Consider the following 140,557-nt stretch of genomic DNA (forward strand, 5'->3'; position numbering starts at 1 on the left):
TTCCTTTGCTGGACACTGCCTCGTCTCCACTCTTCACAGTTGGAGGCACGTCCCGAGTGTGGGCTGGCTTCCCGGAGTGGAATGGCTACCGGATCCCAGGTGCCGTGGCTCCAGCCTGCTGTTGGTGTTTGGATTGGCATCAGGCTTGTCCCTTCTGGCCGACGCAGAGGCCGGCCCTGGGCTGGTCAGAGACCCATCCTGGCACGAGGAGCCGTGCCCACACACACGCACACCATGGGGCCTGAGATGCTGCCGATGACCCTGTGCCTTTCACTGCTTACACCCGACTCTGGTGAAAATACCGTTTTGTTCTCCGAGTGAAACGGTAATGTGAAAGCATCCACATGAAGATGACTGGGCTTCGGAAAGTCCGTGTGGAGAGCGGCAGCTGGGAGTCGTCGTAGGCTTGGTTTGAGTGTGATCCGCAGGGGAAGCATCTGCCGGCGTTCATCAACAGGGCACGGGTGAGACCCCCACACCCTGACGGGGATGCCACCCAGCACCCAAGAGCAAAGCAGCCCCGTCTGTGCGAACATTAACAGAGAGCTCGCTGACCCGAGCAGCCAGGCGAAACCAGCACAGCACAGGCCCATTATTCGAAAACCAATCACTGTCGCACTGGAAAACTTCTTCCACAACTGGATGTCTTCCCAGAGTTTTTCTATCGCGTGAGCTTCATACACTTTTAGAAATAAACATAGTCGGCTGGGCACGGTGGCTCATGCCTGTAATCGAAGCACTTTTGGAGGCCAAGGTGGGCGGATCACAAGGCCAGGAGTTCAAGACCAACCTGACCAATATGGTAAAACCCCATCTCTATTAAAAATACCAAAATTAGCCCAGCATGGTGTGCACGCCTGTAATCCCAGCTACTCAGGAGGCTGAGGCAGGAGAATCGCTTGAACCCCGGAGGCGGAGGTTGTAGTAAGCCAAGATCGCATACCACCGCACTTCAGCCTAGGCAACAGAGTGAGACTCTGTCTCAAAAAAAGAAATAAACAGAGTCAGTGTGTATCAATACAACTAAAAGACATGCTATAATTTTGTTTCATTTAAAGAGGCGGAGATAAAGAAATGACACGTTAAATAAAGGGTATGTGAACGGAAACACATTTATTACAAAAAAAAAACAAAACGAAAAACAAATTCACATTGTATTGAGCTACTATATGGCAACAGATTAAAAAAAAATATTTTTACACAGTTTGAGATAACTCCTAACAGAACACAGGCTTGTTGCCACATGACAGGACACAGGATTCCAAGTAATCAGTAGCGGCGAGTGAAGCGGGCGTCGCTGGGCCTGCTCCCCCGGCTCTGGCCCCCGAACCCGCCTTGCATGCCTCCGTGCGGGATGGGGTGGCCCCGGGAGGCCCCGCCCGGGGCAAAGCTGCCTCGCCTAGGAAGAAATTCACAAGGTTTGACTGTGAAGTGCTACTGCTCCCATGGCCATCCCAGCCGGTAGGCAGTGCCCCTTCCCGATGCCCTCCCCTCCTGAGTGGCAGCAGGCTTCCAGTACCCCATGCCTACCCTCGCATCACACTTGGGGGAGAAGCTGTTAGTTGGAAAGTCGTGTGTGTTGTTAAAGCTCCCCCAAGGAAGGCCAATATGCAAAGCAGAGGAAGGGGGGCCGCCCCCAGCACGCCTTACCCTGACATCCCTCCCCGGTTCATCATGTGGCCAGGCCCAGAGTGACCGGACATGCTTCTCTCACCGCCTGGAAGACAGACATGCTTTCACACAGGGCACCTGCACACACAGCCTCGAATGCATTGCATTGAGCCCACTCCACTCCTTTCTTTGAGGTCCCTGGGTACTTGGAACTGGCAGATCCCAGGATGTCTTGGCACATGGGCCACAGATGTACAGCTTTCTCCCAGCGGAGAGGACTCGGGAACGCCCACTGTCCAACTCCTGGGCCAGATCTCCAGAGAGCAGGAGATATCTGGAGTGCTCTTCACTCCTCATTCCAGCACTGAGGGCAAAAGACGTCCTGTGCTCCCCAGAGGAGTGAGAGGGGGCGCAGCCTCCATCTTTCCATCACTCCCCAGCACACCCTGGTCCCAGCCCAGACCCACTCCTCACCTTGCCACCTCTTGTGATCCCTGTCCATCATGCCCCCGTCAGCCGTGCCCTGCCATGCCCGGTCATCCTCTCTTCGGCCGTGGTCCCCCCAGTCACGTCTGCCCCTTGAAAAGAGACATCTCTGATTTGGATTGCCCCCATGTCTGGCTCTCATGCTAATAAATGTGGTGACTTCTGGAGGGTGAAGTCCTCTGTTTCCTGCCCTGGGCCTACATCCCAGTGACTTGGGGGCCCCCTTGGTGGGACAGACCAATCCAGTCAGCTGACTCTGTGAGGCCAGGGACAGGCAATGCAGGGTGTGGACACAAACCTGGGGGGAGGAGGCAGCCCTCGGCCCTCACTCATCCTCTTGTCGGAGCCATAGCCCCCCCAGCCATCGCGGGAGTCCCGTCCGTGGCGCTCTGGTCCTCCATGGCGTTCTGGGTAATGCTGGGCATCACAGGTCCAGGAGAAAAAGAGGTTCAGTGTCAGCTCCTAGACCCACAGCTTTGCAGGCAACAGAGTAACACTGACAATGACAGTCACTCTAGACAGAAGTGCTGATAGGCTCTGTCGGTTCACATGACACAGCTGCCTCCCTGGAATGTGCAGGCCAGAGGCCCTGTGCCCTAGGCTCCTGGCCTGCACACAAAAGGTACCAGAACCACAGCACCTCCCCACGGCACCACCAGAGCCGGGAAGGCCACCAGGGGTCGCCTACTAAAGATAATGCTTACGAGATTCCCTGGGTCCCACAGCCCAAATGGTTAGTGCCCAGAGCCAATGGTATTCTCTTAAGTGTCTTCTATTAAGGAAAGATGACGTTTATAAACCTTTAATGTGTGCATATATCAGAAAGTTTTTACAATTTTTTTCCTTCCACAGTGAAGGAAGTAAATGTAGCACTTTATCCGAAATAGTTTTGATTTTTTTTTTCCTTTTTTTTTGAGATGGAGTTTCGCTCTTGTTGCCCAGGCTGGAGGGCAATAGCGTGATCTCAGCTCACCACAACCTCCGCCTCCCACATTCAAGCAATTCTGTTACTTCAGCCTCCCGAGTAGCTGTGGTTACAGGTGTGTGCCATCACACCTGGCTAATTTTGTATTTTTAGTAGAGACAGGGTTTCCCCACATTGGTCAGGCTGGTCTTGAACTCCCGACATCAGGTAATCCACCCGGCCTCAGCCTCCCAAAGTGCTGGGATTAAATATGTGAGCCACCGCGCCCGGTCCATCCAGAATAGTCTTTACGAATTTTTTCCTTCCACAGTGAAGGAAGTACCAAACGCAGCCCTTCATCTATCAACTGCTAGGTAAGGATCCTTCCTCATAGTCAAGTTTCTCGGAAGTTTATGCTGGATGCCTAGTCCAGGGCCTTGCACCCTGCTCTGCTCAGGACACGGGACACTCAGATAAATGGCTGAAAGATAGTGGTCCCCTTGGCCAGCCCAACCATTCTCTCCTGTCACTGTTTTTGTAAACCACATGGCCAACACAGACCAGGAGTTCTTTTTTTTTTTTTTTTTTTTTTTTTTTTTGAGACGGAGTTTCGCTCTTGTTACCCAGGCTGGAGTGCAATGGCGCGATCTCGGCTCACCGCAACCTCCGCCTCCTGGGCTCAGGCAATTCTCCTGCCTCAGCCTCCTGAGTAGCTGGGATTACAGGCTCGTGCCACCATGCCCAGCTAATTTTTTGTATCTTTAGTAGAGACGGGGTTTCACCATGTTGACCAGGATGGTCTCGATCTCTCGACCTCGTGATCCACCCGCCTCAGCCTCCCAAAGTGCTGGGATTACAGGCTTGAGCCACCGCGCCCGGCTAGACCAGGAGTTCTTGACCCTGCTATCTGAAGAAAGACCAGAGGATGAGTCATACTTGATGCCTGCTTCTTTGACGGTCAGGGTTAATATTTACACCCACAGCCTGTTTCTGTGGCTGGAAGCACTTTCCAGCCTGACTTTCACAAAAGGTAGTAAGGTGGCTGTGGCTCCACAGTCCTGTTCTCTTTCCACAAATACTGTGACTTCTGGGTTTTTTGCCTCATGACCACGTTCTAGGTGGAAGAAAACTACAAAGCAGTCCTGGTAAGGACACCACCTCGGCGCACCCTGGTCGTTGTACATGTCCAAGTTCACCTCCCCATTAAATGGAGGGCTCTGCCAGGGCATGCTCCGCCATGTGCAAGATGTCCACGCACCACTGCCTGCTTCCCTGGCCCATTCTCTCCAGACGTGTGCTCTGACGCCTCCCCTCAACAAATAACAACAGGGGGTTGGGTTTACAAGACGGACAGAGCACAGCAGGCTTCCTTCCATGTCACCAGCACACCACAGTATCTGGGAGAGGCAGTGCTGCCAGATCCAAGGAGAGCTTCTGAAATGGACTCCTGAAATAAGCTCTCCCTAGTATTTGAAAATCCAATCAACATTTACAATTTCCTGTCCAACCAACGAGGCCCAGAAGTTCTGTGCTAGTTTTCTTTGCAGGGAGATGTCACCATTTGCCTTTGAGGCAGCTCTGATGACTTATTTATGACTGTACATCTGAGGAGAAAGAATCAAACTGCCTTCCACTGTTAGGAGAGCCTATCTGACACCTGCATGAAAGTAGCTGGTGGCCAGGTGTGTTGGCTCACATCTGTAATCCTAGCACTTCCGGAAGCCAAGGCAGGAGGATCACTTGAGCTCAGGAGTTCAAAACTGGCCTGGGCAACATAGTGAGACCCCGTCTCTATTAAAAAAAACAAAAGGGCTAAACGCAGTGGCTCACGCCTGTAATCCCAGCACTCTGGGAGGCCGAGGCAGGTGGATCATGAGGTCAAGGGATCGAGACCATCCTGGGTCAACATGATGAAACCCCGTCTCTACTAAAAATACAAAAAATTAGCTGGGCATGGTGGCGCATGCCTGTAATCCCAGCTACTCAGGAGGCTGAGGCAGGAGAATTGTCTGAACCCAGGAGGCGGAGGTGGCGGCGAGCCGAGATTGCGCCATTGCACTCTAGCCTGGGTAACAAGAGCGTAACTCCGTCTAAAAAAAAAAAAAAAAACAACCAAAAACAAACAAACAAACAAATAAAAAGGCTAGGCGCAGTGGCTCACGCCTGTAATCCCAGTACTTTGGGAGGCCAAGGTGGGTGGATCACCTGAGTTCAGGAGTTTGAGACCAGCCTGACCAACATGGTGAAACCCTGTTTCTACTAAAAATACAAAAATTATCCACGTGTGCTGATGGGTGCCTGTAGTCCCAGGTACTTGGGAGGCTGGGACAGGAGAACTACTTGAACTGGGGAGGTGGAGGCTGCAGTGAGACGAGATTATGCCACTGCACTCTAGCCTGGGTGACAGAGCGAGACTCCATCTCAAAAAAAAAAAAAAAAAAGAAAAAAGAAAAAGAAAAAGTAGGCCAAGCCCAGTGTCTCACGCCTATAATCCCAGCACTTTGAGAGGCTGAGGCAGGTGGATCACCTGAGGTTAGGAGTTCAAGAACAACCTGGCCAATATGGTGAAACCACATCTTTACTGAAAATACAAAAATTAGCTGGGGGTGGTGGTGCGTGCCTGTAGTCCCAGCTACTCAGGAGGCTGAGGCAGGAAAATTGCTTGAACCTGGGAGGCAGAGGTTGCAGTGAGCTGAGATCACACCACTGCACTCCAGCCTGATAAAACACATTTGTACAGACACACGACCACCTCATGTAAACCCCCTACCACCCCACACTCTGTAGGAGCAATATTACCTTCATGTCACTCCTGGGAAAGACAGGCTCAGCAGGAAGGGGTGACACTAGGGTGTGACCCTAGTTCCGTCTGATTCTGGAAACTGGACATGGAACCACTGGGCTATGCTCCTCCACCAAAGAAAATCCACAAGACTAGTTCTACGTTTCACTGCATATAATTTGCCTCCAGAAGCAGGGGAAAAGAAACCCCACGAGGCTGACAGAATTCCTGAGGAGCCTGAGACAGAGCCAAGTTCTTGGCTCTGCTCAGGCATAGTAAGGCACCAAGGGAAACAGAAGCGGGAAGGTGATGCTGGAGTCAAGGAAATGATGGCAGGAGGAGGAAGAGCCCACGAGGAGTCCTGAGAGAGGAAGGCATCTTCCACAAAGCAACCTGCAGCCTCCAAGTTTACAGGAAAACCCACTAGAGGTCCAAGGCTCTCTTGGGAAGTCTCAGTCTCAATATAAGAAGGAAGGAGAAAATGGAGCTTTTTGTTCTAATGTGCTAACCCTCCAAGGAGAACGAGCACAGACCAGAGACCTAGTTGCTGTCCAAGGCTAAGTGGGGCCCTGGTGATGAAAGATGTCCTTATTTTCCAAAGAGTGTGAGCACTTGGGGACAGACACAGCAACCCCAGCCTCTCCAGGTGCGGATGCCCCTGTCTGAGTCAGCTGTGCGGCTCACCAGACACTTCCCAGCAGAGCCGGGTGGCACTCACCCCAAGCTTTCCTTGCACTATTGCACGTGTTGTGAGTGCGGCACACAGAACCCCAGGGTCAAGGCTAAAAATGGCTTCAGAGTACCTGTTCAGACTGACAGCCAAGACTAACCCCAAAGAATCCCAAATTTCCATCCCACAAACCTAGAAGGTGCTGTACGTTTCTTTCCTCATTTTGGCTTTTGGACAAGAAAAGAGCAGGAATAAGGCACGCTGAAGGGAAAAGAACCCATTCCACAGGAAATTCTGTGGCTACCACTGTAGCTTCAAACTTACCTGTCCTTCTCTCTCTCCCATCATTGACCTCGAACCTTCTCTCCTGAAAAGGTAATTTAAAACAAACCATAAGAAGAGGAAGAGGCTTGTTCATAAAGAGAGGACCATCAGGCCCCCAGTAAAAAGCAGCATTTGCACAACTGGAGGGAGGAGACTTGCAGGCCTGACTCAGTATGCACCTGATGGACAGAGTAGGCTCACAGAGCCCAGGAGTCCTTGTTCTCAGTCAGAGAATGAGCCAGGAAAAAGGTGGATCACGAAGAGGGCCAGCAGAGGCCCAACTGACCTGTCCACTGAGTGGTCGGGGTAGCGGCCGCGGTCCCTATGATCAAAGTCGTGGAAGCGGTCCTGGCGGTTAAAGTCAGAATGGTAGCGCTCATCCAGGGCGGCCCGCTTGGCTTCCGGCCAGTAGGCATCATCTCGCCTGTGAGGGAACATGAGACAAGAGATAGAGGGATCCCTCACCCAAATTGTATCTATTACCTTTGTGGGAGCTGGCCTCTAGCCCTTCACAGAATGAGGATGAGCATCACTAAGAGTGCTCTCTGCCCTAGGAGGCAAGATCTGACTTGACCCCACTGACTGCACAGCTTTTTATTTTGTCCCACACGTCTACCTCCCCTGATGCAGAATGGCCTGAGTTTCCCAAAGGGGGAGCCACTAGTTAATTGGGCAGTCCTATGGGCCGCTGGCACACTGCATCTGGAGCCCTCCACAGCTACCTCTGCTCAGGAAAGGACCATGAAGGGCTCTGTCAAGTACACCTGCCATCTCTCCTGCCCTGCCAGCAGCACTGGACATGGACTACTGCAACACACGGATGACCATAAATCACTCTCATCAGCAACATTTCGTACCAAGGCATAATAGATACTAGAACAATTAATATGACCCATTATAGAAGTTGCACTGTGTATTATCTGAGTTCCTCCTGCACTCATATAACAGAAAGAAACAACAAACTGATCTGTGCCAAATTGCAGTGCATACAGAAAGCCTGACACCATCACTGCTGGACGTATGCACCTGACTCCTGACAGCAGCCGTGCTCAGCACTGTGTATTCATACCTCCTCAGTATGTTTGGGAAACTAAAATTAATCTTACTGCTGGGTGCCGTGGCTCATGCCTGTAATCCCAGCACTTCTGGAGCCTGAGGCGGGTAGATCCCCTGAGGTCAGGAGTTTGAGACCAGCCTGGCCAAGATGGTGAAACCCTGTCTCGACTAAAAATACAAAAAAACTAGCCAGGCATGGTGGCACATGCCTGTAATTTCAGCTACTTGGGAGGCTGAGGCAGGACAATCACTTGAACCCAGGAGGTGGAGGTTGCAGTGAGCTGAGATCACATCATGGCACTCCAGCCAGGGCAACAAAAGGGAAAATCCGTCTCAATTAAATAAAAAATCTTATTTCTAGAATAAGTAAACACAAATTACAATGGATTAAAAAGCCAGGACAAGGCCGGGCAGATCACCTGAGGTCAGGAGTTCCATACTACCCTGACCAACATGGTGAAACCCTGTCTCTACTAAAAATACAAAAACTAGCCAGGCATGGTGGTGGGCGCCTGTGGCAGGAAAATCACTTGAACCCAGGAGGCACAGGCTGGAGTGAGCTGAGATGGCACCACTGTACTCCAGCCTGGGCAACAGAGTGAGACTACATCTAAAAAAGAAAAAAGCCAGGACAGGGCTTAAAAGGAGGTACAACTGGCAGCCCCTCCTCTGGGCACTTGTGATGGGACACTCTTTGTGCCCAAGCCTCTCTCCTTAGGTCTGTGCCACTCCATAACCTGATGAGTTAACCAGCACTACTTTATCCAACCTCCTGTCTCCTGAGCTCAAACCACCTCGGGACTCTGCTGGAGTACAGAAAAGCTACAGCGCTATAACATGGACCTGTTTATTTTTATTTTTTATTTATTTTGAAATGGAGTCTCACTGTCACCCAGGCTGGAGATCAGTGGTGTAATCTTGGCTCACTGCAACCTCTGCCTCCTGGGTTGAAGCGATTTTCCCGCCTCAACCTCCCAAGTAGCTGGGATAACAGGCACGTACCACCATGACCAATTTTTTGTATTTTAGTAGAGATGGGTTTTGTCATGTTGGCCAGGCTGGTCTCGATCGCCTGAGCTTAAGCAATCCCCCTATTTTAGCCTCCTAAAATGCAAGGATCACAGGCGTGAGCCAGCATGCCCGGCCTGTGCTTCCCTTGAATCAAAGACCTCAAGCTAACTCAATTGTGAGGTCCCCAACACGATTCTGAATGCCACATGCTACCTAAAGGCAGCGCAGCTCTGCTTACCGGTCCAGGTCGTAGGGCCGCCGCACCGCAGGCCGCCGCTCCTGCTCGTAGCGCAGTTCCTGCTGGCGCCGCAGCTCCTCGCGCTCACGGTGGATGCGCTCCTGCTCGCGCCGGCGCTCATGCTCTACGTGCATGCGCTCACGCTCCAGCCGTTCCCGCTCCATGCGTTCCCGCTCCAGCCGCTGGCGCTGGAAGGCCAACCTCTCTCGGGCAATCTCCAGCCGCTCGCGCTCCTCACGCTCCCACTGTGCCTGCATGCGTTGTTCGCGTTCACTGCGCTCACGCACCCTGCTGCACAACAGCAGAGCTGCAGAAGGGGAACTAGACACTCCCCGGTCGGGTCCCAGGGCTGACATGAAGTCAGACACTGGGTAGGGCAGACGCCAGGGCTGTGCCTCTCCTGCGTGGTCTGCAGAGCCTTACACTCGAGCGGGAAAAAAGGCTTCCCAGGCCGATGGTAGGAGCCCAGGAAGAAGACAGGAATGAGGCCCAGGCTCTGCATGTGTGATCACGTGTAATGTGAACTGGGCCTCATTTCTCCAACATTTCCTGGAGCTTGACAACTGATTTCAGGCAACAGCCAGTTAAAAAGCAACAGACTATATACTTCATAGCGAGTGAGTCTCAATTAGAACCTTTACTCCCTAGACCACAGGATTAAATTAGTCTTTGTGAAGTGAGGCTGGCAGGACTACCCTCCAGGTGTGAGGACACTGCCAGCTGTATTCTTTTGACAGTGATACAGATGACATTTTACGGCATTTCTCCAGTCTTTGTATATAAAACCGGAAAGACAGGAGCCAGACTTTTATGTAGAGACAGTTGCCCAGGCTGTTCTCAAACTCCTGAGCTCAAAACAATCCGCCCATCTCCGCCTCCCAAAGTGCTGGGATTACAGGCGTGAGGCACTGTGCTGAGCCTCAGATTCTCTTCTTTTGATCCACCTACACAGTGATAGATACACAGCCTGGGCAATAGTGAGACCCTGTCTCCACAAGAAATAGTATTACGGGCGTGGTAGCTACTTGGAAGGCAGAAGTGGTAGGGTCAATCACTTGAGCCCAGGAGGTAGAGGCTGCAGTGAACTATGATTGCACCACTTAACTCCAGGGTGACAGAGTGAGACCCTGTCACAAAATAAAAAGAAAATTAAAACAGGGCCGGGTGCGGTGGCTCACGCCTGTAATCCCAGCACTTTGGGAGGCTGAGGCGGGACAATCGCGAGGTCAAGAGATTGAGAGCATCCTGGTCAACACGGTGAAACCCCGTCTCTACTAAAAATACAAAAAATTAGCTGGGCATGGTGGCGCGTGCCTGTAATCCCAGCTACTCAGGAGGCTGAGGCAGGAGAATTGCCTGAACCCAGGAGGCGGAGGTTGCGGTGAGCCGAGATGGAGCCATTGCACTCCAGCCTGGGTAACAAGAGCAAAACTCGGTCTCAAAAAAAATAAAAATAAAGTAAAAAATAAAAATAAAAAAATTGGAGGTGTTCAGGGAGCTACTAAAAAAGAAAAAACTACCTCAGTACAGCATAACAACTTCTAACACAGCACTGACATCGTGTTAGAAGCTATCTAGAAATGATTTAAAGTGTACAGGAGGATGTACACGGGTTATTTGCAGAAATACCACATTTTTATATCAGAAACTTGATCCTCTGCAAATTCTGGTATCTACAGGGGTCCTGAGGCCAATCGCCTCTGGATGCCCAGGAACAACTGTTTCTGTCCCAGCAGAAATGTATAATCTTGCCTCATTGTATTCTGGACCCAAATAACTGCAACTTCCTCAGTTCACCCAACATGTCTTAGATTCTCCCACATCTGCCTCTGCGGATCTCAGCACTTTCAGGAGGAGTCCGTAGTATGAAGGGGCTACGGTTTATGTAATCGCACTAGGGAACTTTTCAGTTCCGTCAAAATGCTCACAACCTAACAAGGGACACCCAAGCCCACAGGGCAGAAGGGCTGGCGCCGAGGGTCTGGAACACGTCAGTGTTCATCACTGCAGGCTCCTGGGGGCTCCCCCTAGGCTGCCCATGTTCATTATTCCCCCAGCATTAATGCCACCTCCCAACACCTTCATTCACAGGACCATAGGAGAGTTTGTATTTTCTTTTCCTTTAAAAGGAATTAAAGGGTGGCTACTCTCTAGGCAGAGCAGTGCCCACTCCCCCTCCTTTTAAACTAATGGTCCTGATTTTTAAATTTTTATTTATTTGAGATGGAGTTTTGTTCTTGTCGCCCAGGCTGGAGTGCAATGGTGGGATCTCAGCTCACTGCAACCTTCACCTCCAGGGTTCAAGCGATTCACCTGCCTTACCCTCCCAGGTAGCTGGGATTACAGACATGCTGCATCACACCTGGCTAATTTTGCATTTTTAGTAGAGACGGGGCTTCACCATGTTGGTCAGTCTGGTGTTGAACTCCTGACCTCAGGTGATCTACCCACCTCAGCCTTCCAAAGTGCTGGGATTACCGGCGTGAAACACCATGCCAGGCGGTCCTTACTTTAAAACTGAACTTAACAAATTATTTCTTCATAGAAAAATTAGCTGTAATTCACCAATAACGTTTGTGTTTAGCTCTTTCCTGACTTATTTAATAATGAGGCCCTGTGAGGCCTAGAACACTGGCTCACACCTGTAATCCCAGCATTGCAGCACTTTGGGAGGCTGAGGCTGGCTTGAAGGCAGGAGTTTTAAGAGCAGCCTGGCCAACATGGCAAAACCCCATCTCTACTAAAAAATACAAAAATTAGCCAAGTGTGGCACTACCTGCCTGTAGTCCCAGCTACTCAGGAGGTTGAGCCAGGAGAATTGCTTGAACAGGGGAGGCAGAGGCTGTGGTGAGCTGAGATCATACCATTGCACTCCAGCCTGGGTGACACAGAGACACTCCATCTCAAAAAAAAAAAAAAAAAAAAAAAAAAAAAAAAAAAAAAAAGAATGAGGTTCGCTCTCACTAGGTCCACCTCATGGTCCCTTTTCCTGTATTCACATCTTCTGGAACAAATTTGGTATTTTGCACTACTGATGCTGGAAAGCATTCTATCTCCCTGCCTTTGTTACCTTCTATCATCGTTGGGAAGAGACTTATTTGAAAAGAGCCACAGCTAGGCCGGGAGTGGTGGCTCACGTCTGTAATCCCAGCACTTTGGGAGGCCAAGGCGGGTGGATCATATGATGCCGGAAGTTTGAGACCAGCCTGGCTAACATGGTGAAGCCCCGTCTGTACTAAAAATACAAAAATTAGCCAGCATGGTAGCAGGTGCCTGTGATCCTAGCTACTAAGGAGGCTGATGCAGGAGAACTGCTTGAACCTGGGAGGCAGAGGTTACAGTTAGTTGAGATCATGCCTGGGTGACAGAGCATGCCTCTATGTCTCAAAAAAAAACCCAAAAATCAAAAAACAAACAAACAAAAGAGCCACAGGATGAAAGTTAAAATACAAGTCAGTATGAACTGAAAGCCAATGGAGGAAAAAGGTTGACAGCAGTATCCCACCACAGAGAACTCTGCAAACGTCCTCCCAGGACACAGTCATGAACAGAGTCTAGAAAAAACACCAAACTGTTCCTGGATCCCGACAACTCACCTATGGGACTCCGAGTCTCTCGATTTCCGAGGCTCCTTGACCTTATCAAAGGACACCACGGACCGCTTCTCTCTGCTCGCCGATTTCCGATCCTGGCTTTTGGAAACCTAGTTCACCAAAGAACATTAAAAAGTTAAAGCAGGCCGGGCGCGGTGGCTCAAGCCTGTAATCCCAGCACTTTGGGAGGCCGAGGCGGGTGGATCACAAGGTCAAGAGATCGAGATCATCCAGGCCAACATGGTGAAACCCCGTCTCTACTAAAAATATAAAAAAAAAGTTAGCTGGGCATGGTGGCGTGTGCCTATAATCCCAGCTACTCAGGAGGCTGAGGCAGGAGAATTGCCTGAACCCAGGAGGCGGAGGTTGCAGTGAGCCGACATCGCGCCATTGCACTCCAGCCTGGGTAACAAGAGCGAAACTCCGTCTCAAAAAAAAAAAAAAAAAAAAAAAAAGTTAAAGCAGAGGCCGGGCATGGTGGCTCACACCTGTAATCCCAGGACTCTGAAAGTTCAAGGCAGCTAGATCATTTGAGATCGGGAGTTTCAGACTGCCCTGGCCAACATGGGGAAACCTTGACTCTACTAAAAATATAAAAATTAGCCGGGCGCGGTGGCTCAAGCCTGTAATCCCAGCACTTTGGGAGGCTGAGGCGGGTGGATCACGAGGTCAAGAGATCGAGACCATCCTGGTCAACATGGTGAAACCCCGTCTCTACTAAAAAAAATCTAAAAAATTAGCTGGGCATGGTGGCGCGTGCCTGTAATCCCAGCTACTCAGGAGGCTGAGGCAGGAGAATTGCCTGAACCCAGGAGGCGGAGGTTGCGGTGAGCCAAGATCACGCCATTGCACTCCAGCCTGGGTAACAAGAGCGAAACTCCGTCTCAAAAAAAAAAAAAAAAAAAAAAAAAAAATTTATATATATATATATATATAAATTAGCTGGGCTTCTGATTTAAGAAATATCCAGAAAAAAAAAAATTAGCTGGGCGTGGTGGCACACACTTGTAATCTCAGCTACTTTGGAGGCGGAGGTGGGAGGATCCCTTGAACCTGGGAGGTGGAGGTTGCAGTGAACCCAGATCACACCACTGCACTCCAGTCTGGGCGACAGAGAGAGACTCTGACTCAAAAAAATAAAGTTGCTGGGCACGGCCTGTATGTAATACCAGCACTTTGGGAGGCCAAGGCGGGTGGATCGCTTGAGGTCTGGAGTTCAAGACCAGCCTGGCCAACATGGCAAAATCCCATCTCTACTAAAAATACAAAAATTAGCCGGGCATGGTGGTAGATGCCTGGATCCCAGCTACTGGTGAGGCTGAAGTAGGAGAACCGCTTAAGAACCCCCAAGAAGGCAGAGGTTGCAGTGAGTGGAGATCATGCCACTGTACTCTAGCCTGGGCCACAGAGCGAGACTCCATCTCAAATAAATAAATAGGCTGGATGCAGTGCCTCACGCCTGTAATCCCAGCACTTTGGGAGGCCGAGGGGGGCGGATCATGAGGTCAAGAGATTGAGACCATCTGGCCAACATGGTGAAACCTCATTTCTACTGAAAATACAAATATTAGCTGGGCGTGGTGGCGTACTCCTGTAGTCCCAGCTACTTGGGAGGCTGAGGCAGGAGAAACACTTGAACCCAGGAGGCGGAGTTAGCAGTTAGCCAAGATCCACTGCACTCCAGCCTGGCAACAGAGTGAGAGGCTGTCTCAAAATAAAGGAAGAAAGAAAAATAAGTAATTTAAAATATGAGGCCAGGCGCAGTGCCTCATGCCTGTAATCCCAGCACTTTGGGAGGCCGTGGTGGGTGGATCACGAGGTCAAGAGATCGAGACCATCCTGGTCAACATGGTGAAACCCCGTCTCTACTAAAAAAAAAAATTAGCCAGGCATGATGGCGTACGCCTGTAGTCCCAGCTACTTGGGAGGTTGAGGCAGGATAATTGCTTGAACCCAGGAGGCGGAGGTTACGGTGAGCCAAGATCGTGCCATTGCACTCCAGTCTGGGTAACAAGAGCGAAACTCCGTTTCAAAAAAAGTAAATAAATAAATAAATAAATAAATAATTTAAAATATAAAAAAAGTTAAAGTAGATATGACAGGTGAACAGAAGAATCAGGTATGAGCTGTTTAAGGAAGCCTTTTACATTTTGCTTCTGATAATTGAAAGACACAGAATTTCATCCACATTTAATGCTAAATATTATGATCTACCAAGTATATTTAATAGAGAAAAAATGGAAATGAGTATTGCCCCCCAAAACTTAAGATCAAAAAACCACTTTGTCTTTTGCTTCAAAATAAATTCCTTGCTTTTTCCTTCATAATTAAACACACAATGCATTCCCAAATAAAGCACTTCTGATACGCTTGACAAGTTCCTTATTTGTGCCAACTACATTTTTAAGAGACCTACTCATTTTACCCCTAGAACTCATGCTTTCCTTTTTCCATTTTCCAAAGGTGTTTTACAGAACAAGGGTACAAGGCTATGACATATTATAATACTGGCACGAACACAGACTGAAAGCTCCCAAGCGACCCACTCCATTCATCAACTTAAATGGCCCTGACAGGGCAGGGCCAAGGTCACTCTCCTTTCCTAAAGGAGGGGCTGTTGGCAAGATTGGTCCTGGGCTGCCAAGTGGGAAGTTGGATGTGAGAGTGTCCCCAGTTGACAGTTAACCAGTAAAGTTGGCTCAGTGTGCACAGACCATGCAAACAATAGGTGCTCTTTTTTTTTTTTCTGAGATGCGGTCTCGCTCTCTCCCACAGGCTGGAGTGCAGTAGGATGAACATGGCTCTCTGCAGCCTTGACTTCCCAGGTTTAAGTGGCATTCTCCCACCTCAGCCTTCTGAGTAGGTGAGACCACAGATGCATGCCACGAAACCTGCCTAATTTTAAATTTCTTGTGAAGATGGGGTCTCAATATATTGTTGTAACTGGTCTCCAACTCTCCAATGATCCTCCCAGCTCAGCCTACCAAAGTGCTGGGGTTAAAGACATGAGCCACCATGCCCAGTTCACACTGCAGCCTAGCAAGGAGGCAGGAGTACGGGAAGGGGTCAAGGTGGAGAGCGGGCTAGAGGGAGGCTGGAGAGACAGGCCGGTCACCACAGCATGCCCCACACTGCTGGGTGCAGGAAGGCATGATGGGGAGCTGCTTACACCTTCAGGGTAGACAGGAAATATGGACTGCCACACACCGACTCAGGGAAACTTCTCCCATACATGAATTTTAAAGTTAGCTTTAGAAAGTAAGTAACAGTCATCAGAGCAAAAGAAAGAATAAAGGAAAGCTTTCTGTATTTTAAAAACTAGTTTGAGGCTGAGTGCAGTGGCTCATGCCTGTAATCCCAGCACTTTGGGAAGCCAAGGCAGGCGGATCACCTGAGGTTAGGAGTTTGAGAACAGCCTGGCCAAGATGACCAAATCCTGTCTCTACTAAGACGATAATGGCACATGCTTGTATCCCTAGCTACTCGGGAGGCTGAGGCAGGAGAATCGCTTGAGCCTGGAAGGCAGAGGTTGCAGTGAGCTGAGACTGTAGAACTGCACTCTAGTCCGGGCGACATTGTGAGACTCTGTCTCAAAAAATAAATAAATAAATAAAATAGTTCGAGATGTCTACATTTTTGAAAAGGTATACGAAAGCTTTTTTCAAATGAAGCTCAATAATTCCCTAAGACGCACAACAAAATACAAACTGAAGAGTAAAGCAGAATACCCTATTTGGAAAATTAATACTCACTCTCTCTTTGGACCCAGATGTTTTTACACTAATCACAGGCACCCCTTTGGATTTATCCATTACTACAGTCCGCTCGGTCCCTCGACTTCCTAAGGAAAGACAAGGAAAGTTTAAGGGGAAAACCACGAACATCCAAAGGAGAAAAACCCTCTGCACCATGAAATCTAGTTTGTGTTACCAGCTGATCATAGCAATGTAACAAACCACACCAGGCTCAGAACAAGACAAAATCTCCCGGGCCCATCAGCTGCCCACCTGACTTTGTGGCTCGAGATCGCTCTGAGGGGCCAGGTTTCTGATCGTCTTGGTCCTTACTCTTTTCTCCACTTCCATCTTCACCCTTCTTAGCATTGTCTTTTCTGTCACCTTTATCGTCCCTCTTAAGATTTGCAGATCTAGAAAAAACAGACGTGCTGGCTAGGTGTGGAGGCTCATGCCTATATTCCCAGCACTTTGGGGGGACGAGGTGGGTGGATCACATGGGACCAAGAGTTGGAGACCAGCCTGGCCAACATGGCGAAACCTTGTCTCTACTAAAACGACAAAAATTATGTGGGCGTGGCTATAATCCTAGTGAATCTGGAGGCTGAGGCGGGCAAATCGGTTGAGCCTGGGAGGTGGAAGCTGCAGTGAGCCAACATCTCACCGCTGCATACCAGCCTGGGCAACAGAGTGAGATTCTGTTTAAAATACCCTGCCCCTTTAATTTAACCAGGGAGAAAGGGTACCTGTCACTGTTGCTCGACTTCTCCTTTTTCCCATCACTGTCTCTTTTGTCAGAGGTCTTCTTTCCCACAGGTTCATTTTTGGCCTGAAGAAGACAATCAAGGTCAAGTATTACCTCATTTCCTAATGCGGGCTACATCCTGAGAAGAAAACAGCCACTCACTTTCTCTACGGAGATCATCTTTCCATGGAGCTCTGTCTTGTGCAGGTGGTTAATGCATTTCGTGGCCTCTTCAGCTGTGGACATTGTGACAAAACCGTAACAGCGAGCTCCAGGACTCCGGGCATTTGTCACAACCTTGGCGCCTACCACCTCAAAGGAAAGCGGGCAAATATGGCTCAGACACTGAGCAGGGCATGGGAATATGAAAAACCCACAGGGAAGCCTGCTCATTGGGGGTCCCACAGTGTTATACTGGGGAGGATAATGCTACTAATGCTGCTGTTTCGCTATTACTCCTCCAAGGACCTCTGGCCAGTTTTAACTGCTTGTCTAGTTCCTCGAGGGGACTAGGAGGGCAGTGTAGGGGAACAGAGGAAAGAGAAATGAAACAGGGTTCTGCCGGCATTCCTTTAATATGGTCTAAAACTCGTGAGGAAATGATTCCAAATATAAAGTTATGCAACGTAGGTGGTAAATTACTAAGTGATGTAACATGGGCAAAAAAAAAAAAAAAAAAAAAAAAAAAAAAAAAAAGACTTCGCCACAAACAGAGTGACACAAGGACAAGTCTGTGGGCCATGTTCCGGAACTCAGACCCGTCCTATCATTGACCTCCCAGGTTTAAGTGGCATTTTCCCACCTCATTATCCTAAAACTCAGTGACAGGTTTCAGACACTGCAGACGAATCCTTTCCACGCCACTTGGTTCTCTCAGCTCCAGCAGGCTGCACTGAGGCTTGCCCTTTGAGGGCAGAAGACACCACAGCTCAGGAAAAGCCCCCAAGGAGCCAGTGGCCGTGGGTAATATTCACACTCATTGTGCCACATGGAATCCCAGCCCCAGAGGACATTCTCAGAGGGGTCTGATCCTCTACTTAATCCACACCAGGCCAGCAATGTACCCAAGCCACTGCAGTCTCTAGGGAAACACTTCCCACTGAGCACCCACCTGCCAAGGGCCACCGTGGAGCAGGAAAGGAGCGCTAGTGGGGAACTTGGCGCAGGTGTTGCCAGCCACACGCCTTAGATCACAGAAGCCCAGGAAGCTCTTAGTTATGTCCGTAATAATGAATACTTAGTCTGATCCTCTTTTAAGTTCTTTGAAGTCAGTAATTGGGGAAAACACTTGGTCTTCTATACTGCAATGTGTTGAATGAACCCTCACTGTGCGAAACAAAGGATTGGCCTCCTTCCTTTGGCTGTCCCGAAACTGAATGTGAGAGAGATGATGAGCCCTGGATGCAGGAGGCTATCAGAGAGGCAAGTCTGGGAAGCACTGCGGGGAGGGGAGGGAGAAAGCACAGGGAGGGCCAGGTGGCTGCGCTGGGCAGCGGGAGTGTGGAGCTGGTGCCGTCAGCTCCACCTTCATGGGCTTGAGAAAGGCAGGTGATGCAGACAAGAGGCGGCTAGAACTGCCCCCAGAGGTGAACTGAGGCAGCAACTTTGAGAGCTCCCAGCTGCTGAGCTGAGGTTCAGTCAATGGACGCAACACACCCATGGTCAGGGGACCCCCATCATCAGACTCCAGGGTCCTTGTTCTTGAATTCTGAGTTACGGCACCACAAACACTGTTCTAAGAACACCACTGCCTCTCAGGCACGCCGACTAGCATCCCCACATGCCTACCCTGGCAGCCCAGCTTGAGTATGACGTCCTGAGGACAGAGAAACGGATCCACAAGCCATCACAGGGAAGGGGGCAAGCTTGCAGAGAAAGGGAGAAATATAGCAGAGATGTGGGCTCTGGAAGCTTCCACACCACTCTCACCTCTAGCCACGGAGGAGCAGACCCTCCCCAGCCATCAGCAAGCGTAAGCTCCTGGCATCTTTCTAAGAACTCACTGAGGGGAGGAGGACCTGCCTGTAAAGGCCACGCAACACTGATCTCAAAGTATCTTCTCTAGAAAAGCTCTGGCACTTACCTTCCCATATTTGCTGAAAAGATTCTTCAAATCTGTAGCTCTGGTTGTAGAAGAGAGCCCACTAACCCAGAAATTTCTACCACAACTGCTGCGACCTATTTCGAAAGAAAGGTCTAGTCAAAAGCCAAATACCCACAAGATCTCAAGACTGAGAGACAAGCTTTCCAAACCCGACACGGTTTCCACTTTTCCCGAGGTCATGGCAGCACTAAAAACCAAATGGGCCCGGGGCCTGACCACTGTCCTCACTGAGACCTTCCATTGCGACACCAGGCCCAACAGCACTGCCACGGGGCCCATCACAATACTGAACTGGGCTGTCGGGACCACGTGAGGTTTCCTAAGAAAGTCAGCAATCGCTTCTTTACAGGAGGAATTGCAGTGGCCACATAGCGAAACAGCCAACCTCGATGTTGACAACACATCCCATTTCTCTGTCTCCATCGATGGCTTTGTATCTATCCCACGTTTTTAACTCCTTCAGAACACTGATCGAGAGGGAATTTGGTAGGGTAAAACGATTTCTCAGTTAATCGATTTAATGAAAGGTTACAGGATGAATGTGCTCCGGACACTCTGAAGCCAGGGTCTGCACGAAATCAACCTATTAATTCTTACGACCTGGTTTGCTTCCTATACCCCAGAACCTTTAGAGTTAACAGCAGAGAAGGAGAAAGACTGCACGAAAGTCTCAGGAGTCTCCTGGGTAAGGAGCACGGTATGCGATGAGCCAGAATCAAATACCCGCCACTGTCTAGGCCATACATGCTCCAAGGGACTGGTGTCGCCGAGTGACCTACCTTTTTCCTCTTTGGAAAGCCTTTTTGTATCCGAGTCATCTTCCGGAGAACTAGAGACAAAAGACAATGTCATTCCGCAAGGAAGAAGCATGGCGGAAACAAACTCAAAACCATAAAATTCGTGCTGAGGTTGCATACCTACCCGAAATTTACTTCTGAAAAAATGAAACCCCGACAAACTTGTATTGCAAATCTGACCTAACCATAAGATTTCAGACCCACAGGAGTTAATTAATTCTGCTGGGCTAAAGGTAATTAGGAAGAATTAAAGAACACAACCATGATAGGTTGAGAAAAGAAAAAAGATTATGTAATCAGTGTAAAATACACAAAGAGAAATAAAACATTCTTTAGAAGCAAAACTACAATTTCGTCAGTCTGGCTGGCCAATTGCAGAAAAAACAGCTTATGTGTGTCATTAAACGACCAATGAAAAGGAGATAGCGTCTGGTCTAAAACTGAGAAAAAACAAACCTCATTTTCTGATCAGCGCCCTCACTGGTTGAGGACTCTTTAGGAGCCGGAGGAACTTCATTACAAGCTTCAAAATCAAACTTCCTCCCGTCTTCTTTGCTATCTCTGGCTTCTGGGCTTGGGGCTTCCGTGGGCGCTTCCGCGAGCTCCTCGCTAGAGGCCTCCGCGAGCTCGGAGGCCGCACTACTCTGCTCAACTGCTGGCTCTAGCCCTACAGGTTCACAGTCCGTCCTCTCGCCATCGCCTGGCTGCTCCACGGGCTCCCTTTTCACTACCGCTAACAGGCTGTCTGCCTTGCTCGACTGAGCGTGTGCTGTTGACTCGCTGGCCAAATCTAAATCACCCTCCTCCGGATGGGCGCTGTCAAATAGGTCCTCTTCCTCCGCAAGCTTTCTGTCTGGCCCCACGCTACTTGTGTCCTGTGCAAATGGCTGCTCCAGCTCGGAACTTTCTTCTTTTACTGGCTCAGATTTACAAGTTTCCCCCAAAATGTCGAGTATTTTCTCATTTTCTACGGATTTAACAGGAATAGAATGGCACAAGGTTTAATTACCAGGGAAATAAAGCAATCACAAATGTGGAACTGGCACGGCTGCCACACTAACACGAAGAGAACTGCTAGCTACACAGAGATTGGAAAACCCGCGGGTACACAAGTTACACTGGTTACACTACCTGCGCTGTGACCGCCTCTAGGTAAGCCTCTACGCTACACGGAAGAGAAAAGCATCCCAGAGATTTAACCCCCAAAACCTTCTGGCTGATTCTTGAGAGTCTTCATTCTGTCGTCGTTTAGATATGACTCTTCCAAATTTAGCTTCCAAAGTCCAAGTTGCTTAACTGAATGTATCACCATTCACTGAACAGCTCAATTTCCAAATTTCTTTGAATTTCTTTTAACAGAACAGTCCAACATGAAAACCAGAATCTCTTCCATCCGTGCTGAGATATTTGTAGTCCAGAAAGTGAACAGTATTTGGAATTCTCATGAAGACACTCTTTCCTCTTCTGGAATCCAGTTATGTCTCAAATTTATGTTTTAAAATGTATCTCCCTACCACTGCCTGAGCTGCCTCAATTAAAAACCACAAAATTAAGCTACTGCCCAATATCACAAGATCTGTTTTGTGGGTGCAGAGGTATTAGTTCTCAAGAAAGGCATGCGGAACTCTTTCTACGTATGCTTCAACGCTGTTCATATTCAAAAAGGCATGAGATGCTCTCATCTCACTGATATATTTTGTAAAATGACAAGTGAGCCACTTTCACAGATCTGGTGATATGGCTGGGTTTCCAATCTCTATGATCCTGGTAGGTTTTGGACTGTAAACCTTTAGAACAATGTATACTACAGTAAGGCAACTTTTTTAAAATCAAAGAATTCCAATTAGAGAAGGTGGAAAACTAGAATGGTTCCAAACCCCCGCTGGTAAGTTTTTCATTTAACAGTACCTGGCTCCAGGGATGGCTCTTCAATTTCCTGCAAGAAAAAACATAAATAAGACTGTGCCAGATGGACGACACCTACAGTTTATTAAATCTAAATCCAAGAATAACTAAAGAGGGAATCAAAAAAACACAGGGATGGAAACTCACAAACACAAGAGGTGGAAAACTTCCTTATTCTAGGAATGAGCCCACAACACTGGCATCCACTTCAACGCAGCCCACCTGCCATCCAGTCTCTCCTGCAGGGGCCCGGCACTGATCTCACTTCATGGTGAAGCACTCATCACATGCGTGCCTGTTCCTCTAGATTGAACTCTCAAATCCAAACAGAGTAGTACTTCTATTTTTCTTTCTTTCTTTTTTTGAGACGGAGTTCCGCTCTTGTTACCCAGGCTGGAATGCGATGGGACGATCTCGGCTCACCGCAATCTCCGCCTCCTGGGTTCAGGCAATTCTCCTGCCTCAGCCTCCTGAGTAGCTGGGATTACAGGCACGCGCCACCATGCCCAGCTAATGTTTTGTATTTTTAGTAGAGACGGGGTCTCACCATATTGACCAGGATGGTCTTGATCTCTTGACCTCATCATCCGCTCCCATCGGCCTCCCAAAGTGCTGGGATTACAGGCTTGAGCCACCGCGCCCGGCCTGTATTTCTATTTTTCTATTGTTAGCGTCTAGAGGAATGCATGGCATGACGTTAACAGTGACTTTTTCACTGAATGAAGCTAAGATAACTTTCTGATAATCAAAAGACTGAGGGAATATGGTGCAGGTGGTTTGACTCCTTTTATTTTGCATGGTGGTACCAGCATGAATACCTCTGTGAATGCCCTTCCTCCTTTATTTCCTCTTCCAATCAATGTCCTTACCAGCCAGCTCCGGAAGTCATTCTGATTCTTAACAGGAAGCCCTGTGCACTCAGGCTGGTGCTCTCCTTGCCTATTGTGGTTGTATTACCCGCATCCCATCTCTCTGCATCTTGTGTCCACAGTGAGTACATGTCCCTCTGTGGCCTTCAGCCTTCAGCCAATGGATCCCTATGCCACCTCCTTCCCTGACAGGCCCAGCCCTCCCGTGCCCTGTTCCAGCCAAGTCATATACATCCCTCAGTATTCAGGTCAGTAGCATCTCCTTTTAGGAAGGCTTTCCCCTAAGGGAACCCTCTCTAGCCCAACTCCAGCTGAGCTGTGCACCACTAAGCAAAGGAGTTTTTCCAACATGATGTGACCCCTCGGCCCATTTCCTGTGCACACAAGGTATACTTCTCTGGAATTCCAGCGAACACTGATGAGCACTGACTAGGTTCCAGGCACAAATGTAAGCACCTACATACACACAGACTCGTCATCGGTCGCAAGAGGTTGGTCCTAATGGTGGCACCCTTCTTTTTAAGACTATGATCAGAGAGACTGAGTAACTTGCACAAGGATACACAGCAGGTGGGAAGCCGAGAGAGACTCTGAGCAAAGGCTGTACAAGCGTGGGTCTGCACTGTTAGCTGTCAGGCCAGGCCTCTTCCAGTACTTTGTTAACATGTGGCCTTCACATGGCAAGGGCGGGCCCCATGAGCACAGGACCATCCTTCTTTCTCATTCATCTGCATAAAGCTTGTAGTTAATGCCACAACTGACGTAACACATGGGCTTCACAAATACCCAGTAAGCAGGTGTGACTGAATTATAACTTCTCCTGGAAACTGCCCTGCCATTCCAGGATGCTCTAAGAAACTGTACATTTGGCTGGGTGTGGTGGCTCACATCTGTAATCTCAGCACTTTCGGAGGCCGAGGCAGGTGGATCATGAGATCAGGAGTTCAAGACCAGCCTAGCCAGCATGGTGACACCCCATCTCTACTAAAAATACAAAAATTAGCTGGGCATGGTGGCGGGCACTTATAATCCCAGCTACTCGGGAGGCTGACGCAGGAGAATTGCTTGAACATGAGAGGTGGAGGTTGCAGTGAGCTGAGATCACACCACTGCACTCCAGCCTGGGTGACTCCATCTCAGGGAAACAAACAAACAAAACTGTACACTTTCCTCATGGTTTAAATCAGTTTTTTCCCCATGGACTCTACCCCATGTTAGGAATTCAGACCACATGACTGAAGCAAATGATCAATCTTGGCAGAATAATTCTCCCTCATTTTCTCTAAGAGAAGTAAGTATCTTCCTATTTTTTTTTTTTTTTTTTTTGAGACGGAGTTTCGCTCGTTACCCAGGCTGGAGTGCAATGGCGTGATATCGGCTCACCGCAACCTCCGCCTCCTGGGTTCAGGCAATTCTCCTGCCTCAGCCTCCTGAGTAGCTGGGATTACAGGCACGCGCCACCATGCCCAGCTAATTTTTTTGTATTTTTAGTAGAGACGGGGTTTCACCATGTTGACCAGGTTGGTCTCGATCTCTCGATCTTGTGATCCACCCGCTTCGGCCTCCCAAAGTGCTGGGATTACAGGCTTGAGCCACCGCGCCCGGCTCTTCCTATTTGTTTAGGAGAGACTGTATGCTTCCCATTTTAACATGGGAGACTGTGACCAAGAAAGACCCGGGGGAAAGTGACAAGATCAGGCCCCTCCTGTCTGAGTTGGGAATGGCTGTCTCAGCTCGCAGGTGGAGAGATGTCAGCACTAAAGGCGAGCTGGGTTTCACCAGATTTTCTTGAGATTTGCGCCTTCCTCAAGGCTGGAGCTCTGGCTTCCAGTATCTCCCCTACCCTTGCTTGTTAGAATAGAGATCTTCTCCAAAAGGTGGTATCTAATTACAATAGCATAGATGACATTTAAAAAGAGAGAGAGAGAGAAAAAAAACCAAAAAGGCTAGGCAAGAGCTGACTTTATCTACATGTCTCCACAAAAAGTTCTCCTAAGAATTAGACAGCTATCTAGGTAAGCATGTTCTAACAATTTATATCTATGAAGGCTGGGTGGAAAAAAAGAAAACTGAAGATTCACAAATATAAAAATCATACCTGGAAGTTCTCATCTCATTCTGTTCTCATCTTAAATTTAATATTTACATAGAAGCTAATGAAACAGGCAGGATGTACAGTCATTAAAAGAAATCTGGGCAATTTCAGTTAAAAAAAACTTCCCAAAGACAACGCGAGAACCCGAGACCCCACCTTCCCACCAGGGCTGTCAACCCTCAATCCCCATCTGGACCCTATTCATCTTTTCTAGGTAGACATGCCCCCTTACTGTCTCATCAAATCGTCTTTCTGCAGGGGATGCCACCCAGAGTAGATGAGACATGCTGCCATCTCCCCCTCCGCCCGCAATGAAATTAACAAGAATGCCACAAAACACGTCTCTAATCACTGCTGGTAAGTCACAGCCTTGGAGGCCACTCGTCGAAGCCTAGAGATAAGTCCCTCGCAATGTGTACGTTATGTTTGGAGGAAAGCAGAAGGCAAACACCCCTTAAAGATCTTAACAAAGGAAACAATCCTTGTGGTGATTATTAACTGGAACTGGCATACGGTGTCTGAAATGGTTTCCAGAAATTATGATCAGATCTTTCATTCTAAAATTACTGAGACAACAGTTTACCTGTAATATAGTGAAGTCAGATGATGAAGTATCTAAATTGTTTATAGCTTCTTTGTCCTCCATCTGTAAAATAAATGGAGAAAATACAGTTCATGAAACCAAGAATGACGTAACGTAATGGTCCATCTGTACAATGACAAGTGAACAGCTGGCCAGGTGTGGTGGCTCACGCCTGTAATCACAGCACTTTGGGAGGCCAAGGCAGGAGGGATCATGAAGTCAAAAAAATCGAGACCATCCTGCACAACATGGTGAAACCAAAACCCCATCTCTACTAAAAAGTACAAAAATTAGCTGGGTATGGTGGTGCGTGCCTGTAGCCCCAGCTACTCGGGAGGCTGAGGCAGGAGAATCGCTTGAACCCTGGAGGCAGAGATTCTGGAGTGAGTCGAGATCATACCACTGCACTCCAGCCTGGCAACATAGTGATACTCTGTTTCCAAAAAAAAAAAAAAAAAAGTAAATAGCCATGAAAAATCATTTATAACAAAATTTAAACCAAGGGCAGAAATCGAAACACCAATATAGTATAATTGCAGCTAAACTGAAAGAAATGTCGTATGTCAATTTCCACCTGCACAGACTAGGAAATCTACTAAAATGTTATCTGTGTAGGTTTTTAAATATGTAAACCAAAGGGAAAAAGTCTAAATCAAATAGAAAAGAGATTAAAATGAGGTAGTACATAGATTCTCTCTAAACGTATCTGAGCACACAGGGTTTGAGGGCTGTTCTTCCCGGAGCAATGGCTAGTCCTGCTGAAGTGGAGCCTTCAGCCACCACTGCTCACCCAGCCTGGATGCTGATGATGTGGTGCCTGCTGCCCCTGGGGTAGGTACCACCCTCAATGGAACAGCATCTCCTAGCACCAACTTCCAAATCCGAGTGTGGGGAGAGGAGCTCGGGACTGGCAATATCCTATGCCCCACCTGCAGGGGAAGAATAGCTTTTATTCTAATAAGCAGGCTCTGCCCAATAAGGCAAAGGATTCCCCAAAGAAAGGGGGTTCAGATAATCTGTGACTGAAACCAATTTGGCCATCTGCTATAAAGCCCTGAGGTTTGAAATATTTTTAAGGCGGAGATTTTTTCAGATATTTTATAACCAGCATGTATTTTTATCAGTTTTACTTCACTAGGAAAGACACGCTCATGATCAAAAGACTCAAAAGGTACAAAAGCCCATTCACTGGAAACCACTCTCCACTACTCCTTTCTTCCTGCCAGGCAGCTGTCCTTGCATATGCTATAGATGTGTTTAAGTGCCTAAGACCACCTCCCCTTCTACATCTGCATGAGAGGCAGCAGGCCATTCTGAACCCTCCCTAAGTTTTGCTTCTCTTTTGGAGATGGTTTTAGTTCATTTCGGTGGTTACACAGCAGTAAGAACTGTATTTGTGGTAGTAGTACATTTCATACTAACTCTATGGTGCTTTCTATATGCTAGGCATTGCTCTAGGCCAGGAAGCATTATGCTAGAGCTGCACGGTCAATTGTTCAGGAACTGCAGAACAGATGAGTCAGGACTCCTCATCTCTGACATTACAACACAAAAATAGCCACAGACAACATTATCAATAGGTGTGGTGCAGTGTGTCCTCAGAAAACTTTATTTACACAATGAGACCCTGTCTTGGGGGGAAAAAAAAAAAGCAAAGCAAAACAGAACAAAAATCCCCCCAAAAAACCAGGTGAGAGCCAACTTAATGACTTCTGCTTTAATGTGTATGATAAACATCAATCCACTGAATCTTCCGCAATTGAGGAGCAAGAGGTTAAAGAGTTTGTTCAAGGACACACAGAAATTGGCTGAACTCCAGAATCTATGCTCTCAATTCTTTTTTTTTGAGTCTCACGAAGTGGCATGATCTCAGCTCCCTGCAACCTCCACCTCCCCGATTCAAGCGATTCTCTGCCTCTGCTTCCCAAGTAGCTGACATGACTGGCGTGCGCTACTACGCCTGGCTAATTTTGTAATTTTCTATTTTGAGCACAGACAGGGTTTCACTATGGTGGCCAGGCTGGTCTCAAACCCCTGACCTCAGATGGTCCGCCTGTCTCAGCCTCCCCAAGTGCTAGGATTACAGACATGAGCCACTGTGCCCGGCCAAGCCACTGCACTGGCCTCATCTCTTAAAACTATACTGCTTCCAGACATTTAGGATGTTTCCAGCTTTTGTTATGGAATGCATCACTTTCTACTTAGGAGGGAAAAAAACCAACCTTAAGAAGATGCAGCCATTCAGGAAGGGTAAGTAGTTCCTGCCGCTATGCAAGTGTTTCCGCTATGCCTTTTTAGAAGCTGGTGAATGGGACTCACCAAAAACTGCACACCCTATTTGTATCAGAATAACTCTCAGGCACTTCTCAGACTGGAATCCCCCATTCAAATACGACAATCTGCCACCTCTTTGGATACTCAGAATCAGTTCCAAGAGGAAATGCAAAAGTGTTCTGAGGAGACGGAGAAGCAGACTGACTGGCATGTAACAAGGCTTCTGTCCGCTAAGACTGGAGAAGTGCTCACTGCCTAAGACCTGAGCACCAAGACAAGAATGGGCCCCTCGAATAGGCCAACACAGAAAGGGCACCAAAGAGACACCCCACGGCTTCTCATTTGCATGACCTTTTCTGTCTGACAAACATTAGTCCTCAGGTAAATGAAATTAACATCAAATTAACCAAGACAATGTCATACATGAGTTAAGTACAGCGCCTCTGGAATTAGCTGATCTTAGTTCTTATGAGCTGTGTGTCATCTGGAGATATTTTTTAGTTCTTGCCTTCCTAATTTCCTCAAATGAAAATGGGGACAACACCCACCTTGTGTTGCTATTAAAACAATTAAAGGGCACAGGCCAGGTGTGCTGATTCACTGCTGTAATCCCAGCACTTTGGGAGGCTGAGGCTGGAGGATCACCTCAAGTCAGGAGTTCAAGACCAGCCTGGCCAACATGGTTAAATCCCGTCTCTACTAAAAATACAAAAAAATTAGCCACACTTGGTGGTGGGTGCCTGTAAATCAAGCTACTTGGGAGGCTGAGGCAGGAGAATCATTTGAACCTGGGAGGCGGAGGTTGCAGTGAGCTGAGATTGCGCCACTGCACTCCAGCCTGGGCAACGAGTGCAAAACTTTGTCTCAAAAAAAAAAAAAAAAAAAAAGGCATAATGCTTAATGCCTGGCAGGTGGTATTCAGGAAATACTACCCACTGTCATCTAACTATCTGATATGTTTCTAACAGGAAAAAAACTAAGGTTTAAAAGCAGTATCAAGGTTAGTATTAGAGGTTAACTCTTAGGTGGGAATCAACTGGTGCTTCTTTTTCTTCTGAACAAGAGATAGGGTTTTCTGTGGGGTTCCGTCACCCAGGCTGGAGTTCAACTGCATAATCGTGGCTCTCAGTACAGCCCTGAACTCCTGGGCTGCTCCCTCCGCCTCAGCTTTCTGAGTCACTGGATTATAGGAGTGCATCAAGGTGCTCAGCTCAACAATTACTTTTTAACAGGAAAACAATTTCTAACCTCTTCCTTTCAATGTTTTAAAGCATGTAGGCCCTAACACCACAGATCAAGTCCTGCAACAGGAAAGGGCTCAATGGTTGTCCTTAAAATGTCTCATACTGTATGCTGCAAATGGAAGGCCAGAACGTGTGAATGTTGTTAAGACATCACTTTTCAACAAAGCAAAGTGTGTTTCCCAATCGCCTGAACCAACTGACCCTATTCTACTGAACTGGCATTACAGGAACAACTTACTTCCTAATATAAAACGGATCACCTATTTTAATTGTGGAACTGACACATTCAGGGCACATTCTAGACATTGCCGGTTACCTACAGCATGTTCCTGAAGCTGCTCCGGAAGCTCTTTCATCTCCCCTTCAACTAGCTCTCTACTATCGGACAGGGACTCCTGAAGGTTATCAGCATCTTCATCTTCCACACAATCTGCAACGCTTCCGTTATCAATTTCTGCTTCATCCAGCACACTGATATCCATGATGTCGATATCCTGCAAGTTCTCCAAACTGGTCTCAACATCCTCCTGTGACACAACCAGACCAAACCATCACGTGACCGCCACTGGTCCACCCACCAAGCTGACTCATACGCAAGGCCACACATACCTGTCCATCCCCAGAGTTTTCCTCCAGCCCGTTATCTTCCACACCCTCTTCTTCTGGTTTGCGCCCTGAAGACAGAAGCATTTACAGAATGAGATCAATGATACCCACTTTACAGAAGCAACAATGCAAGTAGACACTTCCTAATCCAGGCCATTCCAGACAAGACAGCCCTACCCCACCCCTAAGCAGAAGAGGTTTTATTCTTGTCAGTGAGCTGTGGAAGCAGAAGTGTGGGAAACAGGTTCTTAGTAAAGTTGAACAGGATCAAACCTGTCCTCAGCTCTGCCCTTCTTCCCATTCTAAGTGTCCTTGTTTGAGGGAAGAAAACCATTTGCTACAAACATGCTGCCTTTTAGTTAAGCCACATGCTTTTCCACACAAACTGCGCCCCACCGAGTATGGACATTTTAAATGCTTAAAAACAAAATCCAAAAATCCCATATACTATCAAGATACTCCAGAAGCGCTGGGTACAGTGGCTCATGCCTATAAGCACTTTGGGAGGTCAAGGCAGGCGGATCACTTGAGGTCGGTTGTTTGAGACCAGCCTGGCCAACATGGCGAAAACTGGTCTCAACTAAAAATATAAAAACTTAGTTGGGCGTGGCAGGGGGGTGCCTGTAATCTCAGCTACTCGAAGAGCAAACTGCTTGAACTTGAGATGTATAGGTTGCAATGAACCAAAATCACGCCACTGCTTTCCAGCCTGGGTGACAGAGCAAGACTCCGCCTCAAACAAAACTAAACAAAACTGCAAAGGAAGGTTTTTTTAAACTTATACATTTCCGTGACAGTGAATTAAAAAGTGCCAATCTTTCTGAACCTGTTAAAACTTGCTGTTTTTCTTTTTCTTTGCCAATATTCTAGGTAATAAAAGGAATACTTGTATTAACACAAATTTATCCCCTCACTACTCAAATTGCTTTGAGTCATTTGCTTTTTGTTGTTGATCACCTGTACTCTTCTAAAAATTTCTGACGAATACTCTCCCCAGTTAAAAACTTTGGTTTCATTCCCCGTCATTTGAAATGTATATATCATATATATAAAGTAAGTATTTCCCCAGTTCTTTTTACTAGTCTTTTAATTTTGTTTATAGGTTTTGAGTACATTTCACTCTTTTTGGGGTGTGGGATGGAGTCTCGCTCTGTTGCCCGGGCTAGAGGACAGTGGTACGAACTTACTGCGACCTCTGCCTCCCAGGTTCAAGTGATTATCCTCTTTCAGCCTCCTGAATAGCTGGGATTACAGGCGCGCACCATCATACCTGTTTAATTTTTGTATTTTTAGTAGAGAAGGGTGTTTTACGATATTGGCCAGGCTGGTCTCAAACTCCTGACCTCAGGTGATCCGCCGATCTCAGCCTCCAAAAGTGTGGCGACTACAGGCGTGAGCCACCTTGCCTGGCCCATTTTCCTTTCATGTGGCCAAAGCTATTGTTTTATAAATGTAAGTGGTTTTTACCTTCATGCTTAGAATCCCTCCTTCACACTGAAGGCTAAATAACATATACCTGTATTTACTTCTTTTAAGGTTTTAAACATTTATTCTCTCAGTTTCGTGTTGAGTGAGACTATTTTCCCAATAGTTATCCCATTTGGAAACGAATTTCCCAACACCGTATACTAAATAGTACTTGCCCCCGACCAATTTAAAATGTTGACCTCCTCAATATTATATTCGTATTTATGTCTGGCATTGCTCGTTTCCATTCTCTTCCACTGATGTGTTATTCTTGTTCTAGTTTTAGATATGTGGCATTACCATGTTTTTCTAAATAGAAAATACTGGCCGGGTGCAGTGGCTCATGCCTGTAATCCCAGCACTTTGGGAGGTCAAGGCGGATGTATCACCTGAGGTTAAGAGTTTGAGAACAGCCTGGCCAACATGGTGAAATCCTGTCTCTAGCAAAAAATACAAAAATTAGAAGGTCATGGTGGCATGTGCCTGTAATTCCAGCTACTCTGGAGTCTGAGGCAGGAGAATCGCTTGAACCTGGCAGGCAGAGGATGCAGTGAGACAAGACTGTGCCACCGCACTCCAGTGTGTAACAGAGAGATTCCATCTCAAAATAAATAAACAAAGAGAGTTAAGTAATTTTTAAAAATGTAAAAAACATCAAGAGGCTACGTACATTCTTACGCTCATTTTCCTCATGCCGGCCAACAACACTAAAAACAGGGAAGTCACTTCCCCCATTTCCCCTTGTGCAACCTCCGAATTTTCCTTATTGATCGATAATTTGTAACAATTGCAACAGTTCATGGGGACAGGCATGCAGGCACCTTCCTCCAAACGGCAGTATTTATACGGTCATTTGCTTTTTCATATATATGATAAAATGAGCAGAGAACAGAAAAGTGTAAATGATGATACTAGAAATAACAGAACTGAAGCAAAAATGGAAGTCGTTAGGCATGGCAAAAATGATATTTCTGGTGACAAGAATAGGCATGCTCAAATTAAACTCTGACTGTCTTCCATGTGAAGAATAAAATCACATGGATGAAATATATGAAACAGATGATGGAAGACCACATCTCAAAAGCAAGGCGTAATGTAGCATACATAGTTTGGTGTTTTAGAGCTATTGCCAGACATAGCTTCCTAGAGGTCCTTATAGAAGGTGGTGCTCAGCTTTTTGAAGAACATGGGAGAAAAGCTGATCAGTCACACAACCTTGGGAAAACTACTTTCTCCCAGGCCTCTTTCCCAGTGAAGAAAAGTCTCTTTTTCTCATCAAGGGATCCTCTCACCTGTCTCCTGAGTAGCTGGGACTACAGGCGCACGCCACCATGCTTGGCTAATTTTTGTATTTTTGTAGCAGTGGGGCCTCACTATATTGCCCAGGCTCGTCTTAAACTCCTGGGCTCAAGTGAGTCTCCTGCTTGGGCCTCTCAAAGTGCTGGGATTACAGACATGAGTCACCACATCCAGCCTGAAGATCAATTTTTTAAAGGCTACATGTTGTTTCAAGTAGTATAAGGAAACAAGGTCTGGCGTGGTAGCTCACATCTATAATCCCCAGCACTTTGGGAGGCCACGGTGGGTAGACCACTTGAGGTCAGGAGTTTGAGACAAGCCTGGCCAACATGGCAAGACCTTTTTTCTACTAAAATATAAAAATTAGTTGGGCATGGTGGCAGGCACCTGTAATCCCAGCTACTTGGGAGGCTGAGACAGGAAAATCACTTGAAATCACTTGAACCTAGGAGGTGGAGGTTGCAGTGAGCCCAGATCGTGCCACTGGACCCCAGCCTGGGTGACAGAGTCAGACCCTGTCTCAAAAAAAAAAAAAAAAAAAAAAAGTGAACAAGACATTAAGTTGTGTATACCAGAAACTATGCTTGTAATTGAATAGATGTGTAATATACATTTTTAATATTATATTAAAAAATAAAAGCAAAGGACAAAAATTCCAAATCTAATCATTTATATTGCAATTGAGGCTTAAAAAAAATCTCTCAGGGATAAGAATTTCCTTACAACATCTAGGTATATACTACAGCTAGTGCTCGACTTATGACCACGATTGGTTCTGACAGACCGGTCGTAAGTTGAGTAGGCTATATGTACAGTACAGTACTGTGAAATGATGTTATAAAAATCTTTAAATCATATTTTATCATAATTTTCTTTCATTATTGTTATATATCATAATTTTCTTTGTTCATTTTATGCTATTTTTATCATCTCTACACCATTTTGTTTCTTATTTTTACATCTGTCAGGTTTAAGTGAAACACTGCATTACCAGTACAACTGGTTTAATATTTGCAAAACATACAAAAATACAAAATACAGGTATAAAAAATACCATAGGAAACATTTTCCCAATTGCAAAACATGTCAAAATATATAAACATGTACGAAACATTTTATTGGCTGCTGGTGCTTGGCTGCGGATTGTTGATGTCGTCATCTGAGGCAGCAATTTCTCCATTTCGTGGATGGGCCCGCTTTGTTGCTTTGTTGTAACTGTTGATCGCATGGGTGAAGAACCTTTCACAGCTTCACGAATTCTTCCTTTATCTTTCAAAATCATCGACACAGTCGAGTGTGATAACTTCGTATCACCTGCGATCACATTCACTTTCTTTCCTCCTTTGTACTGCGTAATCACCTTCATTTTCGCGTCGAGATCGATGGCCTTTCTTTCCTTCTTGGCAGGCTCAGGCGTAGACAAAGACAATTTCCTCTTGGTAGACATCTTGGGAGGGATTTGATGAAAAATATCCAAGACACAAAACACAAATTGCTGTACTGAGTCTGAGATAACAGTTGAAATGGTGCACGCGGAGATGGTAGTGCTTCGGGAAGCTGGTCCACACTGCCGTACGCACAGCTGGGCAACATTTGCGCTGCCAGAAGGGGAGCAGTCGTGGCTAGAAATTGTGGTCGTAAGTTGCATATGTTGTTAAGTCGATCAATACCTGTACCTGATTTTTCTATATTCTAATTCCATTCATATTTTTAGAATTACCTTATTTACAAAGATAGGAGACCATCAAACTAAACTAGAATTCAACACATGATGTTTCGGTCAGCTGGCTGGGAAATCCATCTCCATTTTACACCATTATTTCTTTGGCAAAACATGCCTTGAGGTATACAAACCAATTGGAACCCAACCCAGTGGTCTCTGCAAACATGCTGAGAAGAGACAACAGCAGCATTTCCACAGAATGATTTGATAAATCTGCTGCTGCAATTCTATGATACATAGAGTGGTTTCTGTCCAATTCTATTTCAGACACTAGGAAAAATCTATGTAACTTATCAGAAACTTGCTGCCCTTCATAATGTGTTTCTCTCTTTCTCTTTTTTTTTTTTTTTTTTTTTGAGACGGAGTTTCGCTCTTGTCACCCAGGCTGGAGTGCAATGGCGCGATCTCGGCTCACCGCAACCTCTGCCTCCTGGGTTCAGGCAATTCTCCTGCCTCAGCCTCCTGAGTAGCTGGGATTACAGGCACGCACCACCATGCCCAGCTAATTTTTTGTATTTTTAGTAGAGACGGGGTTTCACCATGTTGACCAGGTTGGTCTCGATCTCTCGACCTTGTGATCCACCCGCCTCAGCCTCCCAAAGTGCTGGGATTACAGGCTTGAGCCACCGCGCCCGGCTTCTTTTTTTTTTTTTTTTTTTTTGAGACGGAGTTTTGCTCTTGTTACCCGGGCTGGAGTGCAATGGCGCGATCTCGGCTCACCGCAACCTCCGCCTCCTGGGTTCAGGCAATTCTCCTGCCTCAGCCTCTGGAGTAGCTGGGATTACAGGCACGCGCCACCATGCCCAGCTAATTTTTTGTATTTTTAGTAGAGACGGGGTTTCGCCATGTTGACCAGGATGGTCTCAATCTCTCGATCTCGTGATCCACCCGCCTCGGCCTCCCAAAGTGCTGGGATTACAGGCTTGAGCCATCGCGCCCGGCCTGTGTTTCTCTCTTTCTTAAGGGGGGCACTAGATTTTCATTAAACGGAATCAGGGTTTTCCACTTCTATGACCACTTTTCTCCCAAGCAGTATGTACAGGTATACCGCAGCCAAATGCTTCCTAAGGGAGAACTCCCCCAAGTTCAAAAGTGACTGGAAATGTCGGGAGATCATACAATCTTCAAAATGTCTAATCTTCAATATATAAAGCACATCCCTGACTGAAACGTTTATTAATCAACTAAGACACTGTTTTTCAGAGAAGAAAAAAACCCGACACGTCTAAAAAAGCCAAAAATGAATGCAATTGGGAAAAGTTTAACTCTCTGGCAAAAACTACAGAGCCATTGATTTTTCTTTAGTTATCAAGGCCAATGTGCCCCTCAAATCCTACCTCAGCTCCTCACCCTTGTTTCAACTACAGGCATAACCATATCACCTGCGTCACCTGCTCGTAGCTCCCTACCTGGAATTCCACCTCTTCCCTTTGGTTAAGTTTCCGTCTCAGACGCTGTCCAATCTCACCGCTTACTATGCTGCCCCAGATTTCTGCTGGGATGCTCGCACAGTAGCCAGGGCTGCATGTGGGTGGTTCATTACACGTACTCCCCTAATTATGCAAATATACCCATTAAACTTTACCACAGTAATAGAAGATTCATCCTTCCAGGCATAGGAAGTATAAAGCTGTAATACCTTCCCTTTTCCCCAACGTCCTCTTAAAAGGTGGTAACCAACGTTACCAGCTTGGTGATGCTTTAGGACATTGTCTTGAGTCTTTATACATTATATGATGCATATGGAAATAAGCTTGTGATGGAGGTGAAATCTTATTGTTGGTGAGTAATGAAAGCAAGTTACAGAAACTAGTAGCAGGCTCTGGACATTTTACTGTACTGTATGTTGAGCCACCTCCATATTTTACTCCACGCTACAGCAGTTCCCTGCTTTAGCTGCCCTCTCAAAAAGGCTGCAGTAATTTATCACCTCTCACACCTTCCCCATGCCCTTGCCAATGTGGGAGAACAGGCACTGTGTATATTTTTAGTTTGATAAGCAAAAATCATATGTCATTTTAAAATTTGCTTTTCTCCAATTAGCAGCAAGGGAATCCTTTGGTCTATGTCACATGTGCTTCTTCACGTATTTGCGAGTTGCCTGTTGATAGTCTCTTCTCCTTGTTGCCTGTGTTGCTTGTTTTCCTCACTGATTTGTCAGAATATTCAGTGCTTTCTGGATATTCGTTTCTTCCTTACTCTGTGCTCTATTTTCTCTCAGACTGTGGCACACCTTATGATATCTTTAACAGAGACTCAAAACTTTTATGCAGCCAAATTTCTCTCTTTGTCTTTTCTCAGTTTTATTCTCACTTCAGGTCTTCCGTATTACTATATTATAAAAAGTACTAAACTAGGTGAAATTTCTATTTCACACTAGAGCTTCCCCCCCAACATTAAATAAACAAACCCTCCAACTTTATATTGTGTGCAATACCCTATCATCAAAATTAGAAGAAATCCCTGTATTCCACACCCCCCGACCAGAATTTTAGTTATTCTTGTGCATCACCACAGATAAATGTGGGAAAAAGGGCAAGCTATTCTTTATCACAGTAAACCAAGTAATAAACAATAACAAAATTAGAAAATCACCATTTGGCAACCACCAAGGGATGAGCGGGATATTTACACAGTCTCAAAGTAATCTTCTCCACACATATAACTGTGAAAAGGAAGATAGTAACTTTCCAATGGAGAAACCTTGCCAATAGCATTTGACGTCGGCTCACATGGCCAGTAGCAGCTCAAACTGACAGCATGTACCTGTGGATAGGATACTCTGATGACAATATAGGCTGGGCGTGGTGGTTCATGTCTATAACCCCAACTTTGAGAGTCCAAGGTGGGAGGATCGCTTGAGCACAGAAATTCAGGGTTGCAGTGACCTATGATTGCACAACTGTACTATGGCCTAGGTAATAGGGCAAGACCCTGTTTCAAAACAAAACAAAAAATAGGAATGCAACACGTATGGTGTGTTTCTGACAGACATATAACTTGATCCTTATTATGGGATGGGGGAACCCCAAACAATTCAAATCGAGGAACAAGCTACAAAATTAGTGTTTATGATTAAAGAAAAAACTTTCATAGTAATCAATCTGTTCAGAGAATAGAAAAAAGAAAAAACTAAGGAAACACCACAACCTGATGTAATGCATGACTCTGGAAATTTTTCCTGTTTGAATTACAGGGAACATTATTGGAACAAACTACTGAATCTAAATGAGGACTAAGATGAGATGGCAGTGTTGTGTCAACGCTGATTTCTTGATCTGGACATCTACAATTAGGTAATACCCTTGCTTTACTGCAGTATGTAGGGCAAAGGGCCATGCCTTGCAATTTACCAAGCGGCGCAGTAAAAATATACACAGAGAGAAAAGGGTAAGGCAAATGTAGTCAGATGCCAACATTTAGGGGCTTGGGGTAAAGGGTATACAGGTATTCCTTGCATTATTTTTGCAACTTTTCTTAAGTATGAAATTGCCAAACTGAACAAAAACAAAACAAAACAAGCCAGCAGTACAGGATTGAGTAATACTTAACCAAGCAAACAGGCCAATTTTGCATGCCCAGTTAGGAAACATTCCCAAACACCATTAAAACATCCTATTAATTTGTACTTTGTGATAACGTCACTACAAATAAATTTACTTTCCTGGTAATTATTTTATTTCTTGAAGACAGAGTCTTGCCCTGTCATCCAGGCTGGAGAGCAATCTCAGCCCAATCATGGTTCACTGCAACCTCAAATTCCTGGACTCAGGCGATCCCCCCACCTCAGTCTCCAGAGCATCTGGGACTACAGGTGCATGGCATCACGCCAAATTTTTCTAATTTTTGGGGAGGGGGAGATGGGGGTCTCACTATGTCACCCAGGCTGCTCTCCAACTCCTGGGCTCAAGTGATCCTTCTGCCTCGGTGTCCCAAACTGTTGGGCTTACAGACAAGAGCCACTTTGAGCAGCCCTCATAATTATTTCACAAGAGTCTGCTAAACACATTAGCTGTGGAGGAGTACTGAGATTACTTGAGATATGCTTTTTAGAATTTTAAATCATTTTGAATTCATTCATTACAGAGGTCATTCTATTTTCAGTTAAAATCTTGGTAAAGATCGGGTGCGGTGGCTCATGCCTGTAATCCCAGCACTTTGGGAGGCTGAGGCAGGCAGATCACAAGGTCAAGAGATCAAGACCATCCTGGCCAACATGGTGAAACCTCGTCTCTACTAAAAACACAAAAATTAGCTGGGCATGGTGGAGCACACCTGTAGTCCCAGCTACTTGAGAGGCTGAGGCAGGAGAATCGCCTGAACCCGGGAGGCGGAGGTTGCAGTGAGCTGAGATTGCGCCACTGCACTTCAGCCTGGCGCCTGGCGACGGAGCGGAACTCTGTATCCAAAAAAAAAAAAAAAAAAAAAAAAAAACTTGGTAAAACCTACTGGTAAAGTAGTTGAAAATACCTCAAGAAAACTTACAGACCTGCTCTATCAGGTATCAAAATGTACCGTAAATTTCTGGAATAAAACTAATCAAAAGAAGCAAAACAAAAACAACCAATGAGACACAAAAGTGCTAGTGCCGCACGGCTCCATTTTACATGAAGTCATAGAATGGTTTATTTTTGCAGGAGTGGGGCAGGGAGGCTCACTGGGAGGGGCAGGAGTAACCTTTCCAATGACAAATGTTTCTTTTATGTTTTTTGAGACAGAGTCTTACACTGTTCTCCAGGCTGCAGTACACTGGCAGGATCTCGGCTCACTGCAACCTCCACCTCCCAGGCTCAAGCGATTCTCCTGCCTCAGCCTCCCGAGTAGCTGGGATTACAGGCATGTACCACCACGCCCAGCTTATTTTTGTATTTTTAGTAGAAATGGGATTTCATCATGTTGGCCAGGCTGGTCTCGAACTTCCAACCTCAGGTGATCTGCCTGCCTTAACCTCCCAAAGTGCTGGGATTATGGGTGTGAGCAGCGTGCCTAGCCTAAATGTTTTGTATTTTTATCCCTACCTACCTCACACCAACTGCAAAATACATTATAAATGAATTAAATCTCCAAATCTAAAATGTAAAAATAAAACCATAAATAAGACTCTATGTAACAAGAGCCATATTTTTCATAATTTAAAAGCAAAGAAGTACTTTTAAAGCACAACATAAAATCTAGAAACCTAGTGATCAAAATACCACAAGTCCAATCAAATGACAGATTAAAACAATAGGAACATTTTATATGGAGTCCTTATAACTCAATAAACAAACAACCCAGCACGGAAATTGGCAAAGGGCATAAAAAGGCCATTCAGACAACACAAATGTCCAATTATCAAAAGAAATGCAAACAAGAACCTCACCTGCAGAAAAATGCAGACAAATACAATGAAATATTTTTCTTCAATAAAAGAGGCAACACTTAACAAGGTAAGTTTGACGCTGAGTTTAGTGAAATAAGCACTCTCATCCACTGCTGGCAGGGCACTACCTGTGTTGGGACAGCCTTCTGTTATCGTTGGTTTTTTTTTTTTTTTTTTTTTTTTTTTTTTTTTTTTTTTGAGATAGTCTCACTCTTTCGCCCAGGCTGGAGTACAGGGGCACAATCTTGGCTCACTACAACCTCAGCCTCCCAGGTTCAAGCCATCCTCTTGCCTTAGCCACCTGAGTAGCTGGGATTACAGGTGCCTGCCACCACACCTGGCAAATTTCTGTATTTTTAGCAAAGATGGAGTTTCGCCACGTTGGCCAGGCTAGTCTTTTGATCCGCCCATCTCAGCCTACCAAAGTGCTGAGATTACAGACACAAGCCACTGTGTTTGGCCAGGACGGCTATTTGTAAACTAGGTATGTAAAAATAAAAGGCCATATCCTTGACTCTCAAATTTTTCTTTCACTAAGTTACCAAAAATTTGACCACACAAATAGTTATCTCTGATTCGTGCAAACACTTAACGCTGAAAGTAATGGCTGATAATTGGAAACAAAAATCTACAAACGTCTAGTAATAAAAAAAGCGATGGGCTAAGTTGCAGTACATTTATTTATACTGATTATTAACCTATTAAAAAACAAAAGAAAATGTTGTATAGCAAGATCAGGGTGTTTTTTAATGAAAAAATATATGCATACAGGTGTGTGCACGTATCTATACATTTACTTTTTCCCCCTCACTCTGTGCCCAGGCCGAAGTGTGGAAGCACACTCACGGCTCACTGCAGCCTTGACCCCTTGGGCTTAAGCAATCCTCCCACCTTGGCCTCCCTAGTAACTGGGACTAAAGGTGTGTTCCACCATGCCCGGCTCATTGACTTTTCTTTAAGCGTTTTTCTAGACACAGTGTCTTGCTCTTTAACCCAGGCCTAAGTTTACTCTAAACATCATACACACACACGAAGTCTGGAGATGTACGCCTTAACTTTTAGTTGCGGGCCGGCCCCCGACTGTGATTAAACTTCTGCTTTTTACTCCCTTGCATGTATTTTAAAACCTGCTGGGCGAAGTGCCTCACACCTGAAATCTAAACGCTTTGGGAGGCTGAGGTGAAAGCACGGCTTGAGCCCAGGAGTTCAAGGCTGTAGTGAACCATGACTGAGCCACTACACTCCATCAGAGTGACAGAGACCCCACCTCAAAAACAAAACAACAACAACCAAAGCCGGTAGTGCAAGCACTTGCTTTTGTCAGAAGGAAAAGGAAAACAAAAAAGGTGATCCACAGGCTCCATTTTTTCCCACTATAATTTCTTTCTCCATTGACTTCCTGGGACTCTTTGCCTTGGCAGAAGTTCACTTGGGCAAAGGCAAAAGCACACAATGCATCGTGAACCACAGAAGTGACTTCATTCTGCTCTGCTCCCAGTGCTGACCCAAAACACTGCGGCTGTCACTGGGGCCCGCCCTCAGACATTTAAACCCAGTATTTCACCATCAAGTATTATCTCATTGAGTTCTGGGCTCTGAGAACAAGGCCTTCAATTACAGGTTGTGCATCCCTATCTAAAACTCTGAAATCTTCTGAGCACTGACATACTGCCACAAGTAGAAAATTCCACAGCTGACGTGGTGGGTCGCAGTCAAAACATTAGTGAAAGCTTTGTTTCACGCACAAAATTGTCAAAAATACGGTATAAAATTATCTTCAGGTATATAAGAAACAAATTTAGTGTTAAGATTTGCGTCGCAATCCCAAAATATCTCATTGTGTATGCAAATATTGCAAATCCAAAAACTGAAACCCTTCTGGTCCCAAGCATTTCAGACAGGGAATACTACACGAACCAGGAGAACATTCGGTCCACAGGCTCAGCTTTGGCTACTTCTTTTTTTTTGCGGGAGATGGAGTCTTGCTGTTGCCATGGCGCAATCTCTGCTCACTGCAACCTCCGCCTCCTGGGTTCAAGCAATTCTCCTGACTCAGCCTCCCAAGTAGGTGAGATCACAGGCGCCCGCCACCATGCCCAGCTAATTTTTGTATTTTTAGTAGAGACGGGGTTTCACCATGCTGGCCAGGCTGGTCTCGAAATCCTGAACTCAGGTGATCCACTGGCCTCAGCCTCCCAAAGTGCTGGGATTACAGTGTGAGTCACCGTGCCCAGCCTTGGGTGATTCTTTCTTAAGCCAGTAGTTGAGTGTTATCAAGTTAAACCATTGAGGGGGAAGGGAAAATAAGCAAGACACAGATCCAGTCCTCAACAATCTGGTCTTGACAGAAGGCATGACGAAATAAATATTAAACCAAGGGATAAGGGACTATGCCATGGGAGAACAGAGGACCTAAAGAGATGAGTTGCTATTGGTGGGATCGATCAGTAGTCTTTTGAGGAACTGGGTCTCTAAGGCAGACAGATGGGGAAGGGTGGGCAGAGAGAAGTCACAGAGCCAGTAGAGTAGATCACGTGTTCAGGGCCTGACTAAAGCACAGGGTGTGGAGGAGGGGTAAGGGAGATTTCGGAAAGATGGTCGGAGTCATATCATGTGGAATGTGACTTTTACTGTCTAAGCAGTTTTTTCTTTTTTCTTTTTTTTTCCCCGAAACAGAGTCTCACTCTGTTGCCCAGGCTGGAATGCACTGGCATGATCTCAGCCCATTGCAACCTCTGCCTCCCAGGTTTAAGCAGTTCTCCTGCCTCAGTCTCCTGAGTAGCTGGGATTACTGGCGTGTGCCACCATATCCAGCTAATTTTTGTATTTTTAGTAGAGACAGGGTTTCACCATGTTGGCCAGGATGGTCTTGATCTACTGACCTGGTGATATGCCCACCTCGGCCCCCCGAAGGGCTGGGACTACAGGCGTGAGCCACTGAGCCTGGCCTGTATAAGCAGTTTTTAAAAGAAATGTTAAAGTGACAATTCTGTTTTTGCCAGGTGGTGTTTAAAAGGGATGTTATTTTCAACAAGTCTGAGCAATAGGAGGCTCAAGCAGTCCTAAACACTCTTTTTGGACTCAAGGTTGGAGTTCAGTGGCACCATGATAGCTCAGTGCAACTTTGAACTCCTGGGTTCAAATGATCCTCCCGCCTCGGCCTCCCAAGTTGCTGGGAAAACAAATGTGTACCTCGATGCCTAATTTTTTTTTTGGCAGCAGATAGAGACAGGGTCTTGGTGTATTGCCCAGGCTGGTCTCAAACTCCTAGATTAAAACTATTCTGCCTTGGCTTCCCAAAGTGTTGGGATTACAGGTGTGAACCACTGTGCCCAGCATTTTTTTTTTTTTTTTTTTTTTGAGACAGAGTCTTGCTCTGTAGCCCAGGCTAAAGTACAGTGGAATGATCTTGGCTCACTGCAACCTCTGCCTCCCGGGTTCAAGCAATTCTCCTGCCTGAGCCTCCCAAGTAGCTGGGACTACAGGCGCACACCACCACGTCCAGCTAATTTCCCAACCAGTCTCCCAAAGTGCTGGGATATACAAGTGTGAACCACCGTGCCCGGCCTTTTTTTTTTTTTTTTTTTAAAGAAACTGGGTCTTGCTGTGTCACCCAGGCTGGAGTGCAGTGGCACATTCATAGGTCATTGCAGGCTTGAGCTCCTGGGTTCAAGTGGTCCTCCCTTTTGAAACTCCAAAGTAGCTGGGACCATAGGTACATACTACAGTGCCTGGCTAATTTCTTTTTCGCTAGAGATAGCGGTCTCCCTATGTTGCTCAAGTTGATCTCAACCTCCTCGGGTCAGGTAATCCTCCCAGCTCAGCCTCTCAAGCAGCACAGATGCATGCCCCACCACACCTGGCCTTTAAAACTTTTTTTGTAGAGACGGGTTTTGCTATGTTGTCCAGGCTGGTCTTGAACTCCTAGGCTCATGTGATCCTCCCACCACAGGGGCCCCCTGAGCTGCTGGGATTACAGGCACTTGCCACTGTGACTGGCTCCCTAAAGACTCCTTATTTAAGGACCTCTGACAATCTACAGAGGAAAATAAGGGAGAAAATACTCCTTCCATCCTCTGTTGGAACTCCCAGATACCAAGGTAACAAAACACAGTAGAGATCGGAAGAAAATGCAAAGCTTTTTTGAAGGCTCCCAATTCAGAGTGGTTCACAAGTCCAACACACAGACAAGTAAACAAGGCACATTAGCAATGAATTCGTTTTGAAGAAAGCTTTTAACTTAAACTTGCTGGTGAAATATTCCATACCTTTGCTGGACCTCTTCGGTGTTTTCTTGTTTCCTTCAGAGGTAATTTCAATTTCGTCAGGATTACCACCTTCATCTTCAATTGCCTAAAAAGAAGAGAAAAGTAAAGTTGATTCAAAAAGCCAGCATGCAAACTGCTTCCAGAGGGCCTTCAAGTGACAAGGAAACTGTATTTTTAAGATCAAAAAGGTGCTGCCTCCCTCATCACCCAGGGCCTCTGGCCCAGTCACTCATCTGTTCTCTTGCTATACAGTAGAGACTGACTGACGCCACCAGTTCTTAGCTGGGTGGTGCCAGGCGAGTTTACTTAGGTACTCAGTGTTTGTGAGGACTCTATTAGCCATGAAATTGGAAGCACTCAACAAACAGTAGGCTTATCTGGTTCATCTTCTTCCTAAGCCCAGAACTCAAAAAGGGAAAGGCACGCTCTTCAATTTCTTCAGACTTTACCCACAAAATATTCTTAACCCTCCAGGGACTCTCTCCACGCCGTGCCTGTACTCAGTACCGTGTGGATGGAATACTAATGCTCACTGGCTGGGTTCCTACTGGGCGTTATACATGACACCCGTCACGACATGCATCACCTCATCTGATGCCTATCATGTACATTCACAACTGACTTCAAAGACCTCATTCTCAACCACCACGTGATCATGCCTCATTGGATACTGTATAATAAGAATTTCTAGGCACGCCCAGCCTCCCATCCCAAGACTCTGTCATTCATTTCAACTGCGCCCACACTCATCACAGTGCCTGGCACCAACCAAGCCATTAGTTCCCAATATGTCAATCACGATGGCATCCCTGAAATCTGGGCTTCAGGTTAAGTTTTACTGATAACTTTTTCAGTCTTTACTCTTCTATCCCACAAGCACAAGTTTTGTTTACGTTATCTCATGTACTGTGTTTTATCTACAAAGGTTTGGAAGCCTCAAAGTTTCCCAGCTGAGTAAGTCTGATTGAGATCGGGCCTGGGGATTCCACAACTCATCTTTACCCACAGCAACAAAATCTCTCCTCTCAGAAGCCAGACAAGGGACTGAAGTTCTTTCCTGGGATCAAGGAAAAGTACAATCACAAAGTCCCTCACCCTTTTCCCTGGACAGACAATTGTGAAACATCACCAGGAGAAGAGAAGCAATGCCCTAGGCAGGAGATGTCCCATTTCCACCTTGTGCTCTTTTGCCCTTCCTGGAAAAGTAAACCAAGAAAAGGACACCAACAGGAAGACAGGAGCGGGAAGAGATGGGGATCACAAACTCCAGACTGGCATGGGCAAGCGGCAGACCGAACATGGGCTGGCTGTACTGTGTTTTGGGACCACATCTTGAAGACAATGCAAAGAAGGAGAGGGAAAGAGGAACAAATCTGTGCTCTCAGAGTTAATAGTGAGTGATGGAAGTCTCAGTCACCAGCTTGACATAAGGGTTCAGTGCCATCCAAGCAGCTTTGCAGGCCCATGCACCAGACTGGGAGAAAAAAAGAAGAAATTCTCTCCGTTTAGCTTACTGAAGGCCCTGGGGTTGGGGCACCACACCTGCCCAGCGCAATCTCCACTCTGCATTTTCTCTGGGTAACTATGTAGATCAATGAACTTCCTGCTTTGTCTGAGTAAACAGAGAATCCAGTGAAGAGAAACACACAGGCTTGAGCAAATTTTAAAAAGCCCATGTGACTCTGGGCAAGACAACCATCCACTCCTGACCCCAGGGTTTCTCATTCGGAGGAAAAAAAAAAAAAAAAAAAATCCCTACTTCGCCTCATCACCAATTAATAATAAAGCCTGTGATCTCCGTAGTTACGGAGCCAGGATGGTGCAATGTGTCACCAGCCCCAGAGGCCGTTGGGGGTGGGCAGCCAGGCGGAGCAACCATAGGGAAGGAGTCCCAGAGTGGCCAGGTGGAAGAAAGGCAGAGAAAGAAACCGACAGGGATAAAGAAAGCGCAGGAGAAGCGGAAGGTGGCCAACCTTTACTCGACTCTGCTTTTCCAAGGCATCCCTCTGAATCCCCCAAGGTAGAACTCGGAGCCCCCAATCTGCAAGGTGAGGACTCGAGGTGCATAGAGAGGAGAAGCGAATCGTGATGACAACCACACACCGAGTGTTTACAGGCGCCCGGCAGCACGCCAAGCCTGCTGCACGCAACCTTATTCAATCCTCAAACCAAAGCCTCGTCGCTTTTTCTACTTACAATAGGGAAAAAAAAAAAAGGCACTCAGAAGGGGTTCAAGGTCTTCTTCGCCCAAGATCAGGCCACCGAGACCTGGCGAGTCCCGAGTCCAGAGAGACCGCCCTGGGGGAGCCCGGGCTCGGCCGCCGCCCGCGAGGTCCTGGGCTGGGTGGAAAGCCCACCCTCCCCGCACACCGGGTCGCTCCCGTCCACGCCTTTTCCCTCCTGCAGCCACTTCCCCGGGCCGGCACCGCCACCCGCGAAAACGGGGTTGTCTTTTCGACTTTTCCCTCTGAGAAGGTCCTAAGGGGCTTCCTTCGTCAATCAACCCCCGAGTCAGGCTGCTCGGCCTCCCCGGGGAAACCAAGCCGCAGCTCAGGAACCCCAGAGCCCGGGTTCAAATTCCGACGCCGCCCGTCCTCGGCCGTGTGACCTTGGCCGAGTCCCTTCCCCTCGCCTGCAAAGTGAGGGTTTCAGGGTCCCCCCCCCACCTCCAGTTATGGAGGCGGGGACGAGACGAGGGAAGAACCCTCCTCTCGGTGGACGATGTCACCCGTCACGGCTTCTCCCGCACGCGTGCCCGTTTTCTGGTTCTCCCGGCCCCAATGCGGCGTTACGATTTGAACCCAGGCCCAGCTGGCCAAGGACTCGCTCCCGCCGGGGCCTAGGAGGAGCCGGGGAACACGAGACCGCCAGGTGCGGGGAGGCCGCGAACGGGGTCGGGGGCGGACGCCAGGGCCCGCGAGGCACCGTCGCGCCCCCGACGACCCCAGGCGCACCCCGTGCCCGCCCTCGGGGCCCCAAATCCACCTTCTTCAGCCGCTCCATCAAAACGCTCTTGTTGCCGCTCGAGTCCACATTCCGTTTCCTCAGCTCCGCCCGCAGATCGATCACTCGCAGGTCGCTGAGGCGCCGCGTCCCGGTCTCTGACGAGGCGGAGCTCAGAGCCGCCGCGCCCGCCGCTCCAGAATCTCCTAGGCCTGACAGAGTCTCCGCCATTCCAGGGACCCTGGCTCCACCGCCCACTTTCCACAGAACCGGGCCGGTTTTATCAGGCTCCTAGCACAAAATGGCGCCGCCTGCGATGGAACCGCTCCACTCGCCCCGGCGCGCCTCGTTTCTGCGCAGGCGCACCAAGCGCAGGGTCGAATATCCTGGTAGCATCTGCACATGCGCAGCGCGAATAACGCAGGGACGTGCGCAGACGCGTTGCGTCTCGCCAGCTGCTCTCCGAGAACGGCCCGGACGCATGCGTGCTGCAATTTCAGCGCATGCGCGTTGTGCCGGGGAACGCGCGGTTGGTCGACGCGCGAGCGACCTTGCTGCTAAGAACGCTGGTGGGGCGGTGCGCGTGCGCGTGCGCGGCCGCAAAGCGGGGCGGGAGGAAACGAGTGCGTTTTCCTCTTAGGCGGCGCCATTTTGTGCTCAGAGCCGCTACAGCCGCCGGCGGTGTGCCATTGAGTCGCTGGCAAAGACGGGAAAGCGACGATGGCGGAGACTCTGCCGGGGTCGGGCGACTCGGGCCCTGGCACGGTTGCTCTCGGCCCAGGCGTTTCGGAGACCGGGACGAGGCGGCTTAGTGAACTGCGGGTGATCGACCTGCGGGCGGAGCTGAAGAAGCGGAACCTGGACACGGGCGGCAACAAGAGCGTCCTGATGGAGCGGCTCAAGAAGGTGAGGCGGCGCGGGGCTCGGGGGTGGCGCAGGAGGCCCAGGCACGCCCCCGCCAGCGCCTGTCACCGCGGCTCCCGGACCCGGGGGCGCCCCGGGCCCGCCCCCCATCTTGACGGACCCCGGCCCGAGCTGTCGGGCACTCAAGGGGCCGGCTGTGTGACCTTGGCCCGTCACCGCCCCTCTCTGTGCCTCCCTTCCTGTCCTTCCTCCACTTCTTCACAGGCGCGCTCAACGTCCGGTCTCGTCGGCTACCAAGGTGGCCCCACGACCCCTCCTGGGGCGCGCGTTCGAGCTTGGCTCTGCGACCTTGGACAAGCGCCTTTCTTTCTATGCCTCAGTTTTCTCCTCTGGAGAATGGGTGCCTGGCGGACTCCTGAGCCTTTACGGGAAAGGGGGCGGTACTTGTTTCTGTCCTAGAGCCTTGGCATTTGCGAAGCTGTCCCCCCAGGTCCCCCAGATCTTCTGGCCGGCCCCTTGTTGTCATTTTGGGTCTGCCTGAGCCATCAGCTTCCTGAGCGCCCTCCCTAAGGCCAGGTCTTCCTGCGTTTTGGTGGCACCTCGCTAAATGCAGGGGGCTAAATGCAAAATGCTTAACGTGGTGGGGACTGTCTGTCTCCGCAACTGGAACAAACTCCTTGAGCATGGGGAGGGAGCTTGTGAGTGCCCCGTCCTGCGCCAGGCAGGTGGCAGGCGCCGAGGGACCTGTTGAGTCTCCCCAGGCTGGGTGGCCAGCTCTTCACCGAGCCCGGGCCAAGTGCAGCCTCTCTGTTCTAATGGGTCCCGTTGTAAAACTTCAAAGTCGAAAGTTGGGCAGGGGCCAGATGAGTTGCCATTTGGGAACTGGTCCTTGACCCCAGTTCTGGAGCTCGTGCCCACAGCCTTCCTCTCCTTTGTCTTTTGAGCTCTGGACCCAGAGAGACCCAAGTCGTCCGGGATTCCTCCTCCGCCTTTTGGGCTTGCGGCCCAGACAGCTGACCCAGAGTTGCTCTCTGCAACTGCCCGCAAGCCTTTGTTGCACGGGAAGTTGTTACTTGTGAGGAACAGTGTGTGCCCTGCAGCTCTTAATCATGTTGTAAAACTCATCTCTCCCTAATAGGCGGTCAAAGAAGAGGGGCAAGATCCTGATGAAATGGGCATCGAGTTAGAAGCCACCAGCAGGAAGTCAGCAAAGAGATATGTTAAAGGTATCCACTTGTACTTAAACACTGCTTGGGACTTGAGTTTGTAGAGAATTTAGAGAACTGGTGTGTAGCGCTCTTCCTGCCCTTTAGGCTGGGAGAATTTCCACATCTTCCGTGTCCCCCTCTAAGAGTTAGCTTTGTTTGCTCTTCACCCCCTGACAGGGAGCAGTGTCAAGGACCCAGGCGGCAGGAAAGAGGTGTATAGGTGCCAAGTACAATTAAAATATGAGGAACGTTTCAGCTTCGGCCATTGGGATTAAAAGTCAGCTAGAGCAGGGCAAGTTCTGAAAGCTGATTCTGCTGGTCTGAGGAACCACTTGGCTTCCTTTCTGGTTCAAAGAATAGGTCTTAACCCAAGGAAAAGGACACCGACCCGAGACTGAATAGAACTCAGCTTCTCTAGGATCCAGAGTACATCGTTGGGGTCGTTGCACTCAGCCTTGTTTTTTTTTTTTGTTTGTTTTTTTGTTTTTTTGGTTTTTTTTTTAACTATTACGGTTTTTGAACGTGAAGATTCAATTCACAGACTGTTAAAATCACCAGGTTAAGGTGTACACTTCAGTGTGTACACAAGGCTCTGCGTCCACCACCACTGTCTCCTGGATGTTCACTCTCACCCCAAAAGGGAGCCCTGTCCTCATTAGAAGCTCGTCCCCATTCTTTTCTCTCTCCAGTCCCCGGCAACTACTAATCCACTTTCTGTCCCTATAGATTTGCCGGTTGTGAACATTTCATGTACATGGAATTGCATGATGTAGGGCCTTTTGCATCAGCTCTCACTTAGCATGTAATGTTAAAGGTTCATCTGTGTTTTGACATGTATAGATACTTCAGTCCTGTTTATGACTGATAGTGCTTATTTCTGGAAGGACTGTATTCCATAACACTTTGAAGCTTTGACTGCCGTAATTGGTATTGTTCTCATTGTTAGGTCTTACGGTGATAAGCATAATATAATTTAGGTTTCCTGTGTAGTGGGCCTGTTTTCTTGAAAAAGTGCTTTATTCTGGCAGTGGAGGATCACTGCTTAAAAAGTGGAAAAAAATGGTAGCATTTTTAACAGCTTTTTCTTCCTAATGTGTTTTGTAATACATTAACTGTTTAAGGGCTGGGCGCGGTGGCTCACGCCTGTAATCCCAGCACCTTGGGAGGCTGAGGCGGGTGGATCACGAGATCAAGAGATCAAGACCATCCTGATCAACATGGTGAAACCCAGTCTGTACTAAAAATACAAAAAATTAGCTGGGCATGGTGGCGCGTGCCTGTAATCCCAGCTACTCAGGAGGCTGAGGCAGGAGAATTGCCTGAACCCAGGAGGCGGAGGTTGCGGTGAGCCGAGATCACGCCGTTGCACTCCAGCCTGGGTAACAGGAGCGAAACTCTGTCTCAAAAAAAACAAAAAACAAAAAACAAAGCTGTTTAAAAGTGTGCATGGGCCAGGCGCTGTGGCTCACGCCTATAATCCCAGCACCTTGGGAGACCGAGGTGGGCAGATCACCTGAGGTCGGGAGTCCGAGACCAGTCTAACTAATATGGAGAAACCTCATCTATACTAAAAATAGAAAAATTAGCTGGGTGTGGTGGCGCATGACTGTAATCCCAGCTACTTGGGAGGCTGAGGCAGGAGAATTGCTTGAACCAGGGAGGTGGAGGTTGCGGTGAGCTGAGATCGCACCATTGCACTCCAGCCGGGGCAACGAGTGAAACTCCATTTCAAAAAAAAAAGTGTGCATGTGGTTTGAAAGGTTAAATCTTGTAGTTAGGCTGCAAGAGCTTAAGTTACAATTTAATTTTGAAACATTGATGTGTTTTTACTGTTCTTGTGACTGACTGTATTTCAGCTAGAAAGCCTGACTGAGCAGATTCAGAATGAGAGACTGGTCCACAGCAGGAGACTTAGTTTCTTTCTACTGGGGTTTCAGTTACCCATGATCTGAAATTTCTTTTTTTTTTTAATGGTTGGGGAAACTGCTTAACATAAAGTTTAAAAGATTGGTTTGTTTGTTTTGAGGTGGAGTTTCGCTCTTGTTACTCAAGCTAGAGTGAGGTGGCATGATCTTGGCTCACCACAGCCTCCGCCTCCTGGGTTCAAGTGATTGTCCTGCCTCAGCCTCCTCAGTAGCTGGGATTATAGGCATGCACCACCACGCCCGGCTAATTTTGTGTTTTTAGTGGAGATGGGGTTTCTCCATGTTGGTCAGGCTGATCTCAAACTCTCAGCCTCAGGTGATCCGCCCGCCTCAGCCTCCCAAAGTGCTGGGATTACAGGCATGAGCCATCACGCCCGGCCAAGTTTAAATGATTTTTTATGTGATATTCATTTAAAACTGAAGTTCAGGACTTACTACTCAAAATATCCTTGGCTTTTAGTAAGAATTTAGCAGGGATCATTTCTTTTTTTTGTTTTTGACATGGAGTTTTGCTCTTGTTGCCCAGGCTGGAGCATGCAGTGGCACGATTTGAGCTCAGCTCGTGGCAGCCTCTGCCTCCCGAGTAGCTGGGATTACAGGCACCCACCACCACGCCTGGCTAATTTTTTGTATTTTTTTTTTTTTTTTTTTTTTTTTTTTTGAGTCGGAGTTTTGCTCTTGTTACCCAGGCTGGAGTGCAATGGCGCGATCTCGGCTCACCGCAACCTCCGCCTCCTGGGTTCAGGCAATTCTCCTGCCTCAGCCTCCTGAGTAGCTGGGATTACAGGCACGCACCACCATGCCCAGCTAATTTTTTGTATTTTTAGTAGAGACGGGGTTTCACCATGTTGACCAGGATGGTCTAGATCTCTCGACCTCGTGATCCGCCCGCCTCGGCCTCCCAAAGTGCTGGGATTACAACCTTGAGCCACCGCGCCCGGCCAATTTTTTGTATTTTTTTATAGAAATGAGGTTTCACTATGTTGGCCAGGCTGGTGTAGAACCCCTGGCCTCAAGTGATCCTCCAACGTTGGCCTCCCAAAGTGCTGGGATTACAGGTGAGAGCCACTGCATCTGGCCTAACAGGGATCATTTTTAATGATCTTTGCATCATTAGAAAAACTAAACTTTAGCTGAGTGCTTTGAAGACCTGCCTGAATGTCTAGATTAAAGCTTAGGTCAGTTCAAAACTACTTGGAGTTAGTGTTTTGTCAGGAAAGCTTGCGTGATAATTCTTTCATTGCTATAAAAAGAACATTTGTAGCCTCAGCTCTGCTGAGGATTAGAAGGGCTTCTGGTCCCTTCCCATTCCTTCTTCAGAGAAGTCGCCAAGCCCAGAGAGAGCACAGGTCTTCAGGCAGAGCTCAGCCCCCTCAGGGCCCAGTCTTCCGCCATGAGCCGCTCATGTTCTCTAGAGGTGTCAGGGCACATGGCTGATGTATAAAGCGCCAGAGCTGTATGACTTTGTGGTTACAGTTAGGTCCTGTGATTCCACACAACTGTTAGGTCAGGAGGAGTTAACCAGTTGAGGTCTGTTTTGAGCACTGTGCAGCAGCGTTCAAGGAGTCCGAAGTTGGGCTCACTCTGGGAACTCACTGGTAACTGCTTCCGTGCCAAAGCCGAAGTAGCCAGACTTGTTGAGGGAAAGCATCCTCACTATAAACCAGCGGAAGAGTCTTCACCTGGGTGAGGAGTCCTGGGCAACATTGTAGGTGGGTTTTACAAAAAAGTAAAACTTTGATTAAAATTTTAAGTTTTAGATGCTATGTGGGATTAAAGTTGGATTTTCTATTATTTTTTCTTTTTTTTAGAATAAGACGGGGTTTCACCATGTTGGTCAGGCTGGTCTTGAACTCCCGACCTCAGGTGATCCACCCGTCTTGGCCTCCAAAGTACTTGAATTACGGGTGTGAGCCACCACGCCTGGCCAAAGTTGGATTTTCTTATATCTGTGTCCCTGACAGTGGCAACTTTTCATTGGCCCAGGCCAGGTGCTGGGGTCAGGGTGTCGCCTGCTTGCGCCGAGTTGGCTTTTCGGTCAGCATTTCTCCTGTTTCCGTCCTGTGTGGGCACTGCAGGCTACTATTTAGGGGCCTAGAAATTGGGTGCAATTACCAAACATTTTTAGACAACGTGTTTCAAAAGGATATGCTGTATTTAGATATAATGGAAGTGGGACAGCTGAGTTTCGGAGTGCCAGCTTTGGAGTGCAACCAGATTCTCATGTGTCAAATGCAGATAATAAAACTGGCTAGCGTTGTTAGGCTTCTTAAACGATAGACTGGAAAAAGCTAACAGTGCGTGGCATGTAATTAAACTGCATTTCTTGAGGGATTATTGATAACAGTGGTGAGCGAGACTTGAGATATAGACTGCAGGTTTTTCCATGTTCAGTTTTCAGATAATTTAGAAAATGTAAAAAGTGTGCATGTGAAAATAAAATTCTCTCTAATCTTACCTGAGTATTTTAGCTACTGTTGATGATTATCTTGGCCATAGCCACCTTGATTTTATAAACATATCCTGACACTTGCATGTATACAGGTAGACACTAGCTTTTAAGAAAAGTACATATTTCAGCTTTGCGCAGTGGCAGTATTGTAGCCAATGAAGTTTATCCAAGGCGTGATCATTGCTAATGGAAGACTTTTCCCATTACCCGCCAAGATGACTTGAAGTATAGACGGCATTGGCAGTTTTTGACAGTCTGTGGAGACTAAATAAAAAATAAAATTAAAAAAGAACAGTAGATCTTTTTTTAATGTTTGAGTTTTCTTTGTGGGTGTGTGTGAGAGAGAGATACGGTCTCACTCTGTTGCGCAGCTGGAGTGCAGTGGCATGATCACTGCAGCCTTAAGCCTCCAGGGTTAGAGTATCCTCGCCAGTAGTTGGGACTACAGGTGCATAACACCACGCCTGGCTAATTTTTTATTTTTTGTGGAGATGAGGTCTCACTGTGTGGCCTGAGCTGGCCTCTTAACTCCTGGACTCAAGCAATCCACCTGCCTTGGCCTCCCCAAATGCTGGGATTACAGGCATGAACCACTGTGCCCACACGAGGCATTTTTTTTCTGTTTCATTAAATATTCTTTAAAAGCATAAACTTTAAAAATATCGTGAGACATCGGATGGTGTCCCACAGGTTTCTCAGCGTTGGCACTCTTGACACTTTGGGCAAATAATTCTCTGTGGTTGGAGAGTATCCTGTGCATTGTAGGGTCGTGACCAGCATCAGTAGCATTCCTCCAAGTCTTGACAGCCAAGAATGCCTCCAGACATTGCCAATCGTTCCTCCTGGTTGTCAACCACATCTGAATGAAAATATGCCATAATTTGTTTCCCTTTTGGGTGTTTAGCAGGTATAATAGGACAGATATCTATGTTTCAGACTCCTTATCAGACATACTAAGACTCAAATTCCTGGAACAAAGGGTATGCACATTTTTAAGGTTTTTGATACCTACAAAGACTCAAGTTTATTCTCAAGGTTTCCACCCTTGATTCCCTCCAGCTTCCTTTCGCAGTACCTGGCGGAATTCTACCAAATATTTTGTGCTCACAAAACCCAAGATGATTCTTGACTTTATGGCAGCCTTTGCCTTTTTGGCTTGGGGAAAAAAAAAAGGGTTCTTGAGTTGAAGAATGCCAAAGGCCTATTTGAGATGGGTGGAATATAGGGAGAGCCAGCAGATCAGTCACTCAGTATGTTATTTTATGTTGGATTCTCTGGTTACTAGATGGGTATTGCATTTTTTTGTTGGTTTGTTGAAAATGCCTGTTTTTATCCTTTGCTCATTTTTTTGTGATCTTTTTCTTAGGTTTGGAGTGTTTTTGAAATATTTGGAAACTTTCAGAATTTTACAGAAAATCAGATTACTCTGATAATCTAGCAGGGATCCTAGATTTTCATGTCCCTGTTGATGGCTTACTTAGAACACCAATTGAGACAAAATTATGCATGACAGGAGGGGGAGACTTTTAGTTTCTCTTGTAATGTGTTCTAAGACTGAAATCTATTCTGCATAAACTATGAGGTAGAACTTGAGTGCTATCTGACTGAACAGTTACTCTGTAATTAGGACTGAAGATGGAGGAGGAAGGCGCAGAAGATAACGGCCTGGAGGACGATTCCAGAGATGGGCAGGTAAGTGACGCCAGGACGGAGATGACAAGCAGCAGCTCTGCGTCCTGGTCCAGGTGGTCCTTGATGGCTCTTCTTCCTCTTTACAGGAGGACATGGAAGCAAGTCTGGAGAACCTGCAGAATATGGGCATGATGGACATGAGTGTGCTAGATGAGACCGAAGTGGAGAATAGCGGTGCTCCAGAGTTTGGGGAGGATGGCGCGGACGGCATGCTCGATTCCTTTTGTGATAGTAAAGAATACGTGGCTGCACAGCTGAGACAAGTCCCGGCTCAGCTCCCAGAGCATGCTGTAGGTAACTTGGAGACACGGCGGGATGTGCCCGTAGCCCCGAGGCACCCTGGCGCTTGTGTGCTGCTCCTGTGAGCGAGAACACAGCTAAATCACCATGTACACATAGTTCGGTGTCTAAACCCTGGTGTTGAACCGTGTCCATTTAAATGCTGCGTAGGTCAGGGATTAACAGCTTTTCTGTAGTACTAGGGAATGTTTTTATAATTGTCTGGGAGAGACTTTCAAAGCGTGTGATAAGTCATAAAATAGAAAGCTCTGACATACTAAAAAGATTTTACTTTTCTGAGATGGGAGCTCACTGTTACCCAGGGCAGCCTTCAACTCTTGGGCTCCAGAGATCCTCCTGACTTATTCTCCTGAGTAGCTGGGATTATTGGCACAGGCCAGAGTGCCCAGCTAGTTTTTTTCTCTTAAAAAATAGTTTTAAGAAACAGAAATGGTTTGTTTATTTATTCAGAGACAACAGGCTATGCAGGCTGGAGTGCAGTGGTGTGATCATAACTCAATGCAGCCTCAACCTCCCAGGTTCAAGCAATCCTGCATACCTGAGACTACACAGCAAACCACCATCTCCAGCTAATTAAAAAAAAAAAAAAAAAATTTTATTTTTTAGAGGTAGCCACCACTCCCCGGCTCAGAAACAGTTTCTTTTTTTTTTTTGAGACGGAGTTTCGCCCTTGTTACCCAGGCTGGGGTGCAATGGCGCGATCTCGGCTCACCGTAACCTCCTCCTCCTGGGTTCAGGCAATTCTCCTGCCTCAGCCTCCTGAGTAGCTCGGATTACAGGCATGTGCCACCATGCCCAGCTACATTTTTTTGTATTTTTAGTAGAGACGGGGTTTCACCATATTGACCAGGACGGTCTCGATCTCTTGACCTCGTGATCCACCCGCCTCGGCCTCCCAAAGTGCTGGGATTACAGGCTTGAGCCACCGCGCCCGGCCCAGAAACGGTTTCTAATCTCATCATGTAGATATTCCTGTTAATGTGTTCTCTCTCTGTGTGTGTGTGTGTGTGTGTGTGTGTGTGTGTGTGTGTGTGGTGTATGTGTGTGTATGTGTGTGTGTTGAGTCAGAGTCTTGCTCTGTTGCTGCTTAGGCTATAGTGTAGTGGCAAGATCTCAGCTCGCTACATGCAACCTCCACCTCCTGGGTTCAAGCAATTCTCCTGCCTCAGCCTCCTGGGTAGTCAGAATTACAGGTGTGTGCGACCACACCTGGCCAGTTTTTTTTTTTTTTTGAGACGGAATCTCACTCTGTTGTTAGGCTGGAGTGCAGTGGCGTGATCTCGGCTCACTGAATCCTCTACCTCTTGGGTTTAAGCGATTCTCCTGTGTCAGCCTCCTTAGTAGCTGGGACTACAGGTCTGTGCCACCACGCCCAGCTAATGTTTTTGTATTTTTAGTGGAGTTGGGGTTTCACCACATTGGGCCAGGATATTTTCATCTCCTGACCTTGTGATCTGCCTACCTCAGCCTCCCAAAGTGCTGGGATTACAGATGTGAGCCACCGTGCCAGGCCACCAAGTTAACTTTTTTTATTTTTGGTAGAGATGGGGTTTCATCATGTTGGCCAAGCTGGTCCCAAACTCCTGACCTCAAGGAATCCATTCACCCAAAGTACTGGAATTCCAGGCGGAGCCATCATGCCCGGCCTCTTAACGTTGTTTTAAGCAAGGTTAGGCAGTTATATTAAAAGATGTACAGTGCAGACAAGTGCCAACCCTGCTCCCCAAAGGGACCAACTGTGAGCATCCTTGTATGTGAAGGAGGATCTTTGCTTTGTTAGGGTTTTCCCAGCTTTTCAATTCTGGTGTTTTGGTGTAGAGCTCTCTGGTAGGGCTGTTCAAATACTACAAGCAGTCACTGTCTTCGATCTGATTGTCCTTTTAATCTGACTGATGTCAGGTGCCCCGTGGGTTGTTTTATTTCCTTAAGGCATTGCAGCTTTCAGCTTGGGGGTGGAAATGCCCCTGTAGGACTGAACCTTAAACCTTAGGGTCAAAAGTCACCTCCAAATTGACCGTCGTTTGCCCTAGTGTAGCACAGAGCAACTGGTTTGTCTCCTTTCTCAGCCTGCCACTGCTGTGTGCTAACTGTTTTCAGAGTGTGCACTTTCTGGGTAAGGTGGCATCTAGGTCATGGGTTCAAATCTAGAAAAGGAAAAAAGAATAAAATATTTGGGAGTGGTCTTTCTGTGTTTCACTTAAAAAGGGCTTCAAATTTAGTAAACTTAGAGATGATTTTTCTTTTGTTTGGCGTACAGTAAAGAGAGCAAATGACCAAGTTAGATGTTTGTTTCTAATAAAGTGGGCTAGGAGAAAGTACCCAGGTAGTGTTACCTTAAGAGGATTGCTACCAGGTGAAATTGGAGGAGTGCCGAGTGTGTCGCTTGGAGTTCCCCTTTGGAAATCCTGTAGTTGGGGAGTATGTGTTAATCACCAGTGCTTAGAAACTGCCTGGGAAATTGAATCATCCATTCACCCGACACACACAGGGCATACCCACCTGCAAGCCACTCCAGAGACGCTGGCGGAGCAGAGTCCTGGAGTGCATGTTCCGGTGGAGAGGGAGGTGCTGAACCGAATGACCCATCAGTAGACTTGCAGATGGCAAAAGGTGCCATGAAGGAAGTAGACACACAAGTTGCCTAGAATGTAGTGAGGTATTGCCTTGGTTTTCACAGCTCCAGTCTCCACAAAGTAATCTTCCATTTTGTTTTTCAGGTGGAACGATTCGAGAACACTTTGGAAACTTCATCGTTGGACTTCAAAGTAACTCCGGTAAGTTACCATCTGATTCTGCATCACTGGAAATTTTAAATCAGTGGTTGATTTTCCGTAGTGAAAGAGCAGTGTGTACCTATATAGAAATGACTAAATACTGTGCTGGATGCAGGGGTTAAGAGGTTAGCAAACCAGAAACAGTCTGAGGGCTGGCAGTCTAACAGGGGCAGTGGTATAAAACCACGTACATCACCAGAAGGGGAAAAGAAGTGTGATGAGGGAGCAGGTCAGGGGTTGGGTTTCAAGAGTGCCTGGAAGTCTTCCTAGGGGAAGCTGTGTCTGAAGTGAGCTGGTGGTAGGTTGGGAGTTAGCCGGGTGAAGAGGGAAAGAATAATTTATAGCAGAAGGGGTGGGCGGCAGCTCTGAGGCAGGAGAGAGAGGGCAGCACACAGGGCTGGGGAGAAGCCAGAGGTCTTGGTGCAGAGCAGCTGGGCTCGCCTCACTGAGTCTGGGCCACCAGAAGGGTTGGACCTATTGTCCTAAGTGAGCCAGATGTTGGAAAGGTTTTCAGCCGAGTAGAGGGATCATTTTGTTATAACAGATTTCGGTTACAAATAAGTTTTTAGGAGAAGTTTTTTTTTTTTTTTTTTTTTTTTCATAAATCCACTGTGACCTCTCCTATGATCAGCTGCAGCAGCCACTAGGTCAGTTTGGTCATGAGGTGAGTGGTGTGGCAGTGTAGGGCCCAGACTTGGGAGAAAGGGACAAACTGAGTGTTGCCACTAGGGACCTGCTGCTACTAAAGAAACTGGCAAAATGAGCTGGTTTTCATCAAGTTATTGTAGGAGGGAATACATTTTTTTGAGAGGAGAAAGTTTTGTGGAAACAGGCGTTTATTCACAGATGATTGAAAACTGTATTTGTTGGGGAAATGTGTTTGTCCTGTGTTTAAAGTGACATGTGGATTTGCTTTTTCTTTTTTAAATAGGATATTGAAGAACCTCTTTTGGAGCCAGGTACTGATAAAAGAAACACGACACTTATGGTTTGAAAGTTTTCACACAATTATTTTAAAGCTGTCTATATTTTAAGCTGTGTTATGATCTTGTAAATTATTCTAATGGTGGACAATCCAGATCATACAAGGATCAGAGATTGGAAACCCATTCGTATCACCAGATCTGTGGAAGAGCCATTCTGGCTTCTTGAGGTCAAACACATTTGGTGCAATGTAGTGATTACTTTCATCTCTAACCACGTAGAGTGGCGTTTAATTCCCCCCCGTCCCATGATTCCTCCATGTGTTTCTACACATGAAACAGATCTTGTGATATTTTGCTGCAGTCGTTTTGATTAACGCAGTTAAGGCAGGTTAAAGCTGTTGTCAGGGCACTTAACCACCTGAGAAGTGACTGGATTCCAGAAGAGGAAACAGAGTTTCTTCATGAAAATTTTCAACATACTATTCCCCTTCCGGACTGCGTTTACCTCCTACCGTCAGAAGAGATTCTGATTCCCATGTTGGACTGTTCTGTTAAACGAAATTCAAAGAAATATGGAAATTGAGCTGTCATTGAATGATGATTACATTCCGTTCAGCACTGTGGACATTGGAAAAATCAGAAGACCCAGACTTGAACAAAAACTCGAAGAAGACTGTCGAGAAGCAGCCGCGTGGTTGTAGGTGTTTAAATCTGTGGGGGCCTTTTCTCTTCCGTGTAGCGTAGAGGCTTACCTAGAGGCGGTCACAGCGCAGGTAGTGTAACCAGTGTAACTTGTGTACCCGCGGGTTTTCCAATCTCTGTGTAGCTAGCAGTTCTCTTCGTGTTAGTGTGGCAGCCGTGCCAGTTCCACATTTGTGATTGCTTTATTTCCCTGGTAATTAAACCTTGTGCCATTCTATTCCTGTTAAATCCGTAGAAAATGAGAAAATACTCGACATTTTGGGGGAAACTTGTAAATCTGAGCCAGTAAAAGAAGAAAGTTCCGAGCTGGAGCAGCCATTTGCACAGGACACAAGTAGCGTGGGGCCAGACAGAAAGCTTGCGGAGGAAGAGGACCTATTTGACAGCGCCCATCCGGAGGAGGGTGATTTAGATTTGGCCAGCGAGTCAACAGCACACGCTCAGTCGAGCAAGGCAGACAGCCTGTTAGCGGTAGTGAAAAGGGAGCCCGTGGAGCAGCCAGGCGATGGCGAGAGGACGGACTGTGAACCTGTAGGGCTAGAGCCAGCAGTTGAGCAGAGTAGTGCGGCCTCCGAGCTCGCGGAGGCCTCTAGCGAGGAGCTCGCGGAAGCGCCCACGGAAGCCCCAAGCCCAGAAGCCAGAGATAGCAAAGAAGACGGGAGGAAGTTTGATTTTGAAGCTTGTAATGAAGTTCCTCCGGCTCCTAAAGAGTCCTCAACCAGTGAGGGCGCTGATCAGAAAATGAGGTTTGTTTTTTCTCAGTTTTAGACCAGACGCTATCTCCTTTTCATTGGTCGTTTAATGACACACATAAGCTGTTTTTTCTGCAATTGGCCAGCCAGACTGACGAAATTGTAGTTTTGCTTCTAAAGAATGTTTTATTTCTCTTTGTGTATTTTTAATGGGTGATTCAATTCCTTTTCTTTTTCTCAACCTATCATGGTTGTGTTCTTAAATTGTTAATCATTATCTTCAGCTAAATCGAATTATTTTTATAAATCTGACATTGTATTTTTGGTGTCAGATTTTCCAATATAAGCTTGCAGAGGTGCCTGTTAAAATTTTATTTCAGACTAATTTTCTGGTAGGTATTCAGTTTTAGCACATAATCATATTTTTAGTTTTGTTCTCTTTCATTTTTTTCCTGTATGAGTAACATTAAGTTTTGTCTCTAGCTCTTTTAAGGAAGAAAAAGATATAAAGCCAATCATTAAAGATGAAAAAGGTATGATTTAACTTATGTGGTAGGAGCCATGTATGGATTCCTTATTTTGGGAGGAGGGGACTGGAGATAACTATGCTTTGGATTCAGTCATTTAATTGTTTTATTATGGGCTACTGGAATGAACCACCTAATGGTTTCTCGAGAGACTAGTTTTAGAAGTTCACAAGCATCTGCATTTTACGTTTCTGTTGTTGTCATTTATGTGATAGTAAAAAGGAACAATTCTGCCCATTGAAGAATGTTTCAGGGATTTTTAGAGACTGCTCTCTTTCGAGATTTGATCATCAAAAGACATTTCAGTTGATAGCTGACATGGGCATGATTATTCCTTGAGTAAGAAAACTCAGTTTTTGCTGTCCAGATTTTCAGCCTTCTGTGTGTTGGCATGTGTGTGTGCATTAAATTGAGTCAGAACAGTTGGGATTGAGCGGTGCTAGGGTTTTCTCAGAGGGCTGCAATCTTAAGAATGGTCGTGCTTCCTGTTAGGCCTCGAGGTGATGCCTGAGACTCTCCCTTTTGCACCAGGTCGGGTCGGCAGCAGTTCTGGTCGGAACCTGTGGGTCAGTGGGCTGTCCTCCACAACACGAGCTACGGATCTGAAGAACCTTTTCAGCAAGTATGGGAAGGTATGCATTCCCTCACTGCACACCATCCACTGTGATTCAGAGTTCAAAAGGAAGCTCTGCCGAGCATGGTGTTTCACCGCTGTAATCCCAGCAGTTTGGGAGGCCGAGGCAGGAAAATCACTGGCTAGCAGTTCAAGACCAACCTGGGCAACATAGCAAGACCTTGTCTCTGAAAAATCAAACCACAATAAAGCTCGCCCAGTCTTGTTTCCTGACTTAGAGTGACCAGGGTGCCCAGCGGGGCAGGAGGTTGGTCCTGTCACGGCAGTACTCAGAACAGCGTTATATAAACAGCTTCTGTCTTAGTGTTCTGGTGTTCCTTCCAACTGGTCTCAGAGAGACTGATAGTCTTTTGTCCTATGCAAAACTTAAAGCTGACATGCTGAGTTTTTTCCCTTAAGAATAAGTTGGGAGACTGAGGCAGGTACATCACCTGAAGTCAGGTGTTTGAGACTAGCCTGGCCAATGTGGTAAAACCCCATCTGTACTAAAAATACAAAACAATTAGCTGGTCATGTGTCACATGCCTGTAGTCCCAGCTACTCAGGAAGCTGAGGCAGGAGAATCACTTGAACCCGGGAGGCAGAGGTTGCAGTGAGCCAAGATTGTGCCCCTGCACTCCAGCCTGGGTAATTGAGGAGGGCAATTTAAAATGATGACACTCTTTGGAGTTAATTAATGTAAGAGTCTTTTTTTTTTTGAGACCGCATCTCGCTCTGTTGCCCAGGCTGCAGTGCAGTGATGTGATCTGGTCTTACTGCAACTTCCACCTTCCAGGTTCAAGGGATTCTCATGCTTCAGCTTCTCAAGTAGCTGGGATTACAGGCAGTAGAAACAGGGTTACACCATGTTGGCCAGGCTGGTCTCAAACTCCTGACCTATGTGATCTGCCTGTTTGGACTCCCAGAGTGCTGGAATTATAGGCATGAGCCATCGCACCTAGTGAAGGGTCTTCTGATAAGCAGGTGGCACTGCCCTCGTCTTCCTGGATGTCTCTGAATGGTGGTTTCTGAGGGAGAAGGCTCAGTACCACTTAGTGTCTGGAAGGTGCCCTGATTCCAGGCAGAGTGGGGCTGATCTGATGCAGCCTTTTGGCTGTAGAAGGCATTCCTTTGTCTAGGTCTGTGACATCTGATCAGGTGTTGGTTAGTGTTTCATTGCTTAAGAAGCAGACAGGATCTAAAGAAAGCATTATGTTAAATTCTTTCTAACAGTGTATGTGTTTAAGAAGGGCTTAGGAAATTCTTACAGCTGTAAACCTGTTTATTCAGTTGTTAGTTGACTTCATTCAGACACTGATGAATAAGCAGAAGCAGATGGATGTGTGGTCACTGTCATTAGATCTTTTTTATTCTAGGGGGAAAAGATCATTTAAGAAGGAAACAGGATGTGTTGTGATGAGCATGTTGAGGAAGGTTAGAGCTCACCATTAGTGCATGTGGGAGAGTGTTTAGATTGGGGAGGTGACTTCAGCAGACCTCACTGAAGAAGTGACATTTCAGCCGTGGTGTGAGTGATAGCGTTGGCCTTGCCCGTGGGCCTCGGCTTTGGACAAAAACAGGAGGATAGGAAGGCCTAGAGGGGCAGGACACCGCTCAGCTGCTTGACTGAAGCATGCAGAGGCTGCTGTGACAAACTCCAGGGTGGAGGGCAAAGCCTTAGCATGGTGCCTGCTCTCATTTGGGTTTTGTCTGTCATCAGAAGAGATGTCCTCATAAGGGTGATTAACCTTATGGAGGATGACCCCATCATTGGCCCAGCTCCCTGACCTTGAGAGGGAAGAAAACAGAGCTTCAACTCTGATATGGGAACTGGCATCTGTGTTTCGGCAGAGTCTCCTGACCTTTTGGCCCTGGACAGATTCAGGCAGAGCCTGGACTCCTCCATTTGTGTGGTCAAAACCCCAGGACATCAGAGTCTGATGGGAACCTCGAGCCTGTAGGTTCCACCTTGTCGTTTCACAGTTGGGGCCATGAGGTCCAGAGAAGGGGGATGCCTTAATTCAGATTGACCCGCTGAGTCAGAGATGGGTCACAGACCAGGACCCCATGTCTCAAGGAACATTCCCTCTGCGCACCAGTGGCAGTAGGGCTGGTGTTAAGTCTGCTCTCTTGCTGTTTTCTGTTCATAATATTTGCTCATTGATTTCTTTTTCCCATTTATCTGCCTTTTTATGAGTCGAGTCCTTTTAATGTCTGATGGCTTATTTGCTGTAACTCTGTTGTGATTTACTGGCTACTCGTAGGATGACAGTACACATCTTCCCTTGCAGTCTGCCTGCAAGTGGTGCTCTGCTGGTTTCAGCGTAGTGCACTAGCTGTGGGAATATACTTGCCTTTCCCCTCCCGTTGATTTTTGTGATGTTACACAGTTTACTTCTCTTTAAGAAGGAACCCGTTACTGGCTTTCACTTGTTGTGGTTTGGTTTTTTTGCTTTGAACATTATCTTTTTTTTCTTTTTTGAGTTGAAGTTTCACTTGCTTGGCCCAGGCTGGAGTGCAGTGGTGCGATCTCGGCTCACGGTAACTTCCACCTCCTGAGGTCAAGTGATTCCCCTGCCTCAGCCTCCTGAGTAGCTGGGATTACAGGTGTGCGCCACCACGCCCAGCTAATTTTTGTATTTTTAGTAGAGACGCGGTTTTACTGTGTTGGGCAGGCTAGTCTGGAACTCCTGACCTCATGATCCACCCACCCCGACCTCCCAAAGTGCTGGGATTACAGGCATGAGCCACTGCACCCAGCCTAAACAGTCACCTTTTAAAGAGATGCAGAAATGACAGGAAAAATTATGTTCACCTCACTAGGTGCTCCTCATTGCTTTTTGTTGTACAGTCGGAGATCATCTTCCTCATGAAGGACTTGAACGTTTCTTGTAGTTGGGAGTTGCTGATGATGCGTTGTTTCTTTTGCATGTCAGGAAAAGTCTTTACTTTGCCTTCATTTTGAAATAAATCTTTTCTGGGTATAGAATTCTGGGTTAACTTAATCTTTGTTTCTTCGGTTCCCAATTTTTCTCTTTTCTTCTGGCTGCTTTTAAGTTTCTTGGGGTTTTGTTTGTTTTGTTTTGTTTTGTTTTCCCTTAGAGACAAGATCTTGCTGTGTCGCTCAGGCTGGAGTGCAGTGATGCTCACTGGCTACTTCGATATTTCGGGCTCAAGAGATCCATTTGCCTCTGCCTCCTGAGGAGCTGAGACCACAGGCACACACCACCGTGTACAGCTCATTTTTGAAACTTTTAGTAGAGATGTGTTTCCTCTGTGTTACCTAGGTTAGTTTTGAGCACCTGGCCTCAAGCAATCCACCCACCTTGGCTTTCCAAAGTGCTAGGTTTACAGACATGAGCCACTGTGCCCAGCCTATGCCTGGTAATTTTTTACTGGATGTTGTGAATTGTATTTTGTTGGTGCTAGTTATGCTTGTATCTCTACAAATACCCTTGAACTTTTTTCTGGTATACCGCTAAGGTACTTGACACTTTGGTCCTTGTCAGGCTTTTGCGCTTTGTGAATCAGAGCCAGAGTAGCCTTCAGTTTGGGCTGATTTTGTCTCACCACTGGGTAGTGCCTTCTGAGTAGTTCTGTTGCCACGTGAATTACCAGCCTTTCCACCCTGACTATCGGGAAGAGTAAACCATCTGTGGCCCTGAGTATACACCCCAGCCCTCACCCTCCACCCCCCAGTGATTGTTCCCTCTGCTGCTTACGGGTAGCACTGTCCCAACCTCTGGTTTCCTCCGAAACACGTGCACTGGGTGGGAGGAGCCCTTTGTGGGTCTCTTCAGCTCTCTGTGTGGCTGTGTCCTCTCTGATACTTAGTTCTGCTAACTCTGTCTGCCTTGGTCTCAGAATCTCAGTGCTGTCTTACCCTGCCCCTACAGTCCTCCAACTCATGGTCTGGGAAGTCCAAGCAGCCAGCAGGGGTTAGTCAGGGAGCTCTCAGGGATTGCTGTCCCAGGCAGCCTGATGTCCAGGATCAGGAAGACAGTGCTTAGTTCTCCCATCTTGGCCAGAAGTGGAAGTCCTTTCCCCCATGGGAACATTCATCACAGTCCACGTCCTTGTCGGAGCTTTTCCCGAGCCCAGCTGGTGTGGATGGTGCATTTCTAAGTAGCCCCATTTCTAAGTAGCTGTTTGTGGGCACAGTGGAAATAGAGAAAAAGATGTCTTTGGGTAGGACTTTTGGTTATTAGTTGTGAGTAATGAAGTTTAATGATCTTGCAACCTCGCATGTTTGTGTGCTTCCATTATGATAACTGATCTTGTATCAAAAAATTCTATTTGGTGGCGGGTGCAGTGGCTCACTCCTGTATTCCCAGCACTTTGGGAGGTAGAATTGGGTAGATCACATGAGGTCAGGAGTTGGAGACCAGCCTGGCCAACATGGAGAAACACCATCTCTACTAAAAACACAAAAATTAACCAGGCATGGCAGTGTGCACCTGTAATCCCATCTACTCAGGAGGCTGAGGCAGGAGAATCTCTTGAACCCGAGAGGCAGAGGTTGTGGTGAGCCGAGATCACGACACTTCACTCCAGCCTGGGTAACAGAGCAAGACTGTCGCAACAAAAAAGCAATTGTATTTGGATAAGTCAGGATTGATTAGAACCAATTCAGTAACTAATAATGGAAAACTAAATGTGGAGAGGTGAAAAATAGTGAAGATGATTCTGATTGTCAGGTAATAACGTTAGCAAGTTGTGTGCTCATTTGTATGAGAGAGTAAGAGTGCCCTTTCTCATGAAGGTTGTCGGGGCCAAAGTGGTAACGAATGCCCGCAGCCCAGGTGCTCGATGCTATGGATTCGTCACCATGTCGACATCTGACGAGGCGACCAAGTGTATCAGCCATCTTCACAGAACTGAGTTGCATGGACGAATGATCTCTGTAGAGAAGGTGAGGCAGTTCCCGTCTGTGGTGACTTGCAAATGGAGTTTCCAAGTGAGAAGACGTGGGCCACACGTCATTTCTGTCTGTATTATATTTTAGGCCAAAAATGAACCGGCTGGGAAAAAGCTGTCTGACAGGAAAGAGTGCGAAGTGAAGAAGGAAAAATTATCGAGTGTCGACAGACATCATTCTGTGGAGATCAAAATTGAAAAGTAACGTGATTTTTCAAACCTCTCTTGGAATCCCCGGGAGGAGGGCAAGGGCAGCCGCTGTGGGCCTTGAAAACCACACACCTGTCCCCACCTCTACACATGTAGCCTTGCCAGATTCCCGTTTGGGTCTTCGCTGATTTTTGTATTTTGCTGCCACCTCAGTATTCAGCTTTTATTTATTTTTGGGGGACAGTGACTCACTTTGTTGGTCTGGCTGGAATGCAGTGGCACCGCAGCCTTCACCTTTTCAGGCTCAAGTGTTTCTGTCACTTCAGCCTCCCAAGTAACCGGGACTGCAGGCATACGCTACCAAGCCAGGCTAATTTTAGCATTTTTTGTAGAAACGCAGTTTCACCATGTTGCCAAGACTGGTCTCAAACTCCTGAGCTCATGTGATCTGCCTGCCTTGGCCTCTCAAAATGCTGGGATTACAGATGTGAGCCACCATGCCTGGCCAGTCTTCAGCTTTCTGTTTAAAGCTATTTAACGAAGTAACCTGTGTCTTTAAAAAGTGGATACAGATCATCTTCAGTGTGTATTTATGTCCTGATAGTAGCCTTTTGAAGAAATAGTACCCACAAAATGAAAGTGTGTGTACCTACTATTTTTTATGTACTTTTCCATATTCTGGTTCATGAGTACAGCCTCTCAGAGCTTGGAATCATTTCCTCATCCACGCTGATTTTCATACAGTTCTCACTAACTAATCACAGCAACTGTCAGGAACCCAGTTTTTCGAAGATAAAGCATCATCCAAATGAATGTAGTATGATCTAGTGTTGGAGTAAATGACCTTGAGCTTGTAGTTGGTGCTGTGTCTGACAGATGGCAAGCATTGCTGTGTTTACTTCAAAATTAAAAATATCCCAAGGCACCCTGTGAGTTCATGGTGGCTCCCTGGGGTACCTTGACTTAGTAGTTGGGAACCATGGGTCTGAGGTTCTATTTTTATAAAGGGGTGACTTATATCTTTAATCAAAATGGAGGTAGGGACAGACCTTTCAAGGCAGGTGTGGCTTGTTGATTTTTTTTTTTTTTTTTTTTTTTTTGAGACGGAGTTTCGCTCTTGTTACCCAGGCTGGAGTGCAATGGCACGATCTCGGCTCACCGCAACCTCCGCCTCCTGGGTTCAAGCAATTCTCCTGCCTCGGCCTCCTGAGTAGCTGGGATTACAGATATTTTTAGCACCAGTACTGGCTTCTGTTTTGAGAAGGTAGATTTCGGTGGTGTGTCTGATCATGACGGTGCCTCAAGGCTGAGGGTCTGCATTGAGTTTACATTGTCAGCACAGTTTAGAGGGTAAGCATGTCTGTGAACACAGTTGAACTGGGTGTTTGAAGATGTAATTACAAATTGACATCATAGCCAAATTGGAATTCTTATTTTATTTATTTGTTTATCTCGAGACCGAGTCTTTCTCTGTCACTCAAGCTGGAGTGCAGTGCTGTGATGCTGGCTCACTGCACCCTCCCCCTCCCAGGTTCAAGGGATTCTGCTACGTCAGCCTGCTGAATTATCTGGGACTACAGGGGTGCACCACCACTCCCAGCTAAATTTTTGTATTTTTAGTAGAGACAGGGTTTCACCGTGTTAGTCAGGATGATCTCGATGTCCTAACCTTGTGATCCCCCACCAAAGTGCTGGGATTATAGGTGTGAGCAACCGCACCCGGCCGGAATTAGTATTTTAAAAAAAACATTTTACTTTTTGAGATGGGTCACCCAGGCTGGAGTGCATTGACACAGTCATGGCTCACTACAGCCTCGACCTCCCAAGCCTATGATCCTCCCACCTCAACGTCCTGAGTAGCTGGGGTTACAGGCGTGGGTCAACACTCCCAGGTAATTTTAAAAATCTTGATAGAGACAAGATCTTGCTCTTTTGCTCAAGTGATCCTCACACCTTGGCTCCACAAGCAAAAGACTGGGATTATAGGTGTGAGCCACTGTACCTGGCCCCAAATTGAAATTAATAGTCCCCTGAGTAGTGGGTGTCAGATGAGCCTTCATGAACTTGCAGGTAACACCCCTAGTTTAACCAGCAACTTCAAAAAGATGCATCCCATCAGCATGGCTAGGGAAAAAAAAGTCTGTATTGTCGGAAGGTAGGGACTGTTGCAGGTTTACAATATTCTTGGTATCTTGCATGTGTTTTTCATTCATTGCTTCTCTGTATTTGTGGGAAAGGTGGTGATAATTAGCTAGCATTGTGAGGTGGCCCTGTGGCAAGCATCAGGAATGCAGCCGTTTCCTCAGTCCTTGCAGTAGCCCTGTGAGGCAGGTGCTTTGTAAAGGAGAGGACGCAGGCCTAGAGAGGGGAGCGCGCCCCGCCTGAGGTCGCTGGGAAATGGCAAGGCTGGGATTCAACCCATGAAAGTTACCCGAGCCCCATGGCTCTTAACTGGCTATGAACTTAAGATCTTTAAGACCAAACTGCATGCAGGTTGTTTGCCTAGGAGGTTGAGCATTTTAAAATTTGTTTTGACCTTATTTTTTTCTTCAAATAATTAGCCTTCATTAGCCTTCTCTTCCATTTGAAGGATTTCTAGATTTAATGGTTGGCCTTGTGAAATAGAGAAGCTTTCCAAAGAGGAGAAGAAGAGAGGCTTAGTTTTGCCATCTTGGATGAGTAGCAGTTTTTACACAGTTGTTATACAGAAGGCACATGTAAATGTCAGCTGTGATCCCAACACCCAGGGGCGATGCTTTTTGGTGGATCTCTCTCCAGTCTTTTTTCTAGCATTTGTATTTATCTACTAGAAGGAAAGCAGATGAATAAATACAGAATCTTGTGCAGCAGGGGAAAGGAGTCAGGCGCTTTTTATTCCCCGAGTTCTGCCTCGGAATCTAAAGACTCTTCCTTCTCTTTTTTTTTAGACGGAGTCTTGCTCTGTCTCAATTTTTTTTTTTCTGTATTTTGTATTTTTTTGTATTTTTAGTACAGATGGGGTTTCACCATGTTGGCCAGGCTGGTCTCGAACTCCTGACCTTGTGATCTAACCGCCTTAGCCTCCTGAAGTGTTGGGATTACATGAGTGAGCCACCACGCCTGGCCTAACGACCCTTCTTTATAGCATACCTTGAAGTGACAAAAGCAAGCTGTAGAGAAGTGTATGAAATATGGCCTCGTTCATGTCACTCCTAAGACACCGTATAAAACATCATGTAGATCACTGAAGTCAGGTGGACCCAGTGATCACAGTAAGCCCACCCTGGTGGTTGTCACAGGGATGAGGGAATGGAGATGAGATGATTTACAATAGTAAGTTCTGGGATGTACCATTAAATGGTATGGTGTGTGTATTTAAAATTTTTCGCAAAATGAGTCTTATTTCAAAAAAAAAAAAAAAAAAAGCTCCACGATGTAGAGGTTGAGGAGGGTAGGAGGAGACGGGGCCATCTGAGAGGCTTCCTTGGCGTGGCTGGAACTCTGCCCGGTGCCCCGCCTGGGTCAGTGGTGAGAGAGAGGCCAACAGGTGCTTGCTCAAGGGCCCTGCAGGGGTCTGACTTTTCCTGCCTGGATCCTGGCACGTGGTTGGCGTTGAGTCAGTGTGCAGTTTAATGGCCTGAGACAAATGGCATTAGGGAATGTGGCAGCTGAGTTTGAGTGGCAAAGATGATTTATTTCACTGCTTAGAAGAAAGTTTGCCTTTGGTTGAAATGGCACTGACACTTTCCCGTATTCACTGGTGCGTCACACGTCATTTTAACTCCCTAAAAGTATGCGGCAGTTACCGGCTGCAGGGGTGAATTGCCTACTGCCCCGTGCAGTGGGGGCTTGACGTCCTGTCACTGTGCCTCCATCCTGTCTACATCGTATGGGGAAGAAATGCTTTTCCCTGTAAAAGTTACAGTGTTCCACACGTACATGATGAATGAAACATTTAAAATAAACCTTTTAGAAGTGTTCTCACGTAGTTGGCGTGTTTCTCGTGTACACTTGCACGCCGGTCTTGCGTGCCAGCCTGTCTGACATTTTGGAGACGCATCCCTAGGAACCTCCAGTTTCATTGTGCAAATAATGCAAGTGGGAATACAGCCTGTATCTAAAGAGGAATATTGTCATTACCATGGTTTTCATATCATTTTTCCCGCTGAATTGCTGCCGGGGCGATGTATTTTGTGTGGACATCTGAGTATGTGTGAGTGAGGCTCCGGGTGACTGTTACAGAATCTTGGGAACTTAAATTTGTGATCATGTTTTTAAATAGAACTGTAATTAAGAAGGAAGAGAAGATGGAGAAGAAGGAGGAAAAAAAGCCTGAAGACATTAAAAAGGAAGAAAAAGACCAGGATGAGCTGAAACCCGAACCTACAAATCGGCCTAGAATCACCAAATCAGGTGATGAGAGCCTTTCAAGTGCTGGTGGAAGGGGAAGGCCTGGCACGGGTGGTGAGTAGGTGGGGTTCCAAGGGAAGGTGAGGATGGCAAGCTCTGGTGACCTGGCCGTGTTTCACTGTTCATACATCGCTGTTAAACAAGAGCCTGTTGATGAAATGGCTTAGAGGAGTTTCCATACCATATCAGAAATCCAGAAGTACTTGGGACAGGCACATCTGTATTGCTGAACTCAGCTGCCTGAGTTATGGCCTTTTCAGGGCCTTTGGCTGGACATAAGGTGGGATTTGCAAGAGTGAGTTGTCCGAGTTTCTTGTAACTAACCTGATGCTACTCTGCAGGTGTGCTGTCAGGTTTTTCCCACGTTATGTTAAAGCTGGAGGTGGTAAAAATACAGAGAAAACAGAAACCTCCAAGCATCTGTTGAAGTGGTTGTATTTGGACGATGCCACTTCTGTTGTCGTTTTATAAAAGTTCATTGTGCTCTACACCTTTGAATCTCTGTGAGACTCTCAGAGTGTTTTGTGGCAAAAAAATAAGCCAACTCCACCTCCCCCATCAAGGAAGGAAAAAACAGAAACAAAACCCAACCATCTGGAGCATTGAAATTTGGTACAGCACATTACAAGCTGGATCTTAAGCGCTCGGGCTAATTTACCCCGAGTCTCATGAGGAACATGTTTTTGAAATGTTCCTCAAGTATTATAAATCTCCCCAAATAAGTCATTGTTCCAGTGGTTAGAGCCTGGTGGTTCTGTCGTCAGGAGAGAGAATTGGTTTGGAATCTTTTATTGCAGGAGATGAATGGAGGGAAGCCCACCCGTCTGGCAAGGCACTCGCTCAGAGATGCAGTGTGATTCTGAGCACGGGCCGCATGCTGCGGGTCTTCACAGAATGTCAGGGAGAAGTGGCAGCATAGGCCAGCTCCAGAGCTGTGCAGGTTCAGTGTGGAGGGTCACAGACTCTGCAGCGTGGCTGTGCTTGTGTGCCTTGTGCTGGTCTAAGCTGTCGGATGGGAACAGGTCCTTGCAGTTGTGCAGAGACCTGTGAGGGTGCCCCAGCTGTGCCGTACCCATGTTACCCTGTTGCTCATAGTAGATGAGAAAGAGAGGCTCCCAAGGCTGGTGTCAGTCACTTGACTCATGCCTTGTGTGTCCAAAGCCCAGGGTCTTCAGAGTGCTATTTACTGTGGGAAGTCAGGGTGGCCACAGGTTTTGATAGATTGCTGTTTTATTTTTCTGAAGGAAGTAGAGGGATGGAGCGGACGGTCGTGATGGATAAATCAAAAGGAGAGCCTGTCATTAGCGTGAAAACCACCAGCAGGTCCAAAGAGAGGGTGAGTATTGCTTCCGCTGTCTCAGAGCCAACTGTTTGTTACCGTGGTTCCACGACCCGTTTGATTCGCACTATGAAAACCACACTGTTGGGCCTTTAAAATATGAAGGGTTCTTTAAAGTTTGTAGGAGGTGTGATCATTGTGTAGATTGCAGATACAGACCCACAAGTGAGTTCCGGCGCTCTGCAGAGCAGCGCCCACCATGTTTGCTTCCTTCCACGTGTTGGGCCTGCACTGCTCCTGTCTGGATGTGCCGCCTTCTGACAGAGCATTGGTTCACACAGTAGCTCACCATAGGCTGGGACGGGCCAGACCCAGGCTCTTCAGGCTGGAAGGCAGGTCCTACTCTTTAGTTAACTTAGCAGGTTATATTGATTTTTAGTCTTCTATTAAATTAACCAAAAAGATGGAGAACAGTCTAGGACAGAGTGTCGATCATGTTACCAGATCAGGAGCTTCACCTCTCAAGTTGTCCACACGGCTGGACAGAAGAGCGTTTCATTTGCCTTTTCCACTTGGGAAAAGAGTAAAAACCTCTGCTTCCCAGCTGCAGGTTCTAGCTAAGATGTTCATGAGATAACTGTGCTTTTTTAGTGAATTGCAGAGTTCAGTCTATTCAGCCAGGACCACTTTGTGTTGTTAAGACTTTTTTTTTTTTTTTTGAACCAGAGTCTTGCTGTGTTGCCCAGGCTGGAGTGCAGTGGTGTGATCTCGGCTCACGGCAACCACTGCCTTCAGGGTTCAAGTGACTCTCCTGCCTCAGCCTCTTGAGTAACTGGTATCATAAACATGCACCACCACACCCAGCAAATTTTTGTACTTTTAGTAGAGACTAGAGATTACAGGTGTGAGCCACCTAAGACTTAGTTTTTAAAATGAACTTTGGATTTTATAAAGCATCAGTTCCTAACGTCATTTTTCACATGAAAAATCATAAAATACAGAGAAATCTAGAGTAGAACATTGCAAAAGACCTGTAATCTTATCCCATGTAACTGTGACGTTGCAAATAAGTAGTGATGGCATGTGCGTGATGAGAACAATCAGGTCAACTCGGGGAGATGTCGCACAGGCGCACTGGAGCCTCCCTGTGTCCGCCTGGCTCCTTGGCTTCCTCTTTGCATACATGTCCCCTGCGCGTGCCGTGGGGCCACAGGCAGAGGCTGTGCTGGAGCTCACTTTTTCTGTGTAATACGCCTTGGAGTTCTCTATACAGAGACATACGGTTTGGCTCTCTTTTTCCTTTTTTGTCTTTTAGTTTTTACATTTTTTTTTTTTAAATTTTATGGATAATACTCACTTATTAAAAAAATAAAGGGTGGGGGTGTCTCACTTTGTTGCTCAGCCTGGCTTCAAGTGGTTCTCTCGCCTTGACCTCCCAAACTTACAGTGTGAGCCACTACCCCAGCCTATTTCAACTTTTAAATTTGGAAATAAAGGGCTGTTCAGAAAGGTTGTGGAGGAGACTTTAATCTCTTGGGTTGTTGCACATGCCAGGTTGCTAGTAAGTGGCTAAGCTGGCCTGAGAACCCAGGAGTCCCGTGCGGGCATTGTTGCCCGCTGTGCTGCCCGCTGTGCAGTGCTGTGTGGGCATCTGCCCTCTTCTCATTCCACTGCAGGGTGTGTAAGACATCTGCCCGTCTCATGGGCAAGGCGTGCCATCCAAGTGATGGGAGATGTGTGTCTCCCGTGTGTGCACCCCTTTCTCCCCAGACTACAGTTTTTTAATAATTAGTGGAATGTCTCATCTTGGCCTTTGCCTATTTTTCTCTTGGGTTGCTTTGTCTTTCATTGCTCTTTCTTTTTCTCCTGTGGGAGCTAACTAGGAAAATAAGCTGAATACCTTTTTTTTTTTTTTTTTTTTTGAGACGGAGTTTTGCTCTTGTTACCCAGGCTGGAGTGCAATGGCGCGATCTCAGCTCACCGCAACCTCCGCCTCCTGGGCTCAGGCAATTCTCCTGCCTCAGCCTCCTGAGTAGCTGGGATTACAGGCACGCGCCACCACGCCCAGCTAATTTTTTGTATTTTTAGTAGAGACGGGGTTTCACCATGTTGACCAGGATGGTCTCGATCTCTCGACCTCGTGATCCACCCGCCTCGGCCTCCCAAAGTGCTGGGATTACAGGCTTGAGCCACCGCGCCCGGCAGCTGAATACCTTTTTAAAGATGTCCTTTCCCAGGTCCCTGCCCCAAAGATTCTGTCTGGATCAACAGGAGGCCTCAGGTTCTGTGTTGTTTAAAAGCTTCCTGGGAAGGTCTGATGCATGGCCAGTTTTGGTGAGGCCTTGGAGAACCTTGGAAATGGGAGTCAGCTGTTACAGTTTTGAGCTTTATCCCACCGATAGAAGATCATGAATGTAGGCTGGGTGTGGTGACTCACACCTGTAATCCCAGCACTTTGGGAGGACGAGGCAGGTGGATCACTTGAGCTCAGGAGTTTACCAGCCTGGGCAACAGGACGAAACCCTGTCTCTACAAAAATACAGAAATTAACCAGGCTTGGTGGTGCGCAACTGTGGTGCCAGCTTCCCAGAAGGCTGAGGTGGGAGGATCACTTGAGCCTGCAGTGAGTGGTGATTGCACCACTGCACTCCGGCCTGGGCAACAGAACAAGACTGGGTGTCAACAAAACAAAAAAATTACAGAAGTTGGTAATTAGTGTTCTGTACCTTACCATGCACGCTGTTTTTGCATTAAAGGTTTTTTTTTTTGAGATGGAGTCTCACTTTGTCATCCAGGCTGGAGTGCAGTGGTGCGATCTTGGCTCACTGTAACCTCTGCCTCCTGGGTTCAAGCAATTCTTCTGTCTCAGCCTCCCGAGTAGCTGGGATTACAGGTGTGCACCACCATGCCCGGCTAATTTTTGTTTTGTTAGTAGAGACTGGGTTTCTCCATGTTGGTCAGGCTGCTCTCGAACTCCTGACCTTGTGATCCACCTGCCTCTGCCTTCCAAAGTGCTGGGATTACAGGCTTGAGCCACTGCGTGCAGCCTGGCATATTCTATTTGGTGCTGTTTGCCTGAGTCCTGAGCCAACAGTTGAGATGTGAAACATGCAGTCTGCCCTCCAGCTGTCCAAACAGCTGGCCTAACTGCTGTCCCCTTCTGAACTAATGGCCGCAGTATCCCTGTGCGGATGTGCCCCATGCCTCCGAGAGGCCTAGGTTTGCTTTAGATTACGTGAGTCCTTGGCTGTACTGTGCTAGAACAACTGTGCCTGTAGGTTTTCTGAGGCGTGGGCCAACCTCTTCTGTTCGATCAATGCCCCTTGGCATCTGAAAGCAGGATTCTGGCTTAAGCAGCAAAATGCAGGCTTGGAGGAAGCAACCTATGCTCGGCCTCTGGTCTAGAGACCACAGCCTTCCGTCTACGCCATGTGGGGCCAGAGAATCTTAGTCTCATCCAGTCTCATACTGAATTTCCATTGTGTGTGTGTTGCAATCATTTTCCTGAAATTAAACCGGTTTTGGTAAACAGAGCTCCAAGAGTCAGGATCGCAAGTCAGAAAGCAAAGAAAAGAGAGACATCTTGTCGTTTGATAAAATCAAAGAACAAAGGGAGAGAGAGCGCCAGAGGCAGCGGGAACGGGAGATCCGAGAAACGGAGAGACGGCGGTGAGTGGAGCTAAGTGGGGTGGTGGGCTGGTGGCTTCCTCTCAGGGAGGTTGTCCTTCCCCCCGCTGTGCTTAGAGTGAGGAGTCTGTGTGCCAGAGAGCCAATGTCTGGCCAGTGGGTGTCTTGTGCTTCGCTTGAGTCCTTGAGGTAGGGACCAGCACATGTTCACATGTGACCTGCCAGACACACCAGGTGGCATGAAAGTCATCAAAGGGCCAGGTGCAGTGGCTCACACCTGAAATCCCAGCACTTTGGTAGGCCAGGGTCAGAGGATCACTTGAAGCCAGGAGTTCAAGACCATCCTAGGCAACATAGCGAGACCCCACCTCTACAAAATACTTAAAAACTAGCTGGGCTTGGTGACGTACCTTGTAGTCCCAGCTACTGAGGAGGTTGCGGTGGCAGGATGGCCTGAGCCCAGAAGCTCAGGGCTGCAGTGAGCAGTGATCACACGACTACTCTAGACTCGGTGACAGTGAGACCCTATCTCTTAAATAGAAAAGAAAGAAAGTCATCGAAGCCCGTTACAGTAGATGGGGTTTGGTCGTGTTGCCAGGCTGATCTTAAACTCCTGTGCCCGAGCGATGCTCCTGCGCCAGCCTCCCTAAGTGCTGGATTGCAGGCTGAGCCTTCTGCTGGCTCCAAGCCCATTTCTGCCCCTCCTGTGGTGTTGGGCCTTGGCCTGTGTGGAAAGCCCAGCCCGGTCTGGAGTTGATGACAGACTCTGGGTGCTGAGGCCTTGGCCTTCCCTGTTGGAACCTCTCACATAAGGTCAGAAACCGCAAGGAGAGTCCAGTTATTTTGCCGCAACTCCATTCTGGGCTGTGGTCTTGAAGGCATTTTGTCCCTCTGCCTTGACATTCGGCCTTTCATGTCTGGATGCCTGGCTTGTCTTGTCACTTTTCCTCAAATATTCCTCAGTTAAGCAAAAGCTGTGCTCATAGCATTCGGAAAAGTGTTCTCAAGTGAATCTGGAAATGGTGCCAGCTGTGCTGCCTTTGCTTTGCTTAAGGTAACTTTCTTAAATGAGGTAATCCCTGCACGCGCAGCGCTAGGGAAGCCGGTTATAGGCTTTTGGACCCTTGCTTTTCTGCTTCCAGTTGACACCCAGTTTCAGTGCGGGCTTCCTCCATGGAGCCTTATGCAGGGAGTTGAGGGCAGCATTACTTGTCCCGGCAGGGAGCGCGAGCAGCGGGAGCGGGAGCAACGCCTTGAGGCCTTCCACGAGCGGAAGGAGAAGGCGCGGCTGCAGCGGGAGCGCTTGCAGCTCGAGTGCCAGCGCCAGCGTTTGGAGCGGGAGCGCATGGAGCGGGAGCGGCTAGAGCGCGAGCGCATGCGCGTGGAGCGCGAGCGCCGGAAGGAGCAGGAGCGCATCCACCGGGAGCGCGAGGAGCTGCGGCGCCAGCAGGAACAGCTGCGCTACGAGCAGGAGCGGCGGCCCGGGCGAAGGCCCTACGACCTCGACCGGTGAGCAGAGCGTGGGCAGGACGGAGGCCTGCATGGCAGCGGTGTTCATCCTTCCAGCAGAACAGCGGCTTCCCTCCTGTCCCTGTCAGTGGGGAGAATGAAATTTGATGTGGAACAGGCTCCTGGGGACGCCCTGCAGATCTCACTGGCAGCTGCAGGTTTATTAGTTCACTGTCAGCACCCGAGGCTGTGTACTCCTTTCCCCTTCTTGAGTTACTCTAGGAGTCCTGATGGCTGCAGCTTGCTGAACGGTTTGTGATGCTTTTCCTCTCCAGTTCCCCGTGGAGCATAACTGTTCTGTCTTGCGAGACAACTGAGCGCCCATTAGGCCCGAGTTGGCCACCACTGTCTCTGCTGGTCTTATGTGTCCTTGTAGACGAAAAGGCAGAAAAGGAAATTGCCTCTGGTTTAGAAAGTAGGTTTATTGATCTCTAGCTACCCCGAACGGCTTAATCAACAGTCACCCGTCACCCCACTCTCCGTGAGCCTAGTTTTCTGGTAGAAATCAGGAAGACGATAATTGGATGTCGTCTGGAGCTGTGTGTAGTTCACTATCACCTGGTCCAATTCCCTTTGCTTTTGCAAAAAAACTCAGAGGGAGATTCAGGTTCCTGCAGGAGGCAGGGAAAATAAAACTCTGGCAACTCCAATGCCATTTCAGAAGAATTAAATAGTTCTTTTCACTTGCATTTGTGTTCATGAGTAGGGGGGATCAAGGTCTTAACAGCCTCACGAGACAATGAGCTCACAGCGGTGCTCCTTTCGGTACTGTTGGATGAGAATACAAGCGTGCCTCTCCACTGTTTGGAGGTTTTAATTTATCAAATCAGAGCAGTGATGATCGAATCTTAGCCCTGCAGGACGTTTTAAACGATACTGGGTCTGGGGAGAGAGCTCCCCTCCCCACCTCCACCTCCTTCCTTTTTCCTCCTCCTTTTTCATAAATGGAATTTGCATTCTTTCAAAATAAAAACCAACAGACGAGATGATGCCTACTGGCCAGAAGGAAAGCGTGTGGCGATGGAGGACAGATACCGCGCCGACTTTCCACGGCCTGATCAACGCTTCCATGACTTTGATCATCGAGACCGGGGCCAGTACCAGGACCACGCCATCGACAGGTCGGTGGTTCCGTCCCCTCCTGCAGCCACCGTCATTCAGGACGCTGGGGTATCCAGCTGACCTGGTTCTCAGCCCAGTGCAGGGGTTCCTGTGTTCTCTGAAGCCTCATTCACTGCTGAGATTCGCAGCGGGTGACTGTGACCGTGCACAGAATATGAGCGGGTTGCTGGGATTGGCAGCTGCTTACAGAGTCCCCAGCTTGCCTCAGCAAGGCATCTCGGAACTCATTCCTTCTGCTGACCTATTCTCGCTGGTGGGCCAGGAGGGGTCTGAGCCCAGGCCCCCCACAGCGAGTTACCTCGTGAGGTAGCAGTGTTTGTCAGCACAACCTGGTTCTGGGTTTCTTAGCTTCCTGCCGGCCTCCATAGCTGCTCCCTCTCTCCCCTCTCCCTCCCATGGAGCTGGGGAGGGCTTGGGGTGAGGCCTGGCCCAGCCTCCTTGTTGGCAGCAGCTGAGGAAGCCGGTATAGAGGGGAGATGCGACCCGAGGCATGCTGGGGCTTCGTGGGGCCGGGACAACCAGCAGAGCTTCCTGCTCGCAGGAGCTACCAGGGAATTGACGAAGGATGTGCAGAATTTCTCGTGAGGCCTGCTTTGCATCTCGTGAGGGTCTGGGTGGGTTTTTCAGCCTTTAGTAATGAGGAATACACCTAGTTTATTTAAAAGGCAGCCCTCCATCTTCCGGTTTAAGAATCCCGTCTTTGGGCTTCCCTCACGTCTCTGAGCCATTTCCCCGTTCTTTGGCTCCTTTAGAAGGAATGTCAGAGTGGGGAGAACAGAAAGGGAGGCCGAGAGGCCACACTTAATTCTGCTGGAGTTTGGGGTGGAGTTGTGAGTTGTGCTGAGTCCCACGTGTTGGGTCAGACTGAAGTTAAGGGATCACTGGAGACCTTCCTTCGTCCCTGTAGTTCAGTGAAATCTTTATTCCCATCTCTTTAGGATCCGACTTCATTCCTGCCCCTGGGGAAAAAAGCCTTTCGATTTGAGCTAGCTTTTTTTTTCCCAGGCCAGTTAGAGTTTGTATGTGATGGGATGGAATACGTATCCCACTTGTGAAACTTGCTGACCTACAGAAGCATGTAGTAGTGCCAGGCACTGTTTGAATGGGATCTTTTCCTTTTGCAGGAGGGAGGGTTCGAGACCGATGATGGGAGACCACCGGGATGGGCAGGTGAGTAGAGCCCCGTCGCCGAGCCCCGGGCCGCTGTGCTGCTGCGCAGGCAGAGCTCTTTCTAACCAGGTGGCCGGTTTGCCCCAGAGACGTCCAGCTAAGCCAGTACATGTGCCGGGTGTGGAAATGTGGGTTCTGGCCGGTGACTAGAAGTGGAAATATTTGATTGTTTTCTGATGCTCAAGTTTCTGTTATTTTCATGTGTGTTGGGCCTGTTCTTGCTTCATTTTATCCAGTAGAAACTGCAAGTGTCTCTTCATTGTTCACCTGCTCAGGGAGCCTTTGGGTCTTGGTGCAGGGCCGGTGGGGTGGTCCCCTCGGAGACCCAAATGGTGCTTGTGGTTTAGCCCACATGTGCCAGGGGAGGGGGAATGGGGGTGGGCACTGGGGGCTGAAGACCACAAGAGTGGTCCCTGAGTCTCTGGTGCCATGCAGGTGCCCAATGCGTGGTTCCAGGGTGTGAGTTCTGAGAAAGCAGCACCCCAGTGGAGAGGTGGGAGGCGGGCGACAGAGTGATGGCCTATAATGGCAGGTGGCGCCTGCCAGCCTCTGGCTGCTGGCTCCTCCGTGCAAGTTGGTTGGCCAGGGAGGCTGTAGGTGTGGCCCTGCCAGAGCACAGAGGGATGACGGCCTGGGCCTCCTGTTACCACAAAGGAGGCAGCACACGACTCCTCAGAGAAGACAGGGCTTGCTGACATCTCAGTGGACTTTGAGCAGAGCTTGAGGGCAGTAACGCCAGGGCTCCCCATGCTCCTGGGGCAGCTCAGGTAGGGCAGTGATGCAGCTATAGCGGTGTGAGGAGGGGAGCCAGGGAGCAGAGTGTCAGCGAAGCAGGGCCAGCAGGGCCAGCAGGGCTGCCATGCCCGCCCCCCAGTCCTCTCAGCCGTAGCCCGCCTGCCGCCCTGGGGCCTGCGGTATACACACCTCCCGGAAGGGGGTGCCTATGTGGGTGATGTGGTCAGTGTCACCCTGTCTCTCTTTTGCCTTCCAGCACTATGGAGATGACCGCCATAGCCACGGAGGACCCCCAGAGCGCCACGGCCGGGACACCCGTGATGGCTGGGGGGGCTACGGCTCTGACAAGAGGCTAAGTGAAGGCCGGGGGCTGCCGCCTCCCCCCAGGTGAGTGGGTGAGCTCCAGCCACGAGGAGAGCATCTGTCCTAGTCTGGGAAGAGGTCGGCGCCTGGCCGGGCACGTCCTCAAGGTTTCATTCAGCTAGGGCAGCTTTAGTTTAGGACAGGCTACCGGGGGTCCTGCCTTTTGAAAACCCCAACTCAGGCCAGGTTCTCTAGAAGAAAGCACAGAACAGGCTCTCAGGGATGGAGCTGTCCAGGTCGCGCAGACTGGCCCCTCCGTGTTCCTTAGCTGAGGGTGGCCTGCAGCTGTGAATGTCTCCACCGCAGGGGCTGCGTGCCCACTGGGAGATACGGCGCCGAAGCTCTCAGTCCTACCCTGTCCCTGCTGTAGCAGCCTCGCCCCTGCCTCCACATTGCCTCTTTTTTTTTTTTTTTTTTTTTTTTTTTTCTGAGACGGAGTTTCACTCTCCTTACCCAGGCTGGAGTGCAATGGCGCGATCTCGGCTCACCGCAACCTCCGCCTCCTGGGCTCAGGCAATTCTCCTGCCTCAGCCTCCTGAGTAGCTGGGATTACAGGCACGTGCCACCATGCCCAGCTAATTTTTTGCACTTTTAGTAGAGACGGGGTTTCACCATGTTGACCAGGATGGTCTCGATCTCTTGACCTCGTGATCCACCCGCCTCGGCCTCCCAAAGTGCTGGGATTACAGGCTTGAGCCACCGCGCCCGGCCACATTGCCTCTTTACCCGTGTCTTCCTTGGGTTTTCTCTCTGATCCCTGGTTGGTCTGGGGCAGGACTTCTCAACCCTGCCCTGCCTATTAGAACTGCTTATGGGGATCCTCCCCCCAGGACTAGAGGCTGAGGATGCTGGGCCAGGTCCTCTGCAGGTATCCAAGGCCACCTTCACCAGCACTGTGGGCTGGGGGGGTGCAGAGGGGCTGTCCCGAGCCTGTCAGCCTTGTGGTGGTGCAGGGTTGTATGGGAGGACTCTTGGTCCCTCTTTGGTGTCTTTGGCCAGCTGCAGTCACCCCTGCCTGTTTGTCCTGTTGCCGCCTGGGCTGGCCATGAGGAGGCTAGTGGCAGGACTGCTGCTGCCCTGCTTTCCTCTGAAGAGTGTCTTGTCTGTCTACAGTCCCATCCTAGGGCTGCTTCAGCCCCTGCCCAGTGCCACAGGGTGCTCCTCTGTTCCTTCCTGCCCTCTGCCCTGAGAGGCACTTCCACCTCTGCCAGGGACTTTGACTCAGCTGTGCTGAGTGTCCCAGGACACCCGAAGCTTCTGCCGCATCTCTGGGCAGCACAGACAGTGGCAGTGCTTTATCAGTTGGTGTCACGTGTTCTTGTCCTGTCACCTAGTGGGTTTTGTGGTAAATACCTCGGGAATGTAAACGGGAAACTCATCCTCAGAACCAAAGACAGTGAACAGTGGCTGGGCGCCGTCAGGTCACCGAGGGCGTGCCTTCCGCTCCCTCCAGGGCGGTATTGCGCTTGCCTGGCAGGGTGTGTTGGAGGTTCTGTGGCCTCTCTCGGGCCTCTGGGCTCACTTGGCCCAGCTCTCACTGCACCCAGCATCCCGCAGCAGGCGGCCACTCCTGCAAACTGGGTCTGATTGCTTCCTGCATGGCCACCGTGACTGCTGGTGGCCATGCAGGAAGTTTCCGTCTGAAACTTGAAACCAGTAGCTTTGCTGAGGTATAATTCACACGACGTGTGCTTCCCGATTCACGTGTGCAGTCAGTGGGGGTTTACATGTGTGTGGATCTGCAGCCACCCCACAGTCCAGTCCTAACATTTTCATCACCCAGAAAGAAGCCCTGCTCCTCTTAGCAGCCACATCCCCTTCCCCCCACCCCTGTTCGCCACCGGTCCCTTTCTGGCTCTGGATTTGCTGTCTTGAGTCATTTCTTGGAAGCAGGGTCCTGCGCAGTGTGCCTGCTGGGCCTGGCTTCTCCCTGAGCCTGGTGTCTTCAGCGTTCATCCCTACTGCGGCCTGGGCGGGCGCTTCCTTCCTGGGCACGGCTGAACACTCCGTGGTCCAGACACACCACGCAATGTGGTCCGTTCATCAGTTCATGGGCATTGGGGTCCTTTCCTCCTTGTGACCATTAGGAATCCTGCTGCTTGGAACATTCATGACATGCCTTTGGCCATGTTTTCATTTCTGTCAGGGAGGAATGGGTTTGCTGGGTCACAGTAATTCGCGCTGAGCTTTTTAAAGCAGCACCGAACTGTTTTCCATGGTGGCTGTACCATTTTCCGTTTCCACCGGCAGTGGACGAGGGTGCCTCACTTTCCTTGCACCCTGTACCATGCTTGTTACTGTGTGATTCTAGCATCCTCGCAGGGTGAGGTGGCATCTCGGTGTGGCTTGAATTGGCATTTCTGGGTGGTATTGAGCACCTCACGTGCTTACTGGCACATCTATCTTTAGGGAAATGTCACTTCCTATCATTCGCCCACTTGTGTGCAGCTCTTGCTGTGTAGCATGACCTGCCACACGGCTGAGGCCAGGGTGGGCGCGCCTGGTCCTGGTGTCACCCTGGAGGCTCATCAGACAGCTGCATGTCTGCTTTTTTTTTTTTTTTTGGCAAAGGGGCGGCCGTGACTGGGGAGAGCACAACCAGCGGCTGGAGGAGCACCAGGCACGCACCTGGCAGGGTGCCATGGACACGGGCGCGGCCGGCCGGGAGCACACCAGATGGCAAGGTACGGGCCGGCTCTGGGAGGAGGGCGGCTGCAGCCACACCAGGTGGCAAGGTATGGGGCCGGCTCTGGGAACAAGGGTGGCTGCGGCCCCCACGCATGTCCAGGGGCTTCCCCAGAGACGGAGTGTTTGCAGACCCTTCTTCTCTTCCAGGTGGCGAGAGAGGCCTGTCTGGGCCCTCAGGGCCGGGGCACATGGCAAGCCGTGGCGGAGTGGCGGGGTAAGGCATGTTTTCCGAGGAGAATGGTGGTTCGATCCTGCTCCTCACTTCCTCTCCCTTTTTTGCATGTTTGATCAGCTGGCTGGGTTGGATGTTTTGCAAAGAAGAGCAAAAAGCAGCTCTTTGCAATTTATGCAAGTAAGGTTCTTCAGTTACCTGGAATACAATGTGTGATTTTGCTCACCTGGAAAAAACCCAAGCATTCTAAAGGCAGCAGGACCGTTACCGAACCCATGTTACGATGAAAACGTTGAGCGCTTCAAGGGGAAAAAATGTCTGACTTTGTTCCTAGGCGAGGCGGCTTTGCACAAGGTGGACATTCCCAGGGCCACGTGGTACCAGGTGGCGGACTGGAAGGTGGCGGAGTGGCCAGCCAGGACCGGGGCAGCAGAGTCCCGCACCCCCACCCCCACCCCCACCCGTACCCCCACTTCACCCGCCGCTACTAGGTCCCACTCATGCCAGTTTTCAGGTAGGCAGACGCACTGTTGAATCTGGTAGCCAGGGTTCCCTTGAACTTGTGGGATCTTTTAAAAAGCAAAGCAAATCCTGCCACCGTGTTGTAGCTCAACACAATGTGAACTCATTTTTTTTTTTTTTTTTTTGAAATAAATGTGTTCTTGTTCTGCCATTTTTAAATCAAGGTTTCTGTTAACGAGGCATTCCATTTTCCATTAATAAAGTTTACCATTCGCACTCTTGTGTGCGTGTGTGCGTGAGTCCTGGTGACCACAGAGCTCGGGATGGGACCGGCCCTAGGCTTAGTGGTGTGACTGCATAGTGGCTGTTGGCTCTGCCAGGTGCTGCCAGAGTCTTTTCGCCTGCATCATCCTACTGAGTTCTCAGAACCACCCCAGGAAGTGGGGCGTCCAGATCCCCACCATTAGCCCATGGGAACTAGGATTTCTTCAGTGGGGACTGTGTACCATGGGGCCCTCAGACCAACCCCTTCACCCCATGCCTGTCTGCGTGTGTAGCAGTGAGGGCGTCCCAGGCCCCTGGGAGCCCTCCCGCCTGCTGCCTCAGTCCAGGGTAGTGTGCCATGCTGGTGTGTGGTGGGCCTGCCATCCCCTGGCTGCCATGTGTGTCCTGCTCAGTGCCTGCTGCCGGCGGCTGGGCTGGAGTGGGATGGTGCTGACTCGGCACTGGGCGTGGCGGTGCTGGTCACTCTGTTCTTCTGGGAATGTTCATTCGTCTGCGAAAGTGCTTTTGAGTGTGATGCCCATTTTCTTCCTTAAAGACTGTGTAAGACAAAGCCCCTCGCTGTCCAGGGTAGCAGGCAGGCTGCTGGCCCGTGCGCATAGCCCTCCATGCCAGGACCCTCCAGGGCGGCCGCCGTCCACCGTGAGGCACAGTTGTCCTCTTCAGAGCTGGTGCTGGCCCAGGGGCGGGGCTGCAGGCATCTTGGGGCAGAAGGTGGGGCATGGGACGGCCTGGTGCCTTCGGCGGGAGGGGCAGCCCAGCCCGGTGTGGTGAGAGTTAACTGGCAGGGCCACCTGCTGGGGACCTTTTTCCTCCGTATCTAGGACAGCCACCCGCAGGCCCCTCCTCCAACTGCGGCTTCTGCTGGAGTCCCCCGCGCCCCTGCTGGGAAGTTGAGTTTTAAAAAAGCCGTGTGAAAATCTGGCCCAGCTTGCCACAGACACCGGAGCATGAAAGGCAGGTTGGTCCTGGCCCTCGGCATCCTGTCTGGGCCTGGGCCGCCGTGAACGCATTAAGGAAGGAGCCTCCCCAACGGCAGTGGCTTTTGGAGTCATTTTCCAGTGGTACATGGACCCGGCGCCTCCGGGTTGCACACGGGGTCTCCGAGGCTCACCTGCCTCCCCGACAAGCCAGAGTCTAGAAAGCGGGGTTGAGAGCTTCCCTGTAGGGCCGTAAAAGGCAGGCTCAGCCCACACTGGAGAGGCAGCCTGGGATCGGGAGGAGGCTTTGTTTTCAGACCTGTGTTTCCCTTCCCGGAGGGGGCGTGGCCTCCTGAACGACGCAGTGGGGGCTCAACCACTGCCAGACGCCCCAGGGGAGCGAGAGGGGGAGCCAGTCCCACTGGACAGCCTCCCGGAGCAGAGGAGCCCTTTCCAGCGAGCTGGGCCTGGAGCACACTCTGTTACACGCAGAAACAAAACACTCCCGTGACGGGCTGTTGTCACCAAGCACCACAGAGTGGCGGAGGAAGCTCATTGACTCTCAGTTCTCGAGGCCAGGAGTCTGCGATCCGGGTGTGGGCAGGGCTCCGTCCTTCCCAGGCTGTTGGGGAGAACCCCTCCTGGGCCTCCCAGACAGCGTTCCTTGGCTTGTAAACATGTCGCACAGTCTGGGCCTCCATCTTCACGTGGCCGCCTTCCCGTGAGCGTGTTTATGTCCTGGTTTCCTCTCTTGAGACAGAGTTTCACTCTGTCACCAGGCAGGACTGCACTGGCAAGAATCTCGGCTCACTGCAACCTCCGCCTCCCTGGTTCAAGCGATTCTCCTGCTGCAGCCTCCCGAGTAGCTGGGACTACAGGCACCCACCACCGTGCCCAGCTAATTTTTAGTAGAGTTGGAGTTTCACCGTGTTAGCCAGGATGGTCTTGATCTAACCTCATGACCCGCCTGCCTCAGCCTCCCAAAGTGCTGGAGCATTACCAGTGAGCCACCATGCCTGGCCTGTTTCTTTAATAATTGAGTGTAGGTACGTTATATTAACTCTTAACTTTTATTTCAAGAGAGAAAAGGTGGGTGGAACAAAATATTTGTCATGAAAAGGGGATGCCAATGGACGTGTGGTTAGCGCCCCCCTTTGGGCAGTTGCGAATCACGCTGCTATAGCGTTTGTGAATGGATGCGTTTGCACACCTGTTTTCCATTCTCCTGCTTATGTACCTAGGACTAGAATTGCTGGGTCCTGTGCTGACCTATAACTCCCTGTGTTTTACTTCTGTAAGTATAGCCAGACTTTTCCACAGCGGCTGCACCATTTTACATTCCTACCAGCACTGTACAAAGATTCCAATTCCCTTTTTTTTGAGACAGGGTCTCCCAAGCTGGAGTGCCGTGGCGTGATGCTAGCTCTCTGCAGCCTCGAACTCCTGGGTCAAGCCATCCTCCTGCCTTGGCCTCCCAAATTGCTGAGTCTATAGGCAGGAGCCCCCATGCCTGGCCTTGGTATACCTTTGGTGGGGAATTGTGTTATGTACCATTTCCCATCATTTTAAAGACATTTTTAAAGGGGAGGGGAACTGAGAGCCTCTGGGGCAGAAGCAGGGAGCTTCTTGGGAGCGAGTTTAGAAGCCACCTGCTTGGCACCCAGCCTTCTCACTACCTGCCTGCCCACGGGCAGGTAATCATTGCTCTCTGCCTTGGCTGCTTTAACCGGAAGAAGGGAATAATTGTAGTTGCCATATGGAATCTTTACAAAGCTTAGTTAATCTATGTTAAAAGCCTGGCATGCAGTAAGTGCTTAGTATATGTTGTCAGGCCCTGGGGAGCCCTAGAAGAACAGAGCCTTGGGTACTCAAGTTTCACAGGGGCCCTGGCAAAATGTAATTCGTTGAGTTCTGGAGGGGGGTCCCGTTTTCCAGCCATACAGAAAATGGCAGAATCAGAATTACCTTATGGCTGGCCAGGCATGGTAGCTCACACCTGTAATCTCAGCACTTTGGGAGGCCGAGGCAGGCGGATGACCTGAGGTCAGGAGTTCAAGACCAGCCTGGCCAGCATGTTTTGGAAAAAAAAAAAAAAAAAAAAAAAAGACCTCATGTCCAGGCGTGTTGGCTCACGCCTGTAATCCCAGCACTTCGGGAGGCTGAGGTGGGCCGATCACCTGAAGTCAGGAGTTCAAGACCAGCATGGCCAATATGGTGAAACCCCGTCTCTACTAAAAATGCAAATACTAGCTAGGTGTGGTGGCACGTGCCTGTAATCCCAGCTACTCAGGAGGCTGAGGCAGGAGAATTTCTTGAACCCGTGGGGCAGAGGTTGCAGTGAACTGAGATCACGCCACTTCACTGTAACCTGGGTGAAAGAGGGAAACTGTCTCAAAAAAAAAAAAAAAAAAAATAGAATTAAGACCTTATGAAATGTCTCCACAGCTACAAAAATGTGTCAACTTCACCAATTGCTAAATTTTGTATTCACAAAGATTTCATTACATTTCAAAACAGCGCCTAGGTTAGATTTTCTCATTCCCAAGGAGCTCCCAAGCCTCCGCGATGATTGCCAGTCTTAAACTGCATGCATAACTCCTAGTCACATCATTTCAAAGGCAAAGTTAGAACACGGCCTTTTGATTCAAAAAAAAAAAAAAAAAAAAAAAAACAGTCATAAAGTTGACATTTAATGGGGATGCTGTGCCTTTTAACAGGCATGCTGGCAGGGGCTTCCTTGAGTCTCAGTGACCCCTGTCCCTACCTGGTCATTCATATGATGGTGACAAATCAGGATTTGGACTGTGCTGTCACTGCCGGGTGAGTTATCTCAGCCCTTCAGCCACTTCTCCTGTCAGCCGCTTACACTAAGGGAGCTTTTTTTTTTTTTTTTTTTTTTTTGAGATGGAGCCTCTCGCCCTGTCACGCAGGCCGGAGTGCAGGGGTGCAGTCTTGGCTCACTGCAACCTTCGCCTCCCGAGCTCAAGTGATTCTCCTGCCTCAGCCTTCCGAGTAGCTGGGACTACAGGCGCCTGCTACCACGCCCAGCTCATGTTTGTATTTTTAGTAGAGGTGGGGTTTCCCCACATTGGCCAAGCTGGTCTTGAACTCCTGACCTCAGGTGATTCTCCCGTCTTGACCTCCCAAAGTGCTCGGATTACAGGCGTAAGCCACCACAGCTGGCCAGGAATTCCTTCACGTTAATCACATGTGCAAGGTCCCTTTATCTTGGAGCCCAGTGTATTCACAGGTTCCAGGGATTAGGACGTGGGCATCCTTGTCCATCACCCTGGGACAGGGTATGACAGACTCCACTTTGGAAAGCGCCCGATGTGATTACCAGTCAAGCAAGTTAGATAACTGTAGTCCCCTTGGCCAGCCACCGATTTATAAGAGGACACATATGGACATCACACGTCACCACCAAACCCAGATGTATCCCGGGTACAGCTTCTCAGGAAACTGGAGTCAATTCCTGGGAAAGTGAAGCGTGGAAAAAGGTTCTGAGCCCGATGGAGGATGAGACCCGCCCAGAGGCAGCGAGCCATGTAGCTGAGGCTCCGGCCCAGGGTCCCTGCTCCTCAGCCTCCCTGGGTGGCTGGGCGCCCCATGCCGAGGTCACACGGTGGTGAAGGGACAGGTGTTTTGGGCACCAGTCAACAAGCTGCGTGTGTGACTGTGCACATAATTTTACACTTGCCCTTGACCTTTAGAGTTGACCCCAAGGATAACTTCCACACATCCTGCGGGTGCTGTCAGAGACAATACTGGGCCAGAAACTCCCTAAATGACTCCCCAGAATGCCAAGAGCCACTTCTCCGCACTCCTGAAACTTCATGAGATGCAGCCATCCTGTGTTTGCCTCCATCAGCAAATATTGACAGAGCAGCTGCCAGGGTTCGATGGAGCATAAGGCCCTGAGAACCCGAGACGCCGCCTCCTCCTCGGAGAGCTTCCTGGGCGGTCTGTGAGTCAGGGCCCGGTGGCTCACGCCTCTAATCCCTGCCCTTTGGGAGGCCGAGGCGGAAGGATCGCTGGAGCCCAGGAGTTTGAAAGCAGTGTGGGTAGCATAGCAAGACCTCATCTGTACCAAAAAAATAAAATTAGCTGGGCTGCTGGTGCATGCCTGTAGTCCCAGCTACTCAGGAGGCTGAGCTGGGAGGATCACTTCGGCTCAGGAGGCAGGATCACGCCACTGCACTCCAGCCTGGGCAACAGGCTGTCTCAAAAAAGAACAGCATGGCCAGCCCCTTCAACTTCCGCCTCCAGCAAGAGGTCTCCTCTGCCCACGTTTGTCAGCAGTACCAATCACCCTCCGCCTCATCCCTGTCATGCCTGCCTGTCCCTGCAGCTCCGGCCACTCACTCAAGTGTTGTTGTCAGCACTGCCCACCACACAAGCATCGTTGGCGCAGGCATCTGCGTCTCCCCAGTGTGCGGCTCTTTAAATTGCAGGTTTTGTTTGGGCGCGGTGGCTCACGCCTTTAATCCCAGCACTTTGGGAGGCCAAGGCAGGCGGATCATGAGGTCAAGAGATCGAGACCATCCTGGCAAACATAGTGAAACTCCGTCTCTACTAAAATACAAAAATGGGCCGGGCGTGGTGGCGTGCGCCTATAATCCCAGCTACTCGGGAGGCTGAGGCAGGAGAATTGCTTGAACCTGGTAGGGCGGAGGTTGCGGTGAGCCGTGATCACGCCACTGCACTCCAGTCTGGGTGACAGAGCAAGACTCCATCTCGAAAAATAAAAATAAAATGCAGGTTTTGGCCAGGTGCGGTGGCTCATGCCTGTAATCCCAGCACTTTGGTAGGGCAAGATGGGTGGAACACCTGAGGTCAGGAGTTCGAGACCAGCCTGGCCAACATGGTGAAACCCCCATCTCTACTAAAAATATGAAAAACTAGCTGGACGTGGTGCTGCATGCCTGTAATCTCAGCTTCTCGGGAGGCTGAGGCAGGAGAATCTCTTGAACCCGGGAGGTGGAGTTTGCTGTGAGCCGAGATCGCACCACTGCACTCCAGCCTGGGTGACAGAGCCAGATTCCATCTCAAAAACAAATAAAAAGCTTTATGCTATCTGGCATGCAGTAGGCGCATAGCAAGTGGTTGTGGTTCTTTGAATTCTTTTAGCAAGTCAGGTCTAAACCAGGGCTTCCCACCTCCTTGCCCAACAGAAACCCCTCCCCCTGCCCTCTAATTTAGGAGTGGCCCACAGACTTGGTGAAGGGAGATCGCTTGGCCTCGATTTCCATCACAGCTGTAATCTATAATGTTGCATTAGCGATTTTTAAAACAAGAGGCTCCACGTTGGCCTCTTGAATGCTGCACGCTGTGGAGTTAAGTGCTGGAAGCCACTGATGGTGTCTCTTGGCGTCTTCCAGTCTTGCAATCACAGCCACCTCGTGCCAACCAGCTGTGAAGCTGCTGGGGTGCCCTGTGTACCCAGCCACAGAAAACACGCATCGGGCCTCGTGGGGAGCTCATAAAAGGCACTGAAGCTTCCCCTGCATGGATGCTGTCGGCCACAGCAGACCAAATATTTACAGACTCAGCTGAAACGAACCCCAGCAGGGTGGATTTCACAAGTGGTCCGGGAAGTGTCCCCTCGTCCTGTCGCTGGGGAAACGTTGCATGGAGTGGGAAGGAAACCCACTTGGCCAAGGCCCCTGCCAAGCAAGGCAAGACCAAAATCCGGGCTCAAGAGCTGGCCTCTGAGTCCTTTGTTTTCTTGCTCATTTAACTTAGCACACACGTCTTGGGTACCTGGTGTGCAGGGCTCTGTGTCAGGATGTAAGCATGACTGAGACAGACCTGCAGGTGCCTGCTGGCTGAGGCGGAATCATGCTGGCTTCCTGGAGGAGGGGTCTGGGCAGACCTAAGTCATCAGGAATGAAGGTGCCCCGGAAGGGCTTTCCAGGAGAAGGAACAGCATTTGCAGAAGCCCCAGGAAGGAAAGGGCATGCCCCCTCCTTTTCTTTGGCGAGATGGGGTCTTGCTTTGTCACCCAGGCTGGAGTACAGTAGCATGATCATAGCTCACTGCAGCCTTGAGCTCCTGGAAGTAATTCTCGTGCCTTGGCCTCCTGAGTAGCTGGGACTCCAGGCATGAGCTACTGCACCTGGCCTAGCACCTTGGAACAACCGAGCAGGCAGGAACATGGGGACCTGGGGCCGCAGTGGCTGATTAGGGATGGGACCACGAACCTGTAGGGTTTTCAGCCCTTGAGAAGAAGAGAGCCAGCCCTCCTCAAAGGGTTCGAAGACACTCAAATGTCTCTCTTCTAGCCCTTCCTTGCTTGAGTTCCAAAACCTCACTGTCCCCACGCCCCCAGTCTCCCCATGCCACGAGCACCTTCACCTGCAGGAAGCTAGCACCACCCAGCCTTGGGGAAGGAGGGGCGAGCCACGCTGAACACACAGGCCTGGCTCTGTTTGGACAAAGACACGGCAGGGGGGCCACTAGCCGCCTCCAGTTTTGTGATCCCTGCTCCAAAGACCAGAACATAGAAGCAAGCAGGCTGGCAGAACTGGAGGTTCATCTGAGCACGGTGCCTCAGGCCTGTAATCCCAGCGCTTTGGGAGGCCAAGGCAGGTGGATCACTTGAGAGCAGCCTGGTCAACATGGTGAAACCCCATCTCTACTAAAAATAGAAAAATTAGCCAGATGTGGTGGCGCACACCTGTAATTCCAGCTACTTGGGAGGCTGAGGCAGGAGAATCACTTGAATCCGGGAGGCGGAGGTTGAAGTGAGCTGAGATTGCACCATTGCACTCCAGCCTGGGCGACACAGCAGGACTCTATAAAAAATAAAAGTAATTAGCTAGGTGTGGTGGCTCAACGTCTGTAATCCCAGCACTTTGGGAGGCTGAGGTGGGTGGATCACCTGAGGTTAGGAGTTTCAGACCACCCTGGTCAACATGGCAAAAACCCTGTCTCTACTAAAAATACAAAAATTAGCAGGGCATGATGGTGCACGCCTGTAATCCCAGCTATTCAGGAGGGCGAGGCAGGAGAATCGCTTGAACCAGGGAGGTGGTGGTTGTAGTGAGCCGAGATCGCGCCACGGCACTCCAGCCTGGGCGACAGAGCGAGATTCTGTTGGCCATCACCCACTGCCCTGCCCCTCCTGCCCCCGCCGCTCCTGGCTGAGTCATAGCAGGTGGTGACTTATGGGGGCCAAGATGCCATCGAGGGAGGGGCCCAAGAGATGCGGCTATAAGTGGGGTGTGCCGGGTCACTGGGGATGCCTGGCTTGCTTATGGAAGTTTCAGGCTCTGGGGGTGGGGAAACCCGTGGGGGAGGGAAGGGGAGAAAAAGAGGAATGGAGAGAGACAGAAAAAGACACCGAGACACAAAAAAGAGAGATTGAGGGAGAGGAGAGACGGAGGCTGAGACACAGTGAAACAGACACACACAGGGACGCAAGTAGACACAAAAGCAGAAACAGACGGACGGACCCAGGACCTGCGGAGATGTGGATCTGCCCTCTACTCCATGTGCCCACTAAGTGGCGCCCAAGAGCCACGCTCTGCAGCGCAGCCGACCCGGCTGGGACCCTCCTGCGGCGGGAGCCCCCATCTCTCTGCCCGCCCTGCGTTTCCCGCACCGGCCCAACATCGCGTTAGTGGGAGGCCCTGGGGGCGCAGGTGGAGGCTGGAATGGGGGCTTTCTCCAGGATTGAGGGTCCCCGGAGCCTCCCTAACCCGGCCCCCCCAGGTTGCGTGCCTTTCTGCTTCTCTTAGAGTTAGCCCCTGTCTCGGGAGAGGGCGTGGTCTCCGGGTGGGCGTGGTCTCGGGAGTTAAGCCGTCACGTGGGGCTTAAGGCTGTGTGTCTCGTGTGTGTGTGTGTGTGTGTGTGTGTGTGTGTGTGCGCATCTGCATTTGTCAGAGGGCGTGTGTCCCTGTGTGTATCTGTGTTGGCTGTGGGGTGCATGTGTCTGCGCGTGTGACTGCGTGTCTCACTTTTCTCTTGCTGCATATCATGACTGTATTTGCCTTGGGTGTGTCTGTGTCTCTGTGTCTGATGTCGCCTCGTGCTGTGTACATTTCGGTGTATCTGGGCTGGCGAGTGACTTGATGTGTCTCATGTCTCCACGCCCCTTGGAAACCTGCCTCTCCCGCCCCTGCTCACCTTCCCTGGCAGCCCTGTGTAGAGTCACCAAAGAATGCAAGAACTGAAACATTTATGACAAGTGCTTCCTGGGGCCCCCTGGAGAGACAGGAGAGAGAGTTCACGGAGCTGTGTGTCTGTGGGTCTGACCAAACAAGGTTTACATCCTGCTCAAGCCGGGCGCAGTGGCTAACGCCTGTAATCCCATCACTTTCAGAGGCCGAGGTGGGTGGATTGCCTGAGCTCAGGAGTTCAAGACCAGCTTGGGCAACATGGTGAAACCCCGTCTCTACTAAAATACAAAAAAATTAGCTGGGCATGGCAGCATGTGCCTGTAATCCCAGCTACTGGGGAGGCTGAGGCAGGAGAATCTCTCAAACCTGGGAGGCGGAAGTTGCAGTGAGCTGAGATTGCACCACTGCACTCCAGCCTGGGCGACAGAGTGACACTCCATTTCCAGAAAAAAAAAAAAAGAAGATCCAGCTCAAACGAAGCACCTACTGTGTGCCAGGCCTTGGCTAGGGTACTGCTTTCATGCTATGGATTCAGCTTCCTCATCTGTAAAATGGGCCTGATATTAGCACCTACTTCATAGCATTGCTAAGTGCTAAGGTGAGTTGAGGTTTGTAAAATTCCTTGAACACTGCCTGGCACATTCTAAAGACTCAGTGGGTGTGAGAAATGCTCTCAGGCTGGGTGTGGTGGCTCATGCCTGGAATCCTAGCACTTTGGGAGGCCAAGGTGGACAGATCGCCGGAGCACAGGCATTTGAGACTAACGTGGGCAACGTGGCGAAAACCTGTCCACAAAAAATACAGAATTAGCCACCTGGGATAGTGTACACCTATAGTCCCGGCTACTCAGGAGGCTGACATGGGAGGATCACTTGAGCCCAGGAGGCGGAGATTACAGCGAGCTGAGATCAGGCCACTGCACTCCAGCCGGGGCGACACAGAGCTACACGTTCTCTCTCTCTCTCTCTCTTTTTTTTTTTTTTTAAGACAGTCTTGCTCTGTTGCCCAGGATGGAGTGCAATGACACGATCTCGGCTCACAGCAACCTCCGCCTCCCGGGTTCAAGAGATTCTCCTGCTTCAGCCTCCTGGGTAGCTGGGACTACAGGCGCCCACCACTATGGCTGGCTAATTTATTATTTATTTTTTAATTTTTATTAGAAACAGGGTTTCACCATATTGGCCAGGCTGGTCTTGAACTCCTGACCTTGTGATCCACCCACCTTGGCCTCCCAAAATGCTGAGATTACAGGCATGAGCCACTGTGCCCAGCCCGGCCCTTCTCTCAAAGAAAAAAAAACAAAAAGGAAAGACCAATCATCTCATTTAATTCTAATAACTACAAGCACAGCTATTAACCCATGGGTCAGTGGGAAACCCCTGAGAATTCTCCACTCACTGCTAAGAATTTGAGGGTTGTCATAAAGGCCTAAATAGATTGGATGCTTAGACACCTCTGTGTAAAGACTTCCTTTGCTTTTAGCAGGTCGGGAGCACTGGCTCACGCCTGTAATCCCAGCGCTTTGGGAGGCTGAGGCAGGAGAATCACCTGAAGTCAGGAGTTCGAGACCAGCCTGACCAACATGGGGAAATCCCGTCTCTACTAAAAATACAAAATTAGCTGGGCGTGGTGGCGAATGCCTGTAATCCCAGCTACTCAGGAGGCTGAGGCAGGAGAATCGCTTGAACCCAGGAGGTGGAGGGTGCAGTGAGCCGAGATCACATCATTGGACTCCAGCCTGGGTGACAAGATGGGTGAAACTCCGTCTCAGAGAACAACAACAAAAAAAAAAACACCGCTTTCCTTTTAGCTTAGCTCAGTGATTCTCAAACTTGAGAAAAATGAGAAGACTGGCCCATGCTGGGCGTAAACAGGGCCATGCATTGTCCCAGACATCAGGGACCCAGTGGTGGACAGAATAGACACAATAGCCGTTGGGGAGTTTCTGTTCTGATGGGGAAAAGATAATAAGTGAAACTTTCACTCAACAGATGTGAGTCATTATAACTATTTTCCATCAAAGGGTTTCAATATGCGTTGCCATTTCGCCTTCCACAAAGGCACTAACTTATCCCAGCAATGTATGCCAGTGCCCACTACCTTGTACCTTCACAGAAACTATTATTGAACCTCTTTGTCAAATATTAGAGTGGCTAAATTCGTTTTCACGAGTCTTTGTCTTACAATTTCCCACCTATGTCTTGTATGTGTCCAAAGTGTAGCCCCGTTCTTTGTATGTGTTGCTTTATTCTTATTGATTTCTAACAACTCTTTGTATATGAGGAATGCTACTTTGTTTAAACATGTTGGTGGCAAATAGCCTTTGTTTCTAATAGAATGAAACTAGAAAAACACAATTTGCCAACAAGAACCACCATAAACCTTCATTTGCCCAACAAATATCCTGGCAGTGAATTCCTCCCTCCCTCCCTCCCTCCTTCCTTCCTTCCTTCCTTCCATCCATCCATCCATCCTGGTTGTTTTTTTTTTTCATGGATTTTTGCTCTTGTCACCCAGGCTGGAGTGCAGTGGCATGATCGGCTCACTGCAACCTCCACCTCCCAGATTCAAGTGATTCTTCTGCCTTAGCCTTCCGAGTAGCTGGGATTACAGGCCACCATGAGCAGGATTACAGGTGCATGCCTGTAGTCCCAGCTACTCAGGAGGCTGAGGTGGGAGGATCGCTTGAGCTTGGGAAGCTGAGGCTGCAGTGAGCCATGATTGTGCCACTGCACTCCAGCCTGGGAGACAGAGCAAACCCTGACTTATAAAATACAATAAAATAGTCCAGCTGGGCGCGGTGGCTCAAGCCTGTAATCCCAGCACTTTGGGAGGCCGAGGCGGGTGGATCACGAGGTCGAGAGATCGAGACCATCCTGGTCAACATAGTGAAACCCCGTCTCTACTAAAAATACAAAACATTAGCTGGGCATGGTGGCGCGTGCCTGTAATCCCAGCTACTCAGGAGGCTGAGGCAGGAGAATTGCTTGAACCCAGGAGGCGGAGGTTGCGGTGAGCCGAGATCGCGCCATTGCACTCCAGCCTGGGTAACAAGAGCGAAACTCTGTCTCAAAGAAAAAAAAAAAAAAAAAGTCCAGAATGCCTATTCCTCAGAGGCTGGGCAGCAGGGGGAAGTGTGGGTGGGGGGCCTGCATTCAAACCAAAAGCAAACAGGGAAGCAGGCTGGGTGCCGGGGCCACTTGGCGCCACCTGTAAGATATCCACTGCCCTGAGCGTTGCCACATTCTGGAATCACAGGTGCTTTGCCTCTTGTAATATAGATTTCCTTCTTTCTTTCTTCTTTTCTTTTCCTTTCTTTCTTTTATTCTTTCGTTCTTTCTCTCTCTCTCTTCTCTTTCCTTCCCTCCCTCCCTCCCTCCCCCCCTCCCCCCCTCCCCCCCTCCCTCCTTCCTTCCCTTCTCCCCTTCTCTCTTTCTTCTTGCCCTGTTGCTCAGGCTGGGGTGCAGTGGTGCAGTTATAGCTCACTGCAGCCTCCAACTCCTGGTCTCAGGCAATTCTCCCGCCTCAGCCTCCCAAGTAGCTGGGACTACAGGAGCGCACACCACCACGCCCAGCTAATTTAAAAATTCTGGCCAGGTGCAGTGGCTCACAGCTGTAATTCCAGCACTTGGGGAGCCCGAGGCAGGTGGATCACTTGAGGTCAGGAGTTTGAGACCAGCCTGGCTTACATGATGAAACTCCATCTCTACTAAAAATACACAGATTAGCCTGGCATGGTGATGCATGCCTATAATCTCAGCTACTCTGGAGGCAGGAGAATCCCTTGAACCTGGGAGGCCGAGGTTGCAATGGGCCGAGAATTTGTCATGCACTCTAGCGTGGGTGAAAGAGCCAGACTCCATCTCAAAAAAAAAAAAAAAAAAAAAAAAAAATTTTTTTTTTTTTTGGTAGAGTTAGGGTCTTGCTATGTGGTCCAGGCTGGTCTGGAAATCCTGGCCTCAAGCGATCCTCCTGCCTCGGCCTCCCAGGGTGCTGGGTTTCCAGGTAGGAGCCTCCGTGCCTGGCCTCTGGTCCATTTTTAAAAGCCTGTTTCTCTTGCTTCCTGCTGAACTCCCTTAAAACTTACTCCTCCATCTTTTTCTCCCCTGATACAGCCAGAGGGGACGTATGGGGATTACCGCTCAGAGCCCCCACACACCCACTAGAGAGCTCTGAGATTCTACAGTGTGCCGGAGGACTGAAAGCAGCTGTTCTAAGATTATAGGAGTCTACATTTTCAGTGATCCTGCGATTCCGAGCCTCCCGGACCCCAGAGCGCAGGGATTCTCTGAGCTTGTCACTGTCTGCCTGGGTCTTCCATAATTGCCCGCAACAGATAATACAAGTGTCTGGAGGCAGAAACCACGATCCCTGTAATCCATAGACCTAGGCAGAAGGCCGGTCGCTGGCCGCCACCAGGCTTTTCCTAGCAGCTTAATGAGAAAGTCACAATTAAGTGGAAGTGGCACCCAGCACTCCCAGGGCTCAGCGAGGCCTCCCTGTTTGAAAGCCAAATGTCGGCCAGGCATGGTGGCTCATGCCTGTAATCCCAGCAGTTTGGGTGGCTGAGGCAGGCGGATCACAAGGTCAAGAGGTCGAGACCATCCTGGCCAACATGGTGAAACCTCGTCTTTACTAAAAATACAAAAATTAGCCAGGCGCGGTGCTGTGCGCCTGTAGATCCAGATACTCGGGAAGCTGAGGCGGAAGGATCACTTGAACCCGGGAGGCGGAGGTTGCAGTGAGCTGAGATTGCCCCACTGCGCTCCAGCCTGGCGACAGGGCAAGACTCCGTCTCAAAAACAAACAAACGACAACAACAAAAAGCCAAGGGTCCCCAGGCCTCCCTTTGACCTCCTTGGACAACCGGCAATTATGATGGGCGAGGCCTGGAATTCAGCTCGAATAGGGAGGTGACTGAGGCCGTGGTGACCTAGTTCTTCAGGTTGAACCAGCCCGCCCACCTTCCCCGGAATCTGCACATCCCAGCCTGGACTCTCATTCTGCCACTACTCCTCTCTGGGCCTCAGTTTCCCTCCTTTGTTCAAGGAGGTCAAGGATCGTGCCAGCCTCCTGCTTCGCTGTTTGTTACGTGTAAATTTCATGGCACGTGTATCCTGCTCTCCTCTCTCTTTGAGCACACGGATACCTTCCCAGAAAGGACGCTGCTGGCTTCTACCTTTTTCAAGCAGCTATTGTCAGAGAGCTCACACCATTTCACACTCTGACCCCCGCCAGCATGAGGCTGCTGTTCCCTCAAAACCCCAGCAATACGGTGAATGAACGCTCAGACTTTTTCATCTGTGCCAGCCAGCCAGATGAAAAGAAAAAAAAAATAGGTATTTCATGGCAGTTTTATTTTACATTTAGGTTACTGTGAGCGAGCATGAACTCCCTTGCCTGTGCTCAGAAGGTACTTGTATTTCCTTTCCAAAAAATCGTTCATGTGTGGTAGTTTATGTTTGTAATCCCAGCACTTTGGGAGGCTGAGGTGGGAGGACTGCTTGAGTCCCAGGAGTTCGAGGCCAGCCTGGGCAACATGGCAAAACCCTGTCTCTACTAAAAATACAAAAAATTAGCCAGGAGGGGTGGCACAAAGTTGCAGTGAGCCAAGATTGCATCAGTGCACAGAGCAAGACCCTAGCTCAAAAACAAAACCAAAAAAACCATTCATGTCTCTCACCCCTTTTTTGACTCACTTGTTAATCCATATTGATTTCTAGATGCTTTTTACATATTAAGGAGATCAATCTCTTATCTATCATGTTTTGGAAAATTTCCCTCCTTGATGTTGCCTATTGATGTTCTAGTATTTTTTGTTTGTTTTTTATTATTTATTTATTTATTTATTAAATAGAGACAGGGTTTCGCCATGTTGGCCAGGATGGTCTTGATCTCTTGACCTTGCGATCCACCCACTCTGGCCTCCCGAAGTGCTGGGATTACAGGCATGAGCCACCTCGCCCGGCCTGTTTTGTTTTTTTAAGACAAGATCTCACTCTGTTGCCCAGCCTGGAGCGCAATGGTTCAATCTTGGTTCACTGCAATGTCTGCCTCCTGTGTTGAAGCGATTCTCCTGCCTCAGCCTCCTGAGTAGCTAGAATTACAGGCGCCCACCACCACACCTGGCTAATGTTTGTAGAGACACGGTTTCACCATGTTGGCCAGGCTGGTCTCCATCTCCTGACCTCAGGTGATCCATATGCCTTGGCCTCCCAAAGTGCTGAGATTACAGGAGTGAGCCACTGTGCCTGGCATCTCACTGCTTTTTCAATTAGCTTGTTAATCCTTATTGATTTCCAGATGCTCTTTACATATTAAGGAAATCAGTCCTTTGTCTGTCATGTTTTGGAAAACTTTCCCTCTTGATATTGCCTGTTGATCTTCTAGTATTTTTTTTCTTTTCTTTTTCTTCTTTTTTGTTCTTTTTCTTTCTTTCTTTCTTTCTTTCTTTCTTTTTTTTTTTAAAGATGGTGTTTCACCATGTTGGTCAGGCTGGTCTCAAACTCCTGACCTTGTGATCTACCCGCCTCGGCCTCCCAAAGTTCTGGGATTACAGGAGTGAGCCACCGTGCCCGAGGATCTTCTAGTATTATTTATTTATTTATATTTTAATTTTTTTTTTTTTCAAACGAAGTTTCGCTCTTGTTACCCAGGCTGGAGTGCAATGGCGTGATCTCGGCTCACCGCAACCTCCGCCTCCTGGGCTCAGGCAATTCTCCTGCCTCAGCCTCCCGAGTAGCTGGGATTACAGGCACGCGCCACCATGCCCAGCTGATTTTTTGTATTTTTAGTAGAGACGGGGTTTCACCATGTTGACCAGGATGGTCTCGATCTCTTGACCTTGTGATCCACCCGCCTCGGCCTCCCAAAGTGCTGGGATTACAGGCGTGAGCCACCGCGCCTGGCTCTTCTAGTACTTTTTAATGTGTATATGTGTGTAGGAATTTTATATTTCTATGTGGTCAGTTATTAATCTTTTTTTTTTTTTTTTTTGAGACAGTCTCATTCTGTCACCCAGGCTTGAGTGCAGTGGTGCCATCTTCGCTTACTGCAACATCTGCTTCCCAAATTCAAGTGATTCTCCTACCTCAGACTGCCACATGTCCGGGATTACAGGCATGTGCTACCATGCCTGGAGAATTTTAGTATTTTTAGTAGAGATGGGGTTTTACCATGGTGTCCAGGCTGGCCTTGAACTCCTGACCTCAGGCGATCCACTGACCTTGACCTTCCAAAGTGCTGGGATTACAGGCCTGAGCCACCGTGCCCGGCCCAGTTATTAATCTTTTAATTAAAGGTTTCTTGGTTCAGTGTGCTTTAACATTATTTTTATTTTTAACTCCTATGTTTTTTCCTAATAGTTGTATAGTTTCTTTCACTGGGGGCAAGGGTTGAAGGGGAATTGGAATTTAATTTCGTTTGAGTTACCTTTACAATCTCCATCTGAAGAAAAAGCAACAACCAAAAAAAGTCTGGATGTGGTGGCTATGGCCTCTCATCCCAACACTTTGGAAGGCCAAGGCAGGAGGATCGATTGAGCTCAGGAACTGGACACCAGACTGGGCAGCATGGGGAGACCCTGTGTCTATTACAAATAATAGTAATAGGGCCAGGTGTGGTGGCTCACGTGGTTAATCCCAGCACTTTGGGAGGCTGAGGCGGAGGACTGCTTGACGTCAGGAGTTCAAGACCAGCCTGGGCAACACAGCCAGACCCCGTCTCTACAAAAAGTACAAAAATGAGTTGGGTGTGGTGGCAGCACCTTTAGTCCCAGCTACTCGGGAGGCTGAGGCGGGAGGATCGCTGGAGCCCAGGAGGTGGAGGCTGCAATGAACCACGACTGCACCACTGCCCTCCAGCCTGAAAGACCGAGTGAGATTCTGTCCTTAAAAAGATCAAATAAAAAGGCCAGGCGCGGTGGCTCACGCCTGTAATCCCAGCACTTTGGGAGGCCGAGGCGGGTGGATCACGAGGTCAAGAGATCGAGACCATCCTGGCCAACATGGTGAAACCCCGCCTCTACTAAAAATACAAAAAATTAGCTGGGCATGGTGGCGCGTGCCTGTAATCCCAGCTACTCAGGAGGCTGAGGCAGGAGAATTGCCTGAACCCAGGAGGCGGAGGTTGCAGTGAGCCAAGATTGTGCCATTGCACTCTAGCCTGGTGACTGGTGACAGAGTGAGACTGTCTCAAAAAAAAAAAAAAAAAAAAAAAGAGCAAATAAGTGGGGGGAGGTGGCTCACGCCTGTAATCCCACCACTTTGGGAGGCCGAGGCGGGTGGATCACGAGGTTGGGAGTTCAAGGCCACCCTGGCCAAGACGATGAAACCCCATCTCTACTAAAAATACAAAAAAATTTAGCGGGGCCTCGTGGCGCACGCTTGTAGTCCCAGCTACTCGGGAGGCTGAGGCAGGAGAATCCCTTGAACCCGGGAGTCGGAGGCTGCTGCAGTGAGCCGGGATCGCGCCATTGCACTCCAGCCTGGGTCGCCGGGTGAGACTCCATCTCAAAAGTAAATAAATACGCAAATAAAAACGTGGCCCCCCAGCCTTCCTCGCTGGCGCCTCCGCCTGTGACCCCCGGGACATTCCGGGATGACCGTGTCGCGCGTGGCCACCCCGCCTCTAGACCCCCCCGGGGCGCACTCTGGGGCCACCAGTCGGGAGCGGACGCCTGAGGGGACTGTGGCCCCCGCCCCGCCCGGCTGCGTGCCGGGCGTGTCCGGGCGGGCGGAGCGCGGGCGTGGCGGGGGCGGGCGGCCGGGCCGGTCGGGCTGGTGCGCGCGGGGCCCGGGGCCGGGGCCCGGGCCGGAGCCGGGCGGACGCCATGGAGGGGCTGCGGCGGGGGCTGTCGCGCTGGAAGCGCTACCACATCAAGGTGCACCTGGCGGACGAGGCGCTGCTGCTGCCGCTGACGGTGCGGCCGCGGGACACGCTCAGCGACCTGCGCGCGCAGCTGGTGGGCCAGGGCGTGAGCTCCTGGAAGCGCGCCTTCTACTACAACGCGCGGCGGCTGGACGACCACCAGACCGTGCGCGACGCGCGCCTGCAGGACGGCTCGGTGCTGCTGCTCGTCAGCGACCCCAGGTGGCCGCGGGGCCCGGGCGGGGGGCGGGGGGCGGCGGCCGGGGACCCCCCCAACGGAGAGCGGCGGGGGAGGCTGGTGCTCAGGGCGGCGCCGCTTTCCCTCCTCGCGCTGCCCGCTCGGCCCCTCTCCCGACCCGGCCCTGCCGGTGTCGCTTCCGGGCTGTCTGTCTCTGCTGTTTTTCTCCCCGTCTCGCTCTTGTTTCTGTCACTGTCTGTCACCTCTGTCTCTTGTCTCTCTTATCTCTCTCCCGCTTATTTTTTATTTATTTATTTTTTTTGAGACGTTGTTTCGCTCTTGTTACCCAGGCTGGAGTGCAATGGCGCGATCTCGGCTCACCGCAACCTCCGCCTCCTGGGTTCAGGCAATTCTCCTGCCTCAGCCTCCTGAGTAGCTGGGATTACAGGCATGCGCCACCACGCCCAGCTAATTTTTTGTATTTTTAGTAGAGACGGGGTTTCACCATGTTGACCAGGATGGTCCCGATCTCTTGACCTCGTGATCCACCCGCCTCGGCCTCCCAAAGTGCTGGGATTACAGGCTTGAGCCACCGCGCCCGGCGCTCTCTCTGAGTTTTTTGTTTTTTTGTTTTTTTAATCTCTGTGCCTTTCCTCTTTGTCTCTTTTCTCTCTCTCTTTCATCTTTGTCTCTCTCATCTCTTTTGTTTCTGTGTCTCTCGTCTCTGTCTCTCTTATCTCGGTGTCTCTTGCCTTTGTCTTGTCTCTCTCTTGTCTGTCTCTGCCCATTTGGCGTCTGTATTTTTCCTCTGTGTGTCTCTCTCCAGCTCCGTCTCTGCCCCTGTCCCTGATGATTCGGTCGCCTGTCATTGTCTCTGTGTCTCTGGCCACTTCTGTCTCTGCTGTTCTCCTCCCTGTCTCTCCCTCGCCTCTGTCTCTCTCCCTGTTTTGGTCTCTGCTTTTTTCCTCTGTGTGTCTCTGTCTCTTCTCCTCTGTCTCTGCTCGTCTCTGTCTCTGCTGTTTTTCTTTCTGTGTCTGCCTCTTTTGTCTCCGGACATTTTCATCTCTGTTTTTCTCTGTGTCTCTGTGTGTCGCTCTCTCCCTGTCTCTGTGTCTCTGTCTATCCATCTCTGTCTCTGCTGTTTTCTCTCTGTGTGTCTCTCTCCTTTGTCTCTGTCTCTGTGACCCTGTCCGTTTCTCTCTGTGTGCCCGCATCTCTTTCCGTGTCTCTGTGAGTCTCTCTTTTGTCTCTGTGTCTCTCTGTGTCTCTGCCCATTTCGGTCTCTGCTTTCTTCTCACTGTGTGTCTCTCCGTTTCTGTCTCTGCTGTTTTTCTCTCTGTGTGTCTCTTTTGTCTCTGTTTCTCTGCGTGTCTCTGCCCATTTCGGTCTCTTCCCGTTGTGTCTCTCTCTGTGTCTCTCTGTCATTTTGATCTCTGCTCTTTTTCTCTCCGTCTGTCTCAACATGTGTGTCTGTCTCTGTTTCTGTCTTTCTCTCTGGGTGTCTCTGTGCGCTTGTCTCTGCTGTTTTTCTCTCTGTCTCTGTGTCTCTGTCTCTGTCCTTCTCTCTGTGTCTGTGCATTTGTCTCTGCTGGTTTTCACTGTCTCCCTGGGGCCGTGTCTCTGTCTTCCTTCTCTGGTCTCCCGCACTCCTCATCTTTCGCACAGCCCCACCCTAATGTCGCTGTCCACACTCAGACTTGGATATCTCGGTCCCCAAAGAGGTCCCCTGGCCACCGTGACCCTCAAGAGAGGCGTCTTCTGGTCCAAAGAGGGGTGTGCAGAGAAGGGCGCTGGGGCCACGGGAACAGCTCACTGGAGGCCTGGGGCAGCTCTGGGAAACGGGTTGGGGGTGGCCGTGAGGTGGTGAAGATGGCCGAGCCTGGGACTGCCCCATTGGGAGCGTCGAGCAGGAGAGGGACGGGGGCCACATGCATTACCCTGGATTTTGTGGGGGTCCCACTCACCGATCCTCTAGAGCCTTGACTCCCCAAGCCTGGTGGACGTTTTGAGGGCAGGGGCCTCAGACGCCACCGTGTTGCAAGAGGCTGGGGCTGGGGTGGCGGCGGGAGAGGCCCCCTTTTAAGGGACGATCTGAGGGCAGCAGGGGGCTGGGACGATGAGGAGGGATGGAGGTTCGGAGCTTGGGGCTGGGAGAGGGTGTTCTTTCTATGAGGTCTGGGGGCTGGCTGACCCTCGGACGTCTAGACTGTAATCATGCAGTAGAGTCAGCGTTTATTGTGCACCTACTGTGTGCCGGACTCCATGCTGGGCACTGAAATTCGGCGCCGACCCCCGTGAGACGGGATCTCGCCTGCACAGAGCCCGCAGTCCTGTGGGACCAGAACCAGATAAAAGCATGGGAGAGTGTCAGCTCAGAGCCAGTGTTGTCGGGGACGCGGAGAAGGTGGACAGGGGTCAGTGGCCGGGGCACCCTGCCGGAAAGGTGTCATTTCAGGCTGCGATGTGAAGGACATGGTTAAACAGAGTCAGGGAAGGGCCTTCCAGGCAGTGGAAGAGCCTGTGCAAAGGCCCTGAGGCAGGACCACACCTGGCAGGTTGGAGGAACAGCCAGGAGACCCTGTGTGGCTGGAGCAGAGTGAGCGAGGGGGAGAGCGGGGGGAGGGGAGGGCAGGGGACAGGGCAGTGGAGGCAGCGCCTTGCAGACTGCAGGGAGGAGTTGGGCTTTGACCCCCAGGGAGGCGGGAGCCATGGAGGGTTGTGGGCAGAGAGGGATGGAACCTGACTCGGTGCTCACAGGCGCCCCGTGGCTGCAGCAGGGAGAACAGACTGTGGTGGGGGAGGGCTGGAGACAGGGGACCGGGGGCAGGTCCCAGGGAGCCGAGCTGGAGGCAGAGGAGCCTTCAGAGGAGACAGTTTTGGCCCGGCGCGGTGGCTCACGCCTGTCATCCCAGCACTGTGGGAGGCTGAGCTGGGCGGATCACCTGAGGTCAGGAGTTCGAGACCAGCCTGGCCAACATGGCGAAAACCCATTCTAATAAATATACAAAAATTGGCCGGGCGTGGTGGCGTGTGCCCGTAATCCCAGCTACTCGGGAGGCTGAGGCAGGAGAACCGCTTGAACCTGGGAGGTCGAGGTTGCAGTGAGCCGAGATGGCGCCACTGCACTCCAGCCTGGGAGACAGAGTGAGATCCTGTCTCAAAAAAAAAAAAAAAACCAAAAAACAGTTTCAACCTCCTCTGGGCTGCCACCCCACCCAATGCCCTGCCCTTGGCCCCACCCCTGGCCACACACACAGCTGGGGTCAGTGGCAGAGTCCAGTTCTGTCTTCCCCAACAGACAGGGGCCCCTATCTGCCATTGCTGTTCACTGGCTGTGTGTCCCGAGGCAGCTAACCCACCCTCTCTGGGCATCAGATGGGTTCTGACCCATCCCATACCTGCAGAGGCAGAGCAGGGGCTACTGGCCGGTGGCGCAGCACCAGCCGGGGAGGCCTCAGTTTCCCCATCTGAGAAATGAGAAAAACACATCAGACCTGTTGGCCCAGACAGTACCCTAGGGTGAGAGGAGCCGCGTGGGCCGCTCGGGACAAACCCCCTGGGGCCCCTCTCACTTCCGGGTAGACGCGGCCCCCTCTTCTCCCAGCTCCTGTTTCTACACGCTGTGAAATGCAGTCGCGACAACATTTCCTGCCTCAAGGCAGCAGCGTCGCAGGGAGACGGTTGTCACAGGAGCCAGCAGGCCATGTTTGAGACCCTGTGAGATGCTAAGGGCTTTTTTTTTTTTTTTTTTTGAGACGGAGTTTCGCTCTTGTTACCCAGGCTGGAGTGCAATGGCGCGATCTCGGCTCACCGCAACCTCCGCCTCCTGGGTTCAGGCAGTTCTCCTGCCTCAGCCTCCTGGGATTACAGGCACGCGCCACCATGTCCAGCTAATTTTTTGTATTTTTAGTAGAGACGGGGTTTCACCATGTTGACCAGGATGGTCTCGATCTCTTGACCTCCTGATCCACCCGCCTCGGCCTCCCAAAGTGCTGGGATTACAGGTGTGAACCACCGCGCCCGGCCCTTTTTTTTTTTTTTTTTTTGGAAACAGAGTCTCACTCCGTCGCCCAGGCTGGAGTGCAGTGGTGCCATCTCGGCTCACCACAACCTCTGCCTCCCGGGTTCAAGTGATTCTCCTGCCTCAGCCTCCCGAGTAGCCGGGATTACCGGTGCCCGCCACCACGCCCAGCTAATTTTTTATATTTTTAGTAGAGACAGGGTTTCACCGTGTTGGCCAGGCTGGTCTTGAACTCCTGACCTCATGATCCACCTGCCTCAGCCTCCCAAAGTGCTGGGATTGCAGGCGTGAGCCCCCTCGCCCAGCTGGGTGCTGTTGTCATTGGCGGTTTGCAGGTGGGAGAACTGAGGCAGAGCAAGGTTTCGCTGGGAAGGGGAGAGCCTGGCTGAATCCCAGCTTTAGAGCCACGCCCTTCATCAGTAACCCTCCCGCTTCGTTAGCAGGGACACGTGTTATTAGCAGGGTTTCACTGGCGTCAGTCTGTGCCTCTCTTCCTCCCAAGCCCCTATATTTGTTCTTTGGCTGCTTCTGTCAGCTCCGCCTTCGAAGTCTAACCAGAATCCACCCACTTCTCAACCCCCAGACCAGCCCAGTCACCCCCACCCAGGTCCGAGGCTCCTGCCCTTGTCCCCTACAAGTCTGTGCTCCCACTAGCAGGTACCAGAGAGCGCCTGTGAGCCCGAGTCAGGGCCCCTCCTTCCTCGGCCGGCAGCCCTCCGTGGCTCCTACCTCCATCAGGGTCAAGGCTCAAGCCCTTCCCCATGCTTGCAAGACCCTGTATGACCTGCCGGCTTCTCTCCCTGCTTCCCCTCCTCCCTCTCTCCCCCTTGCTCACTCTGCTCAAGCCACACAGGCCTCCTCATTGCCTCCGGGCCTCTGCAAAGGCTGTTCCTTCAGCCCGGAATGCTGTTCCCTCACGTTCCCACCTCCCTCTCTCCCTGCAGCCCTCCCTGACCATTCCTGTTTAAAACTGCATTCCAGCCAGGTGAGGTGGCTCACACCTGTAATCCCAGCACTTTGGGAGGCTGAGGTGAGCGGATCACAAGGTCAGGAGTTCGAGACCAGCGTGGCCAACATGGTGAAACCCCCTCTCTACGAAAAATACAAAAATTAGCCGAGTGTGGTGGTGCGTGCCTGTACTCCCAGCTACTCGGGAGGCTGAGGCAGGAGAATTGGTTGAACCTGGGAGGCGGAGGTTGTAGGGAGCTGAGATCCCACCGTTACACTCCAGCCTGGGCGACGGAGTGGAACTCCTTCTCTTAATAAATAAATAAATAGCCGGGTGCAGTGGCTCACGTCTGTAATCCCAGCACTTTGGGAGGCCCAGGCAGGTGGATCATGAGGTCAGGAGTTCGAGACCAGCCTGGCCAACATGGTGAAACCCTGTCTTTATTAAAAATACAAAAATTGGCCGGGCATGGTGGCGGGCGCCTGTAATCCCAATTACTCAGGAGGCTGAGGCAGGAGAATCGCTTGAACCCACGAGGCAGAGGTTGCAGTGAGCCGAGATCGTGCCACTGCACTCCAGCCTGGGCGACAGAGGGAGACTCCATCTCAAATAATAATAATAATAATAATAATAATAAAATTGCATTCCACTCCATTGCTGCTTTTTGTCTCTCCCCATTGCCTGGCAGCATCTGACTTCTCCGCATTTTACTTATTTTGGTCACCTGTCTCCTGCAATCGGCTGTAGACTCCATGAGGGCACTGCTGTCCATCTTGTTCACTGCTGGATTCCCAGTTCAGTGCCTGGCACGTAGTAGGTGCTCAGTAAATATTAGTGGGACGTGTCATCTCCGGGAGGGAAGGAGTGGCTGCTCAGGCTATTTTTCTGGAGCTCTAGCAGCATCTGGATGCAGGGGAAGGAATCTCCGGGTTGGAGGTGAGCCCTGGCTGGTACAGGAAAAGGCACCAGCCATACACTGGGCAGAACAGAGAAGCCTTGAGTGCCAAGGCAAGGGCTGTGTTTTTCCTGAACCTGGGTCTTTCTGTCTCCCTCTTTCAGGTAGCCTGGCTTGGAGGAGGCAGAGCCATGGCCGAGGGGACCCAGGTACTGGCTGAAGGAATATGCTGGGGCAGGGGGCACTTTTGGAAGGTACTACTTCTGCCTCCTGGGAGCCTAGATCTCACTCCAGGTAAGTCATTCTAGTAGTTGAGACAGAGAAGGGACCTTAGAGATTGTGGAGACCATAGATGGGGAAACTGAGGCCCAGAGAGGAGAAAGAGACCAGATGTTATTGACCATCACCCCCGTCCATACACCTATGCGTCGGCCCCTAGAGTAGGGACATGGCCTTGGTGTCTCTCACTTCTCTTTGGACTAACGTGGACCAGAGCCATGTTGCCCCTGACTTGCCGAGTGACCTTGGAAAAATTGCTTCTCCTCTCTGGGCCCTGTGACCCGTCTCCTTACAATGAAGGATTGAGCTGCGGTTTGGTTTTCGCTGCGCTCTTTGCCTGCAATTCCTGTCACTGCCATCAGGTGGCAGAAAACAGCCAAGTTTAATAGGGGCCATCCCTGTTCCTCTTAAAGGATACCAGGGACATCCACCGGAGGGGATGGCGGCGGTGTCACTGTCCACATCAGGGATGTTAGGTAACAGGGGAGGAGAACTGGCTGGCAGACCAGTGCGTCGCCCTTCCCCGGGCCCCGATTGAAAACAGGTTCATCCCTTCCCTTCTGTGGTTCCAGGGTCTGGGCTCCCAGGAGGACGTGACCAGCTGACGCACCCTGCTTCAGACACTCCTGCCGGAGCCCCAGTCCCTTGCGGACCTAGGACGTCTGTGCTCCTGCCCGGCCTCCCAGGAGGGAGCCTTGAGCCTTTCAGCTCTGCCGCGTGACTTTGAGGCTTTGGCTCCCCTCTTGGGGCCCCGGGTGCCCTGTCTTCAGTGGGAAGCTCTGCGCCACTGTGGAAGGCTCCCAGGGACAGCCAGAGGACATCGCATGAAGAGAAGCCTGGGGAGAGGAAGAGCACTCGGAGGCACTTCCCCTCTTGCCCACGATACTCTCCCAGCCACACCTTTGCCCAAGCCGTGCCCCATGCCTGGAGCACTTTTAACGTCTTCTCTGCAGCTCCAATCCACCTGGGGTTGCAGCCTCCTCCAGGAAGTCTTCAGGGATTCCCTCCTTCTCAGGCAGAGAGCACCTAGCCCTCATTGGGGCCCCCACAGGCCCTTTGTGCAGTGAACAACCCTGGCTGGAGGGGCGGCCAGTCCTGCCCGAGCTCTCCAGTGACTAAGTGGAGAGATGCTGTCCTCCCAGCTCCTTCTCAGGCCTCCAACAGTGCCCCACCTCCGCAGCAGGCACGAGTGCCCACCCCATGGGCGGTTTCCCCTTCCCCTTCGATCCGGATGCCTCGCTGTCTGCCAAGGGTCTTGGGGTGGTGGGGGAGGGGGTCTGAAGGCCTCCGGCCAAGCGCAGGCGGATCTGGGGGTGGGGAACTGGGCATCTCGGGGCTTTGCCGGGCATGTGTCGTGGGAATTCCAGATGGATGGAGACCCTCAGGGTTGCACCTGTGACCTGCAGCCACGTCACCATTGCTCGGCCCCTGGGGAGGGGCCTGGGGGAGGGGGCACAGTGGCTGTGTGTGTCCTCCGGGGCCATGTTCCCTATCCAGTGCCCACGGGCGAAGGTGCCGGAACCTGGAGCCTGGGAAGAATTTAGTTTTTTTTTTGAGACAGAGTCTCGCTCTGTCGCGCAGGCTGGAGCGCAGTGGCGCGATCTCGGCTCACTGCAACCTCCGCCTCTCGGGCTCCAGCAATTCTCCTGCCTCGGCCTCCCAATTAGCTGGGATCAGGCCACCATGCCCGGCTAAGTTTTTGGATTTTTAGTAGAGACGGGGTTTCACCGTGTTAGCCAGGACCTGACCTTGTGGTCCCCCACCTCGTCTGCCCCTCGGCCTCCCAAAGTGCTGGGATTACAGGTGTGAGCCACCGCGCCTGGCCAGGAAGAATGTTTTAATGAAGAGTCCTGGTGGCTGCAGGGCTCAGAGCACGGACAGGCGGACATGTAATCGCCACCACGGGGACAGCTGCGCCCAGACTGCACGTTTGCTTTGCTTAGCTCAGGGACGGCCAGGCGGGCTCCCGCTCGCCTCCCCTCAGAGCATCCGCTGAATGGGGGGCATCTCCCCTCCAACTCCCGCTTGGCCGAGAGGAGGGGGAGATGGAGGGGAGACAGAGAGAGAGGGGCCCCCCTTCACTCCAGCGGTCAGAACTGCCCGAGCTGCTTTGCAGAGTGACTTGGGTTTTGCTGGCCCCCGGGTGTGCCTGTAGGGGGTCTTCCTATCCCCCCTCCTGCCCGTGGTGTCTAGCCCAGGACCCTGTCCCCAGACACCACACTCTCAGCGCCCTGGAGCTCCTCCTAGAGCAGTCTTCCGCTGTCTGTTCTGCAGAGGGTAAACTGAGGCCCACGGAGGTTGTCAGGGACACAGAGCCCAGGGAGGCAGCCCAGATCCCTGCTCTGCTAACAGCTGGGTCCCACGCGTCTTGTCTCGAGCCTGGGTCCCCTCCGGCACTCATTTCTCTGTGCTTATTCAGGGACCTGCCTCCATCAGGGTCTGGCTAGAAAACGGGGCGTTTAGTAATCTCCCCAGTTCCATTCCTTGGTCCCTGCTCCGTGCTGGGACCTGCGCACGTCTCTGGAGCTCCGTCTCACTCAGCGGAGGCCGGGACGACGGCCCATTTCAGAGATGGCGTTCGGCTTGCCCGGGGTCACCACCCTCTGGACTGTTGTCCCAGCAGCCTCTGAACGGAGGGGTCCCCAGCCCAGGCCGGGAGCTGGTAGAGGAATTGGGGAAGGGTTTCCTGCTTCGCGACTTGCGGTGGAGGTGGGAGAAAGCATTTCAGGGCGTTTTGACATTTAACAAACAGTATGCAAATTGCATGCAGATTACATGCAAATGATCACCCATTTCTTAAGCCTCGACAGCGCGGGCTGGCGTGTTCTGAAATAATAATGTTGGGCCTGTCTCTTGGTGATGACCTGGGGAGGGAGGTGCGCAGCCTTCTCCTTCCCCCCACTTCCCATCCCAGCCCGTCTCTCCTCCTTCGCCCCCTTCCTTCCCTCTCCGTCTCCAGCTTCCGTTTCTCTCTTCCTCCTTTGCATCTTTTGTGGAAGGCCTCCCTGGCCTGAGATAAACATAAGCTGCCAAAGTGGCTTCCTGCAGCCCCTTTTCGAGGTTGGGAAACGGAGGCATGAGCCTAGGGTCCCACAGCCGCACCGTGGAAAGCAGCCCCGACCGAGTGTCACCGTGTACCAAAGTGCATGGTCCCTGTGACCCAAGGAGGAGAGATGACAGTGGCTGCAGTTGTCGGAGCTGCTCTGAGGAAGCCCCAGGCCTGACAGGGCCAAGGGCAGCTATCGTGGGGGTTCTTGGCCTTGAATGACAGGCTGCTGGTTTTGGATCCAGAGAAGGCTCACACTGACTCTTGCCACTCCTCCAGTCTGTCTTTATCCTGCTCCTCCATCCACATGTCCCTGAGGTCTGGCCACAGTCCCTCCACTTGGTTTGCATGTCCCACCTTCTTTGGCAAGCTCCTATTCATCCTGCAAAGCCCTAGCTTCAATACCCGCTTCTTCATGCAGCCATTTCTTCTCCTTCAAGAAGAGCCTACTTCCCTCGAGGTTTCTGCTGCTTCCAGTCTCCCCTCTGACTCACTCGGGGATCTACCGAACTGGGAGGTCTGTGTTTCCTCTGAGCAGTCAAGAGTCATCGCTACTGTCGGGGCTGCAGGATCACCCAGCTTGGAACTAGATACACAGATGCTGTTTTGAGAGTGTGCTGAATAAAAGATTAAACATTTGGAAACACGACCGAGTCTCAGCTTCCTAACTTGGCCCTGAAGCTCTCTTGGGCTTCACTCTCCCCCAGCTATGTTTTTGACCTGATCATGTCCGTCACCTTCCTCTCTGTCCCCTCCAGGCCTTTGCACCAGCTGTTACGCCAGGTGACCCCTGCCAGCCCCTTCCCAGCTCCAGGCTGTGAAACCCGGGGAAGCCTGCCTGCTCCCCGCCAGGGCCTCTCAGACTCCGGGCTCCGCCCTGAGCAAGTCTGGGCCATGAGGAGTTTCGGGTGAGACTTGGCAGCCACCGTCTGGCTGGGGCCCGCGGCGTCCTCAGGAGGGGCCCCTTCCCGCCTTGGCCGCCCACCCAGTTGGTGCTCCAAGAAGGTCCCAGGGATTCCTCCTACGGGGCAAGTGGGTCCAGGTGGTTCCCTGAGAAGACCTCAGCGGTTTAGCCAGAACGGCCAACACCTGGAGCTCCCGCCTCCGTCCCGCCCTGCCTCTCTCTCTTCTCTTTCTGCGTGACTCCAGGCTGGGCTCTGGCATTGTCTTAACTCTGAGCATTCATTCAATGCGAGTTACCAAGACAGACGCTGCTCTGGCTGCCACAGACTGTGGCGCGGGTTGTTAACTGCACAAGAGGACCCAGCTGCAGAGGTGAGAGGGCCCCGGGAAGGAGACGTTCTTTGTAATTCATCCAATAGCTCCCATACAAGTTAGTGCTCGTTCTGACCTTGCCCTCTCTCTCTCTCTCTCTCTCTCTCTCTCTCCCCTTTCCTTTCCTCTCTCTCTGTGTCTCAGCCTCTTACGTTATTTTCTTTTTATTGAGACGGGGTCCAGGTGGGAATGCGGTGGCATAATCACGGATCACTGCAGCCTCAACCTCCCCAGCTCAAGCAGTCCTCCTGCCTCAGGCTCTTGAGCAGCTGGGATTCTAGGCACACGCCACCACACCCAGCTAATTTTTAAATTTTGGTAGAGATGGGGTTTTGCCATGTTGCCCAGGCTGTTCTCGAACTCGTGGGCTGAAGCGGTTCTCCTGCCTCGGCCTCCCAAAGTGCTGGGATTGCTGGTGTGAGCCCCCGTGCCCGGCGTCTTTCTCAGCTGCTCTCTGTTGCTCTGTTTCTCTCTGGGGTTCTGTTTGTATCTCATTACCTCTGCCTCTCTTCCAGGTCTCTCAGTTGGTCTCCCTCTCAGTCTCTGTCTCTCTCCATGTCTCTGTATTTTTTTCCTCAAATTTCCTATTGAGAAAGACACCTCCTTCCCTGGGCCAGGCTCGGTGGCTTCTGACTGTAATCCCAGCACTTTGGGAGGCTGAGGCAGGACGATTGCGTGAGCCCAGGAGTTTGAGACCAGCCTGGAAAACACGGCGAGACCCAGTCTTTACAAAAGCATTTAAAGATTAGCTGGGGCTGGGCATGATGGCTCACACCTGTAATCCTAGCAATTTGGGAGGCCGAGGCGGGCAGATCATCTGAGGTCAGGAGTTTGAGACCAGCCTGACCAACATGGAGAAACCCCGTCTCTGCTGAAAATACAAAACTGGCTGGGCTTGGTGGTGCGTGCGTGTAATCCCAGCTACTCAGGAGTCTGAGGCAGTGAGCCGAGATTGCGATATTGCATTCCAGGCTGTGACAGAGCCAAACTCCACCTCAAAAAAAAAAAAAAAAAAAAAAGAAAAATTAGCCAGTGTGCAGTGTGGTGGCATGCCCCTATGGTCCCAGCTACTTGGGAGGCTGAGGCAGGAGGATCACTTGAGCCTCTTGAGTTTGAGACTACAGTGAGCTGTAATCATGTCACTGCACTCCAGCCTCGGTGGTGACAGAGCGAGACCCTGTCTCTAAAATAAATACATAATTAAGAAATACAACATTACATTTAAAAAATAAATAAGAAAGTGAGTTGGCTGGGCACAGTGGCTCATGCCTGTGTTCCGAGCACTTTGGGAGGTCAAGGCTAGAGAATCGCTGGAGGCTAGGAGTTGGAGACCAGCCTGGGCCTGGGCAACGTGGCAAAACCCCATCACTGCTAAAAATACAAAAAACAGCCAGGCGTGGTGGTGCACACCTGTAATCCCAGCTACTCCTGAGGCTGAGGTGGGAGGATTGCTTGAGTCTGGGAGGCAGAGGCTGCCGTGAGCCGAGGCGGTACCGCTGCACTCCAGCCTGGGTGACAGATGAGATCCCATCTCACACACTCACACACAGCAGAGCCCCCTTTCCTTCTGATATCATGAGGATGACCTCTGGGGTGTTTTCAGAAGCTGCTGGGGTCATGCATTCCACGGTCCCTGATTAAGCACCTCCAGTGTGCAGGGTTCTGAGGACAGCAGGGTGACCGGGACACCCAGTCAAGCCCCCCACGAAGCTCACACCCCCAACAAAAAGAAACGGAAGCTGGAGGGCAGGTGCATGGCCCCTGAGCCTCCCCGGAAACCCCCTTTCCACACGCAACCATCCCCTGAGTGACCTCGGGTTCTTTGTCCCTCGCTGGGCCTCAGTTTCCCTGCCTGCCCAGGGAGGGAGGTATTTGGGATGGCCAGGCCAGGAGCTGCTTGCATGACATTGGCTGTTTGCTGGCAGAGAAATCCTGACTCATCCCCGTCCCAAATGGATTTGAAAGAACCCTCAAAAGGGAAAACAGTCATAACGGGAAAAAACAAAAAACAAAAAACAAAAAAACTCAGAGCCAGACACCTGGCCTTGCAGGGCGACGCAGCTGGGGTGGAAGCCGCCTGACTACCACCCCTTGGATCATCAGGGAAACTTACCTTGATGGCTCTTACCTTGATGGCTCATGGCTATCCACTGAAGGCTGCTGACCTCACTATGAGGGCTCCAGGCCTGGCCCTGAGGTCACCTGACTTGGCACTGACCTCACACTTGTGCTGTGAGCTTCAGATCTACTAGACTACTTCAGATCTACTAGCTTCAGATCTACTGTGCTGGGCCTCAGCCACAGGGTTTTTTTCACAGACTGTCTTTCTTTCTTTCTTTCTTTCTTTTTGTTTTTGAGACGGAATCTAGCTCTGTTGCCCAGGCTGGAGTGCAGTGGCACAGTCTTAGCTCCCTGTGCCCTCCGCCTCCTGGGTTCAAGCCTTCCTCCTGCCTCAGCCTCCCGAGTAGCTGGGACTACAGGCATGTGTCACCACACCCAGCTAATTTTGTGTTTGTTTGTTTTTAGCTTTGCTTTTTTTGTTTCTTTGTTGTGGTTTCTTATTTGTTATCTTTGCCTGGCTAATTTTTATATTTTTAGTAGAGATGGGAGTTCACCATGTTGGCCAGGCTGGTCTTGAACTCCCGACTTCAGGTGATCCGCCCGCCTCGGCCTCCCAAAGCGCTGGGATGACAGGCGTGAGCCACCGCGCCCGGCCGGTGTGGGCTGTTTCTGTATATGAAACACCCTCTTCCAACCTTTCACCCTGTGATTTGCAGGTTCAGTGTCACTTCCTTGAGGAGACCCCCAAACAAGTCATGTTCCTGTTGTTTTGTATTCGCACAACATCTTGTTCTTTTCCTTTGTAGCATTAATTATGTATATTATTATTCATTCGATGTGTTTTTCCCACTAGCCCGTGGGCAGCAGGAAGACCGGGAAGAGGTCCGGTTTGGTCACTGCTGCAGTGCACGGCGCGTAATAACGCAGCGTCGGGGAGTGGTGGGGGGGCCAGGGACACCCATACTCCCTCCCCCGGCTCGGTGAGGCCCCCTCCCCATCCCAGTTCCTGCCACCACTGTGCCTTGGTCCCGGTGACCAAGGCTTGGGATTGGGATTCCAGGCACTCCAGCTCCTGCCGCCGTGATAAATGGAGAGAATTCAGAATTAATTACTGACTGCTCCGCAGAGCCGGCCCGATTTGGGCAGATAAAGAGTGTGGGCGCCACTGCATCTGCTCAGCGTTTCTCAGGAGTTTATTAGAGGTTGGGAGGCAGTTGGCTGAGAGGGCAGGCCTGGAAGGCATTGGAGCCGGATGGAAGGCTGTGGCTCTGCTGGGCCACTTTGGGCAATACACTCTCCCTCTCTGAGCCTTGGTTTTCTCATTTGGAAAAAGGGAAGTTAAAAAAAAAAAAAAAAATCCGGCCGGGCGCGGTGGCTCACACCTGTAATACCAGCACTTTGGGAGGCAGAGGCGGGTGGATCACGAGGTCAAGGGATCGAGACCATCCTGGTCAACATGGTGAAACCCTGTCTCTACTAAAAATACAAAACTTAGCTGGGCATGGTGGCGCGTGCCTGTAATCCCAGCTACTCAGGAGGCTGAGGCAGGAGATTGCCTAAACCCAGGAGGTGGAGGTTGCGGTGAGCCGAGATCGCGCCATTGCACTCCAGCCTGGGTAACAAGAGCGAAACTCCGTCTCAAAAAAAAAAAAAAAAAAAAAAAAAGAAAAGAAAAAGCAGTAAAAAGAAACAGGAGGGGCAGGGCGCCATGGCTCACGCCTGTAATCCTTGAACTTTGGGAGGCCAAGGTGGGTGGATTGCCTGAGCCCAGGAGTTCGAGACCAGCCTGGGCAACATGGTGAAACCCCATCTCTACTAAAACACAAAAGAAATTAGCCTGGTGGGGTGGTGCACACCTGTGGTCCCAGCTACTCAGGAGGCTGAGGCGGGAGGATTACTTGAGGCAGGGCAGTTGAGTCTGCAGTGAGCCGTGACTGTGCCATTGCAGCCTGGGTGACAGAGTAAGAACCCGTCTCAAAAAAAAAAAAAAAAAAGTCACGATGATTATGAAATTACGTACGATTAACGTAATATCTAAGTGTGAAGTGAATGACAGGCTCTGACCCTGCGTCTGCTCGACCCTGCCTCACCGAGCTCACCCTAATTCCTGGTGCGGGTGTGCACCTGAGGGACGCCGTGCCTCTCAAGCAGTTGCTTCTGATTAAACCTTAATTTCTGATGATTAAGTCCAGGGAACTGGGGGCCTCTCGGCTCAGCAGGAGAGAGACTCTGGCAGGGGCGGGCCAGGCCCGGCCTCCTCGGGGGAGAGGGAGGCTGGGAGGGAGGCTGCTGAGTGGCTAGAGAGGACGCTGGAATTTAATTAGCCCCTCAGGATTAATTACTGGGCCCAGGAACAGTTGAGAAATCTATTACTCTGAGCAGTTCCTGACTCCAGGCTTCCTTCATTCTCACCATCGTTTTTCTCTAAAGCGACTCCTCCTCCCATCGTTATCTGACAAAATATATTGATTTTTAAAATGCACCCTTTATGTCCTGCCATGAAAACCCAGATATATATCTTTTTTGAGTACAGTAGATGCTGTATATAAATTTTGGTGAATATATACATTGAAATGAATGAATTTATAACTGTTAAAAGAAAATGATCTACACCATCTTGCTTGGTACCACAGTTGCAGAAACCACTCTGCACACACTGAGTATGCGCCGGGGGTTCACACGCTCTCCTCATCTCAACTTTTTTTTTTTTTTTTTGAGATGGAGTTTCGCCCTTGTTACCCAGGCTGGAGTGCAATGGCACGATCTCGACTAACTGCAACCTCTGCCTCCTGGGTTCAGGCAATTCTCCTGCCTCAGCCTCCTGAGTAGCTGGGATTACAGGCACGTGCTACCATGCCTAGCTAATTTTTGTATTTTTAGTAGAGATGGGGTTTCATCTTGCGGTCAGGCTGGTCTCGAACTCCTGACCACCTGATCACCTCGAACACCTTGGCCTCCCAAAGTGCTGAGATTACAGGCTTGAGCCACCGCGACCGGCCCCTTACCTGATTTTATTTTTATAATAGCTCTGGGGGGTGGTGCAAGCTATTGTCAGTCACCTCTATTTTGCAAGAGCTTTTTTAGGATTTGTTATTTTGAATGCACCATAGACACCAGAGTGGGTTTCTATATCTTTATTTTTTTTGAGATGGAGTCTGCTGTGTGACCCAGGCTGGAGTGCAGTGGTGCAGTCTCGGCTCACTGCAACCTCCGCCTCCCAGGTTCAAGCAATTCTCCTGCTTTTGCTTCAGCACCAGAATTGTAGCTGGGATGACAGCATCCACCACCACACCTGGCTAATTTTTGTATTTTTAGTAGAGATGGCGTTTCACCATGTTGGCCAGGCTGGTCTTGAACTCTGGACCTTAAGTGATCCACCTGTCTTGGCATCCCAAAAGAAAATGTGGGATTTTTGTTGTTGTTGTTGAGACGGAGTCTGGCTGTGTCACCCAGGCTGGAGTGCAGTGGCGTGATCTTGGCCCTCTGCAACCTCTGCCTCCTGGGTTCAAGCAACTCTCCTGCCTCAGCATCCTGAGTAGCTGGGATTCCAGCATCCACGACCATGCCTGCCTAATTTTTGTATTTTTTTATAAAAATTTCTTTCTTTCTTTTTTTTAATAAAGATGGGGTTTCATCACGATGGCCAGGCTGGTCTTGAACTCCTGACCTCAGGTGATCCACACACCTTGGCCTCCCAAAGTGCTGGGATTACAGGAGTGGGCCACCGCGCCTGGCCAACTTTTGTATTTTTAGTAGAGACAGCGTTTCGCCATATTGGCCACGTTGGCCTCGAACTCCTGATCTCAAGTTATCTGCCCGCCTTGACTTCCCAAAAGAAATTTGGGATTTTTTTTTTTTTTGCTTTCAGCCTCCAAGTGTTTGCCTGGGCTGTTCCCCCACACCGGGAGTATCTTTATTTCCCGCGCGTGAACACTGTTGGTCCGTAGGGGGCCCGTGTGTGCTCATTGACCAGATTCCCCTGCGCGAGGCCTGGTTGCTTGGGTTAGGAGGTTTCTGTCTGTCTCTGTCTCCGCTAGCCTGGGGCACCTCTCTGCGGCTGGGTCTGTGGACCCTGCATACCCCAGCTTGGATGGGATCCCCATAATGGGGGGATACTCCTGGGGTCTTTGGAGTCTGGGGAGGTGGAGGGACTGTGAAGGAAGAAAACATTATTTTCTTTTTTTTTTTTTTTTTTTTGAGACAGGGTTTTGCTCTGTCCTCCAGACACGACCTCGGCTCACTGCAACCTCCACCTCCCAGGTTCAAGTGATTCTCCTGCCTCAGCTTCCCCAGTAGCCGGGATTACAGGCGCCCTCCACGACACCCAGGTAATTTGTGTATTTTTAGTAGAGACGAGGTTTCACCATGTTGGCTGGGCTGGTCCTGAGCTTAGGTGATCAGCCGGCCTGGGCCTCCCAAAGTGCTGGGATTTTAGGCGTGAGCCACTGCACCCGGCTTTCTTTCTTTCTTTCTTTCTTTCTTTCTTTCTTTCTTTCTTTATTTGACATGGAGTCTTGCTCTGTCGCCCAGGCTGGAGTGCAATGGGGTGATCTTACCTCGCTGCAACCTCTGCCTCCCAGGTTCAAGCAATTCTCCTGCCTCAGCCTCCGGAGTAGCTGGGACTACAGGTGTGCGTCACCACGCCCGGCTAATTTTGTATTATTAGTTTCACCATGTTGTCCAGGCTGTTCTCAAACTCCTGACCTCAGGTGGTCCACCTGCCTTGGCTTCCTAAATGTCGGGATTACAGGCGTGAGCCACCACCCCCAGCTGATGGTTCGTTTGCTTTTTCAGAGATGGGGTCTCGTTCCGTCGCCCAGGCTGGAGCCCAGTGGTACGATCATAACTCACGTCCTAGCTGTGGGAGGGAGTGTTTCCAGCTGGGCGTCTGACCAAGGCCCCTGCCTCTGCCTCCCCTGTCTTCTCCCCCTCTCCCGCCTCCCTTCCTCTCTGCAGAGAGACTTAAAGTTGCTATCAGCACGCTGCTGGGGAGATTTCACCATCTCCTGGGGGCCGGGGACCAGGGTCAGGGAAAGAATTTCACGGGTACAGGGCCAGGTGGTGGAAGTCCAGGAATGACATTCCGACACCGTCATCCCTGCCCCCAAGACTGTCTCCGGTCACCATCATCCCATCTCCTGGATGGGAAGACTGAGGCCCAGAGAGGAGAGGAGCAGGCCTTCTCTCTCACTCCATCCAAAAGCCGAAGACCTCATAATGCTTCCAGCCTAGGCTTTGACCCCAGCCCCGGCTCCCATCCAGGGGTCTGCCCAAGAGAGTTCCAGGTTCGTGAAGGTGTGAGTGACTAAGAGTGGTCTTTTTTTTCTTTTTCTTTTTTTTGAGATGGAGTCTCGCTCTGCCGCCCAGGCTAGAGTGCAGTGGCATGATCTTGGCTCACTGCAACCTCCGCCTCCTGGGTTCAAGCGATCCTCCTGCCTCAGCCTCCTGAGTAGCCGGGACTACACCCATGCACCACCGTACATTTTTGATTCTTTTTTTTTGGTACAGATGGGGCCCCACCATGTTGTCCACGCTCGTCCTGACCTCTTGGCCTCAAGTGATCCTCCCTCCTCAGCCTCCCAAGATGTCGGGATTACAGGCGTGAGCCACCTCGCCCAGCCTGATAAGGGTGTTAATGGAGCCATTAAGTCCTCCAGGCTCTGTGCCCTCCCCTCTGTGCCACTTGGCAGGTCACTGGCTCTGTCTCAGTTTCCCTTCCTTGTAAAATGGGAGGATAATGGTTTTTGCAGTGGGAAGCAAATGACCAGGAGGCTCAATGGTGTCTGTCAGTTTGCAGATGTTTCTAACCCTAAACGATGTTTCCCTCAGCCACAGCCTCTCCACCTCCCCAAAAGACGCCAGAACTGTCCCCCATGATGGGAACCCCACCCAAGCTGGGCCCTGCGGGGTCCAGAGACCCAGTCCTGAGAGGGCTCCCAGCCTGGGAGAGACAGAACGCGACAGGCATGTTCACTGCAAACTGGACTAATGGGTTCCCACCAGCAGCGGTGGATGAGGGAGTCCGGGACTTAGTGAGGGAGGTTGGAATGGTGGCTTCCCACGAAGGTGTGACCAATGATGGTAGCAACTTTTTTTTTTTTTTTTTTTTTTGAGACGGAGTTTCGCTCTTGTTACCCAGGCTGGAGTGCAATGGCACGATCTCGGCTCACCGCAACCTCCGCCTCCTGGGTTCAGGCAATTCTCCTGCCTCAGCCTCCTGAGTGGCTGGGATTACAGGCACGCGCCACCATGCCCAGCTAATTTTTGTATTTTTAGTAGAGATGGGGTTTCACCATGTTGACCAGGATGGTCTCGATCTCTTGACCTCGTGATCCACCCGCCTCGGCCTCCCAAAGTGCTGGGATGACTGGTGTGAGCCACCGAGCCCGGCTTTTTTTTTTTTTTTTTTTAAAGACAGGGTCTCTTGCTCTGTCTTCCAGGCAGGAGTGCAGTGGCGTGATCCTGGCTCCCTGCAGCCTCCACCTCTCAGGTTCAAGCAATCCTCCTGCCTCAGCCTCCCAAGTAGCTGCAATGACAGGTGTGAACCACCACACCCAGTTAATTTTTAAGCTTCTTGTAGAAATGGGATCTCACTGTGTTGCCCAGGTTGGTCTCGAACTCCTGGTCTCAAGTGATCCTCCCTCTTCGGCTTTTCAAAGTGCTGGGGTTACAGGCGTGAATTACCGTGCCGGCTGTTAGCAGCTGCTGGAGACGGGGCTGGATGGAGAGTCCCCTTCATGTCCCTTGTGGTGCTGCTACCTTCACCCCGGGGCTCCTGAGCCTGGAGACTTCTCCAGGCCCAAGGGCCCCCCCCCCGACACACACCTGGAGAGCCCCAAGGACCACACACGCGGGGACACATGTGTACCTGCCAAAGACGTGCGCAGGCCCAACACAGCTGTGTTCCCACAGCCCTGCCCAGCGAGCGTGTCCCTACCTCCCCCAGCCTCACACATCAGCCCTGTCCTCTGCTCGCCGCTGCCCGGGAACAATTATAGTGTCAGCCTCCGCTGCCGCCCAGACAGGCCCAGCCTCATGTTTAATTCATCTAAGGGCTAATTATAGCCAGGCAGGGGGAGGGGCTCAGTAACTTTGGCCTCTGCTGCCAGGGTGACCGAGGGAGAGTGGAGGATGGGGGCTTGGGTTCCACTGGGACCCCCGGCTCTGGGCAGCTCCAGCACCTCCTCCCAGGAGACAGCTCTAAGGGTAAAAATGCACCGGCCAGGCAGGGCAGGGGGAATCGAGTGTGGGGATGCCAGCTCAGGACAGCTGTGTGCCAGGCTTGGGAATCCGCTCTCTCTATCTCGTGGTTCAGGATCGACCCCCAGACCTGGGATGAGGCCAGCTTTTCTGCCACCTCCCCCGTGAGCCCACCAAGGCCTGATGTCCCATGGCAGATGCCATCGGTGAATCACAGTAGCTGACAAGTAGCATCACGTGACATTCAGCATTGTTTTTAGCATTTGGCTCGCTGTGTTTTATTTATTTTTTTAAGACAGGGTCTCGCTCTGTTGCCCAGGCTGGAGTACAGTGGTGCAATCATAGTTCATTGCAGCTTCGAACTCCTGGGTTCAAGGGATCCTCCCATCTCTGCCTCCTGAGTAGCTGGGACTACCATGCTCAGCTAATTTTTAAACTTTTCGTATTTAAAAAAATTAAAAACTTTGGCTGGGTGTGGTGGCTCAGGCCTGTAATCCCAGCGCTTTGGGAGGCCGAGGTGGGAGGATCACTTGAGGTCAGGAGTTCAAGACCAGCCTGGCCAACATGGTGAAACCCTGTCTCTACTAAAATAGAAAAATTAGCCGGACATGGTGGCGTGTGCCTATAATCCCAGCTATTCAGGAGGCCGAGGCAGGAGAATTGCTTGAATCCGGGAGGCAGAGGCTGCAGTGAGCCGAGATCCTGCTGCACTCCAGCCTGGGCAAGAGAGCAAGACTCTATCTCAAAAAATAAAAAAATAAATAATTTTTGCTTATTATGTTGCCCAGGCTGGTCTTGAACCCCTGGCCTCAAGTGATTCGCTCAGATCAACCTCCCAAAGTGCTGGGATTACAGGCATGAGTCACTGGGTTCACGTTCTGATCTGTCTAATGTTCCTGAGAGGTGGCCGGGCACAGTGGCTCACGCCTATCATCCCAGCACTTTGGAGGCCGGGATGGGAGGATCACTTGAGGCCAGGAGTTTGAGACCAACCTGGACAACATAGTGAGACCCTGGATCTACAAAAAAATGAAAAATGAACTCGGTATGATGATGTGTGCGTGTGGTCCCAGCTGCTTAGGAGGCTGAGGCAGGCGGATCGCTTGAGCCCACGAATTTGAGACTAGCCTGGGCACCATAGCAAGACCCCATCTCTATAGATGGGGAAACTGAGGCTTGGAGCCCCAAAGCAGACCTGCCCTAGGTCACGTGGCTGCAGCCTCATGCTCTCTGCCTCCCTGCCTCCGCCTCCCTGTCCCGGGCTAGGTTGGGGCTGTGTTCTTCCTGTCCCCCCTCCTTGGGTCTCAGCCTGTCCCAGTTGACTGAGTGACGCTTCCTGAAATAGCCTGTGGTGTCGCTTGTTGGCGGGCTGCCCCGAGCCACCCGCCCACGACCCCTCTATAATAGCTTTCCTCGGTGGGCGAGAGAAAGCCCAACTCCAGGGCTCTGAGCATTGGGCAACTTGCTGCCCTTGCCTCTGCCTCAGTGTCCCTACCTGCACCCCAGAGGAGGGAAGCCTCTCACCCTCTGCTTCTCCATCCAGTGAGCCTGGGTCCCTTCCTTGCCTCCATATCCGGAGAGCCAGTTAACCTCCTGGCGTCAATGGCTTCATCTGTGAATGCAGTCCGTAACACACCTCTGGATGAAATGAATAAAGGGAACACATAGAAAGCTTAGGGCAGACCGGGCACTGTGGCTCACACCTGTGATCCCAGCACTCTGGGAGGCTGAGGCAGGAGGATCGCTTGAGGCCAGGAGTTCGAGACCCAGTCTGGGCAACAGAGCAAGACTCTGTCTCTACAACATAAAAATAAAAATTTAGCCTGGGGGTGGAAGCTCACATCTATAATCCCAGCACTTTGGGAGGCTGAAGTGGGTGAATCACTTGAGCCCAGGAGTTTGAGACCAGCCTGGGCAACACGGTGAAACCCTGTCTCTACTAAAAATATAAAAACTAGCCAGGGTGGCGGCTTGCCCCTGTAATCCCAGCTACTCGGGCGGCTGAGGCAGGAGAATCGCTTGAACCCGGGAGGTGGAGGTTGCAGTGAGCTGAGATTGCACCACTGCACTCCAGCCTGGCAACAGAAATTCTACTCTGTCTCAAAAAAAAAAAAAAAAAAAAAAAACCACCACACACAAAAAACAGAAAACAACGACAAAAACCAAAGCTTAGGGCAACGCCTGGCATGCAGTAGGTGCTTAATGACTGTTTGGAATTCTGGAATCACTCTTATTCCTCAGGGCCGGGTGCTCCCTGCACTTGGAGTGGGGGCTTTTTTTTTTCCCCAAATGACAGAAACGGGGCTCAGCTTCTGGGACACGCCTCATGTCGCTCCCCAGGTGGCTGGCCCAGCCGGGATTCGAACCTGCGTGTCAGCCTCCAGTGCAGCCTTTACCTTTCTTGCCCTCTAAGGCCCAGAGAGGGGCAGAGATGTCCCGGGGCCGCACAGCCGTGCGGTGGCAGTGCCGGGACGGCAGGCGGGGCCTCCTCCTGGCGGGGGGCGGGGGGGGGGGCAGCACGCATCCTCCTGGCCTAGGGCTGAGGGGCGGGCACCGCGGGCCGGGCCGGGACGAGCTCCGTGCGGTGGCGCGAGCGTTTCCATGGCAGCCTGGCGGGAGCCGGCCGGAGCGATTAGGCGTCCCGAGGAGCAGCTGCTAAAAATAGCTCGCGCCGCACCGGGCTCATTAGTGGCTGGGCTTTTGGCTGCCAGGTGCCCCCTCCCGGCTCTCCTTCCTCCTTGCGCAGGGGCGCGGTGAAGGAGGCACAGCCTGGTCCTGGGCCCTCAGTTCAAGCCTTGGCCCTTCCCGTCTTTCCTTCCTGGAATCTTCGTCAAAGGCAAATCTGACCGCGCGCCTCCCTTACTCTAAATCCTCCCTTGGCTCCCTATTGCCCTTGAGATCAAGGCCCTGCCTTGATCTCTCGTCGCCCCAGCTCTGCAGGCTGTTGTCTTCTGCTTCATCCTGCTTTGTCTCCTACTGCTCTGGCTGCCTCTTGGGGGCCAAAACCCACCCCACCCCACCTCGGAGCCCCTGCTGCTGCGTTCCCTCTGCAGGGACAACGCTACCTTCTTCCCTTCATCTTTCATGTCTCTGCCACCGCGTCACCTCCTCTGGGAAGCCCACGGCCTAGCTCAGGGGCCTCCTCTGGGCACCCTCATCACACTGCCCTCACCCACGCTTCCCTCGCTGGCCTGGGAGGAACGGAACGAATGTGCTTGTTTCTAGCACCCCAGATAGGACTTGGTACACAGCAGTTGCTCAGTAAGTATTTGTGGAACAAAGTTAGGAATGAGATCATTGAGCTAGGATAGAAGGTTTTTCTGGAAGCATAATGAGGGGCCCTGAGTCTGGGGGTCTCTACTGTCCTGTGTCCCCAGACCAGAAGGTTCATCGTCTGTCCTCTCTCTCTTCATTTTTTTTCTTCTTCTTTTTTTTTTTTTTTTGTTTTTGAGACAGTGTCTTGCTCTGTCACCCAGGCTGGAGTGCAGTGGTGTGACCGCAGCTCACTGCAACCTCTGCCTCCCAGGTTCAAGCGATTCTTCTGCCTCAGCCTCCAGAGCAGCTGGGATTACAGGTGCACGTCACCACGCCCAGATAATTTTTTTTTTTGAGATGGAGGCTCCCTGTGTTGCCCAGGCTGGAGTGTAAAGGCACGATCTCAACTCACTGCAACCTCTGCCTCCCGGCTTCAAGCAATTCTCCTGCTTCAGCCTCCCAAGCAGCTGGGAGTACAGGCGCCCACCACCACGCTTGGCTAATTTTTGTATTTTTTTGTAGAGACGGGGTTTCGCCACGTTGGCCAGGCTGATCTTGAACTCCAGACCTCAGGCGATCCACCAGTCTTGGCCTCCCAAAGTGCTGGGATGACAGGTGTGAGCCACCGCGCCCAGCCTTGTTTCGTTTTTTTGTTTAAAGACGGAGTCTTGCTCTGTCGCCCAAATTGGAGTGCAGTAGTAGCGTGATCTTGGCTCATTGCAACTTCCACCTCCCGGGACCAAGTGATTCTCCCGTCTCAGCCTCCCGAGTTGCTGGAATTACAGGCACGTGCCACCATGCCTGGCTAATTTTTGTGTTTTGTAGAGATAATGTTGCTTAGGCTGGTCTCGAACTCCTGGGCTCAAGTAATCGCCTGCCTTGGCTTCCCAAACTGCTGGGATTACAGGTGTGCGCCACCATGCCCAGCCTTTATTCTCTTTGCCTGGACTCACACTTCAGCATCCTCTGGAGAGGATGGCTTGGCTGTGTGACCCAGCCGGCCCACACACCCTCTTTCTGCCTTACAGAATCAAGAGGAGCTGCAAGGTTGGAAGGGAAGGGGGAGGGGGATACGAAGACGAAGGGATGTGGCAGAGGACGCGTGTTCAGGAACGTATCTTGGAATAAAGCTACCTCTGTTGGAAAGCAGTTAAGTGGACTGTGTTAGGAGGGGGAGAGCCAAGGACAGTTTCCAGGCTGGCCACAAGGTGGAGCCTGTGGCAGGGTACAGCTTGGTTGAAGCAAGGTGGGAGGAGTGAGGCCAAGAGGCGAAAGGAAATTGGCAGGACGCGAGGAGAGAGGAGGGGCATTTTGCAGCAGGGGAGTGTTAGCATGGAAGAGGAAAAGTCTGGAAGGCTGGGCGCGGTGGTTCATGCCTGTATTCTCAGCACTTTGGGAGATTGAGGCAGGAGGATTGCTTGAGCCCAGGAGTTCAAGATCAGCCTGGGCGACACAGTGAGACCCTCCTAACTACTTCTATCTATCTATCTATCTATCTATGTATCTATCTATCTATCTATCTATCTATCTATCTATCTATTTATTTATTTTTTTGAGACGGAGTTTCGCTCTTGTTGCCCAGGCTGGAGTGCAATGGCACAATCTCCGCTCACTGCAACCTCCGCCTCCTGGGTTCAGGCAATTCTCCTGCCTCAGCCTCCTGAGTAGCTGGAATTACAGGCACGCGCCACCATGCCTGGCTAATTTTTTGTATTTTTAGTAGAGACGGGGTTTCACCATGTTGACCAGGATGGTCTCGATCTCTTGACCTCGTGATCCACCCGCCTCGGCCTCCCAAAGTGCTGGGATGACAGGCGTGAGCCACCGCACCCGGCCTACTTCTAAAATTTTAAAAACTAGCCAGGTGTGGTGGTGCATGCCTGTAGTCCCACTACTCAGGAGGCAGAGGTCAGGGGATCACTTAAACCTGGGAGGTGGAGGGGGCAGTGAGCGATGATCACACCACTGCACTCCAGCCTGGGTGACAGAATGAGACGCCATCTCTCCAAAAAAAGAAAAATCAAAGGTGGCTCGAACCTGTCATCCCAGCCACTGGGAAGGCTGAGTGGGAGAATCACTTGAGCCGGGGAGGTCGAGGCTGTGGTGAGCGTATGATGGAACCACAGCACTCCAGCCTGGGCAACAGAGCAAGACCCTGTCTCCAGAACAACAATAACAATTCTGGAATCTCCAGTAGGGGCAGTGTGAGTGCTCAAAACTTTTTATTATTCATGATCTACCTTGCCCGAAAAGCAAGACCATGGCTTAGGCAAGGGTGACACACATCGCTCCTGTCCCATAACCCGGGCATCAGCCCAGGCTGAGTCCCTAGTGATTGTCCAGGCTCTTTCGGTCTGGTTGCTCTGCCTTCTCAGCCCCCACCTCTGTCTTGTGGACCACAGTGGCTACTCCAGCCCCTGTGATCATGGACGCCTTCCAGACACAGGCAGGGGGTGGTGGGGGAAGAGGAAGAAGGAGGCCTGTTCTTTTCTTCTGAGGTGCCACCTGCTTCTGTCCCATTGTCCACAATATGTCAAACACTCACACTGACCTCTCAGAGAGGCTGGGCCACAGGCTTTGGCTGGGCAGGTTTCCTATGTATAGGAGAAAGTGGGGAATGGATGTTGGGAGCCCACCCGCAATCTCTGCCATTGAATGGATTGGGAAAAAGAAGTGGGCATTCTTCACCATGTGAGTGACCACCACAGGGAGATGCTGGAGCGTGAACATGAGGCTCCCATCTCGGGGCATCAGCCAAAGTCTTCCGTGTCATCTCCAAGGCCCTGCACGATCTGCCCCCATCATTTCTCTGACGTCGTCTCTTCCCCCTTTCCCTCTTGCTTGCTCCGCCCCAGCCACCTAGCAGGTAGATCACTTGTGGTCAGTTCAGGGACTCCTCACCGTTCCTCCAATATACCAGGCATGGTCCTGCCTCAGGGCCTTTGCACAGGCTGTTCCCTCTGCCAGGAATGCTCTTCCCCTAGATCTCTCTTTGGCCCCCTTCTCCCTCTCCTTCAGGTCTCTGCTCTAGGTCTTCTTCTCAGTGGGACCTCCCAGATGACCTTGGAGGATCACTGGAGGTCAGGAGTTTGCCGCCAGCCTGGGCAACACAGTGAGACCCTATCTCTGTGAAATAAAAAGAAATTAGGCCAGGCGTGGTGGCTCACATCTATAATTCCAGCACTTTGGGCGGCAGAGGTGGGTGGATCATTTAAGATCAGGAGTTCAAGACCAGTCTGGCCAACGTGGCAAAACCCCGACTCTACTACAAATACAAAAATTAGCTGGGTGTGGTGGCGTGTGCCTATAATCCCAGCTACTCTGGAGGCTGAGGCAGGAGGATTGCTTGAATCCAGGGGGTGGAGGTTGCAGTGAGCCAAGATTGTGCCATCGCACTGCAGCTTGGGTGCCAGAGTGAGACTGTCTCAAAAAAAAAAAAAAAAAGAAAAAGAAAAAATTAGCCAGATATGATGCCGTGTGCCTGTAGTCCCAGATACTCAAGAGGTTGAGGCGGGAGGATCGCTTACGCTCAGGAATTCGAGGCTGCAGTGAGCTGTGATCGCACCACTGTACTCCATCCTGGGCGACAGAGAGACCCCGTCGCTTAAAACAAAATGCAACCTGCCCTCCCCCTCCAGTCTGTGTCTCTTCCTCTTACTTTTCATGCTCTGGTTTTCTTCACAGCACTTAGCCGGCTCTAAAACCCTACAGATTTTCGTGATTTATTTGCTCATTGTCTGTCTGCCCGGCGAGGCTGCCAGCCCTTCCGAGACAGAAGTTTCTGCCCGTTTTGTTCTTTGCTGCGTCTTCAGCACCTAGAACAACGCTTGGCACTAATGAGGGGCTCGGTGAATCTTTCGGATGATGAAACTGAATAAGCAAAGCAGACACCCCTACTCCCCCTTTTAGAGCTGACTCCAGGGAGAGGGTGACTCACCCGAGGTCACAGGCTGGAGGGCAGCTGGAAGATGGCCGTGTTAGCTGACGCCTTTCCTCAGTTTCTCCCTGTTGGCTGGCGTCTTTCTTCGCCCTTCCCTTCCACCCCGAGAGTTTCCTATACATTTTTATTCTGCGTTTGTTTCCTGGAGCACATTTCTGTTGCTTGCAGCCAAGAACCCAGCATGCCCAGAGCGGCCACCTACACCACGCCAGGCACCGTGCCCGTCCATTAGCTGCTGTGTCACATTGAATTGCCACGCAAGTGTAATGACATTCGCGAATTTAACATCACACCTAAAACGCTCTTCGCCGCGATTTTATAGGCATGGAAGGACTGAGGCACAGCGGGAGGGTGGAATTGTCCTGGTCACACAGCCAAGTACAGAGAGGGGCATCAAACCCTCTGCCTGTGTTTTTTTGTTTTTGGTTTTTTTTTTTCTGAGATGGGGTTTCGCTCTTGTGGCCCAGGCTGGAGTGCAGTGGCGTGACCTCAGCTCACTGCAGTCTCTGCCTCCTGGGTTCAAGTGATTCTCCTGCTTCCGCCTCCCCAGTAGCTGGGATTACAGGCATCCGCCACCACACCTGGCTAATTTTGTATTTTTAATAGGGAGGGGCTTTTCTCCGTGTTGATCAGGCTGGACTCAAACTCCCGACCTCAGGTGATCCACCTGCCTCAGCCTCCCAAAGTGCTGGGATTAGAGGCACGAGCCACTGTGTCCAGCCTTTGTGTGTGTGTGTGTTTGTGTTTGTGTGACTGAGTCTCACTCTGTTGTCCAGGCTGGAGTGCAGTGGCGCCATCTCGGCTCACTGCAACCTCCACCTCCCAGATTCAAGCAATTCTCATGCCTCAGCCTCCCCAGTAGCTGGGATTATAGGTGTGCTGGCGGCTAATTTTTTTGTATTTTTAGTAGAGACTGGGTTTCACCATGTTGGCCTGGCCGGCGTCAAACTCCTGACCTCATGTGATCTGCCTGCCTTGGCCTCCCAAAGTGCTGGGATTACAGGTGTTAGCCACCATGCCCAGCCTTCGCACCCTCTGTCAATTGGCATCTGTCAATGCCAGCCTTTCCTTGCTTCTCATTTCCTTGCCAATATTGTTATTATTATTTTGTAGAGACAGGGTCTCACCATGTTGCCAAGGCTGGTCTCGAACTCCTGGCCTCGAGCGGCCCTCCCACCTTGGTCTCCCAGTGTTGGGATCACAGGTGTGAGCCGTTGCGCCCAACCCTTGCCAATATGAGGCTCACTGCCACCCAGGACGGCACAAAGCTGATGGCCTTGGGTTCAGCTCCTTTCTGGGGTGCGGCCTCACTGGGGTGACCTAGGGCCCCTTCCTCTTCCTTCTTCAATCCCAGTTTTCTAGACTGAGAAATGGGAATCCTAAAAGCTATTCTGGGGGGATCACTGGGCATTCTTGTGCACAGACGTTGGTAAATAGTAGCATTTGGGGTGGGAGCCGAGGCAGCAGAAGCCCCCACTCCCATCCCCCCACCCTCCCAGCCCAGCTCCTTATTCCCTCGGCCACCCCATGCCAGGTTTCTGTTTAGTTTAATAATCTCCTGAAAGTTTAATTGTTGTTTTATTCATCTGTGACCTTTCTCTCTCATCTGGAGACGTATTATTGCTAATCTACAAATTTCAAGAACCAGATTTATTTGCAAAACCAATTACCTGCCTATGCAAATGACCTCTCTCCTAGCCCGCCTCCCTGGCCAGCTGGCTGGGGGTGGGAGGGCAGGGGAGGGAGAGCCGCCGCCCGCCCCCACAGAGCCACTGCTCAAACATTCGGATGCAAACTTATCTATAATTCCTCCGGGCGGAGCGGCCCTCTCGGCCCCGGAGTTAATTAGAATCTCAGTAATCCAGGGGGGCCCTGACCCCACACCTCTTAGCTCTGACTTCCTAAAGGAGCCTCTTGAAGTGGCCGGAGGCTGATTGCCCTCCCACCCCGTCCTTCTGATGAGAAGGATGCCTGTTCATTTGTTCATTTGTCCATTCATTCATTTAGTCATTTTCAGACACTGTTTCGGGTTCTGAAGGAAGGAAGTCCCATCGTTACGGAGCCAGCAGTCTCGGGGAGAGAGAGCAGGCAACATAAAGAAGAAAAATTTATAGCATGTCACATCGCCTGAATGGCGATGGATGTGAAGTGCCGGGGTTGGCTGCAGGCAGTGTGGACCTCTCTTTCCCTTCCTCCCTCCCTCAGCTCCAGCCACAGAGAGTAGCTGATTCTAGGCTGGGTGCGGTGGCTCACGCCTGTCACCCCTGCAGGTTGGGAGGCTGAGGTGGGCGGATCACTTCAGGTAAGGAGTTTGAGACCAGCCTGGCCGACATGGTGAAATCCTGTCTCTACTGAAAAAAAAATTGGCCAGGTGTGATGGTGCACTGTCATCCCAGCTAGTTGGGAGGCTGAGGCACGAGAATCGCTTGAACCCGGGAGGCGGAGGTTTTGGTGAGCCGAGCTCACACCATGGCACTCCAGCCTGGGCAACAGAGTGAGTCTCTGTCTCAAAAAAAGTAGCTGATTCTTTTTCAATTTAATATTTTAAAAATCTTATTTACTTAAAAAAAAAAACAGAGATGGGGGTCTTGCTATGTTGCCCAGGCTGGTCTCAAACTCCCGGGCTCAAGCGATCCTCCTGCCTCAAAAGTAGCTGATTCTTTTTCTTCTTCTTCCTTCTCCTCCTCCTTCTTTTGTCTTCTTGGACAGGATCTCAGGCTGTCGCCGAGGCTGGAGTGCAGCGGCTGGATCTCAGCTCACGGCAGCCTCTGTCTCCCATGTTCAAGCGATCCTCCCACCTCAGCTCCCAAGTAGCTGGGATTACAGGCGCATGCCACTATGCACAGCTGGCTAATTTTCGTATTTTTGGTAGAGACAGGGTTTCACCATGTTGCCCAGGCTGGTCTCAAACTGCTGAGCTCGAGCGATCCACCTGCCTCAGCCTCCCAAGGTGCTGGATTGCAAGCGTGAGCCACCGTGCCTGATTCTTAAGCAGTTCTTAAAATGCGAAACTTGGACCTACCTCAGGGCCTTTGCACTGGCTAATGCCTATGCCTGGGATGCCCTCCCCAGACCTCTTGGCCAGACTGACTTCCTTCCAGGGCGTATGTCACCTCCCCTGAGAAGCCTTCCCTGATTCCTTTTTTCTTTTTTGTCCTTCTTTTCTGCTTTCCCTGGCTTTAGCATTCCTCACGATGAGGTCTCTCTATGTTGCTCGGGCTGGTCTTCAACTCCTGGGCTTTAAGTGATCCTCTCAACTCAGCCTCCTGAGTAGCTGGGTCTACAAGGGTGTACCCTGTGCCTGGCTTCTTCCTTGAGGATGCCCCCCATTCCCTGAAATTAGATTATGCATGTGTGTGCTATTGTCTCACTCTATTTATTTTTTATTTATTTAGAGACGGAATCTCACTCTGTCACCGAGGCTGGAGTGCAGTGGCGCCATCTCGGCTCACTGCAACCTCCGCCTCCCGGGTTCAAGTGATTCTCCTGCCTCAGCCTCCCAAGTAGCTGGGATTACAGGTGCATTCCACCACACCCAGCTAATTTTATTTATTTATTTATTTTTGGATTTTTTTTTAGTAGAGACGGGGTTTCACCATGTTGGCCCGGCAGGTCTCGAAGTCCTGGCCTCAGGTGATCTCCCTGCCTCGACCTCCCAAAGTGCGGGGATTATGGGCATGAGCCACCTGGCCCGGCCCCATTCTCCTTTCATATCGGCTCAGTGAGGATAGAAAAACTGTGAGTTTAGTTCATAGCTGTCTTCCAGCACCCACAGCAGTGCCTGCACACTTCACTGATACTTGCCGAAAGAATGAAGGAATGAATGAATGATGCAGGGCCCAAGAGCCCACAGGGGCGTGGTGTCGAGGACTCCAGAACGTCCCGCTGTGTTGGTCTTGCTGTTGCTGCTTCCCCGCTGCCTCATGGAGTGGTGAAATGTTCCCATTTCACAGCTGAGAACAGGGAGGCTCTGATGCTGCATGCGTGGCCTGAGGAGGGAGAGCCCCGGACAGAGCTGAGCCGGCTGGGATCTGAAGCAGCTGTGGGCTGGGCACAGTGGCCCACGCTTATCTTCCAGCATTTTGGGAGGCTGAGGCAGGAGGATCGTTTGAGGCTGGGAGTTTGAGACCAGCCAGGACAATACAGGGAGACCCCATCTCTACAAAACATACAAAAATCAGCTGAACTTGGGTTCAACTGCTAGGGAGGTTGCAGTAAACTTCCCACAAATACAAAATGAAATAAAAAGAAGCCACCTGCAGAAGGGCACTCCTTCCTTCCGTGGGCCCCCAGGCAGCTGTCTGTCTCTTTTTTTTTTTTTTGGAGACAGGGTCTAGTTCTGGCGTCCAGGCTACAGTGCAGCAGCAGGATCCCAGCTGAGTGCAGCCTCTGCCCCTCCCCGGGAGATCCTGGACCGAGTCTTGGCTGGGAGACAGGTCCATGCAGATCTCAGGACCTTACAGGTGAGCAACAGGAAGTGGTGGCTGACCATCCCCAGCCTCTCCCCTGGCTCCAGGGCCCCACCCACGCTGGTTTCCCGCCACCTCTCTGGCCGTGCCTTCCCCTCTCCGATGCCCTCTGGCCACCTCCGGTGGCTGACTCCTGCCTATTCCCCTCCTGGCTTTTCAAACCCAGCAGCACCCAATCTGGCAGCAGCAACTTCTCCCCAGCCCGCTCCTGGTCCAGCTTTCCTCTGCAGGGGCAGCCCCATCTGCCTCTCCTTTGCATATGCCATTCCCTCTGCCTGCCACATCCTTCTGCCTCAGAGCTCTCCCGTGGCCCCCCAACCTCTCCAAACCCCTCCCCGCATTGCCCACCTCAGAGTGGCCTGAGCCTCTCCCAGGGAACAATTGCCACAATGCAGTTGTGTGTTCCCGGGTTTGCTTAGCATTTATCTTCCCAGCTAGGAGCTAAGCGCGTCGAGCAGGGACCCGGCTGTTTTTAATTCCCGTATCTTGAGTTCCCAGTGTACACGTGGGCACTCGGCAAGAGCCGAATGTTTGCTGAATAATGAATCAATGGGTGTGTGCGTGCATGGGTATATGCGTGGATGGATGGGTTGGGGGGAGACGTGGGGTGAGGGAGGGAGGATGGATGAAAGGTGAGCAGAGGGAGGGCTGGATGGGGGATGGGAGATGAGGGATAGAGGATGGAAGGTGGATGGGTGGGGATGGGAGGGTGGGTGTGTATGAATGGATAGATGTGTGGGTGGATGAATGAGTGTGTGATGGATGGATGGATGGGTGGCAGGTGGATGGGTGGATGGATGGACGATGGATGCACGGTGATTGGTTGGGCGTGTCGATGGTCAGGTGGATGGCTGGGTTGATGGGTGGATGGATGAATGAGTGTGTGATGGATGGATGGGTGGGTGGTGAATGGATGAGTGGATGGGTGGGTGGATGGTTGGATAGATGGATGGGTGGCAGGTGGATGGGTAGATGATGGATGGATGGGTGAATGGTTGAGTGTGTTGATGGATAGGTGGATGGCAAGGTTGATGGATGGTGAGTGGGTGAGTGGGTGGATGGATGGGTGGGTGGATGGATGCATGGCTGGGTTGATGGATGGCTGAGTGGGTGGACGAATGGTGAGTGGATGGATGGGTGGATGGCTGAGTGGATGGATGGACGGTGAGTGGATGGATGGTGGCTGGCTGGCTGGGTAGGTGGTGGGTGGATAGGTGGACAGATGGATGACGGATGGATGGTGAGTGGTCAGGTGTGTTGATGGACAGGTGGATGGCTGGGTTGATGGATGGCCGAGTGGGTGGATGGACGGTGAGTGGATGGATAGCTCGATGGTGGATAGGTGGGTGGATAGGTGGATGGATGGATGATGGATGGGTGAGTGGTTGGGTGTGTTGATGGACAGGTGGATGGCTGGGTTGATGGATGGCCGAGTGGGTGGATGGAGAGTGAGTGGATGGACAGTGAGTGGATGGATGGCGGCTGGCTGGATAGGTAGGTGGTGGGTGGATAGGTGGATGGATGGATGACGGATGGATGGTGAGTGGTCGGGTGTGTTGATGGACAGGTGGATGGCTGGGTTGATGGACGGCTGAGTGGGTGGATGGACAGTGAGTGGATGGATGGGTGGATGGATGGTTGGGTTGATGGATGGCTGAGTGGGTGGATGGATGGATGGTGAGTGGATGGATGGTTGGGTTGATGGATGGCTGAGTGGGTGGATGGACAGTGAATGGGTGGATGGGTGGATGGATGGATGGATGGTTGGGTAGGTGGTTGAGTAGAGGTAAGGGTGGATGGGCCTGTGGGTAGATGGTGGAGGAAAGGGTAGGGTGGATGAGTGGATGGGGGGTGCAGGGGTGGGTATATGGGTGGGAGTGTAGGTGAGTGAATGGGGGATGGGAGATGAAGGTTGGGGATCACAGGCAGATGATGGGGAATGGGTGGGTGGGCATACGGGTGTGGATGGGGGCGTGGGAGGCAGGAGGGTGGCTGCTTGGGTAGGTGTTGGCTGAATGGGTGAAGGATGGATCCGTTATGGGGAAGGAAGATGTGGGAATGGAACCCTACTTTGATAAGCTGGGCTGGGGTGGCTTTTGATCCTGGAAAAACCCCCAACTGGGGCCTGCCAAGTGGCTTTGAACATTAAGCAGACCCCATGTGTTGGAGCTGGGGGAGGGGTGGATAGACACCGCTCAGGCCTCAGGCTGTCTGCAGGCTCAGCTGGATCCAGCTGGGAAGTGGGGGGAGCCAGGCCTGCCAGTGAGAGTTCACTTGCCCCTCGCCACCCGCAAACTCATGCTCCAGCTACCGACAGCAAACCGCACCCCCCTGACGAGGGCCCCACTTGTAGCTGGGAACGTGCCCCCCCTTCCACCCTCACTTGATTCAGTGGTGCCGCCCGCCGATTCAATTATTCCACTGCTGGGGTGGCTGGCAATTTTCAGTCGGGGCTGAAACACTGTCTCAGTATCTGCGTGACTTTTAACAGCATGGACACCCAGAGACAGAAACACAGAGGAGAGAGAGAAGAAGGGAGACAGAGGCAGAGAGACACAAACGGGGGGAGAAAGGGAGGGAGAGACTGTCAGAGACAGAGCGAGACAAAGAGAGGAGGAGAGTCCGGGTTAGCCACAGCCCGCGGGCTCAGGGGCTTCCAGCCTGTGCCAAACCGCAGCTTCCATGCTAAGAGCCTGACCTCTTTTTTGTTTTTTTTTGAGACAGCATTTTGCTCTGTCACCCAGGCTGGAGTGCAATGGCGTGATCACGGCTCACTGCAACCTCCACCTCCCAGGTTCAAACGATTCTCCTGCCTCAGCCTCCCAAGTAGCCGGGATTACAGGCACCCGCCACCACGCCCAGCTAGTTTTTTTTCGAATTTTTAGCAGAGACAGGGTTTCACCATGTTGGCCAGGCTGGTCTCCTGACCTCAGGTGATCCGCCCGCCTCAGCTTCCCAAAGTGTTGGGAGAGCCCCCGCGCCCGGCCCCTGGCCTCCCTCCACGCGTGCAGTTGGCACAGTCCAGGTTTCACCAAGGCTGACCTGGCTTGTGGCTGGCACAGCTCAGAGATAAAAGGACAGCTGTTGGGAAGTCGTCCGCTCCTCACTCAGGGTGGAGTCCAGGCACGGGCCGTGCGCTGCAGATTCCTTTCAGATCCCGGATGTGTGCAAAGTCTCCATTTTTTTTTTTTTTGGGGGGTTGTTTTCTTTTCTTTTTCTTTTTCTTTTTTGGTGGGGGTGCTGGGGCTGGAATGGAGTGAAGAGCAGGAGAGAGGGGGGCAGGGAGGGCAGGGAGGGGACGGGGCAGGTCAGGCAGGGCTTTGTGAGAGAACTTAGGCTTTTGTCCTGAGGAAGGTGGGAGCCATCGAATGTTGTGGGCAGAGGAGGGACGGCACCTACCTGCCTCAGGTTTAACCATAAGCGCTCTGGCGGCTGTTGGGGAGTCTCTTGCCCCTCTTTGCCGTGTGACCTTGGGTAGGTTCCTCCTTTTCTCTGGTTCCTGAGCCCTTCTCTCCACGTGCTGACAGCTCGGGCCCCAGCACCCGAGCAGGCTCTGGGATCTGTGATATCTTCGGCGCCCGGTATCAGGGTGATTATCTGTAAGCTCAACCCATCTCCGTTCCGGCAGCTTTGCAGGCGGTAACGAAATCACCTCATCTTGTGACTGGAGACTTCCTAGGCACGTCCTCACCAGCGGGCGCCTCTCCCCAGGGAGGACATTCTCAGGGCGCAGGCAACAGAAAAATCACTTCCTTCCCCCTCTCCTTCCCCCTCCAACAGGAGCTTCAGCAAAGTCGCTGGCTCCCTGGAGAGGGATCCCGGGGCTGTCTTACTTGTTCAGGCTGAGTTTGACTTTGTAGATAAAGCCTACGTTCTGGCAGTGCCTTCAACTTGCTGTGTGGTCTTGGAAAATTCTCCACCCTCTCTGGGCCTCAATTTCTCAAACCTGGCCCCTGGCCCTGCATCTCGGCCTGTTGTGAAGGGCTGGAGTGTAAGAGGCACAAAGTGAGGTCACCAAGTGAGGAAGGCTGAAACCTTCTTTCCGCCTCTCCCCTTTAAAAAATGGTGGCAGGCCGGGCGCGGTGGCTCGAGCTTGTAATCCCAGCACTTTGGGAGGCCAAGGCGGGTGGATCACGAGGTCAAGAGATCGAGACTGTCCTGGTCAACATGGTGAAACCCCGACTCTACTAAAAATACGAAAAATTAGCTGGGCATGGTGGCACGTGCCTGTAATCCCAGCTACTCAGGAGGCTGAGGCAGGAGAATTGCCTGAACCCAGGAGGTGGAGGTTGTGGTGAGCCGAGATTGCGCCATTGCACTCCAGCCTGGGTAACAAGAGCGAAACTCCGTCTCAAAAAAAAAAAAAAAATTGTGGCAAAGTTAGAAGCTCTATTTGAGATTTAAAAGAAAAAGACAAAGAAAATATGGCAAAGTCTGGGTGCGGTGGCTCACACCTGCAATCCCAGCACTTTGGGAGGCCAAAGCAGGCAGATCACCTGAGGTTGGGAGTTCTAGACCAGCCTGACCCACATGGAGAAACTCCGTCTCTACTAAAAATACAAAATTAGCTGGGTGCGGTGGTGGGTACCTGCAATCCCAGTGACTCGGGAGGCTGAGGCAGGAGAATTGCTTGAACCCAGGAGGCGGAGGTTGCGGTGAGCCGAGATCGCGCCATTGCACTCCAGCCTGGGTAACAAGAGCGAAACTCCGTCTCAAAAAAAAAAAAAAAAAGAAAAGAAAATATTTAGAAGCCTGGGCAACATAGCAAGACCCTGTCTCTAAAAAATTTTTTTTTTTTTTTTTGTATTTTTAGTAGAGATGGGGTTTCACCATGTTGACCAAGATGATCAATCCTTGACCTCGTGATCCACCCGCCTCGGCCTCCCAAAGTGCTGGGATTACAGGCTTGAGCCACTGTGCCTAGCCTAAAAAATTTTTTTAAAAATTAGCTGGATGTGGTGCACCTGAGTCCCAGCTACTTGGGAGGCTGAGGTAGGAGGATTGCTTGACCCTGGGAAGTTGAGGCTGTGGTGAGCTGTGATTGCACCACTGCACTCCAGCCTGGGTGGCAGAGTAAGACTCTCTCAAACAAACAAAATTTCAGAGAGGCCAGGCACGGTGGCTCACGCCTGTAATCCCAGCACTTGGGAGGCTGAGGTGGGAGGATCGCTTGGGGCCGGAGGTTCGCATCCAACATTGTCAACATTGCAAGACTCCATCTCTTAGGAAAATTCACTACAGGTACAGCCTGCGGCAGAGACCAGTGAGAATGTGTGTTCTGAGGCAGGTCCTAGCAGCTCTGTTAGTGCCTAGACCTTGGGGAGGTCCCGGGCTTATAGGGAAGGTCCTGGCAGGTACAAGTTGGTGTCTGTGGAAGCAGGAGACCAGAGCTGCTTATCAAGAATTCCTGGGCATGGCCTGGTACTGTGGCTCACGCCCGTAATCCCAGCCTCCTGAGTAGCTGGGACTGCAGGCATACGCCTCTGTGCCCAGCTCATTTTTTATTTTTATTTGTTTTATGGAGACGGGGTCTTGCTATGTTGCCCACGCTGCTCTTGAACTCCCAGGCTCAAGCGTTTCTCCCACCCTGGGCTCCCCAAGTGCCGGGATTACAGGCCCGAGCCACCACGCCTGACCGTGAGAAGGTCTCAAGTTTGTTGGGTAGAAGAGGCCACCAGGTCGCTAGGGAGTGTCGGCACCTGCTTGCAGCCGGGACCTGGGTGGCAGGGAGGGGTCCCGTTTGTGGCAGCCAAAGGGTCCTGAACGCCCCTGGCCGATCTGTGACCCAGCCTGGGAGCCTGGAAGAGCCTTCCAGGGAGGGTGGAGGGAGAAGAAGGGTATTGGACGCCCGGCGAAGTGGAAGGTAACATTTTTTAATCAGCAGACGTGACCAGGCACCTTTCCTTTGTGGAGCAGAGACAGCCAAGCTCCTTGAAGCAGAACTTCTTTATTTAGAGAGAGTCAGTTGAATGATTCCTCTTGGTTGTATTCGTGTTGAAGGCGCTGGGCTCCCATTGTCGTGGGGGGTGGCGGCGATGGCGCTGTTGCTGGTTGGGTCCCTCAGCTGTGCCGCGTGTGTAAGAGGCAGCTCTGCAGCCAACGACTTCAAGCACTGAGCATTTTTATTTTATCTTATTTGTGTGTGTGTGTGTGTGTGTGTGTGTGTGTGTGTGTATGTGTGTGTGTAGTTGGGGCCTCGCTCTGTCGCCCAGGCTGTGGGGTAAGAAGACACATTTTTCTCAGGGGTTGCTGAGCTGATAAATGCCTGATCCTGCTAGGACCCCTCTGGTCACCATGTGGAAACACCTACTGTGAGTGAAGTTAATACGGAGGAAAGCAGATGGTCTTGCTATGGCTTGAGCACCTGGATCAAACCGTGCCTGAAGCCATACACTTATTTACAATAGCTCCCTTGATGCTGCAGTCGACTGAAAACAAGTGTTTCTGTTTGTTCTTTGTTTTTGTGAGTTTTAGAGTCCTGGCTATTGAAGAGCTGGGAAAGGTGATCTCGTGGGCACTGTCTGAGTTTGTGAGGGCTGCCAAAGAGACGTGCAAAGGCTAGGTGGCTTCAGCAACGGAAATGTGGCTCTCACAACTCTGGCGGCTGGAGGTCTGAGACAAGGTGTTGGCAGGGTTAGGTGTCTCTTCTTGGTCTTTCAACGGCCACCTTTTTCCCGTGTCCTCACACTGCCTTCCCTCTGTGTGCCTGTGTGCTCACCTCTGCTCCTCTTATTTTTTTTTTGTTTTTGTTTTTGAGATGGAGTCTCACTCTGTTGCCCAGGCTGGAGCGCTGTGGCGTGATCTCAGCTCACTTCAACCTCTACCTCCTGGATTTCATTGATTCT

General features: G+C 50.5%; 3 protein-coding genes and 1 non-coding gene across 8 annotated transcripts; 3 read left to right on the forward strand and 1 right to left on the reverse strand.

The window, feature by feature from the left end:
- Positions 1–1,087: 1,087 nt before the first annotated feature.
- SAFB (scaffold attachment factor B) lies at positions 1,088–47,062 on the reverse strand. Of its 5 annotated transcripts, none has more exons than XM_010349507.3 (21): positions 46,736–47,062; positions 43,751–43,835; positions 29,635–29,699; positions 29,346–29,552; positions 25,508–25,570; positions 21,964–21,991; positions 20,512–21,022; positions 20,038–20,087; positions 19,238–19,332; positions 17,317–17,466; positions 17,156–17,238; positions 16,683–16,822; positions 16,428–16,516; positions 12,679–12,785; positions 9,083–9,370; positions 7,064–7,201; positions 6,778–6,820; positions 2,396–2,514; positions 2,086–2,183; positions 1,651–1,717; positions 1,088–1,399 (listed from the first exon to the last, which is right to left on the reverse strand). In XM_010349507.3, exons 1-21 carry the CDS (start codon positions 46,922–46,924, stop codon positions 1,270–1,272), a joined length of 2,745 nt encoding a protein of 914 aa, XP_010347809.1. In that variant the 5' UTR covers positions 46,925–47,062; the 3' UTR covers positions 1,088–1,269. The 5 variants fall into 5 exon arrangements, with proteins under 5 accessions (XP_010347809.1, XP_010347807.1, XP_010347808.1 ...); XM_010349505.2 differs by having other exon boundaries at positions 2,086–2,189; XM_010349506.2 differs by having other exon boundaries at positions 9,083–9,373.
- Positions 47,063–47,301: 239 nt separating this feature from the next.
- Positions 47,302–84,227, forward strand: SAFB2 (scaffold attachment factor B2). Its single transcript, XM_010349504.3, has 21 exons — positions 47,302–47,599; positions 48,696–48,783; positions 54,770–54,834; positions 54,921–55,124; positions 57,852–57,908; positions 58,840–58,867; positions 59,772–60,282; positions 60,712–60,761; positions 61,287–61,387; positions 66,131–66,280; positions 66,374–66,486; positions 70,697–70,827; positions 72,069–72,160; positions 75,636–75,772; positions 76,952–77,239; positions 78,220–78,360; positions 79,486–79,531; positions 80,523–80,653; positions 83,201–83,313; positions 83,465–83,531; positions 83,824–84,227. Exons 1-21 carry the CDS (start codon positions 47,414–47,416, stop codon positions 83,978–83,980), a joined length of 2,856 nt encoding a protein of 951 aa, XP_010347806.2. The 5' UTR covers positions 47,302–47,413; the 3' UTR covers positions 83,981–84,227.
- On the forward strand, positions 53,269–53,407 carry LOC120362937 (U4 spliceosomal RNA). Its single transcript, XR_005578722.1, has one exon. It is a non-coding gene; the product is annotated as a U4 spliceosomal RNA (small nuclear RNA).
- Positions 84,228–102,033: 17,806 nt separating the features above from the next.
- On the forward strand, positions 102,034–109,188 carry LOC120362730 (ubiquitin domain-containing protein TINCR). The gene is made up of 3 exons (XM_074384753.1): positions 102,034–102,366; positions 108,352–108,481; positions 109,039–109,188. The coding sequence occupies exons 1-2, from the start codon at positions 102,107–102,109 to the stop codon at positions 108,353–108,355; spliced, it is 264 nt and encodes an 87-aa protein (XP_074240854.1). The 5' UTR covers positions 102,034–102,106; the 3' UTR covers positions 108,356–108,481; positions 109,039–109,188.
- Positions 109,189–140,557: the final 31,369 nt, after the last annotated feature.

Source organism: Saimiri boliviensis, chromosome 14 (assembly GCF_048565385.1).
Source record: "Saimiri boliviensis isolate mSaiBol1 chromosome 14, mSaiBol1.pri, whole genome shotgun sequence".
Taxonomy (NCBI): Eukaryota; Metazoa; Chordata; class Mammalia; order Primates; family Cebidae; genus Saimiri; species Saimiri boliviensis.

Coding starts and splice junctions, on each gene's coding strand:
- SAFB (XM_003938832.3), bottom strand. CDS start 46,924: ATGGCGGAGACTCTGTCAGGCCTAGGAGATTCTGGAGCGGCGGGCGCG. Junction 16,517..16,682: donor ATCTCGAGCCACAAAGTCAG/GTGGGCAGCTGA, acceptor GTCTTTCCTTAG/GAAGTCGAGGGACCGAGCGG. Junction 2,190..2,395: donor GGGCTGCCTCCTCCCCCCAG/GTTTGTGTCCAC, acceptor TCTCTTTTCAAG/GGGCAGACGTGACTGGGGGG.
- SAFB2 (XM_010349504.3), top strand. CDS start 47,414: ATGGCGGAGACTCTGCCGGGGTCGGGCGACTCGGGCCCTGGCACGGTT. Junction 79,532..80,522: donor GAGACCACCGGGATGGGCAG/GTGAGTAGAGCC, acceptor TTTGCCTTCCAG/CACTATGGAGATGACCGCCA. Junction 80,654..83,200: donor GGGCTGCCGCCTCCCCCCAG/GTGAGTGGGTGA, acceptor TTTTTGGCAAAG/GGGCGGCCGTGACTGGGGAG.
- LOC120362730 (XM_074384753.1), top strand. CDS start 102,107: ATGGAGGGGCTGCGGCGGGGGCTGTCGCGCTGGAAGCGCTACCACATC.